This window comes from Acanthochromis polyacanthus, chromosome 17, assembly GCF_021347895.1.
Source record: "Acanthochromis polyacanthus isolate Apoly-LR-REF ecotype Palm Island chromosome 17, KAUST_Apoly_ChrSc, whole genome shotgun sequence".
Lineage (NCBI taxonomy): Eukaryota > Metazoa > Chordata > Actinopteri > Pomacentridae > Acanthochromis > Acanthochromis polyacanthus.
The window spans coordinates 6,794,937-6,937,774 of record NC_067129.1 but is presented as its reverse complement, the minus strand read 5'-3'; the positions used below and the strand labels follow the sequence as shown (position 1 = coordinate 6,937,774).

The 142,838-nt window shown below is 40.3% G+C and overlaps 4 protein-coding genes and 1 long non-coding RNA gene across 7 annotated transcripts; 1 reads left to right on the top strand and 4 right to left on the bottom strand.

Annotated features, from left to right (window-relative positions):
* The first annotated feature begins 57,251 nt into the window (after positions 1–57,251).
* spry4 (sprouty homolog 4 (Drosophila)) lies at positions 57,252–64,414 on the top strand. Its single transcript, XM_022197491.2, has 2 exons — positions 57,252–57,557; positions 59,807–64,414. Exon 2 carries the CDS (start codon positions 59,858–59,860, stop codon positions 61,004–61,006), a length of 1,149 nt encoding a protein of 382 aa, XP_022053183.1. The 5' UTR covers positions 57,252–57,557; positions 59,807–59,857; the 3' UTR covers positions 61,007–64,414.
* An 8,505-nt stretch (positions 64,415–72,919) lies between these two features.
* On the bottom strand, positions 72,920–111,035 carry LOC127530592 (uncharacterized). Its single transcript, XR_007937236.1, has 3 exons — positions 110,114–111,035; positions 109,713–109,785; positions 72,920–73,056 (listed from the first exon to the last, which is right to left on the bottom strand). It is a non-coding gene; the product is annotated as an uncharacterized LOC127530592 (long non-coding RNA).
* Positions 111,036–118,300: 7,265 nt separating this feature from the next.
* Positions 118,301–125,800, bottom strand: LOC110953473 (NEDD4 family-interacting protein 1-like). Of its 3 annotated transcripts, none has more exons than XM_022197493.2 (8): positions 125,609–125,800; positions 123,306–123,393; positions 122,762–122,892; positions 121,487–121,549; positions 120,810–120,897; positions 120,507–120,631; positions 120,164–120,230; positions 118,301–119,487 (listed from the first exon to the last, which is right to left on the bottom strand). In XM_022197493.2, the coding sequence occupies exons 1-8, from the start codon at positions 125,636–125,638 to the stop codon at positions 119,384–119,386; spliced, it is 696 nt and encodes a 231-aa protein (XP_022053185.1). In that variant the 5' UTR covers positions 125,639–125,800; the 3' UTR covers positions 118,301–119,383. The 3 variants fall into 3 exon arrangements, with proteins under 3 accessions (XP_022053185.1, XP_022053186.1, XP_022053187.1); XM_022197494.2 differs by having other exon boundaries at positions 121,487–121,546; XM_022197495.2 differs by lacking the exon at positions 121,487–121,549.
* Positions 125,801–127,403: 1,603 nt separating this feature from the next.
* endou2 (endonuclease, polyU-specific 2) lies at positions 127,404–135,243 on the bottom strand. Its single transcript, XM_022197492.2, has 7 exons — positions 135,074–135,243; positions 133,260–133,427; positions 132,030–132,135; positions 131,146–131,267; positions 129,889–130,001; positions 129,235–129,388; positions 127,404–127,762 (listed from the first exon to the last, which is right to left on the bottom strand). Exons 2-7 carry the CDS (start codon positions 133,359–133,361, stop codon positions 127,508–127,510), a joined length of 852 nt encoding a protein of 283 aa, XP_022053184.1. The 5' UTR covers positions 133,362–133,427; positions 135,074–135,243; the 3' UTR covers positions 127,404–127,507.
* Positions 135,244–136,594: 1,351 nt separating this feature from the next.
* On the bottom strand, positions 136,595–142,618 carry rnf14 (ring finger protein 14). Its single transcript, XM_022197497.2, has 9 exons — positions 142,512–142,618; positions 141,698–141,856; positions 141,440–141,570; positions 141,026–141,215; positions 140,364–140,749; positions 140,033–140,261; positions 138,942–139,114; positions 138,493–138,623; positions 136,595–138,394 (listed from the first exon to the last, which is right to left on the bottom strand). Exons 2-9 carry the CDS (start codon positions 141,846–141,848, stop codon positions 138,334–138,336), a joined length of 1,452 nt encoding a protein of 483 aa, XP_022053189.2. The 5' UTR covers positions 141,849–141,856; positions 142,512–142,618; the 3' UTR covers positions 136,595–138,333.
* Between the last annotated feature and the right edge of the window lie 220 nt (positions 142,619–142,838).

Genomic DNA, 142,838 nt, shown 5'->3' with positions numbered 1-142,838 from the left:
ATACTAAGATAATACAAAAACATAGTAATAACTTTCAGTTGCATAGGTGCTTCCTTAAAGAGTTTGACATTTAAAATGAATGTGTTTAAGAGCTCTCAGGTCCTAGTGGGCTGATTTTGCTTTCTTTTTATTGTTAGGTCAGAGACTTTTGCATGGCCTGCCTCAGCTCCACTCACACTCCACTTTGTTACTGATTTTGGGTTTAGCTGGGAGTTTTGCAGATTTGGTGAAAGCAAGAGTCTCAACCCTGGGCTTAAAAACCGTGGTTCAGGAAATTCAGCTCTGTCTCATTTTTCCATCCTTATGTACTGTGAGTGTTTGAAAACTGTAAGCATTGCTGGTTGATACTCATAAACTAAACCTACTGTAATTGTGGCATACTGTGTCTATTAAGCGTACTGATTTCTTACTGTGAGGAGAAATCATTATCCTTAACAGAAGCAATGTCAATAGATTTGGTGATTTTGTAGAACACTCCAGTTTTGCTTATTGTGTTTGATTCTGCACATTCAGTGAAAACCCAGGAAGTGATGTGGCTTACATGCAGAAAGGCAGAAAGCAAGAATGTTGATTCAGCTGGGTTAGACTGTCATACAAGAATTTATAACCCAGAACAAACCTGCAAGTAATGTTTGCTTTTTTGCTTATCATAACCACATTTTTGTAACTGTAACCATCATTACCAGACATCGTAGAGAGCTATGCTTTATTAAACACTTCCAGTCCTCTCTGCGCTTCCAACATTCCTGAAAATTTTCTTGAAAACTGTGAGAGACGGAGGACAAGAGACAGGGATTGCTTCCTCTGTCACACCTGCACTCGGTATGACTTGTACAAACACACACAGTCCCACACATTCTAAGTGTGACTCTCGAAATCACTGCTTCTACTTCCACAAATATGGCAGAAGTGTCATCCATTGTTTGAGCTGAGAAAACACACACACACACACACACACACACACACACACACACACACACACACACACACACACCTCATCGAGACCGGAAATCAGCCTGTCTTCTCAGCTGTGATGTCTCACATACACAAATACACTCTCACACACAGGCCAACTGCAGCGATGACGCCTGCGATGGTCAAAAATATCCTGAATGGAATCGTGGAGTCATCACACTTTCTGTTTTTCTTTTTATGCTTTGATAATCCTGGAAATTTGCACACTACTGACACTGCAGTCTGACACCAGAAATGATCGCACACACCATGCACACACACTATATGATTAAAGTCAGAATATTAGTTTCAATTTCTCTTGATTTCTTCTTATGTCTCAGACTATTGTTGGGTGGAAACTGAACTCTGCTTCTTTCCCTTGAGAACACCTTTAATCACTGCATGTTCCCAAGTATGTGTGACGTTTTCCACTTCCTGATGACGTTCAGTGGAAAGGAAAGGGCCTACTGTTCAATTGTTTCGGCATTATTCACTTATATCCCCATTATAACATCAAAATAGAAACCAAAACTGCAGGCGCGACATCAGGTGGGCCACTGGAAGGAAATTCTTGATTTTCCAAGCAATGAATCAAATAATTAAGATCAGAATGATTGTTAGTATTGCGACGTACAAGTAAACATGGGAAATCACGTTGCTAGTATGGAGGAGGATGTCAGGATTTTTATGTTTTGGTAGGTAGAATTCAAATATCTGTAAGCTGTCGGAATAAATTTAGGACAAATTTTAAGAAGCATTCGTTTTGCTTCTTCATATCTCTCCATAATTCAGCTCCTTGTAGGAGTTGGAACTGTATTTTTGTTGACAAAGACAATCACTTGTTACACTTTTTCTTCATTAATAAATTACAGTTAAAAGAACTAGGGTGGAACAGAAATCATCTGTATTTTTTATGTCCCAACAGGAGCAGAAAGCCTCCTCTTTTAACAGACAGCAAAGGCATGACTTCACTAGTGTCAAGAACATGATGAAAAGGACATTGCAGTATCCTCTTTTCGTTTCCCTGGAAGTTGTCATGGAATAATTCTTATTCTGGCAGTAAATGCGTAAGCAAAGCCATTACTCCCACTCTTCTCTGCGTCGCTGCCCAGTCTCCTTTCTGGGAAAGAAACGTCCAAGTTTAACCTCTTATCTCTTCCTCTTCCCTTTCCCTTTCCTGTCATTCAGAACATGAAAATAAAAGGCAGACGAAAAAAATCGTGTCCAACTGGGGGGAAAAATAGACCTCTGAACAAACAGCTGAAGCCTATTTATGGCAAATATCTAACATTCCACATGTCCCAGATATCTCATAGTGTTTGCTTGCGGCTGCGACCATGTCATTGCAGGATACTGTGGCTTCCTCTCTCTTTCTTTTCTGTCTTACTCACTCCCTATTTTATTCTATCGCCACTTCCTTTCCTTTCTGTTTTTAGGCAACATCCTTTTTTGTGTGTTCCCACACCAGAGGAGCAGCTATAATTGTTCTCCCGTTCTCCAGAAGGAATGTCTAAAGGAAAGCAGCCTTTTGAAGTGGCTCATTGTCTGCTGACCTCAGTAGGTGAAGAGGTGGAAAGTGCGGCCTGATGGAAAGGTGACCGAAAAGGACTGATGAGGAAGCAAAGGAAGATAGTAGGAGAGAAGAGACGAGAAAAACTACTGCTGCTGTTTTAAAATTAAATTAGTCTATGGAAGAACGTAATAGTTGCCCGGATTATGTTCACTTGCGACTGCACTAAGCATCATGAAGGGCCTCAAACCCTGCAGCAGGAACAAAGTCTGGTTCAGATCAGGGAGCGGAAACAAAATATAATATCAAGTGTTTTGAGTGGTCTAAACACGATTGGAAAATTTTAACCATCCTTTTATTGCAACACAAAGAACAACTTAATTACTCTCTGTTCTTAGTAATAGCAGTTTCACAGATACATGTTTTTTGGGCAGCAGTGTATTTCTTTTAAAGTATATTTGCTGTAGCCCTTTTTTTAACTCAGGTGTAGAGTGGTTTTGAAGTTTATTGTGGTGTCCTCCTGACTCCTGGCTAACCTCAAAAATGGGCTAAGTGGTGGAAGTAAACGTCTCTTTGCCGTGAACTGTCATAGCGACCATGCCTTTCATTATGTATAACTTTAAGCCCTAACAGTTTCTCAGGTGGTGAGTTAAATAAAAATTCCTCCCATGTACAATCATCACAAAGGTGGAAATTTGCTTTTAGGAGCAAACCCATTACATACTAAGCTGTAAACATGTTTATTTCTGCTGCAAGGTTGGGCATCTTAAATGCAAGTCTATGGATTGACTCGTTTTTGGAGCCATCTTCTTCAGCAAAGATCATTTTACGTTACAGCCATAGACTGTCTATGGTTACAGCACACTACAACATGGCATTTGACCAATCAGCAGAGGCCTGGAACGTATTAAACTTTCTCTTTTCTCCGAAGATGAAAAAGACAGACTGTGGCACGGTCCTCTTCCATTTTTGTGGCCGAAACGTCAAAGCTAACCATGGTTAGTTGACGAAACTCACACATTTTGCAGCTGAGTACCGTAGTATATCCTCCAATGACACTCTAGGGTTGAAATTTCACATTTCAAAGTAATTCAATGAGTGCCCTTTAAAGGGTTAAGTTGACATTTAATGAAATGCATTTTAACGTGGCATCTATGGAAATTCACTCCTTGGCTTAGATTTTCAGCCGCTGCTTGGTTTCTTCAAGTAATTCCAGACTGACTTCACAATGTTGAGTTCAGGGTTCTCTGTGAGCTATAGCATCTGCTGCAGTTCTCCATATTCTTTGGCAACAAAAACTATTCTTTTTGGCTGTAGGTTTGGGGTCGTTGTCATGCTGCAGAATGAACTAATTAGATGCCTCATTGATGGTACTGTGTGACCATTTAAAGTGCTTAAAACCTCTAAATGTGTCTCATCCGTCGTTTCAAAAGATACGCAAAAATCCTTCAATTTTCTGTTTTAGCTTTGCAGATTATGTAATCTCCAAACACCTTCCTCACTTTTGCTGACCACTGATGACAGAATCAGCAACAATGGTACAAGCTTAAAAAAGCACACAGTGCTATCCATTTAAGTGCACCAGTGAAGCAGCAAAAAAAAAAAAAAAGCCTCTGCTCTCAATAAAGGTGAAAGCTCCACGTGATCACTGTTCAAAGTGCTGCTGCGGGCCAAGATGGACTGCAGAGCCAGCACGGTTTTATGTTTGATTTATAAGGGAACTGCTTCAGGCACCATCTCAACATTGTTTTACAGCTTCATGCTGCCGTCCAGTGTACCTGCCCCGGGCTCAGGGCGCAGGCAGGACTTACGGGTACATCGGGAGGGGGGAATCTGGCTTTTTCCAGGACTTTATTTATTGTCAGATTCCCTCTGCTCCAGCCAGCTCTCTCCACTTCCCTCCCCAAGATTTTGACAGTGTAATTTTACTAAAAAATGAATGCCAAGAACTTCTTGCTCAAAATAACAAATATGTTAGTGTAACAGTGGGAGGTTTATTCAGCTGCCAAACAAGGAGTGAGCACAACTGGGCTGTATTTCATTACATCTTTAGATAAAAAAGGAAACAAGTAAAAGTCTTTTTTGTTTCATGTGTGCCATCTTTAATTATAACAGTAATAGCTTAATTATACAACTTTGTAAAACCATACTTGTAATGTATTCAACCATTTTCAAACATATCCTTTTAAAACAAAAGTTATTTATTAAAAAAATAGCTTCCACTTATGTTAATTTTGTATGGACATACATTTCCACAAACCTGGAAACTTGAAAAGGGTGCACAATGTATAACCCATCATTGTGAGCACCTTTTTTGCCTTTTCTTTCGAAGGAAATTCTTTTTGGGAACTCTGTCATCAAAAATCCAGGATTCTGCTTCCAAATGTGGACCTTCATTAATGCAGAAAACTAATATGTCGGTTGTACATTCAGAGAATTGCATTGCTTTAGCATGAAGGGAACTGCTCTACTTGTTGGAAAACTGTATAAAGGGATACTGTATACTTGTGCAGAAAACAGTGATGAGTAATGTACATGCAATCTAAAGTCACTGGGAACATCCATTTATTATAAAACACTGGGAATACTTTTTCAAACGCTTGCCATTTGAATTTTTCTAGTTTGAATTTATCACTGTCCCCTAAGTTTATTTGCTACTACCAGGATTGACAGTAAAAACCCAAATTTGGCTAAAAGAAATACGAACCTGTCAAGGACAACATTACTGTAAAAAGCTACAGAAAACAAGATAAAAAGAATCAGTTTTTGACTTGGTGGCATGCGTCCATAATCTAATAATATAAACCTTCGTCCCTATGTTATACAGATGGGTTGAGCAAACTCTGTTGAGTGGACAAACCTGTTAGAAAATTCTTGTATTGTTTGTATCATTTTAACAGTAATCTAGTGGCCACAACAGCTACAGTAGCAGAAAAGAAGGAATTGAGTGGCATAGCTGAGAGCATCACATTTGGATTTTAAGATGAGAGTCGTGTTTGTGACCATTTCTGACCATTCTATCACCACAATCTTGTGTTTATTATCGGAATAATGACAGCAAAGGTTCTCTGTTTTCACCCAAACCTAGCCTAGCCGCGCTAGACCCAGGTCTGAAGACGCAAGGGTCTTGGAACTCTCGACAGGAAGGGAGGCGGGCTAAAAGGTTGTCTTTCAAATCACTCTGCAGCAATTGGGTAGGTATACAACCAATCAGCGCAACGAATAGGCTGACGTAGTTCCTAGAGCGCCGGAAATCAGAGGATGCGCAAGTTCGGTGAAGCCTTATTGTCTTATTTATACAGTCAATGGGTGAAGCTCAAGTATATTACAGACATGTTAACAGAAAGATTATTCAGATTTGGTGCTAATGGAACTCAACGACTGTTGTCGACCCTGGCAGAGAATTAAATTTGTTGCCGTGGGTTGTCTAGCGCGGCTAGGCTAGTTGTTTCTGTCAGAATCGTCGCACCTCTGCCGTCACTTAGTTACGCCCGCCTTCTGACTCTACACTTCATGGTGATTCGTCGGCCAGTTTTAGGAGCATCCAACCTCGAGGTACCGAGGGTAACTAGACCGACGCTGGCAGAGAATTAAATTCGTTGCCGTGGGTTGTCTAGCGTGGCTAGGCTAACCCAAACCCTGATCTTCCCTTAAATCTGACCAAGATGATTTTGTGTCTTAAATTAACTAAACAGAGGAGAAAAGTGAGATCTTTCAGCCACATTTTTCCATCATCTCTCTTAAGCCCGTCTGATGCAACATCCACTCCTGTTTTAATCTATCCACCCATCTACCCTGGCAGCCTAATAAACTGTGTTTTAATCATGTTATACACCCAGAAATTTCACCGCTGAAGTCAATTTCCTGTGATTTGCAGGCGTAACTACAGTGATTGTGTATTGGGCCCTGAGCAGATGCCAAAGCAGGTGACCTACAGCTCAATACTGTGCCTGAATGCATCCTGTGTCGACACAGAGGGAGGAGCAGTGATATTGCTGCTGCTGTGCTTAAGTGCAACTCAAGGAATGGGGGTTGGATTAAGAGGAACAGATGATCCATAAGGTCATTCAGGTTGAACATAGCAGTTCTGAATGTGCATGTTGTCAGAAACACATCATGACTGCATCAAAATCTTGTGAATTTCCTCTGTGTGTGTGTGTTGCAAACCCTGTAAAGTGGATCGTCTGTGTTTATTCAGGAACATTTTTGGCCGAGCAGCTTTTGCAATCATTCCACCGCTGACTCTCTCCTGCTCTTCTTCTTCTCTCCATTTGTCTCTCTCATTCAAAAACACAACCCTCTTGCTGCTCGCACACACACATTCCCTCACACGTACACACTGCCTGCCATGGCCCAAGGCACACAGTGTACAGTTACTCACATCGCCAGGAAGCGGAGGTATGACATCACCTTATCATCTCCTGTGGGCCCATGGGAAGACCGGAGGGGGAAACGAATGAGAGAGAGAGAGCAGAGCAGAGTCAAACGGAGACGGAGCAACACAGATAAGAGGCAGAAAAGGGGGGAAAAAAGAGTAAAAAGAGGTCAACAGAGGTGAAATGTTTGTGGATTTGTCAAAGGTGCTTTAAATATCACTGCAAAATATGATAATAGACTGTTTTCCTTGCTGCATTAAAGCCACTACTGTCAACCACACACACAAAAGGCCAGTGCACAAGATTTATTTTACATTATATGTGTTCAAACGGAGACCTCTGAGAACAGTCACTGCAAATAGTGTAATAATCTGAGTTTTGCATGCTCTGAAAAGAGGTCAAGCCGAGGAAATAAACAGTGTGCTGGGCTTTATTACTCACACATGACCAAGAATCACTCATTACCAGGACTGACATTACACAGGCACCCTGTGTTTTCTTCTTGGATAGGAAATGTTACTCATATGGGGCTACGTAATCTTGAGTATTTTGTTGTTTTGCTGCAGAGAATGCTGTTTATCCATCAGTGCATTTGTGTTTTACTGAACCCCAAAATGGACCACATTTCTACACAAAGAAAAACAATAAAGACATGTCATGAAATCAATATATTAATATCACATGATGAAGAATTTATTTTCATGTTATTTGGCAAAATAAACTACTTTTCTCTCCATTGCTTGGAAAGATCAGTTCCCTGTATTCCTTGTCGTATGCCATCTCTATTGCTAGAAAGTTAGCTCCTCTGGCTGTTTTTTATCCTAAGTTAACCAGATGTGCATTTCAGTTCCTGACCTGTAAAACAGAAAAATACAGTTTGAAAGTACAATCTAAGCCATCAAGTGCACTATCCTCTTCCTCCTGTGCCATAAATGTCATATCACGCCTCTCAGAGGTTGGAGGGAAACACAGGAAACACCACATGTGACTGACAGTTGGTGAAAAAGTGTTGTTGTAATGGTTGTTCATTTCCCATATGGCCACAAGGGGCAACAACGACAACATTCAACAACTGGAAACGTCCAACAGTTGTGACTCATTTCATGTTGCAGCTCAGTTTTGGTTCCAGGAAACGATCTTCTGGATGTTCTGATCTCATTCATGGCTCACATACATCCACGATCTAGTGTTAGTGAAACACTTTACGTTTCTGAAGCAATAAATTCATTTGGAAATGGTTGTCGCTGTTTTTATTTCGCGAGCCCTGCAGTCTGCAACTTTTGCAATTGGGCTAATTACACAAGTGCAAGTTGTTGATGGCCTTAATTTTTTTTCATCAAATAAAGTTGCCGTGCTCTCCCATACTCTGAACTGCTGTAGCCTATTTTGTTTCCAATGCTACAGTTACTTTCGTCTTCAACTCTGGCAAATCAGTGATGGCCTAGAGGGAAATGTGGCCAGGCTTAATTAACATTGTAACAAATGTTAATTTATATAATAACATGCCCCACACATAAGCTTTAACAAATAAATACATATTCATATTTCATGATGGATTTTATTCCCTACTAGTGCTGTCTACTTGGATTTATACATCAGTAAACATATCTCTTTTTCTTTTTTCTTTTTTTTTACATTTTATTCATCATACCGTAGACTGGATGCTACAACAATCATTGTGACAGTATAAATAATAAATAATAAAGAATGGTACAGGTAATCAGGAAACATTGAACCAAACTGATTTTTTTGCTTTGACACCATAAGACTCTTCGTCTCTGCTTCAGCGTCTCTTACTGGAGCTATTTCAACATTTTCCCCTCAGTGTGACAAAATATCAAGTTACGATTCAATGTGCAACTGAAATGAAAATGATGAAACATTCCTGAGGGTTTTGAGTGCGGTTGAGCACAATATATCACAGGACTGTTCAATTAGATGTGTCTCAGGCCTCAACATAGTTCAATATGTCAGTGTATTTCCTGACATCAACAAACACTGCATTATATTTTCCACTTCGCTGGACTTCAAGAAAAACTGCCTTGGCTGTCAGTCTTGTCACACTTATTTATTTCTGAGCCCTGATGATCGGAATAGGAATGAGACAAAAATGAATTAAGAAAAGGCGGGGAGTTTTAATTTTTTTTTCTATTTGGTGTCTTGATACAGCCTTACAATGACTGCAGTGTTTGCTAACAGATTTCCTCATATGAGTTTAAATGGCTTGATAACTATTGCATGACAAATATCTACACTTGACCTTCAGAACACATCAGCAAAATAAAAATATCTTTGATTTACGTCATTTAGATGGAAATAGACATAAAAAAAAACACAAGCTCATTGGAAAATTCATCACCTAGAATCAATTGTGTGTGAGTGTGCGTGTTTGAATCGGGCACAATGAGAGGAAATAACAGTTTGAACACTGAGTCAGTGCACTTTTCGTGTCAAGCTGGGTGGGAAAAAGCTGAAGAGCTCAGTCTGCACCATCATACCACTGAGGTCCAAAAAAAACCCAGATAACAAATGGTGTCTGTCAAACGTACAAAGAAATATGCCTGTTTAATGTACTGCAATGTTATTCAGGTCTAGTTTCACAAGATTATTTTTCCCCTCAACCATCGTGATTTATCTTTATCTTAATCTTTCTCTGTTTTACATGTGGGTATAGAAGAAATGTAGAAGAAGAAGAAGAAGAAGAAGAAGAAGGGAAAGTCAGACACGTAACACACTCTGTAGTTTTATAAACCACACAGATGTTGAATTTTGATTACAGTAGTTTTGTAACTGTGGAATAAATGAGTGTCATCGACTGCAAGAACCTCATCAACCTCTGATGTTTCCATTCAGATAAAAGTTGTGTTGCTCAAGTCTCTTCGTGTGAATTGAACACGTGGTTAAATTAATGTATTTCGATAGAGGAGGTGGAACACCTACAGCTTATTAATTACATAAACACAACTTATTTTACTTCTGCCGATTATGAAAGTATTGACACATAATGAGACATGAAGCAAACTATATTTTAGACTTATAAGGTAGGCAGTTTTTCCTCACACAATAGCTGATTGGGGGAATAAACTGGCGAATCTTTTAAAGTGTGTCATACTTCCCCAATACAAACAGATTGGCTTTTTCCTGCTTCAAAGGGCTATTTTGTGCCGACAGTGAATAGGTTAGATATTTGTGTAATTAGCCGGTAAAATGCAACACTCAGAAGCTGACGCGCATCAAGTGACGCATCCTCATATGTCATGAAGCGGAAAGGGGAAGTTTGGGGGGCAAATGTGACAAACGTGCTGCTCTTTTGGAAAGTTGACGTGTGTTGACTCCGGGAAACAGAATAGTGGCATATCCCAGCACGGCTTATGAAGAAAACAATGGGTGCAGGTGTTTCGACTTGTGTCATTAGCATTTTTTATCTTTTTTTTCTTTTGCATGTGTAGTCTTTGTTTGACGCTGACAACACAGGCAGCCTTTTCTCCATCGGTGGCACAAGTTCGAACATGAAATGAAAAAATTGCTGCTCTTTGAAAACGCATCTTGGGCTCGTGTATGGCATACAGAGTGAGCGGTATTATAAGCGCACCTGTGGCCACACCACTCCCATTTCCTACAATTTACCTTTGTATATAAGGAAATGATTTTCCCATTACAATGAGGTGATAGAGGTATTTGTTGCTTATTAATGCAACAAGAAAAAAGGTCAGGCATCTGCACTGTCTTCCCAGCAGCTAACGGAGATAAACTGAGCATTTTATACTCCTGAAATGATACTGAAATATCAAACAATGAAAAATTCTGTACTGTGAAATACTGAATATGGTCCCATAATAAAGAGCCTATTAATTTAAAATGAAATTAATTCAATAAGTGAATTAATTTGACTACTGAAAATGACTCCACTCTGGTCTATAAAAGCCTTAACACAATTACATTGCAACATTGCTTTGTGGGTTTGTTTTCTTCACCTTATTGCCGGCGATGGTAGATGAGACCGACAAGAAATATCACACAGATTCATTTAATGCTATCTTCATTGAAAAAAATGCTTTTCTTTCAAGTATAAGAACATTTCCAAGTGACCCCCAAATTTGTGAACAGTAGTATATGTATATTTTATTCAGACTTATCTTTCAGTCATTTGTTTTTTGTGTGTTATGGTTTGCTGTTTTAATTCCACAGGATTTTGACTCAACTATTGTTGTTTTTAAATGTGCTTTATGAATAAATTTGACTTGCGTTCCCATTTTAGTACAGTTCCCAAAGAGGCTGAAAAAAATGGTGTCAATCTTAAGGCGGGGTGTGAGTCAGCTCCACAGTGAGCTTCTCTGGTGTCTCTTCGAATAAGACAGCCGAGTTCTTTAAAGCTCAGCCAGCTTAAACATTGGCATGTTCATACTCAGCGGTTTTGTAGCCTGGAAAAGGACATTCTATGGTATGACCTTATAAATGTGTAATTTGCAAATTAATGGTCTGTCTTTACTGCAATTTCCAGCATTTTACTGACTTGCTTGTTGTTCAAGTATACTGCGGACTAAATAAGCCCACAGTCATTCTGTGCAACTGTCTGACTCTGGAGCATCTGCTTTTGCCCAAAACTCCATAAATATACAAAAATGCCTCTGCTGTATATTTCTAGGTTGTAATAGCCTACATAGTAAGTATTTTGTTCTATTTTTGAATCCCTGTCACAGGTTTATGCAAATACATAAAAAGAATAGAACTGAGACCTAATCCTGTCCTGCAGCACTCAGGCTTCACAGTGTGCCATTGGTCTATAAATGGCTCCAGTTCTATTTATAGACTAATGGATGGATGGATATGGATGGATAGCTGTAAGTCCCCTCAATGTCACCGAAGCCCAGTGACATAACAGCAGCCAATGTGTCACTGTCATTGTGCTGTCAGTGATCAAGGCTAACAGATAATAGACCGGCTGTTTATAAAACAGCAAATAGCAACATTATATTCAGAAATCTGCACAATTTTTTAAAACCCAGATTTTTTCTGAATGGCAACAGGATGTTTTTTTCAGCCATCACCAATGAGTCTATTCTTCTTCTCCTGAATATTCACTCACTGTTGATAATATTCAACATCACAATTTAACTTAAGCGAGCAGAGCAGTGCAGCATCTTTCTCAATAAGATGTGGTCCTTTTCATGTTTGTGTGGGAGTTTGTGTCCACACTTATGTATGCGTGCATTTGTGTGTGTGTGTATGTGTGTGTGTGTTTTACTAAATATAGCTTTGTTTCCCTGGTAACACCTGAGGATCATACTAATACCTTTTTGCACATCAACTCCCATGAACATTTGTGGTCAATGAAAGTGTAATATTTTCGAACCCATTCAGGAAACGCTCGCCTGCATTTGCAGCTATTAATAAAAAATTGCATTCCCCCTTTTTCGCGGTCTCTCCTCTTTCTCTGCCACGCATTTAAAAAGGCGCACATGCATAGCCACATGCGCTTATAAACGCATGCACACGCACGCACACACTCCCCTCCGCCTCCCAACATGCATCTGTGATCACATAAAGTCAGATACGCTCCGGAGGGGGCGTGTGGAAAAGAGATCCATTATTTTAGCTTCTGCCTGCCGCTTTTGTTTGCAGCTCAGCAGCTGAAAGGGAGCGATCAGCCAACCATAACAATCCATAATGGCTTTTCTGCCTCATCCACAAGTCTAGAAGCGTGCCTCCGGTCGGGGCTATCCCCATTTGCTCCCCTCCCTCCACCCTCCCCGCACCCCCCTTTGGCTCCAGCCTCTGCCACCCCTGGTGTCTACGAGTGTGTGCGCACATGCTGCTGGATGTTTAGGGACCGGGTATGTGTGATGTGTGTACGGGAATTCAGGGCCATAGCTGTGACTATGACAGCGGAAGACCCCATTGAAAAGGAGTGGAGTCAGCCAGTGCGACCGGGGGCCCCTGAGACTGTCTGATCACGCAACAACAGGGGGGCACCAGGCTCCAGATTGGTGCAGAGCTGGATCAGTGTGCAGTTTGTGGCGGAAAGTCTCCTTGTAGCTCCACCAACAGAAGCCTGAATATGTGATGCAGCCACGCAATATGTTGTGATTTGAACAACAAGCTACCGACTGTCTCAAACAGAGAGCTATCAGCTGTGATTTTATGAACATGTATTCTCCTGATTTGCATCATCTCTTGTTTTTGAATGTAGCCAGATTCATAGTTTACATAAATGGTGTGTTTAAACTGAAAGTAATGATTTGATCACAGCATTTTAAAATTTTATGTTAATGATGGAGAAGAAATCAGAGGTCAAAAGGTCAAATTATGCAACAAAAAAAAGCATTCATTTCTATAATATTATTCAGCTGAAGCTCAAATTGTACTTTTTGAAAAACTTCAAGGTACTGTATGACATTTCATCATCTGTCTATGTTTGCATGGGTCAACATGCAGCCTGAAATTAGTTTTTTGACATGTTTGAGTATGCAGACAGCCATTGTAGTATAAAAATTTAGATATTCTCCTGGATATATTCAGCATCTCATATATTTGCCATCCACTACAGAAGATAGAATTTGGTTTTAAACAGGGGCCTTCAAGTTGAAATCCAGCTCGAGTGTATTCTGCAAGTGTAGATAGGTTCCATGGTGAGTTGGTACACATAAATGCCAATTTATTTACACCATTAAAGAACTTCATTTTAAATTTTATAATGCCAACAGACCGATGATGCACACTGGTTTACAATTAACATGAAGCTAATTTTGATCTTCACAAGCTGAGCACTGGAAACAATCTGTAGTTTAGAACATAAATTGTGAAAGGTGCACTTCCTTCCATAAACCTCTGCCTAAATGCAGGCCAAAACCACAAACTGGTTCACATAAAACCTTTACCAGATCAGATCAAATGACAAAACTCCTGCTTTCTACAAATGGGCCAGTCACAAACAGAGTCCTGTGGGGTTTTAAAGGTATCATTTTTGTTCGGTATTTAGATATGCAGGGATATGTTCTTGTCCTCGGTCTCAGTGACACTTGGATCTTGGAGATGAGATATTTTTCTACCAATGAATACAAAATGTATACTATAAACAATATACATGTTTCCATATTTTGTCAAAACTGAGCTTAACCGATAAGAACACTGAGAGAAGTAGCTTTGCATAACAATGGGAATTAAATCAAGTTAAATCCAACAAATTGTGTTAATCAGTTTTAACTAAGAGACAAGAAATCATTTCAAAGACATTCTAGCGTCTGTCTCATAATCTTTAACTGCCAACACCTAATACCTTTGTGAATGAACAGCCTTCTTTTGAGGAGCATCAGTGCTTAGCTCTACAGTAAGTGCCACCTCCTTCCTCTGTTCTCTACTGACCACTCCCCAGGGACCAGCATCCATTTTAGGGAGGAAAAGAGCAGCGGAAGAAAGACGAAAATGATGGAGGAGGGGGAAAGGAGAGGGAGGATTGAGAAAAATAAGGTGATGAGGGGTGAGAGGAGAGGAGAGGAGAGGAGAGGAGAGGAGAGGAGAGGAGAGGAGAGGAGAGGAGAGGAGAGGAGAGGAGAGGAGAGGAGAGGAGAGGAGAGGAGAGGAGAGGAGAGGAGAGGAGAGGAGAGGAGACAGAGAAATGGAGAGGGAAATCAAGTAGCCATCCGGTGATCATTTTACAGGCTGAGAGGAAGTGTTCCTGGGGAGGGGAAGGAGCCAGACAAATGACTGAATGAGAGCTAAGTGGGTGGCAACGATGGCCTGTTACAGAACATCAGTCCAACAGGTAGACAACTGGAATCACAGACAGAAACTGTGAATTGCATGCGAGAAATTAGAAAATTTGAAAGTGTCAGGCACTTTTATATCTACATCTGTGCTTCAAGTAGAACAGAGGAGGAATGAAGGAGAGGGAAATCAAATAGTAAGGTGCATTTAGATATCATGTACAACAAGTACAACTTTACAAACATTTTACTTTAACAGTTTTGACCACGAAAATATTTAGAGATCTCAAGTAATTGAGCACGAGATGCAGAAGGTGGATTCTATCTGCATATCTGGAACTTAATTAGGATGCAGATAGAAATAGAAATAGAAATAAGTAACTATTCCTTTCTTTAAATGGCTATGGGCAAAATAATGTAAAAAAAAAAAAAAAAAACTAGCCTTCCATATTCAACCCAGTCTCACATCAAATTGTGACATAGTCACGTTTGTCCACAATGCAAAACGTTACAATCTCACAATTTGGCCCTGAAAATTGTGAGATGCTCACGTTTTTTCCCGCAATTCTTTTCTATGGGTCTGACGAAGGGTCACGTGACTGCTTGCTGCAGGCTTCTCAAAATGAAAACATGGCGGCTGTTCCTTTTATTTTCCGTGGAAAATGCATTATTTTAAGATAGTTTGGACAGATAAAAACATTTTGATGACATTTTTAGCGAGAAATATATATAACACTTTCACATTAACCATTCAGTTATTGGAAATTATCTTTGGTTTGGTTTGTTTTTACGCTGAATTTCACTTCACGGCATTAAATTGTGACAGTGTCACATTTTGTACGTTATGTTGGTTGATTAGGACGCTGCCAAAACGAAAACAAGCGGTGTGTTTATTTTTGTATTGTTGCATTGTGTAATTTTTTGAGTTGTTAAATCATTTATGTAACTCTTGGTGATTACTGCTAGTTACTGAGATGTCTTCCCCGGCCTTTCATTAGTTGACGCGCTTCGCTCCCTTGTTAACAAGTTGCATTTCAATGATCCACAAGTCGCTCGTTGTCAATGCAAACAACCGTATTTATTTCCATGAACGTGCTTTTACCGCAATCATTTGTTGAGCTCATCCATACACCAGTCAGCGCACAGCGATCTAAAAACTTCATTCCTGCCCACAACAAGATCCCCCTGTCTTTCTTTAGCCCGTGGAAGCGTCCATAGCAACCACCATAGCAACGGTGGGAAACGTAACAATTCCACTCCGAGACGTGAAAGATTCATCGTAATAACAAACCAAAGATCACACACAAGAACTGAACGAATACTGTGAAATTAAAATGTATATTTTTTTGGTGTCGCTGTAATGCCTGAGGCTTTGCTGCTGTCCGCTTTCTGACCGTGGTCGGCAAAACACAGGGGAGAACTACGTGCAGAACCTGCTGCACCTTTCTTCTTCGGTGGTGTCTGTGTAAAACAATGTCCAACATGCAAACAGCACACCTAGCGCCATGAAGCACAAAATGCAGGTGTAAATCAATGACATCTTACAATTACAATGTCCTGTCTTTTAACTAATAAAGACACATATATAAAGAACTTTACATCAGTTTGTTTGTTTGTTTGTTTGTTTGTTTGTTTTATTAAAATCCCCTATCAGCTTTTGCAAAGCAGCAGCTATTCTTCCTGGAGTCTTCATAATTTCATTTGTGACAACACCAAAAAGCAACATGTACACAAAATGCATACAAATCAAATTACAAAATACATAAACAATGCATACAAAAATACACGTATACAATACAAATAACATACATATACAAAACCTGTCCTAACCAAAAGCATACAACACATAATACTCCCACCTTGAATTATAAAAATAAACTTTTCTTCTTCAAAGATACCATGACCTAACAGTAATAATTAAAGAATAATCTACCTCAGAAACCAACCATAACATAAATCACATAAACAGTGACATTACAGTCACTACATTTAAGTTTAAGATTTAATTTAATGAATTATTGTATTTTACAAATTTCTATTCCCAAGCAACCCAGTAAATTAATAACTAAAATTTTGTGCTACATAATGCTCTTTTAGTTTTATTTTAAAGTTTTCAATATTCCCCGTTTTTGAGAAAATCCGGATGTTATCACTCGCTCCCGACAAAAGCATCATGTTTTTTAATATTTTGGATTTCGATTAATTAGACAATGAACAAATTGACGTAATTTCCTGGTGGGTGTGTTTATGCAGCCTATTAAATACTTTTTTCCCCATGAAATAAAGTACAATCCATACATCATGGTCCAGTGTACATTGTTTGTTTTGTTCACTGACATAGTGCAATAAAGTTTTGTTTTTTAAACCATCCAGTACCGTAATGAATATTGAATGAATATGGCATCTCGTTTACATCTCTAATTAAGGAGCAAGAAATTTACTGACGTTGATTTATGATTCAAGACAAGCAGAGGACACACTGTGTGCCCCTTTAATGTCCAAAAGGCCAATTAAGGTCAAAATCTCACAGATTCTTTGACCAATTTGGACCAATCTGTACATGTTTCATATTGGGTCCTAAAGCAATGCTGGTGTACGTTTTCAGACCACCAGGACCTACAACGGCAAAATAGGAGCAAAAAAGACACTGGAACAGGGGCCTTTGTTAAAATGAATGAGAAACAGTGTGAGAACATCAATCAAAGTGCACCAAAGAGCATAAAGTCATAGAACAGGGTGTGCTGAATGCTCTGGGAGCAAGTCTGCAGTGAAAACACCTTTGAAGGGGTCAAGGGTCACTAAATCTGAAGACTTCAAATGAAGGAGACATTTTGTGCAACATATCAAGTATCATAAAAGTCATTCCCAGTGGAATTCAAGTCTGATATTGTGTGGGACTATTCAGAGCAGTCACATGAAGCACTGTATCTGTTTTCAAGGGTCTAGGCCCACGGGAACCTGCTTTTTTCAGCAGTGAGGCCTACTAGTAGTGATGAAGCCTGAGGCCTTCAAACATGTAAAAATCATTCCTGCTCGGTCATTTTTGGGTCTAGTGACACCAAATCGGACACACTCCTACTAGACCACCCCCTGACCTTGCATATTTTTTTTCAGAGAGTTAGCTCAAAAGGGGCCCGAGCACGGCCCTGTTTCTGACTCTACGGTTAACCCTTTCATGTCCAAATGCTTCAAAACGAGCTAAAAAGGTCAAAATCTCACACATTCCTTAATCAATTTGGACCAAACTGCACAGGTTCTAGATATAGAGGCTAATGTGAACGCTCATGCACGTTTCAGACCTCCAGGGGCCCTGAAGAAGGAATGAGGGCCAAAAAAAAAAAACAAAGTGCATTTTTTCAGTTCTCTATACTTTTATCCATGGTTGTGCTGTTTTCATGGAGGCACACAACTTTATATTGCAGTAAAAACAATGAGCCCAGGGGGATTTAAAATACGACTGGAGCAACTGGAAACTACTTCAGGGAGTTAATGACACACCAGCATAGCAACACAACTACAGCAACAACAAATAACACAACATCTACAGAGAAAAATATCATTACTGCTCTCCTCATTATTACGAAATATACATACTCTTTATATATGAGGAACCATAAACACGCTAAAGACACAATAAAATAGCCAAAAAAAGGTAATGAATAAAGTTTCACACAAACAGACATAAGTTTTGTGTGTGTGGGCAAAGTGTTCTTTTCAGAGTCAGTCAGTGCAGCACAGTGAGGTGCACCAAAGAAAATTAATGATAAAATGATGACTAAATGCTGAGATCTTATGATGAATAAAACAAAGATTTTTCAGTGATGGAATATTCTTTTCCACTTGTACAATGACTGCAAGGAAATTGTGCTGCAACCAAACAGCAAACTCTTTGAATGAACAATAAAGGCAACATGGAAATGCAGAAAATTACAGTTTGTCAAACGTCTGCTTGAAGCTGCTTCAAAAACGAGTTAATCTCTATGGATCCCTGTGTTAAAATGTCCAAGTTTACAGCAGTCTTTTTTGCTCCTATTTTGCCGTTGTAGGTCCTGGTGGTCTGAAACCATACACCAGTATTTGTTTAGGACCCAATATCAAGTATGTGCAGGTTGGTCCAAATCGGTCAAAGAATCTGTGAGATTTTGACCTTAATTGGCCTTTTGGACATTAAAGGGACACACTTCCAAACTTCAACATGGTACCATCTGGCCCCCTGTTGACCTAGGAAGCTGATATTGTGTATACAGACTCACAGGAGGCCCTAGTACTTGTGGTTAAAATTTCGTCCCGTTCGGGTAAAAAATGAGGGTGAGGGTCTAATTCCACTGGCAGAAGGCTCTCAGGGTCAATGAGTCTAACAAGACCTGATTTTCCAACATGAACACTTGGTCAGATTTTTCTACTGGGACCCTGGGGCTGATCTTTTACTATGTTATACTAGGCTATATTTGGAGCTGAACTGTGGTGGTTTGGTGTCTCTGTGACCTTCCTGTGACCCCTGGCGCAGGGTCAAAATGTCACATTTTTGGACATTGAAGCCCCATAAATTAGTAATTTTTGCATCAAATGAGCTGAAACTTTTGGGGGTGATTTAGGTGACCTTGGTGAACAATTGATTTGAAGCACAAGTCTCTAGGTTGTTCCTGGAGCTACTTCCGGTTTGGGAGGGGCTAGCAAAACAGTTCCAGTGGATTTAGTTTTTAGATGTTTCAGAGGTACCAGATCCCAGGTTTCAGGTCTCTGAGTGTAACAGAAGAGAAATGAGAGCAAAAGAGGGACAACTATTGAAAAACATGTTTTTTGCCCCTCATTCCTTCTTCAGGGCCCCTGGAGGTCTGAAACGTGCATGAGCATTCACATTAGCCTCTATATCTAGAACCTGTGCAGTTTGGTCCAAATTGGTTAAGGAATGTGTGAGATTTTGACCTTTTTAGCTCGTTTTGAAGCATTTGGACATGAAAGGGTTAACCGTAGAGTCAGAAACAGGGCCGTGCTCGGGCCCCTTTTGAGCTAGCTCTCTGAAAAAAAATATGCAAGGTCAGGGGGTGGTCTAGTAGAAGCGTGTCCGATTTGGTGTCACTAGACCCAAAAATGACCGAGCAGGAATGATTTTTACATGTTTGAAGGCCTCAGGCTTCACACTACTAGCAGGCCTCACTGCTGAAAAAAGCAGGTTCCCGTGGGCCTAGACCCTTGAAAACAGATACAGTGCTTCATGTGACTGCTCTGAATAGTCCCACACAATATCAGACTTGAATTCCACTGGGAATGACTTTTATGATACTTGATATGTTGCACAAAATGTCTCCTTTATTTGAAGTCTTCAGATTTAGTGACCCTTGACCCCTTCAAAGGTGTTTTCACTGCAGACTTGCTCCCAGAGCATTCAGCACACCCTGTCCTATGACTTTATGCACTTTGGTGCACTTTGATTGATGTTCTCACACTGTTTCTCATTCATTTTAACAAAGGCCCCTGTTCCAGTGTCTTCTTTGCTCCTATTTTGCCGTTGTAGGTCCTGGTGGTCTGAAAACGTACACCAGCATTGCTTTAGGACCCAATATGAAACATGTGCAGATTGGTCCAAATTGGTCAAAGAATCTGTGAGATTTTGACCTTAATTGGCCTTTTGGACATTAAAGGGGCACACAGTGTGTCCTCTGCTTGTCTTGAATCATAAATCAACGTCAGTAAATTTCTTGCTCCTTAATAAGAGATGTAAACGAGATGCCATATTCATTCAATATTCATTACGGTACTGGATGGTTTAAAAAACAAAACTTTATTGCACTATGTCAGTGAACAAAACAAACAATGTACACTGGACCATGATGTATGGATTGTACTTTATTTCATGGGGAAAAAAGTGTTTAATAGGCTGCATAAACACACCCACCAGGAAATTACGTCAATTTGTTCATTGTCTAATTAATCGAAATCCAAAATATTAAAAAAAAAATGATGCTTTAGTCGGGAGCGAGTGATAACATCCGGATTTTCTCAAAAATGGGGAATATTGAAAACTTTAGGTTTTGTATATGTATGTTATTTGTATTGTATACGTGTATTTTTGTATGTATTGTTTATGTATTTTGTAATTTGATTTGTATGTATTTTGTGTACATGTTGCTTTTTGGTGTTGTCACAAATGAAATTATGAAGACCCCAGGAAGAATAGCTGCTGCTTTGCAAAAGCTGATAGGGGATCTTAATAAAACAAACAAACAAACTGATGTAAAGTTCTTTATATATGTGTCTTTATTAGTTAAAAGACAGGACATTGTAATTGTAAGATGTCATTGATTTACACCTGCATTTTGTGCTTCATGGCGCTAGGTGTGCTGTTTGCATGTTGGACATTGTTTTACACAGACACCACCGAAGAAGAAAGGTGCGGCAGGTTCTGCACGTAGTTCTCCCGTGTTTTGCCGACCACGGTCGGAAAGCGGACAGCAGCAAAGCCTCAGGCATTACAGCGACACCAAAAAAATATACATTTAATTTCACAGTATTCGTTCAGTTCTTGTGTGTGATCTCTGGTTTGTTATGACGATGAATCTTTCACGTCTCGGAGTGGAATTGTTACGTTTCCCACCGTTGCTATGGTGGTTGCTATGGACGCTTCCACGGGCTAAAGAAAGACACCGGGATCTTGTTGTGGGCAGGAATAAAGTTTTTAGATCGCTGTGCGCTGACTGGTGTATGGATGAGCTCAACAAATGATTGCGGTAAAAGCACGTTCATGGAAATAAATACGGTTGTTTGCATTGACAACGAGCGACTTGTGGATCATTGAAATGCAACTTGTTAACAAGGGAGCGAAGCGCGTCAACTAATGAAAGGCCGGGGAAGACATCTCAGTAACTAGCAGTAATCACCAAGAGTTACATAAATGATTTAACAACTCAAAAAATTACACAATGCAACAATACAAAAATAAACACACCGCTTGTTTTCGTTTTTGGCAGCGTCCTAATCAACCAACATAACGTACAAAATGTGACACTGTCACAATTTAATGCCGTGAAGTGAAATTCAGCGTAAAAACAAACCAAACCAAAGATAATTTCCAATAACTGAATGGTTAATGTGAAAGTGTTATATATATTTCTCGCTAAAAATGTCATCAAAATGTTTTTATCTGTCCAAACTATCTTAAAATAATGCATTTTCCACGGAAAATAAAAGGAACAGCCGCCATGTTTTCATTTTGAGAAGCCTGCAGCAAGCAGTCACGTGACCCTTCGTCAGACCCATAGAAAAGAATTGCGGGAAAAAACGTGAGCATCTCACAATTTTCAGGGCCAAATTGTGAGATTGTAACGTTTTGCATTGTGGACAAACGTGACTATGTCACAATTTGATGTGAGACTGGGTTGCCATATTACATGACAAACTTTGTCACTGGTCCATGGCCATATTAGCTCAAATCCAGCAGGTTGAATGAAATAATTTAACCAAGGTGCCGTTCTGCCAAGTCTGTGCTGAAGCCATGTTTGTATCTTGACCAACTTGAGGTCACTTTGCATGGTCAAGCCTGAATCCAGCTAAATGCATCAGTTCTCTCTGGCCAAACCAGCCCAAATCCACACATCTAAAATATAGCCAAAACTGGTAAAGCACAACTGGGTCAGAGCTGGCTCACCGAAAGTGAGATGCTGCTGAAACACAACCGAGTGTGCTGGCACTTAGACATAATCAAAACGATTCACAAGGCTCCCTGGGTCCAGAATGACATGAGAATTCAGTTTTAACAAACTGTTTTCTTTCCTTACACCAGTATATTAAAGGTTTGGTTCTCTATAATGAAGCAGAACCAGACTCTGGTGAAACAAACTTTTCTATCAGGGTTTAATGGAGCTCACTTGCATTATATGTGCTGATCCCACACTTTCATTAATCCTCTATCTGCTTTTTAATTTTCACATTTTTGTTTTCATAGTGATTTGCGCGTCTCCCTCTTTCCCTCGAGTCTCTGTTTCTCCATTATTACAGATACATCCCTCCCTTCGGTCTCTGCAATAACCAGTCCACTCTGCATTACTGTTCACATTATAAATTAATAGCCCCATTTGTTGACATGAAACATGGAGCGTGTGGTGCACTTTGAGCACAGGGGAAATCTCGGGGTTGGTGGAGAATTGAATCTTGTAAAGCAAAACAGTCCATGCAGATGTTACTGTAAGCAAAAAGGCAGATGGTGAGGCACGGAAGGTGAGTTTACATATGCAGAGCGAGAACAATACCAGACAGCTGGTCATTTGTTGACTAATCTCTCACAGAGCACCTTTTGCACATTTACACTCTGGCTAGACATGGCTGACTTAAAGATCAAGCTAACTTTTTTTTCTCCTTTCACGTCTATGTGGTTCCCCACATCCTTTCTAATATGCTTTTACCCCTCCATATGACATATATCAGTACTTCTTTTCCCCATCAACAAGTTTCCTTCCCCCAAAGGTATTATAAATGTCAAATTCCTCTGAATGTAGTCAATACTGCAGGATGGAACCAAATGAGGTGTGACGATGATGAGAAAACTGAGAATCAGGTGTCCCTGTCTCTCCTCTGTCCGCCCCCACTTAAAAACTGACACACTCACCTCTCTTTCTCTTTCTTCTCCCCCCAGCCAGCCTCATTGTCCTTGGAAGTGAGTGAACGATGGTGCAGAGCATTTGGTTTCAGCGCTAACAGACACCATAAACTTCTGGTTAGAATCCAATAAAGGAAGTGCTCTCGTCCTCTTGCTCAGGAAGACAGAATAATACAGGAAATGATTATTGCCTGTCTACCTGCCAGTGTTTGTGGAAGCTTTGGGTTAAAAGTAAAATTTTGAGAGTTGGTAGGGCACAATGAAACTCTTCAATTTTGGAAGGAAAATAATAAAAAAATTTTGTGTGTGTCTGTGAGCGGGAGAACGTTTGTTTGTAGCTATGATTTTGGTTGTGCATGCACGAGTGTGTGCATGTGCGTGCGTGCGTGTGTGCATGTGTGTGTGTGTGTGTGTGTGTGTGTGTGTGTGTGTGTGTGTGTGTGTGTGTGTGTTCTGGAGTCCTGTAAGGCCCCTGGTATCCAGCAGAGGAATGCAGCAGTCTCTTGAAAAGTAGTTATCAGCTAATGAGAATTCCACTCGGAGCAGGAAGGAAGGGCTTAGAATGCGTGTCCCTCAGCGAATTGGGGCGAATGTTAATCACGATGCCTTTAAGTGCACGCGCTTACACACACACACACACACACATACACACACACACATATGCCTGCACACATGCACACACATACTAGTCTAGACCCAGCAGAGAGCTGCAGAGCCTGACACATGAATGGACAGGAGAGGGGGGAAGATGAGGAGGTAGAGAGGATGTTTTTAAAAAACTCGGCTTGGTGTTGTCTTCGTGGTTTGGAACTAATTGGTTTCAGATGAAAATCAGCGCGCACAAACTTGAGAAGGCCTTAATGTTCTTTGCCTTGCACTTCATCTCCCTTTCACAAAACGCCCTCCTTTTCTCTGTCTTTCCCTCACTTTCTCTTTCTTCCTGGCTCCTCGTCTTCCTGCCGCACTGATTAGTCAATTAATCAAACTTCATCTTGTTTAAGTGGAACGATTAATACCGTGACAGAAGTTGCATTGAAGTAAAAAAAAAAAAAAAAAAAAGAAAGAAAAACTTGCACATATATAACACGAAAACTTCAGATCTCTGCTTTTCTGCCGCTGTCTCTCATTTCTGTCAATATGCACAATTTCTTCAGACAGCACACAGGCCACTTTCCTTAAATAAAGTTTCTCCCTCAGCTTCTTCTTCAATCCATCTTCCTCTCTCCTTCTGTCTCACTTTCTCCCCATTTTGCCATGAAGGACACCAGGCCTCTAGAGATCCCGTCCCTCAGGAAGAAAGCAAGCATCCCCCCTCCCTCCTTCTGTTTTTTCATAACCTATTATTTATGTCTGACAGACCTCCTCCAGACAAATGGCTGCCATATGGAGAAAGAAAGACAGAGAGGCAGAGGAGAAGGAAGGAAGGAAAAAACTCTCTGCATCCTCCTTCTCTCTGGCCTTGCGAGGTTTTCTTCTGGGGTTTTGAAATTTCGATCAGCGGCTGAGGACGCTACGTGGGCTGTGAGAAGACTTCCTGAGATGAGATGGCTTCATGTCTCGTGCCACATGTATGGTTTAATGGTATAATACGTCTGAGCTGGTTGTGTCATTGAGCTGATGGAGATATCAATACTTGTGGCTCATTGTAAAGAAGAGATGTACAGCTTCTGTGGGCTGTAAACCATGACCGCACTCATACTGTCTCTGTGGTCTACTTGGACATATTTCTTTGCCATATACATGTGAAGCATATATAATTAAACTAAACGGGATATTTCAGATTGTTCAAGATAATGTGAGCTGAAAATGAAGACTTTTTGTCAATGTTTTGGATAATTTGTGGGGAAAAAAAAGAGTCACAAGGCTGCAAAATACAAATGCGACCTGATCCACAGATGTCAAAGCATCAGTAAACACGAATTTAACAATCTATGTGGAAACACAAATGAACCAAACTTCACGAATAATTCACATTTGTTCAAGCTGAACTGTAGTTTTGTGTAGTATTCCATTCTGCACCATTTGTGGCACAAGTTCCATTGATAGTGACTGAGGCTAGGAGTTAAGTCCATATTAGACAATTCCACGCTTCACATTTTAGTCTCATGCTGAGTTTTATTTCAAAGCAGTTGCCTTTTATGCTGCCAGGTGGAAACTAATTGTGCATCTGACTTAATCATAACCATGACCCTTCTCTACCTTTAGTCAGGTGTTTTAAAGTTCAACCCAAACCACACCTAGCCATAACCAGGGCCGGAGTGGGACTCATTTTCAGCCCTGGACTTTTATGTCTCAGACCGGCCTACTTTAGATCACGACCTATTACTAGTAAAACCATGCAATTCTAGCCTTGCATGTTAAGTCTACAATAGCGCACTGGGAATTGTCCCGGTGCTCCCGATTAGCCACCCCAGGCCTGGCCATAACCTTGATATAGCCATAATACTTGAGTTACCTTACCCATGAGAGTATATTAGAAAACAAGAGTTTTAAAAATGTTGGAAATGGACATTAAAAGTTCTGCAAATCTGCACAGAACTCTACCACACAGAAACCAACAGGGATGAGCTCTGAGCAATATTTTAAGCCACAAATCCTCTCAGAAATATGGTAACTAGGTCACTGATCACTCAGTTCCAAGCAGTGACAGCAGTGAGGTTTCAGACAAAAAAGGAGCAGTCAATGAATAGTAAAGTCATCTCAGACAATGTCTGTGCTGAGCTGTTTTAAAATGCTGGTTTTATGTGAAATTATTTTTGTATCCACACGTTTCTAAGTTGTTATGTAGGGACTTTTTCCAAAACTAAATGACTTTTTTTCTTTGTGACTGGACAACTATTCACATTTTTAAAGTCTCAGTTTTTTCTGATATACACTGAAACATCAGGCTGTCATTTTAAAGTTTACATGCTCTGTTGTAAGCAGAGAAATTTAATTAAGGATTTACAAATTAAATATTTCCCAGTGTTGCTGTCGCCGTGTGTCCACTGACTGATGACGGACCAGAAACACAAATAAAGATATACTTTTTCTGTTGTGCATGACCCCAGTTCCTTTTACAATCTATTACTGGTGGCATTTCAAGATTTAAACTGAAACCAAGCTTGGCTCACTAAATACATAATCAACTCTTTATATCAGTTTTTCTTGCAAGAAGAAACAAACAGATTTGGTGGGAAACCACTTTAATTTTGAATAAAATAAGCATAGATGTAAATACCACATTGACACTTTATATGTATATCTGTGTCATTGACAAAGTGCTTAACTTGTTCTTTCCTGTCAAAAAGTAAGTACAAAAGAAAACTGGAGGTTAATAAACAGACGTGCAAATTTAATAATACAGTCAGTCAAATCTTTACTTGACTGTCGGTCAATTAAAGAGTTGTGCCAATGTTTTTGCATGTCTATGCATGTCTTGTCCTGTCTGTCAGCTCACTACATTCATGAGTCAAAGACATAAATTTATTCTAGAGATGGGATTTATGGCTCTTTGAGGGGAGCCGGATCTTGGTGAGCCGTTCCTTTCAAAGAGCCGTTCAAAAAACTGGCTCATTTGGCTCATTTTTATATTTATTAAGTTTCAAGAAGCCAGTCTGGCCTTAACTCATTTTGTCTTGGAAATAATCATTGGGAGGAATGAATTTAGATATCCCACCAATATGAGTTTGAATTATTCTGAAAGAAGCACTGGCATTTTCAGAGACTTCATCGTCACTATTATCTGAGTCATCTGGCTCTCTTCTCACCTCTGGCACTTTTACTATTGGATGTTGAGTTTTCAGGTTTCTGTGCAAATTATTTGTGGAGCCTGACTTAAAAGAAATATTTTTTGACAAATACTGCATTTAGCCTTACTGTCTGCCAGGAGAGAAAAGTGCATCCAAATGCTGCTTCGGTTCCTTAATTCGCTCATTTTGTCAATGACGATAGACTGACTCTCCTCCTTCCTCATTTAGACAGCTGGCCACTGCTGCTGTTGTTCTCCAAGGAAAGGGGCATTCATGTGTTTCTGTGTTTTTTTGTTTTTTTTACTGGCACACTCACATGAAGGCAGCATGTACAACGTGACATGATGCTATTTGCATATCTAATAAGCACCCCGCAGCTGGGCTGCGCTCCTCCCCGAACAGTTCCCAGCTGCGACTCAGTTCCCATCGTTCATGTTAGCGAGCCATTCAAAAGAACCAGTTCGTTCATGAACGTCACAACACTAATTTATTCCTTTACAAAGCATAACTGCACATGTGTTGTATTATGTGTAAAGGGCAAAAACACATGTCGAAAAGTGACTAAAAAATTGTGCAAGCTTTTACTACTTTATTCTAGCTATTCCATAGATTTGGTAGGTTGTTGTTCTAGTAGAATGGGCATCTCAGATGTCATTTTATCTCATCTGTTACTGTTGATCCTTTTTTCCTCTGTGTTTTCTTTAACATTTGTCCTTCTGCTATTCCGCTGCTTTTTTTTTTTTTTAAATGTTCTTTGATTATTCTTCTGCCTCTTCTTCTTCTGGAGTCGCTCTTCCTGTCAGAATAAAAGTGTCGCTCATGTCTGGTCCCTGAGGGAGCAGCTGGCCAGCTAATCCCCGATGGGGCCTTCTCCTCCTCCTCCTCCTCCTCCTTCTCCCTGATTCTCCCTTCCTTCCTTCCTCCCTGCATCTCTCATGTAATAGCTCCCTTGTTCCCGCCGGACAAAACGGCACCTTTGTGTCCTCTCTCTCTCTCTCTCTCTCTCTCTCTCTCTCTCTCTCTCTCTCTCGCTCTCTCTCTCTCCATCTCTCCATCTCTCCAACCCCCACCACACCCTTTTTTTCCTCTCAGAGTGAAGAAACATTTAAAGCAGGGGTAGGGAAATTGTAAACAGCAGGTTTTCGGGGCCTGGAGGCCGAGCCAGAGTCCACTAGGGCTCAGAGTCCAACAGAGCAGAGAAGCAGGCCTTTGTTATTGGGGGATTAGTCAGGGAAGTGAAGGAGAGTTGCCACCTTCAACACCATACCCCCTCCAACACCTCCACTTCTAATCACCACCACCAGAACAACACACACGCATTTTCACACACGCACACATATATAGTATGAACAAAATGTCCACTGCCTGCATAGATGTGTGCCGGGCTTTAATTTGAAGCTGCAAACAGGAATATGATCGATAGTTATGTTACAGTTATCTTGGTTCAATAAGGAACGCCACAAATTTTCTGTAATGTATAATTAATGAACCGTTTTCCACTGTCTGTCTTTTAGACGGTTTTATATAGAGGATACGAAACATTGTTGGCTTTAACTTTCTGCTGAAGTGACAGCATTCTGTCATTTCGCCATAGGTTACTTTGGTGTTAATGTTTCTGAGAAATACCCTCTGATTGGACAGTACATGTGAGTATATTGCATGAGTTCAGAGTTTTTAAGTTTTCTAGCCTCAACATGGTGGACAGATTGGAATGTGTTCCAATAGTATTTTTTTTCTTTGTGCAGAGCATTCTCCAAAACATTAGGTATGATGAGCTCGGGAGTTTCACAGTGTCAGATCTTCGACTGTCGTGTTCACTGTATACCCAACAATGTTCTATGTCGATGCTTTGCAATCTTGTCTATCTGTTAATGTAACTACATGTAGTTCAGTCATGTTTAAAGTGGCATATAAATGTCATTAGATCTGACTTCGTAAGATTGCCATCATGACTATTACAGAAAAGTTAGCAGGAGGCTCTTTCAGATATGATAGATACCATGAGATTAGCGATAAAAGAGAGCATGTCTGAAAGGAGTTGTACTTTCATTGTCTTAATTAGGTTCATTCCAGAGTTTCTTCTTGATAGATACTGTAATTCCAACTCGGTTTTTCTACATATTTTTCAAAATCACATTAGTGACTTCATATTAACCCTCTGAACACCAAAATCCACGGATGGGTTTAAAAGGCCTGCTAGCTTTAAAACAGAATCAAATTACACCATTTATCAGATACAAAACTTCTAATAAAATTCCATTTTTCAACTTCTCAAAGGTTCACCGAACTAATCCTGTGTAATAGGCAGTTTCATCTTACACGCTTACGAATTTACACAGCAGTCACATGACCAAAAAAGGTTGAACTGCAAGGAGTGTTTTCCCGAGCAGGTAGGAGAAAAATACAGAAACAAATTAGAGATGAAAATAGTAAAATATCTATGGCATGTAGAACCATCAATTTTTTTTGCCAGTATTAGTAAGACTTATAGGTACTTGCAAAAATGCTTATACTAGCCTTTATTTTGTATGATTTATGGCACTTTAAATGCATTGCACTGCATAAAACACGTTTGAGCTCTCTCTACTTACAGCTATGATTATAGCGGTGCCAAATTTTACATTGCAGTAAAAAATTAGTTCACAGTGAGTAAAAATGCAACAATCAGAAATTGCTTGGACTTCCATCCATCCATTCTCTATACACTGCTTTATCCTCACTCGGGTCGCGGGGGGTGCTGGAGCCTATCCCAGCTGACTCGGGCGAAGGCAGGTCGTCAGTCTGTCTCAGGGCTACATATACATACACGCAATCACACTCACATTCACACCTAGAGTAATCAATTAACCTCAGCATATTTTTGGACTGTGGGAGGAAACCGGAGTGCCCGGAGAAAACCCACGCATGCATAGGGAGACCATGCAAACTATATGCAGAAAGATCCCAGGCCCACCCCGGGATTTGAACCAGGGATCTTCTTGCTGCAAGGCGAAAGTGCTAACCACTACCCCACTGTGCAGCCCTGCTTGGACTTCACAACGTTTAAAAAAATTTGCTTGCTGAAAAAACTCTAATTCAGGGTACAACATGTTTCAAAACGAATAAAACAAAGGATAGAATGGCATCTTTATCCTGTCTTCTAGATGTTTATGCAACTAAATAGCACTTAAAATGACATGTAGGTGCAACATAATGACTGGCTGGATATCAAAGAGGTGTCAGAATGCTAATCTATGTGGATATTGTACCACAAGATTGGATATTTTGGCAGAAAAAACTACTGTCAGTGAAAATATTATTGATGTGTGCAGTATCGGTGTTACTGAGAGTTCATTCACCATGTATGAGTAATACAGGCTTCAAGTTTCCACATCTTGTCTGTTGTACTAGGAAAGTCTTCCAAGCTAGTATAGTTGGAAAGTCATAAATCGTGTTCACAGTTATTCACCTTCAACTCAGATTATATCTGCACATTCAACAGATAAATCTGAAAACAGCCTTTAAGAGTCAAATTCTGTACATTTATTGTTCTGTACCATAAAGAGCAAACATCCAGAAAGAAAGCTGGCCAAAACACATTTCCGAATTGCGGGAAAAGTGATATAGAAAAGTACAACATATATCAGAGCTTGAACAAAAAAAGGTGCAATTAACATGAATCAATATGTGCAGAAAAGTACAACTATAGGGCAGTTATGTTTAATCTGTGCTCCCTGCCTCTCTCTGCAAGGTGTAGTCCAATGGATTTAAACCAGTCTAAATGCTTTTCTTACAGCTGTTTGAAAATGTTCACAGTTTACATGTTTTGTTGTGTATCACCACTTGGATCGATTCCTGACCTGAACACATCCAATTTTTAATAACTGATTTGCATTTGATGCTTCTGCATAATACCGGCCGACATGAAAACATGATTCATCAACAAACATGATCTGCTTCTTCAATAGAATCATATTTACAGGAATTCATCATCTGTCATCCTTGACTATCCAGACATGGACTATGTCGGGTATTTTTTTATGGGGTTGGAAGCGTTTTGGAAAGAAAACGCAGCTTGACGGCTTTGATTTGCAGCCATTAATTAAAAACACAGTAGGTGTCTGTCTTTGTCTGCCTTTGTGCCAGATGATTCGGCCGAAGCTTTAAATCTTTGCATTATAGCGGAGAGGTGTACAAAAGGGCACTCCATCAGCACTGACCATTGTTCCTATTTTAACCAAACATCAATACCTCTCTGTAAATCAACAAAATGACATTTCCTGTCTTCTGAAGAAATCCCGTGCATATGGCTGGAAGGTGTGCGCCCTAAATGCACACGTGCAAACTGGTGAGATCGATCAAACACCCCGACTGGGCTTGATGTGCGCCGGCCGTGGAGAGAACGACAACCTCATGTTGGAGATTTAGCATCAAGCTGGAAATGCAAAGTGAGGCAGGTTAGCGTTGCTCTTTGATGAGAGATATCAAATGGCTTTTGAGGGTTTTCCTCTCTCTGCCCTTTATGTCTGTTTCTCACTTTTCCCCCTCTGTCTCTCTTCCATCCTCTCACCGTCTCACTGTTGGTTTTGTGCTGAACTTTCCATCCACAGTCTGCCTCTCCCTGTGTGTGCGCTTTGAACTCCTCAAACTGTTCTTTTGAAGGGCAGAGTCATAAAATGTCCTTTTATGCAGGCCCAATCTCTTTGATGGGGTTGTCACTTTGTACAATGCTTCGCTCTGAGCCTCAGAAACTTCAGACAGGCATGGCCACACCCACACAGACCCACAGACTGGCAGGTAGACTGATCTGGGGGGTTTACATAGTTTTCACCCTGTTCTGGGGGTAGGCTTGAAGCCAGGAGACGTAGATTCTGGGGTTGCTAACGACATTCAAGCAATTTGGGAACCTAATATTTTGCTAGTCAAAGGCCGAATTTGGCCCAGCATGAAAGATGTGACCCTCTTTATTCAAATGGAGCCAGTCCTGTGGGTTTTTGTCAATAACGTGACTGGTCTGGACACAGCATTTTCTATTACAACAGGGATTCTGACTGACAAAGTGAAAAGATGATGAAGATGCTATCAGACAAGAACAGACATCTCCTACCCACTCATCCCCATCTGACTTGCTGCTGTTGCTGATTATACACCTCTGGTTGGGCACAAAAAGAACATTTCAGAAAAAGAACACCCTCCCCTAAAAATAGTAATACTTGTAAAGTATGACATACTGGTTTTGTAACACTGCAGCAAATCATTTCCCTGCTCTTCCATCAATTTCTGCAATATATTTGTAGTTATAATACAGATATCTGACTCCTGTAACACAGGATAAGTTAGTCTGATTTCTGTTCCACGGTTACCTTTGTCTTGTGTCTTAAAGCAGCTGTGAACTAAAACAGGGTGTTCTTTCCCTTTAACACACAACTTATGGAGCTTTAAGATTGAAAAATGGTCATATTCCACAATGTCAGCCACAATATTAAACCGTTAAAACTATCGGCGCACACAAGACCTCTCATTGACTAGGGTCCTTTTGGGTTCTTGCAGGTTGCGGGATGTGGCCTCCATTGATCAGACTTGGGGTGTTTGGAGGTCTGGTCAACATCTTGAGCTTATTGTCGTGATTCTTCAGCTGTTTCTGTGCAGCTTTTGTTGACTGTCAGAGCGCATTGTCCTCTTGTGGGGTGTGTGTGCCTGGTTTGTAATCACGTTTAGCTGGGTGGTGCATGTCAAAGTAATCTCCACTTGAACACTACATCAACGGTTTTCCTTCATCGTAGCTGACTGGTGTACATGCATTATCGGCTTGTTTCAGATTTGTTCAATATCAGAGTCTTAAGTATCATTTGTTGTGTTTTTCAAAACTTGTTTACTCTTCTTTGAGTTGACCCACTAGTAGGTCCATATAAATTAATCTGATGGCTGATATGTGTTGTGTCTCAAGTGCTACCGTCACTTCCGCACTCAGTGTAGTTCATAAAAAGTGGCAAAAGGAAATGTTTGGGTTAATCATGGTGGACACAGATAAGCTTAGTCTATGTCAATAAGGAAGTAGTTCAGTGTCAAAGCACTGTAATCTGAAATTAGTTGAGAAAACACGAATGTACCTCTTCTGTTCAACCACAGTGTAGATTCCAAAGACATTAGCCAGCATTATCTAATGATATAAATGAACAAATTCCACTTTTTTGCTTTTATGTCATTATTAAAATAAAAAAAAATAGTAGAATTAAAATACAGTTGTTACCAAAAGAAACTCGGCATTTAATTTAAAAAAACTGAAACATATTGTACTGCAAAAGACAATTTTCTCTCGTAAACATAACAACTGAGAAGGAATTCTGTTTAGCCACAAAGTTTAGTCTCTGCTTGGTTCTTTATTCCCCAGAATATGATCAAAACACACACAAAACTGTACTGGCAGAGCAGCTGACAACAACACAGAACGGAATACATTCAAATGTTATAAAGTTTTGTTGAATTCAATTACATTTTTTGGACAGGATCTCCTAAGCAGCTTTCTTGACAAAGGTCTTTAAAAGGTGCATTTTATGTCCAGGGGTTTTGACTTTGCAACAACAGCCAAATGTGAACTATCAGGTGCCAGAAGTTTGTGTAATCGAACTCTAAGGATGAATGATGATTACAAGTCCTGCCTACAGCTGCCCTGTATGATCGTTATGTAACTGCAACAAAAAAATAAAGAAATAAAACCTGCTAAAGGTCCACTCTGACATTATTCATAATGTACTGTCCTCATTTGAAACTAGTCTGAAAAGATACAAGATCTAAAGCACTATGGTATATTCTGGTACCACTTTAGACTGCATTGTATATGCTTTGTAAGTATTTAAGTAAGTATTCTATACTCAGATGTACGTCTCTTTGGATCAAAGCGTCTGCTAAATGAAACTGTAGACTTGCATTTGACTTACACATTCCAATCTTTGAACATGTCAGTTACAGAGTGGAGATACTGGCCAAGCCTAGCTTCAAACCCCAAACTAGACAGCCTGTTTGGGATCTGGGGCAGCCACTAGACCCCAAACCACCACACATGTTTACCATTGGAGTCTCTGTTGTGGTGTCACACCCTGTGAATAATGCACAATCTGTCTTTCGTCACCTGTTTTTTTTTCACTCATGGCTCCTGTTCACTCTCACCATCTGTTTTCTCTTGATTTACTTGATATTGTAGGGTTTCTGTTTAAAGAATACAATGGTTTAACACCGTGGCTTTCTTGCAAGGCTGACTGACTCTCCTCTTGGCGTTGAACCGACTATCGTGTCGCGGAACTCTATGCCTCGTCTGAGGTGTTGGATTTTAGCAAACCAGTCTAAATGGAAATGTTCCTTCTTGCTTTTTCTCATTCTTTGTCTTTCATTCTTTATTCCTCTCTCTCTCTGGTATACTAAACCGACGTATGGTGTAGTATACTGCTTTTTTTTTTTTTTTTTACAAAGCTTTTGATATGCTATAGCATGAAGAGTTGGCATTCAAGAAGAGTTGGAACGGTAGCAATGGGTTTCAGCAGCAAAGCAAGATAAAGTAAAAGACTTTGTTGAAGTTTGTTGCCTTGATAAACAGTTGAAGATGTGCTATTTTGCACAAACTGCTTATAAGTTTGTGGGATCTGATTCTTTAACTGGCTTGATACTTCATCTTTAGTGACTGTCAGATAGTTTCGAGCACCCCTTTCTGGTTTGGGGCATCTGTGTCTGTACCTCTTCCTTCCTTGACACCTCAGAAAGAGCAAAGGATTGTTCTTCTCTCTCAAGCTTTTTCATTTCTCATTTGCTACACATCTATTTGTGGCATAATTTTTGTGATCGACAAAGTGCTACACTATCTATGAGACGGTCTGAAAATGTGTGGATTTATCCTCATGCTTAAATTCCATGACATTTTCCCCTTCTGGTTTGGGTTTTCACACACTAAGATTTGATTTCCAATGTGGTTGGTCAGCCAGTCTAACAAACTAGTTCTCCTAAACCATAGGCTGATTGAATTTGATTTGCTGACCGAGTAGCTCAAAATATGTCTGAGCATGTTGACCAGTTTTTATTGAAAAGTAGCACTGACAATGAAGTTCCCCTAACTGGGTGATAAACACATTTTATATACCACAGCTGCTTTACTATAAAAGTTGGTTCCCCTGTGGAAAAGTCGTGGAAAAAAATAAAATAAAGAAGCAGCAACGCAAAATGTTTCATTAGTAAGTTCATGACTGAAAGCAATCGGTAAAATAACATTCTTATGACAATAAAATAAGACTGAAAGAGTACAAATAGAGAAATGTAGGAGTGAACTTTAAATGCCAAACCACAGAGATTCAGTAACAAGCCAAAAGCACTGAAAGCTGAAGAGCTCTCTAGTCACCATCAACACCACATGTGTTGACGCCATCAGTTTAGCATGAGATACAGCTTGTTTGTGGGATGAGACCACCCCTGCAGCTGACTCTGCCACAATGGAGAAGCAGAGCAGAGGGGCTTAGAATTACGATATCTTGTCAGTACTGGGTTATTTTCAGCTTTTGTTTTTATTAAATGATGATCAGTGCAATGTTACGATGTATACTGGTATATTATTGCACCTGCAGTAAAGATTTACCCTTCTAAAGACATAGTGGACTCCAAAAAGGTCCGCAGTTGATCATGACCTTCAAATTCTTTGAGGAAGAAATCAAGAAAAATAACTTCTTATACAGAATGGTGGCAACATATCTCAATTCCACAAATAAGCTTAAATTCCTAGTCTGAGTTCTTCCGTCTTTGCCAAATCTTCGCCAATCATGTCCCCATCTTTGCTAGTGGTTCCTAATGATTGGCAAAGATGCTAATGTAGAGGTCGTTTGGAAATGCTTGGAATGCCATGACCACAATTTAGACAGATCTCTCCTTTGGCTTATCACAAACAGAAAAAGTAATTCATGCTTACAACCATGGCTTGTGCAATTTACCGTATCATATTTTCTACCCCTATTTTGTTCTTGCTGCAGAGTGGCCACCAAACTATTTTTGCACTTATAAAGTGTTTCAGCAAAACTCTCATCTTCCAGGCTTATACAGCAAATTCCATTTTCCTTTCTCCTACTTGTTCCCTGTTGTCAAACTGTGGCCATTACAGTTTGGGTTTGGGTTTCCCATAAGCATCCCAACACTGAGACAATCTTTGTTCCATTGTAAGACATGAGCACTGAGAGGCTTTTGGGAAGCTGGAACCTGACTGTTCCCAGGATCCTTTTCACCTGAGCCGGAGAACAACAGGGAAAGAAAGAGATTACACAGACAGAAGCTGTTGGAGAGCAGGAATATGTGTGAATGCAACATTCATTCAGATGCATTACCCTTCTTTTTTGTCCTACATAGTTACACTCAGATTGTTGCAAACATTAGACATTATTAACCAGTTTCCTGCAATAGCTGAAAAGTCTTTTCAAGGAAATGTATGAGAGTTTACTGAGACTTCTCCCTGACATGTTTCATGTAGGATACCAACTCCACTTTAGAGATGTGTTTGGTAGAGATGGTTATTTTACAGTTTTGTAATGCAGTCAAGTGTTCCTCCTTTATTCTAAGTGAGCATCACAGATCATTGGTACCACAGTGTCCTTTGCATTAGCCTGTGCACATCCATGATGATTCTCTGATCACCTCCAATGTGCTGCTGTCTTACCACACTGTTAAGTCCTGACTTGGTTTTCTGCTTTGAAAATGTAGGCCTGACAGTTGCAGATGATGCAGCAAGCAGAGGGTCAAGGAAAAAGCAAGGATTCGAGAGGTGACAGCTTTAATTTCTAAATAAGGCTGCGGTGCAGAGCTACATCTACGCCATCTTAAGGCATGAAGGGACCTCTAATTATAGCCAAATTTAAAGCAACTATGTTATACGTGCACTTGAGAAACTTGTAGAAGAAGCTGAAAACAAAACATATTAATTATTATGAACGATACCTCCTATTGAGAAGGCAAAAAGCCCACTGAGTGAGCATAAAAAAACAAATAAATATATTCAAAATTGGGCACATTTTTGAAAATTTTGCGGTTTCCATTAAGTTTTTCTTAACAAAAAGTTTTGAAATGTACACAAGAACATGCTATGAAAACATTGCTAAAGTTAATTATGATAGACAAAGATGAGTTTTTACTTAATTGATGCCTGGAGAGAGAGTTTAAAAAGTCTTCGATATATTTTGATTGCATAATAACAAATGAGAAAAGTTTGAGTGCAAATGCCTTTAGAGCTTCCCTCATGCTCTTGACTCAACTTCATATGACCTCTTCCCTTTAGCATGGAAACGTGGTGACAGAGAAGAGAAGGTTAATGTAGGTTCATGTTAAACTATTGTAGTTGTAATTTTCGAAACACCTACGAGTTAGTTCCAATCTGTATACGTTAAGCTCTCCGTTTCCTGTCAGAAATTATGAATTAGAAGGAGGAAATGATAACACATCAAACTTCCTCAGAGGGTTAACTCATTGGGCAATAACCTTCGCAGCTACGATGGTGATGTGCTTTTGGAAAAAGTAAAAACTCAGAGGTTTATTAGTTATAATCTGTCAAGGTGTGAGTTAAAAAATGTCTTGCTTTGCGATCAAAGTGAAATATGGCTTTAGGACCGGGCTTAATCCTGTGCCAAGAAACCGGTCTTTAAAGAAACAGAATGTTTGTGTGACAGGGCTCCACTGACTTCTGAAATATCCATCACAGTCACATTCAGAGTTCAGCGGAAGTGCTGTCAGGGTTGAGTATGTGAAACAGATTTCTAGGACAAGATCTCTATACAAACATCATAAGGCCTCTGTTAAACCAGTTTGATCATCAACCTGTTTTCTTGCTGAGCACGTCTTCCGCTCTTTTTTGGTTTGTGCAGTGTGGCTTTTGTCTGCGTGTGTGTGTGTGTTGTCTCCTCGATGAGAAGGTCTAAGAGGATGTAAATCACCCTGTCAAAAGTGAGTGCTGTGAAAACATCCTGAGTGCATACTGAGACACCCATACATGCACGTACACACACCCACACACAAATACTAGAACTGTCCATGGGAGATGAGTAATAATTCAGCTGGTGGAATGAAGGAAAGTATAATTTAAACAAGTATACATGCTTGTCTTTGTCTTTAGAGGCAAAATATTACTTTTTTTTTTACATGTATTACAGCAAGTAATGCTTACGTGCTTATGTGATATGGATAATTAGATGAGTCAATGTTGCATGTCTCATGTTTTGCCAGTATGACAAATCAGCAAACCACATCTAACATGATAATGTGCTGATAACCTTTAAGTTCCAACCACAAAATCTTTTACGTTGTAACATCTATACATGTCGTGACACCATTTTTTTTATCAGTAAATCTGGCCACAGGCACAGTGTATCAGTGGTTTGTTTCCATTTTCCTCACCTCGGAAACTTATTTTTCGGTTTCCTGTGTCAGCGGTACACATCTGCAAGTGCTGCTACCCCAGAGAGCTAAATATAACATGGAGACATCTGTGGTAAGAAGGTTTTGAAATCATGCAGATAAGCGTTTTGCAGAGACGTGGGCTGGGAAAATGTGAACTTTGCAGTTATTGTAAGACGGCGTCCAGGCAGGTTGGTGAGTAAGGTGAACGTATATTCAGGAGATGTGGCTTTATTTGGAGAAGCCGTGCGAATCACTGGACTGACGGTTTGGGAAATTTTGAACCTTAATATTAAGTTTCTCCTCCTGATCATTATAGACCTGTAATTTGAGTTATGATGGGTTGAGAAAGCTCCTCGGCCATATAAGATAACAAACACGGGGAAAAGAACATAATGTGAGGACAAAAATAAACTCACGGTTACATCTTCAGAGCAGCACGGCCTATAAGAGGTCAGAATATCGAGCTAGTCTTTGTTTAAAACTTGCTTAATTCCGAAACGGATTTTAAACATATAGAAGTTATTTATGTCGTCTTGTAGCTGTCATTGAGGAACAACAAAGTGCTTTGATGGCTGTCAGAGACCAATCAAGTCATGGGTCAATGGGTCACATAACAACAGTCTGGAAAGGCCAAAGAGGAAGAGACACACAAGAGAAGAAGCAGGAGGGGAAAGACAAATGCTTATCGCTTGAGCGCCCTCGTGTCGGCAGCGCCATCGCCGACTGTCATCGCCTTGAGTGACACACATCAGGGTTGAAGGGTCAGCAGGGTGAGGAGGTGTGATGTATGTGGGTGTGTTTGTAAGGAGCTGTAAACCTGCTTTGAAAGAATAATAGCAGTGATTGGAGGACAGGTTTTGAGCCTTTTTGACCAAACATAGTCTCAGGAGCTAAATGCACTAGTCTGGGATTGAAGAGTTATTGAAGTTAGATTAGTAGCAGAATATAATCAGTATCAAAAGCTTAAAAGTTGTAGTCTGAATGCTACACACTGGTTTGCTGGTGGCCGGCAGCTGTTCACGCTGTAAAATCTATCTCAATACTTCATGGGCTATTGGAAAGTATTACCGTTGCAGTCAGAAACTCTTCTGGGAAGCAGGAGCTACGGTCCAGGAACCACAGCTGGAACTATAGTATGTTCCTGTGGCTCAAATGGAGGTTAAATCCCTGAAAAGGTTTCCCGAAAAGATGTCGGAGTCGAAAAACCAGCAACAGACAGCTATGGTGAGGCTACGTGCACATTAAAATAGAAAATACAGCTTTTTTCCCCCTATGTTTTAGCCTCACGGCCACAATGTATTGTCATTTTGAACCCAAAACCCAAGCTTGACAAACATATTCTTCAAAAAAACACCCTAAAACATCCAGAATTCCTAACACATAAGTTCTCAAAACCTACACATATGTTCATGAACATATTTTTACATGCAAAGGTGAGACACAAACCCCTTCATTTTGTATATCTGATCATGACAAATGCAATACAAAAGTGCTGCATCTGTATATTTGTCTTGTCAAGTGATGTCTAAAAAGTATTGATTTGATCCAGGATCTAATAAATTACTTGAGTTTTTTTTTTTTTTACATTGCAGTTACATAACAAATGAACATGTGGACAAAAACAGATTTATGGTTGCAGAAGAGCACATGTGAATCTGCTAAATGAGTTAAAGGCTACTTAAAATGGGGTCAGCAGGTTCACTTCAGCACAGATACGCGTGAAGAAGAACTGCATGCTGCTTTCCTTTCACGTATTTCCTTTCCCTTTTGTTCTATCCTCATATTATTCACTTTTACTATCATGCCTTTGTCCTTCTAGGGCTGAATTTCAGTTGGAGCACATGTAATTTCTTAACGTTACAATGTCACTTAATCAGAAGGATCGAAATGAGAATGCAGCATGTTTTTCTATCAAAACTAGCAATGCATTTTATTGGCAACCGTGAAGAAATGGTGGTACTGTAAGGTCACCTCTCAAAGTGTAAAACACCTCACGCCTGTGGCTGAACTGACAGGGAATAAGAAAAGGGTGACATTTAAAGGAACATGACCATGTTTTACGTGGATGACATGGGTGGATGGCAGGAAGGAAGGAAGGAAGCAGACTAGTTTTAGAGGTTGTGTGTCACACATATAGCAAGTGGGTTTAAATAAGGATTTGCGTGGAGGAAGAGGCCTGTTTTTACAACAAATGTTTCATAGGTTCATTGGAAAAACAGGGCTGTCCAGTCCTACACTGGAAATTTGTATAAATAGACAAACCTCTCACCTCCTCTTTGTATTGACGATTACCGTAACTGCTCAATTTAAGTATGTGTGTGCCCATGCAGCATTTAAAATAACAAATAAAGAGAGAAAGAAAAAGAAAAACGTCCTTAACAGGCATTGGAAATTGAGAGTGTTTATAGATGTTCTGATCAAAAAATCTCAAAGGCAAAATAAAAAGCAATACGGCAAGAAATGCAATACTGCTTAATGAAAAGTACCACAAACAGTTGTGTATTAACTTTAAAAAAGAGTTCTAAACAGACAAGTTCAGTTTGCTTTCTCTCCACCAATCACAGCTTAGAGTCGGAGAGACTCTCAGATCATCAGTTCAGGAAAGTTACAGAAATAGTGTGATGCTTACCCTTCTAATCCAATGAAAGGTGTGTGAGTGTGGGATTTTCCCAAAATGATCAGACCATCAGACAAAATGGATGGAGTGTACCGGCCCCCTTAAGCCCCCTTAAGGAATAACAGTATGAAGGTGAACGGGGGATGGTGAGCGGAGGCGAAACAGTGTGTGTGTGTGTGTGATAGAATAGAGGATGGGTAGGGGGCAAGGCAGCGGGTGGGTGGTGTGACCACTGTGAAAGGTTAGGCTACTATTAGTCGGGTGGGAGCTGCAGAGGAGATTGGAGGTGAAGTGAGGGTGTGACTGACACATGGATAGAGACGACTAGCAGGGGGTGGTAGGAGGTGGCAGGAAGAGAATAATGGTGGCAGAATGTGGGTGTGCTGCATTGACAAGCGTGTGTGTGTGTGTGTGTGTGTGTGTGTGTGTGTGTGTGTGTGTGTGTGTGTGTGTGTGTGTGTGTGTGTGTGTGTGTGCCACTTGAGGCTATGCATGGTCTCCATGTTGTTTCAGGTGTCCATACACCCCCAGCCAACCAGCAGGCCCTGGAGGGAGGACTGGCAGCTCATTACCCTGATCAAAGACTCCACTTCCCCCTCGGGTTGAAGACACACACACACGCACACACACACTGCTGTGTTTACCTGGCTAATCCAAGGCTAATCTGCCTGATATGCAGGAAGTGGGGATCAATTAAGGAAATGAAGGTGTGGTGACGAAGGGAGGGAGGGGTGGAGAGGGAGGAAAAAGGAAAAGACCACTTATACCAGCCGTACAATTTAATCAGGGAGCCTATTTTTAAAGTCACAGACTAGCAAACATCGCATAAACATATAATATCTTCAACTCATGGGATGGAGTTATTGGCTGTTGCAGTGACATCGTCTGTGAAAAACTGTTTCCTTAGTTGCTACATGGTGCAGATGAATATAAAATATTTCCAGTGAATTTTAAGATGCATCTTTCAACTGGTTTAGAGTCACTTCCTTGAGGCTATGACTGCATCAGGAGATCAGAAAACATGGATGACAGTAAGTAAAGCTGACTGTCAGGATGTAATCAGCACCACTGACTCAGCTCTTCAGGCTGAAATGATTCATTTTAGTGAGAATTGTATCTTGTAAAAATAGACCTTACAGTAAAGAGCTGCTGTTTATTTTCTTTTCATATTGGATCGGATCCTGATTCATATCCTTTATTGACTGGGGCTGCGTTCGGAAATTGACCACCTCATCATCCATCACAACAAAAGAGCCGGTGAGTCAAAGCATCCCTCTTGAGCCACATCCTCTCAGCTCAGGGGGAGATCTTGTTATATTAATCAGAGGCTTGTGAAGCGCACTCACTGCACTCACATCTGGACGCAAACGCACACAAACACACACCAACTCCCAGGGCCTGAATCTGATTTACATACACCTTTACAGATGGCAAACTGATATTTCTATGCCGTAATCCAACAGAGAGCGTATAGAGTTGCAGAGTGGGAGGGAGCGCCGGTTCCAGAAGTGTTTTTTCCTCATTCTGTATTCCCAGTTCAAGTTCTTTCTTTAAACTATATGTTAGTGTTGTTAAATACAGAAGCTCGGGACCCTAAAGTAACAACTTGGTTGGGGCTACCAGTTTTAAGCACTTCAACTTCATCTCAAGGATATTATCTTTAATCTATCCTTTGGGGATGGCGGATGGGTCTGAATTCTGTAATACACGAGCCTCTGTTGACGCTGTTAGCAAGGAAAAAGAAGGTTAAAGTTTAACACGCAAAAATGCGGCACATTGCTGCTGAATCTGAACAAAATTGACAGTTTTGAAGAGAACTGATTTAAGCTACAGAGTCTGTTTTCGGTTTTTCAACACACGTAGTCTTTAAATCTTGCCTACCTTTGGTGACTCGTGGCAGAATTTTAAACGCATTGATTGAATGATTCTTTGTTGAAATGCACATTGGGGGTTGTAGTTAACAAACGGGAAGAATTTCATACTGATCTGAGTTGTAGAAGAGCTAAAAATGCTGGTCACCTAACATTAGCCCTTTTGAACTTGAGAAATGGAACATGCCAGCTTCATCAGTTGTTGAAGTGGCAGCATTTCGCCATTCGGACATAGGTTGTTATTCCTCAAAGCTTCATCATCACTGTAAAAAAACCTCTAGAGAAAATAGTTCTAAACAGCTGGAAGCAACAAACTTCAGTCCATGCTAACATTTTGTGGGGAGAAAACAATAAGGCTGCATTCATTTTTGGTGAGTTTTGTTAATCTTAAAGGCGTAGTGTTTGTTTTCATTGCAGTAAAGTTTAATTTTCATGGACATTTCATTTTAATTTTCCTTTAATTTTGTCGCCTAATAGATTTGACGTAATGGGTGCACTCTGTGATGTTTTTGGATGATTACTGGTGCTAAAATGGGGGAAAAGCCTCACCTGTGAGGTGCATTTCAAACAATCTTATTAAGTCTGATTTAGTTCGATTGCAGCATGACCATTCCGGAAACAAGGCCAGGGTACGCATTCAAGCATAAAGTCAACACGTTCACTTGTCGTCAGATTAACAGAACATGTCTGTAAGGACCTTCTGTTTAATGGGAAAATGGCTGCTACTTTTACTTCTGTAACCATGAGTGGGTAAAATAATTCATCCTACTTCATAGCTCTCAAGACAGGGTAGATTTAGTCTGAACAGCCGACCATCAGTCATGTAATATGTTCTAAAAGACAACCGTAAATGGAGAAAGGTAAAACTGATACAATAATTCAGGAAGACTTTATTTGCTTGGCTGGATTCCTCTAGAGCCTTGGAGCTCCAAAGTATGTCAGTCTCTGGACCACATATCTACCAGGAATCAAATGCTTTGGAAACAAAATGTAAAGGAAGAATTCAACATTTTCAACCACTGTCACTTCAAAATTACAATCTGATACAACTTTACTGCATTCTCAGTTTCACTATGAGGCAAAGGTATTTTCTAATAGATGGCACTTGTTTATGATGTATCACAAATACGTTTTAATTTTTTTGTGATTTTTATAATTCTTACTACTGTTGCTTCTTTCCAGCCAACCAATTCTATATTAGATGGGGTAGGAATTGTCAAAAGGAAGCAAAAGCAACCCAAACCATGCTATTTCCTAAACCTCAAACACCAAGTGAAATGGTTTCTTTCAAACCGTACATGAAAATAATGTGTGATTGGACAGGAATTTTATTTTTTGCTGACGGGGTTGACATTTTGGGAAATACGGTTTCTTGCTGGCAGCTGATTAAGATTCAAAGTCAGAGCCATTTAAAAATAACATAAAATTGGCAAAGAAAGTAAATTTCATTACAAGTTTACAGACTTACAGGTAACAGAGCAGTCTGTGTTACGTCCGCAGTCTCTACTATATCCGCATCCATCAGCTGAGCTGACAGCAGACATTTAACAAAAGCCCAGCAGGGGTCCAACATGTCAGTGTAACCCTGTTCCCAGAGCCTTCTCTTATAAGCTTTCTTTATATATGACCACTTTACACTGACCAGAATGGGAAATCTTTGCAGGTGTGCTCCTAAAACTGAAACTAATTTTCTATGTCCGCAACCCACTTCATTTTCTTTGTGTTCCTCTCCAGACTGATGGCTCACATCAGTCCTTCCCTCCTCCTGTCCTTCCTCTTTTCCTCTTCCCTTCTCCTCCCCGTCATCATTTTATACTCATGGTTCCTCCTCCTCGTCCTCTCACCTCCTTCCTCCTTCCCTTTGATCTCCTCCCTCTTCCATCCTCCTGCCCTCTCCTTCCGCGTACCTCCTTTCTTCCACTCATCCGATCCTCTTGCCTTTCCTCCTCTCCTCTACTCCTTTCCTCCCCTCTTGTTCTCCTGTCTCTCCTCTGAAAGCTTAATTTAAGTTTGTCATCAGGGTGTCTGTGAGCTGAAGTTGGATACTGCTGATGCTTGCTGCAGCCATCGTGACTTCAGGAGTGCTGATACCTCTGTTGCAATGCTGCCGGTGTCTATTTGTGCATGTTTCACATGACAAAGTGATTAATTCTCATCGTTTTTGGGGCTTGGGTAAAAACAAAAAACAATAAAGGGGATAACATTTGGTTCACAGACAATCTAAAAATACACAGATTTGTGGATTTACTGAGAATTTCATCCACGTGTTTCACTGTAGGAGTTATCTGGTTCTCAGAAAAGTTGGCTTTTAAGATCAACTTTAAAAACACGATTGGCTCAATGGGTTTCTTGCCCTAATATAAGCACTTTCCATTTGTTTCTTGCAGTATTTCAGCAGACAAATAAAACATTTTACTCACTTTAGCATCATAGCGCAGCATTTAGAAAACTCTGCATATTATGTACAGATATACGTGCATAGAATTCACATATTAAGTCACAGAGTCTGTAAATCTATGAGCAATGCTGCATTAACTTTGAGCAGTTTAAATTTCCAGTGTCTTTCTATATTTGGCTGTTATATGGAGAATTATGTAGTATAAGCTGTCATGTGTTGGTGTTCAGAGATTACGGTATTCTACGTCTTTAAGAAGCAAAAACAGGAGGAGAAGTCTGTTTTAGATTCATATCATAACAATCTCAAACCTCACACAAGCTTTTGACATAATTTTCAAAGTAATGTTTGGCCAGCTGTAAAATGGCAGCATGTAATGACGCGGTTTACGGTCAAAAGACATGCCGGCTATGAGGGAGACTGTTGGAAAATGAACTAAATTTAGTTGAGCAATATATAAGAGTGAATGAGTCACCGGTTTCTACAAGCTCGGCAGATGTTAGGTAACTGCCTCTTGTTATTCATGTGACATTAACAGTTTGAAACTGGCAAAATTAGGAGATCAGTTTATACAAAAGTGGTGCTGGGAGCTCCTAAATGTATCAGTGTGATCCTAAATGCGCTGGAAAGTGGTTAATCCATGAAAACAGAAATTAAAGACGAGCTACAGTACTATAAGTGAAACTGGAGGAGACGGAAAAGACAGAGTAAAATAACTTCTTAATCGTTAATATAAGAAAACAAATGGTGTTGCAGTTGTAAAAGTAGATTGTCTCATTTAAATTAATCCAACTTGTTGCAGGATCTAAGAACATGTTAACAGATTTCCCGTGGCGGTGGTGAAAGTCAGAAATGATTGCACATTAAAATCTTGAATAATTAATTTGAATCTGTCATCCATCAAAATGAAGATCTTTCTTTAATTTTTACCTAAGTGCTCTAGTTGCCTTGCTTGTCCAATCATCTCTGAATTTCTCCGTTTGTAAGTGTGACACTTCAATAATCCATGACATAATCCAGTCAGATTCACAGCACTGTACAATTTCTTGATAAATATGTGTGATTTCTCAGAAATACGGCTGGATCACATGCATCTGTTGCCCCCACAGTCTTCACTCGGTCTTATGCCTAAAACAGTTTGTCCTGCAGTATTTGTAATTAAGCTGCTTCAGAGTCTTTTTCCGTGAGTTGCGTATTTTGTAAATGTTCCCCCAACCATCGTGTAACAATGTTCTATCTTTCCTTATTAGCATATCACTCACTTTTGGAAAGTGACACAACACTGATGAATTGATACAGAATAATTTGATCATAAAAGAGTAGAAACAATGTGGGTTTGAATGATCTAAAAAGGTTTCATTTCAATGTTTTAAAGTCGAACCACAGCGAGTTATTCACACATGATGATTCTTACATTCTGTCTGTGTAGCCTACATGCAAGAGGGCGTAGAGGAAAGTGCCTAAAAAGAAAAAAAAAAAGTTTAGTTTTGACTCGAAGTTGGAAGAACCCTGCTGAGCGAGAGGAGGAAAGGAGAGCTCCGGTGGAAGTTGACCTCCGACCTTTCTTCAGTTTAGTGACAGGACCCCGACTGCACTCCGACCTCTGGGGACCAACCAATCGCTGAAGCGTGACATGCTGTGAAGGGCGGGGCTACAAAGGACATCATTTCTCCTCGCCAACCTCTCACATTCTGGGCATTCCAAGTGTCGCGGCAAACACATATCATCCAGGCACCCCAGGGATGAACACACACACACACACACACACACACACACACACACACACACACACACACACACACACACACACGAATATGCCACACGCAGATTCAGTGATGAAATGTTACTAAGTACATTTATTCAAGTATCGTCTTTAAGTGCAAATCTGAGGTACTTTACTCACTTTGTTACTGTGCTGCACCGTTATTCTATTACATCTTCAATGTAAATATTCTATATATGTACATTATGCTCCTCTATATTTAAATCTGACAACTGACAAATTACTTTAAGAATAAGTATTTAATATGCAAAGCATTTAATGACGGTTGTCTCGAGCAAATTCATGAAAGTAATTAAGTTCTTCTATGTACATTAAAGATGGCTGCAGAAATGAGAATGACTGGTTTATCTCCTAATTTAGGGTTCTTCGGGATAAGTTGATTAATTGTTTGGTCAAAACAAAAAGAAAGCTTTGATTTCACTGAAGTTCAAGGTGATATTTTATGTCAGACCAGCAGGTCAAAAACAAAAAAAATTTCAATTAATTCAGCCATTTTCCAAAGTTCACACATGATATTCCATGAAATATTTCAGAAGTTTTCCAACACTAACAGTTTCTCTTTTTCTTTAAATGGGTAAATATGATGTGTTATATGTGTTTTCTTATGAATGAAAAGTACTGTAGACTAAATCTTACAGTACATTAAATATCTAAAATAAGTTCAACCTTGGCAGCAATGAATTACTGGCTGTGCTATGATAATCTAATAGTTTATCAAACACTTTTACTTGTGATCCTTTAGGTACATTTAGCTCCTAATAGACCTTTTTCTTAACATGTTCATAACTGGAAAACTGTGGTTACTTGATCTACCAGTTCATAGGTTCATCCTAGAGTTGGATGAGTTTGTGTCTACAGGAATGTAGAATTGGAATAACATATTTTCACCTTTGAAATTAATTTAGACAAGGAAAAGGTTTCAGTCAAACGGAATCAAAAGGAATTGTTGTCTTGGATGAATGAGTGTTATAAGAACCCATATGTAAAGAAGACAGAAGTAGCTCAGAGAAACAAAGTATGAGAAACACACACTGATAGATCAGAAATACAGGAATTACAATATTCAAAGGGAATATGAAAAGCATATACACTATGTAGAGTATATAAAAGTGTAAAAATTTAGCTAAATGGCAACTTTTAAGGTCAAATTTTTTACTTCCATCTAAAAGCATGTTCTTCAACTCAGATGCTAAAACAACAAAATTGCCACACAAAAAAAGATATTTCTCACTGGGACTGTTTGAAAATAATTTTTGCCTCTGTAGTTGGTGGCGATATTTTTAAATCTGCACTTCAGTTTTCTCTGAAATGCGTCAGAATTACTTTGATACATGTAACATGTAACCCACACATGCTGTTTTTTCTGTGTCCTGTTTTCACTTTGACACTCACTTGCTACTCGCGGGGACAGGGATCATTAGCATTTCAGCTAAATTTGAAAGGCAAAACTTTGTCACCGTCTGTCTGCCTGCTTAGCTTGGCACATGTATGAGTTTTAATATGAGTGATGTGTATGTTTTGTGGCCGCCTGGTTAAAAGCATCGCCCCATTTTGGTTGTTCTTTGCTATTTATGTATTTGGGCATACGTCTACTTGCGTATCCTTGGCACAAGGGTACCAAGGATAGACCTACCGTGTGTGTGTGTGTGTGTGTGTGTGTGTGTGTTAGCTCAGTACTGTGTTTTTTATTTGCCCTCCATGTGTGGTTCAGCTTAGAGTGGTGCAGTCCGCATCCCATCCTGTGGTGCTGGCTAACATCAGACCCAACACGCACACAGAAATACCACTCATACACACACATACATACACACACACTACCATTACGCACGCACACACAGTCTCGACACTGACCCAGACAGAACCAGACCAGGCTACACACTAATTACATGCCTGAAATTAGACATAATATCAGCCAGTCGGTTGACTATGGAAACAATGATGGAAGGCCAAGTCGGGGATGTGTGTTCGTATGTGTGTGTGATTCCTGCTTGTACTATATGTTCATGAATGCAGTGGATATCTTCAGTGTATGTAGTGTATGTATGTATATTAAATGTGAAAACAACAGGAAATCATATTTTCCTCAACGGTCTTAAGACACAAGTTGATCTGTGGTGTTGCAATATAGACTATTCTGGTATGCATCATCTGTTGCATCCTTTCCTCAACAATATTTACAAGAGAGACTTTCCAATAGTGTTTTAATGACACCCTGGTTCTGAAGTGGCTTCTGGGTAGAGTAGAGAATCGTCCAGTGGTTTCCGTAGTTTTAGTGGAGACAGGAGTGTCAGTCTGGAACTATTGTGGCAGGAAAATGCAGAAAGGATTTCAACACTTTGACATTTGACTTGAGTTAAAATGCAGATTTGGGTGCCAAAGTGGTATTTTCAGTGGTATTCAGACGGTGCACTGTTGTAGAAAGTAGTTTACAATACATGGGCTCTGGTGTTTCCTCTGGAGTCATTCTAATTATTAGTGAATCCATTAAGCATTTTTATTGTCACAAAGTGTTTGGAATTATTAATAGTGTCAGTTGTTTATGTTGTATGAGCAGACTGTCAATGAAAAATGGCCCAAAAAAAGTTATGATACTGATAAGCTGACATGCATTAGAAAGGTAAACTCACTGCGTTTTTGCTGCTCCATATGTATGTCACGATGTTTGTATTGTGTTCTGTATCCTTGAGACTAATCTTGTTAAGCATTTGCGCACACTGTTTTCTCTTTCTGACTTTTTCCTGTTGTTCAGCCAAACTCAATAAACAAAGCAACTCTTCTTTTTGTTGTCAGGAGGTCGATGTCAGTTTCTTCCACAGTGTTTCACATATGTGGATGTGCACACCAACTCCTGTGATCCATTGCTTTGATTTCAAGTGTGAAACCAAATTAGCTTTTAGCTGCTATTAACGCCCGACTGACACCCCCGAATGTCTGACTGAACTGTCGCCAGGAGACATGTTTTAACAAAAGAGAGAATGAATGTCACAAAAAAGATATCTGGATTCCTGCTGCAGTGATTGTATTATGTTTAATAATTAAAGTGCCTTCCATTACTTACTTAAAATATCTGTATTTCTGTTTTCTCCTACTGGTTCTACATGCTGCCCTGATTCTTTAGAGTGCAATGTGAGGATATAAAGCTGTAGAGCAAATAGTCAATTAGTCCAGGCCTACCAAATCCTACGCATATGATTCCCGGTGGGAACCCATACCACAAATGTATCACAGTGTTTTAATGAGATGGTTTTATTGATCCCTACAGAGAAATTCTTTCATCGCTTTTCCCCCAACCCAGGAAGTTCACAGGTCAGGGTCAGTGACTGAGCAGCTCTCCTGCAGCTGGCATGGATTCAGGGTCTCGCTCCAGAGCATTTCAGTAGGGGAGACGCTTGTCAACGTGCACATCAAATGTACGTCATCCTGTTAAAATATAGTCTACCTGACCTTTTTTAATCTGGGATCCTTACGTTTTCCTGAGAGTGACCAGCAACTTAAAGTTGATGAAGTTTAACGTCACATTTTTTTCATATCCAAGCATCTGAAAGCATGAACGAACAGATCAGAACTTCTAAAAATCTTTGTGTGGTTCAGTTCTCAAGTTTTACCAAAATGTTTTCCCCCTTCTCAACAAAAATCCTCTCAGCTGCCAGTCTCCAAGACAAAATCTTCTCAGTGAAGAGTCAGTTATTTTGTGGTCACTATTCTAAAGGGTCAACATAATGCTCTTTTCCTTAAAGACAAATGCTTATTTTAAAAGCTTTATGGTGCCTGATGTTTTCTTAAGTACGACAAACCCAGAACAGGTGAGGCTATATTTCCTGGGATGGCTTGCCAGAAAAAAACAACATCCCATTAGTTCACTGCTGACCTGGACAGACCGCTGCTTAGAGACCAGGGCTTTTCAAAAAGTGGAGCCACAAAACCCATTTCCTCCTGCACAACCATGTCAAATTATTGGTCACGAGTTTTACTTTCAAAATGTCAAACGCTCATGCAAAGGTTTCGCACTGATGTGGAATAAAGTCACGTAAGAGCTGACCAGACCGACAGAGCAAAATGTCTTGGTTTGGCAGAGAAGTAGTAGAAGTTCAATTAGAACGATGACACGGATTAAACAAGATAAACAAATAGTAAAAATAAATTACATTTATGACAAAGGGACTCTTCAACTTAGAATCTACGAATTATTAAAAAGGAACAAAAAACCTGATCAAAGTCGAATTTGGCCAGACAAGAATCTTGAGCTTCTTTTTGCAGTTGTTAAAGTTCCTGCAAGTCTGATATATCTGCTTTTTATTTATTATCCCAATTTAAGGGAATTTGAAGTATTTTGTAATTGATTCGTTTCAGATAATGAAGAAAAGCTGGTCTGTTTGGTTACAAGAATTTGACAGGGAAATTAGATTTTCCAAACTGTACAAAAATACATTCGATTAAAAGTAATATAATAACTTGGATTCTGTTACAAAACAACCTGTTGTAAAATTCCTTTGGCAGCAGATTCGGCGCAGCTCATTTGGCCTCTGTGTTGTTTTGCCTTTACAGGAATTTTTGAGCTCTCTAATGGCTCTAAGTGAATTAGGTCTAATGTATCCTATTATGGTGCAATGAGGGCAGGCCAAAGTCATCAAACTCTTTATTTTGATGGATGTGGACACACAGACTCACACAACCACACATACATGCACCCCGGCTCCCCCCTTCCTACCTCTTTTACCACACACCTCTCCTGACTCCAAAGCACACAAACACACCTCCTGACCAGGCGGGCAGCGAGGAAGGAAGTCAATATTTGAGGAGTTTAGCTACCTGGCCTCGTGGACGCGATCCGCCTCTTACTGTAGGCAAACTATAGAGTTTTCTACAATGCTGCTCTCAGCTTGCTCAGTCTGAGTGCTCCTGTAGGTTAACACGTCATTACATTTGGTAATTCTGTTACCCTTGGCCCCGAGCCTTCCCTACTGTTTAAAAGAAAAATCCTGTCTAACAGTAACACTTTATAAAAACACATGTGCAGTCGTTTTCAGCCTTTATTGTTAAACATACCCCAACAGTCATATCAGATGAACATAAAAGTCCCACATAGTGCTCCTTTTCAGCATTTCAATGGCAATTTCACTGCTCCCTCAATATGATTTTCAAATCTTTTTGCTCAAAAAACAAAAAACTGGAAAGACTGGTGTTTTTAACATAAGCCTTTAGCCCTGCTTTAAACTGGCTGTTTCATTGTCCGTAGAATGGTCTGGCTGCACCTCATTATCATTCTGCTGTAGGAGGAAAACATGCTTTGATTTGTTTTGATTTCTTTAAGCTACCACAATCGTATTAGGTGGAGCTACACAATCCAAATCCTCAAGAAAACTGAACATTTTTGAGTTGAGATCCAGCTAGTCTTAAGTATGTTGTTGCTATTTCCAGCAAAGGAGATTCAGAAAATAGTATGAAGTGACTACTGGTAAGCATGTAGATTTAATGGTGCTGCATTTAAGCCATTATTCTAATGCTTGCAGAAAAATATGCAAACGAGAACAGATTTATTGGTAATCTGGTTGTATCAAAGCCATTTTCTAATGATTGCATAAAAATATGCAAATTAGAACAGATTTATTGTTAATCTGGTTGTATTAAAGTGCGGCATTTGCGAGCACAGAGATCAGGAGAGAAGTAATCAGATATAAACACCGGCTGAATTTAGGTTGCACTGCAGCACAACAGGAAACACCGTGAAAACTCAGTAGTCCGCAGCCAGTCATGTTTATTGGATTCAGTCTTCGAGTTTCCGCCATCTCTAATTGACCCTCTGACCTGTGGACATAGGATCAAAGCTCATAGATCAAAGCTCAGTTTCTACTTACCAACTGAACAAAATTCTGAGCAGCTTATGAAGCTGGGAGGTTATCTAGATGAGGGGAGGACAAGAGGAATGGCAGCAGGAAGCATCTTCATATTCCCACGACTTTTATTCTATACCTAAAGGGTTTTGAAGTCATCCAAAATACAATATAAATGGATTTCACCATATGGGACCTTTAAAAATGCTCATCTAAACTAGGCTGAGTTTAGATGAGCTTTCCATTGACTCCATGGCATGATTACCCCTGGTTGGAAATCACTGCTCTACTGTGTACATTAAACTGGTTAATCCTTTACAACAGGACATGAAACTAACATTTCAGAAAAGCTATACTAAGAAAACACAGGAAACAAAAGTTTTATATTGACATTTAAAAATCACAAACTGGCGATATTTAGCGTGAAAGGATCTAGGACAGCCATGCCTCTTAAATCCACCTTTGCACCAACATCCTTTTGTAAATTTGACTAACAAACACGGTGCTCCACAACCCGGGCACAATACCATCGTGAGCAAACAGAGTTGTTGTGATATGTTGGAGCAGTCGGCCTTCTGAATGTCGGCTACCAGAGATCCATCACTTGCGGCCAGAAGGTAGAATAGCAGCGCTCCTTAACAACATAAATATTTACAGGAAGCAAGCAGAGGAAACTTGCCAACTCTTAGACAGGACTGCAGAGAGAGATGGGGTTTTCTTTGGGATTGTCTTTTTAAACATGTGGAGATAATTGTAAATGCAGCTTCTTCTTCTTTTTTTTACTGCCACTATTGTTTTACTCCAAAGTTAATGTGGTAAATGTTTGTGCAAACTGTGCACAAGAGCTGTTCTTGATGTCAGTGTATATTACAAACTTCTTTTATCAATCCTTTTTAGCATTAATTTTTGTGTTTTCTTTTGTCACCTTCTATTTCATGTCTAGCTGTGAGTTCACAGACACGGTGCCATGGTATGAAACGCACTTTGAAGGTATTCAGTCTTGGGACTGTGTCACAGCAAGACCCCCACACAATTGTTAATTGGTGAGAGATGTGTATTGTAAAGTGTCAAGGGGGGGTTGGAAGCATAGTAAATGATGGCTTACCTGCAACAGGAAGCTTTTGATGTAAGCGGTGTGCATACTCTATAGAGCTATCACTGTCATTTGCATTTAAGCACTGTCATCTGGCGCTCTGCTCACACGCACAGACGCATGGATATACACACAGATTGAGCAATTAGCAGCTTTTCTCAGGTTGTTGTGTCTGGAGAACAGTGAGGAAACATACGACAGACAAACGCCAATAGATTAGTGAAATGCAACCAGGGACAAACAAAAAGGCTACGACTGAAACGCCGGTGCATCTGAAAGGTTAGAACCGAGGGAAAAAAACACAACAAGAATGTAGAAGAATGTCGAAAATACTTTAACATCGCAAACAACGAAGCAGATGGGGCTGTCCATTACAATCCCAAACTCACAGCAGTAGCCAGCAGATGTGGCAGGAAGAAAGACTGGGAGGGAAGACTCTGGAGAGAAATCTAGGCCTTCCCTTCCGTGCTTGTATGCCTGGATGATCACACCGACGAAAAATCTACAATTCAACAAGCACTTCATGTAGGCCATGCCTGCGAGCCACGCAGCTGTGGACAGAAATCTGCAAGTATCTACAGTATGTGTCTTTGTGCATCTCTGCACATCTGTGTGTGCAAGACAGAGACAAAGAGGGAGTGGAAGACAGAAATGTGAGGGAAGGGAAAGAGAGGCTGCTATTTGTTAAGAAGTCTGTATTATGAAAGCTTCCATTCTTTTATAATACATCTGTGAAACAGCTTCTTTCAGTTACTGAATACTGGAGAAATCCCTGCAAACAGAAAGCAAAACTCACATAAATACTTATTAGCAGGTCAGCACCACATTGGGTTGTTTATATAAAGCTGTTTTCTAATGCTATAGAGTAGATATTTAAGCAAAAAAAAAAAAAAAATGAGTCTGTGGGTTACAAATTTGATCACAAGGCATAGTACATTTGGATTCACATTAGATTAATGCAATATAATAACTGTAACCAGCCCCATGAGAGCCTATTTATATATAAGCCTGTAATTTAGGCGTTTTTTTTTTAATATGTACAAGGTAGCAGTCAAGTGAAGGCGTCGCAGCATACATTGATCCTAAGTTTTACTCATATTTACATAGCCATGCAATATTATTGCTATCACAAAAATAGGCTGGTAGAGTTTGGGCTAAAAGTGAAATGAAATGTGCAAGAGGTCACACATTTAGTCTTGCACACCGAGTAAGGCTTTAAATCCCAGTAGGCCTATAAATATAGGACACATTGCAAGGATATATTAAAACAACAGATATAGAAAGTACTATAAAGAATGACAAAGTTTCCTTTAACTCACTATGATGCAATTTAAGTCATTGTATGATTTTCAATGGATGAAATCTTTTTAAAAATTTGTGATCTGCAGCGGTCGATTTGTAGTAGGATCACAATTGTGTGATCATCAACAGACAGCTGACGTAATGTTCACTTGTTGTCATGGTTACAATGATGTCCTGTCACTATCCCGCAATTATACAGAAATCTTGAACAAGTGGGTGGATCCAGACTATAAGCAGCATCACTGCCAAAATCGAATCACTTCGTCCCCGTGTCATTTCTGACCTTCTCTAAAAATTTCACCCAAACCGATTAGTCTGTTTTTGAGTAATGTTGCTAACAGACAGACAAACCAACACCGATCAGTACATAACTCCGCCATGCTTCTTGCTGGAGTTATAACACTTTTGATTGCATTTTTCAATTTATGTTTTACATATATCAGAAATAGCTTAATTGGTTGGATATGTGTACATATATAAAGGATTAAAAAACATGCATTTAAGGAAGGGCGTTAGGTTGAAGAAAGGAAAATTAGTGTTTTACTAAGTACAGCTATGTGTTCTTAAAGATAATCATATTTAAAGTGAACCACAAGTTTAGTGCAAATTGTGCATGTTCTGACGATACAAAAAAATAAGTTTTTAGGGATAAATAGAGAGCTTTTGACACTTTATATGCATGAGGTGGGTGGAAATGTTAGGATGAAAATATAAACAGTGGGTTAGGGTTTCAAAAACGGTTGTTCCAGACATTCAGACATTACAGACTCAGATTTAATTGTTCATCAGAGTTCATCTACATACAAAATAAAAAAAGGAAATCCTTTCATTCTCTTCCTCTCTTATTCTCTTGCTTCCTTCAAAATGATAATCCCAATTTGGAGGTGTAGTGGTTGCCATGGTGATGTGTGCAAACGGATAATGGGGCAACTGTTAACCTTTGACTGGTTAAAAGCCCCAAGCTGAGGCAGGGAGGGAGGTGAAGGGGGGGCTGGGTGGTGGCACACACACACACACACACACACACACACACACACACACACACACACACACACACACACACACACACACTGGGATGTCAGAGAGAAAGGAAATTCACACTCATTTCCTCCGTGTGGTTTCGGTACAAATCAACAACATCCTGTCCTTTTGTGAATCCTGCCTGCCCTCATGCTGGTTTGCGTTTTCGAGTAGGCGTTATAACCCGCCCAGCACCACCACCCTCCAACTCCTCCTCCGCCTGCTCCTCATCTCCTCTGTTTTTTTTAACCATAGACTCAGTAGTCATACCTCACATTGTTGCAGAGGAAGGAAGGGCATGTCCTTGTTCGTGCAATAAATGGCTTTAGATGGAGCAGGAACACGATGGGGAGAGGCTGTTATTTAGGCTAACCCAGCTGAGGCATGTGACCTCTGACATCTTGATGTCTTCGTCGAGAACACATAGATTAGATTTCCACTATTTTTTTTTATTCATTTAATAAACTCGACCATTCTTGCAGATTTTTCTCTCTGTGTTGTTTTCTGAAACGCAGCATGCACGTGCTGGCTGCAACATTTGGCACCCATTCATCAGAACCGATATCAGATTTTTGCCAAACAGTGAAATAAATAAATAAACTCATTGCAGATTTAGCTAACTCACACGCATCTCTCTCTCCCTTTCTCTCCTCTGTTACACAATACCCCCACAATCACGTCCCCCTTCAGCACTGGAGCAGTGCAAACCTTCGCGTTATCAATAAATCAGCAGCGTTAGAATAAAAGCCGGAGTGGCATCAGAGCAGACTCTTTATGTAAATCAGGCCTGACATTGCCCTTGTGACCAAAAAAAAGCCCCCACCGCCTCATCCACCCTCCTCCTCCTTCTGCTGCTGCTCTCTCATACACACACACACGCCTCATTCGCCATTTCTTCCCATTCATAAAAATCGAGGCATCGCGCCTGCGCAATGCTATTCGGAGTCCTCCCATTCATAAAAATGTAACCTCCGCATTTCAGCCCTCCCGAGTCGCTCTGCCCTCCCATTCACAAAAAAAAAGGAGGAGGAGAGAAAAAAAGAGAAGCTGAGGCATCTGCGCAGTGCCGTCCCTTTCCTATCCTCTACCCTCCCATTCATAAAAACTCACTTCCCTCCCCCTCGGTGGTTGCAACATCATATCCAAAGCTCTGCGTCCACAACCGCAGTCGCCTTTTATGCACCAGCGAGTGGAGATTATAGTGCTGGAGAGCCGCTCGCCGTTTTATCGCTTCTACCTTGTTCAGATTTTCCCCCGCTCCTCTTTTGGACTTATCTGAGTATTGGACTGAGCATTTGTGGAGCTACTCACTCTCTCGGACTGGACTATAGGCTGCGCGCAAACGTCGTGCGCAACGAAGAGATGAGAATTGTATCCTGAAACCACAGTAAGTCCTCACCTCTGGTTGTTTTGTCCCGGTTTAAATGTTAACCAGTGAGTGTCTTGCCTTAAGAACCAACCATGCTGCCTACACATGCCTGTTCCCCTTCAATCCACCGGATTGCAGGCACGAAGAACGCGCTTGCAAACTCTTATTTTGCAACAAGCTGTTCCACCGAGCCGTGTTTGCGCTTTAAGTCAATATTTAACCACCGATTTCGGGAGCAAAAGCAAGGTTAAGGCACAGAGAGTGGAGATTATGTCATGCTGTGAGAAACGACGCGTTTCTGGATACGCATGTATGGCTTTTCACATTTAAGATTAATCTTTTTTGAAAGAGCCTGTCACATTTCAACCTTTCTGAAGCCCGTATCTCTCGGTTGTCCTTCTGCAGCGACCGCCTGGTTGGCACATCACGTCGTTTGTGTCAGGTGTTTTTTACCATTAAGCTGTCTTTTCCCCCCAAATGCCAATAATAATAATAATTTTAAAAATCTAAAATTTTCTTCTTTTGTCAGCTGTTTCTGGCTCGCCGTGAACGATTGCGTCCACCTTTATGCATCAAACTACGCACCAAACTGCCTCCGAATAAAACTAAACCCCAGCTGTCAGTCTGGTGGCACATAGTGTTCCGTTTTTCTTTATAAAAGCTTTCGCTTTTTTAAACATTTTTAAACAGATATCACGGCTGAGGTGTTGAATGCGTGGTTACAATGCCTATATAAACATGCTATTTGAGTATGCCGAGCGGCCGCCTCCGGTTTTTATGACTCAGTCCATTCACATATTGAAGGGAGGAACGCGCGCACACACACACGCACACATGCACACGGGCGCGCGCACTTGCACACGCATAGTTCCGGCTTGGAGCTCATAATGGTCTAGATTTGACGATCACAAGCGCTTGTGTCGGTGCCAGCAATGTCGCAACAGGTTTCTCAAACAGGCTTTTGGAAATCAGAGAAGGAAAAAAAAAAGAGGACACGAGTCGACAGTCAAGCAAAGCGACTACTGACACATTTCCGAATAAAATAGATCATCAGTCAGCAGATTAATGTGCGTAATAACGCGCAACACGACAATCTTAGGTTGTTGGATAATTCTGTCCGCCTGAGTTATGACATAGCAGGAATATAATTCATCACAGACTCTGAATAAACTGGGCTATAATTTGCTATGAGGAAACTGAATGTATAGATGTGGGTCAGGGGAAATGTCTTCGAGGCTGCGCTTTTGTCGGTTTTCGTGTAAAGTAAGTTAGATTTGTAGTCTGTCGTGCATTCATTGATGAAATGGATGGAACCGATTTCACTCAGTCTCGACATGACTGGAGCGCATTGATTCATGCAACATCAGCTGCAGCCAGCAGCTCTCATTCACAAAAACCTGTAGTTCATAAAACCAGTTCCATTGACAAATCCCAAGATTCATATCTGCACTTATACACACTGGCTAAAGAGAGAGAACATGTAAAACGGGTTCAATTATATTACTTGTTACTAAGTGATTCGATATCTTTCGTAGTCATTTTGTGACTGCTGAAGTCCCCTTTTCTGGCAACCTTCTCATCGCTTTGCTCTGCCTTGTTTTGCATCTTTGAGTCTTTTGCATGCAAGCCCTGCTCTCTGGTGCTCCCTGCTTTTTGGAGGGGAGGCAATGAGAGCCCAACTTCTATTGTTCTAATGTCAAAGTTAGAAAGGAGGAGGTTTAGACTGAATACCCAGCTAGTACTCAGTCCAAAAATCACCATCGTTTGGAAACTCTATGCTCAGATAACTGTAAATATCCTCCCTGGAAAAAAAGATTTCTTTTGAGAAAGTTTGGTGTTAAAGATTACATAATTGCTTTGGCTGTTGTAAATCATGTGTAATACTGTGTTTTGGATGCTGTCTGAGGTGTTGATTTAAAATGTTGCGATCTTTTGTTCGTGTGTGGGGAATGTAGTTTTAGTTTAGTTAAATTCATGTGGATATATCAAAAGTTCTGGCCTTGAACAAGTCTACTGTAGTTAAATTAAGGAGTGGGATGTTCATGGATTCACAATCTCTTATTTATAGCTGAGATGTCTGTCAAATTTGGAGAGTTTTGTGTTTTTTAATTTTCTGTAAAATACACAACTCCCTTTATTTTTTAATATACTTTGCTTTCTTTGTGGCTAAATACTGGACGTATAGAATGAAATAGAGGATAAAGAGCAAAAAGCTCAGCAGCTGATGCAGTCAACCATAACTGTCTCTTTTGTATCTGTCATTGCAGTTTTGCTAAATGCTGCTTTAGAGTGAAGACGTGCGAGGCACCAGCCTACACATGGAGTCCAGGGTTCCCCACCACATCCCCGGAGTGTCCTCCTCCCTCATATCCCAGCCCCTGCTGGAGAGTCGAGTGCCCTACGGCCGTCTTCAGCACCCTCTCACCATTTACCCCATTGACCAGATAAAGTCATCACACGTGGAGAACGACTACATCGACAGCCCGGCCGTTGTCTCCCAGCAGCCCCCGAGCCAGAAGTCTGTGAACCGAAGAATCACCTGGCTGGGTCAGAATCAGGAGGCCTTCCTTGGGGCAAACCACAACCACCATCACAATCACCAACACCAGCCCCACCAGCAGGGCCGGTGCGAGCCACACCCACACCAGGACTCCACCACCCACCCTTGGATTTCCTTCAGTGGAAGACCCAGCTCTATCAGCAGCAGCAGCAGCACTTCATCCGATCAGAGGCTGTTGGATCACGCTGCGCCCACCCCGACGGTGGACCACCACCCAAACTTGCACCCCCACCAGGCCCCTGTCAACACAATCACAACCCGAACTACAGGCTGCTTCACTTCCTCTGAATCTAAGGTCCTCACCACCTCTTCCTCTGCTTCCTCTTGCTCCTCCTCTTCTAAATCGCTGGACCTCAAGTCTGCAAAGATGCCAATGGGAGGCGTGTGCCCCACTGGGGCTCAGCAGGGGTTGGCGTTGATCCCTTCCTCCCCGGCTGAGAAGAAGCACCTCCTTATCTGCGAGCACTGTGGGAAGTGCCGGTGCACAGAGTGTACGCTCCCCCGAACCCTACCCTCTTGCTGGGTCTGCAACCAGGAGTGCCTGTGCTCTGCTCAGAGCCTGGTGGATACAGCCACCTGCATGTGCCTGGTCAAAGGGATCTTCTACCACTGCACGGAGGACGAGGACGACGAGGGCTCCTGTGCCGACAAGCCTTGCTCGTGCTCCCAGGCCAACTGCTGCGCACGCTGGTCCTTCATGGCTGCCGTTTCTTTTGTTCTGCCTTGCCTGGTCTGCTATCTGCCAGCCATGGGTCTGGCTAAACTGGGACAGAAGTGTTATGACAATGTTAGCAGGCCTGGCTGCCGCTGCAAGAACTCACAGGGCGGCGTGAGTGTCCCAGTGTGTAAAAATGGAGGCATGGAAGCAAAAGCTGGGACAGTAGAGAAGCAGCAGCAGGGGTCATGATACTGGACCAAACTGTCTGGCGGTGGCCTTGCTACATAAATGGACATGATCACACAGTACTTGCCTGCTCTCTATGGATAGGACAATCCAACACCAACCCATTAAACTATCCCATTAATCTGCTGGAAGATGACTTATGTAAAACAAAGGTACTTAAATGGCTTCTTGACCTATGTTTGATAGGGTGGATGATCAAAACGGGCCTTATCTGAGAGAGTTGGCTAGTATGATTAGCTAACAGGCCCTCTTAGATGTTTTTCTTTCATTTTTTTGTAAGAGTGACACAAGAAGAAGAGACTAGAATGTGGGACTGGTGTTTGTGTTTTGTGAAGATGGCTGAAGGCACAAAGTCATTGTACCTCTCTGCTGCTCAAGATTTCTCTGCTAGTTTTGTAACTAACTAATCAGAAGCTGGTGGCTGATCCTCAGATTATGTAGAAATTATTGATGGAGATAAGTATCTATGAGCCCCTTTCCCAGCCCCAAAGCACAGCCCGGTGTCAAACATGAAAACAACTGATTATCTATTCTGTGGCTTTATGATAGGCCATCGTGAGAGTAAAACCACCACTTAGTCCCTCCGCTTTCATGATGGTCACCATCTTTTAGCGTTGCCAGTTTCCACTCTTAAAGCTGAAAGATGCTAGCTTGGTCTCACTAACGTTTTATCTTGAAGTTTTTATCTCCATGGAGGAGCTGTAAAGACAAAACCTCTTTAGATTTAATTGTAATTTCCCATGATTCTCACTCTGTATCGTGCGTACGCAGTTGTGCTGCAAGTGGGAGATGATCACTTTACAGTGTGTTTTTCTATCTTGGGGTGGTGAAGCCTCGACATTCTGAAGTATTTTGAATGCTGTTCACCAATCACCTCGGACATAATGCATGTCATGACCTGCATGCTCTAGTCTAATGGGTACCCACCGTGCTAGAAGTCGATTTGTAGTAGAGAAATGTGTTTTAAAAAAAACAACAAAAAAAGCCAAAAAGTCAAAAAAGAAAAAAACGTACACCCAACCTTCTCAGGGACTCTTACAGTAATCCTCTCTAGAACTTGGCCTACTGCATGTTGGTTTCTAAACTGCCTAGGAGCCTGGTCTACTTCCTCTTTGCACAAAAAGGCAAAGAAACATTTAGGGGCAAAAAGGCAATTATGAATAATTTAAAACAAGTAAGCTAAGTGAGAGACAAAACTGGCCAGAAAATAATGTTTCCGGAGGGGAAGCGGATGAGAGTGATAAGAGAGCGAAGAGGCGGAGAGAAGGCATCACAAAGTTGCTGTTGTGTTTGTATTCAGTCAGCCTTTTTTGTCAAAATCAAAACCTGCCACTTGCACAACCTTTTTAGGAAGACGCGAACCCCTTAAAGGATGTACTAAAGCACAGTATTAACCACCTCAGCTATCTCGCATTACGTTGGCGTGCACTACATTTAGTCAGCACACCCTCCCCCCCCACACACACAGTGTCTTCATTAAATTCAAATCATTATGCTGCATAGCTGCGTAAGTCAGATAGTCTCTCTTTTATTCTTGAAGTCTATTTTTGTGGCTTGCATGATGTTCTTAGGACTTTGCCAAAGGAAGCTATTATACAGTAGCATGTTTTCGCAGTCTGAGTGATCACAGTTGTTATGCACTCTTGCCAAACGGAGTCGAAGGCAGTTGGTCGTTAAAGGCACGCTGCCCTTTAATACAGACAGCCATTTTCCGTTTGGCATTAAGGCATACTGTCTTTGTTGCTCCATAACACACACACCTCTCTTTCATGTCGGACCCTTAACTTCCATTAGGGTGCCTAAACTTTTCTCATATTCGTATTCGTCTTGTTGCACAAAGCTGATATCACACAAGAAAAGAAAAAGAAAAGAACAAAAAAAACCACACACACACAGTCCTTAGTCTTGAATGTATGAGGCAATATTTTCAAAACCTAGCAATTCAGTCTGAGAGAAAGGTGCCAAAACTGAGAATGATTGTGTGACTGGGCAAAGGCCTAGTAGGAATAGATGGGCAGCAAAAATCACAAATGTTTTGACAATATATTTAGTAATAGAGCTATGCAGGTGAAATGTTATTTGCTGTAAATAGTTTCACAACATTTGTGTTCTTTAGAAGAGACTTTTAAATGTCCTTGAAAGATTGCATGGTACATTATAACTACAATTCAGTACAAAATATATCGAGAATATATTAGATATATATTTTGAGGGTAAGAATAGGATGTTTTTGAGGCTGTGAGGGACAGAAAAAGGAGGGGTGGCGAGAGTGAAGGTTCTGGATGGGGGTAACAAAAACTGACAGGTCTTTCTATCACTAGCACTTGATTTAGAAAAGTGTGCCCGGCAATAAAAAAAAAATGTAAAATCGACGAAGAAGAAAAAAAAACTCCTGCTGTTTATGCTATCCATGGCTCATTAGCAGTCGAGAGGCTAAGCTAATTCCCTGGTTCCTCTCAGAGTCCTAAAGACTGTGGACTCATTGAATCCACACAGGGAACACAATCTACCCCTATCAACCCATTTCCTGCTGTTACTGCTCAGTGTCTCAGCTCTCTTTCTGCCCCTCTCTTTTTTCCCTCTCTTTCTCGCTTTTTCTTCCTTCCTCTCTTCCTCCCTCCTTCTTGTCCACCCTGAGAAATTGTCCAACAAACACCCCTGGCCTTCCTTGATTGACAAACACAGCTGCTGTGCATAAACTTGTCATACCACAGAGACAGGAGAGAAAGACACGTCTGTCTCCCCCTCTTTTTTTCCTCTCTCGCTGTTTTCCCTCCCATCTTTGTGTTTTTTCTCTCGAGTTGTGTGTTCTGTGCCATCTTTTTCACCAGTGGACCTCTCTTCTTTTTTATTTTCCAACAGTTGCTGCCTTTTCTTTAGATTTCTCAGCTCTGTCACCGCAACAGTAATGTTTCTTCACGACTTAGCTTTATTCTATCACATGTGCTCGAGGGGGTGGAATAATTACCAACGACGACAAATATTAAATCCTTTTTATTGTATCCTTTGTTTTCTTTTTGCTACAGTGCTGTGACTTTTACACACCCATGCCCCCCTTTTGTGTCACTCATTGGCAGGCACAGATTTTGTTTTTGTTTTTTTAATTATTATTTTCAACCCAAACAAGAGGCGGTCTCACAGAGTTGGGTGATGCTACTCCATTCCTTTATACCTTTGCAATGTCATTGTTGGGGATTAAGAAACGAGATCTGTGCTTTTGTTTCTTTTTTGGTTTTGTTTAGATATAACAAAAACGAAAAAAATCTCATATAAAAGGTTCCCTTTATAGATATTTATTTTGAAGTTCTATTTTATATAGTATTTATTTAGATGCCAACTTTTTGTTTGTGAAGAAAGCTTATGTCGAAATGGAATGTACATTGACAATGGAAATATATATTGTTAAATATACCTGGCTGTTGTGTCATTAATTTTGTGCTCTTTTATCAAACACTACACCTTGAGAACACACTTATTCTAAAGATAGTGTCAAGATATTAAAAACTATGACTGACATTTTCCACTATTTACACTTCATATAAATAAAAAGGAGCACCATGCTGAGTCTTGCAGCAACAGTGCACAGAAAATATGAATTTTTGTTTTTCTGTAGCCACCAAAAGGCTTATTATGAAGAGATTTTAACTATTAATCATTCTGCAAAAAACAACAGTTTGTAGCTTTAGTTGTTTTACATCAACACTTGGAATTCCTGAGGTCCCTCTTCCTGTGTATGAATAGGCCGCTCTCTATAAAACACTGGTGGGGCAGTGAAGGCCAAATAAAGCGGTGTGACCTTAAACAAGAAAGAAAACATTACATAAGAAACAGGACATAATCCAAACACTTCCTCCGGACGATGAAACATGAGGCGAGAGCCAGTCAGATGGTCACTTAATGTCAGAGGCTCTGCTTGATGGCTGCCGTGCGTGTGTGTGTGTGTGTTTGACTTGCAGGTTAAACTGACTTCCTTCTACTTTATAGGGGTGGTCTGTTATAATCTGGATGTGTGGCATTCCTTTCTCTCCAAAGCACCACCTTATGAAGCACACACACACAAACACACACACACACACACACACACAAAACCTTCCTGTCACACACACATACACTGTCGTCACTCCCTCACCACCCTCCACCCCCTCAGCCCACCTGTGCTGCTGTTACCCCCGAGGTGCTCTTCCTCCCTCCGTGTACCTACCCCCTCCCAGCTCTTTCCCCTTCTATTCGCTTGTTTCCTGGGTGTTTACCTGAGTGCACCTGGGAACGGAGATTGGAACAGAGAGTGTGTGAGGAAAAGAGAAGAATTACAAGAAGAAGAAGAAGAAGGAGAGCTCGCCTGGCCTTCCAGCATCACATAAAGAACACGTTTCCGCTGCAAAAACCCCGCAGGCGCTGCTGTGTCTGCTCCAACAGGTGAGATCAGAGACCAACCTGCCTGTTTACCTGCCGGTCTGTCAGCACCCACCTGGGACGGCACACACACACACACGCACAAACACCTGCATTCAACTTCCTCCACACCTACATTGTCATCTCCACCCCACCGGGGCCACATACATATCATCAACACAGGAAGCCTCGGCACAGGCAGGTGGAAAAAGAAACCATTTATTATCATCTACCGGAGCGGCAGGCTGGAATCACTGAGGAACCAGTCCTGGGTCAGAAACTGCGTATGCAAATAATTATTTGTGCAGCGGTTTGGCCTGCTGCGCTACAAAAGGGTTGGGTTTACCGCAGAGGACAATGCAAGAGCGTTTGCCAGGAAGCTAATATTTGAAATTTTTAGTATTTTTTTTTTCTTTCATTTTCCAAGCATTGTGTATTGGAAGCTGCTGTTACATGTTTACGCTCTGCTTCACTTGTAACATTGTTGTTCAATGTCAAGAATAAGGTCGTCAAACCCAGTATGCACACACTTCAGCTGCTGCCATGGCAAAGTGCTTCTGTTGTGCTGGAGATTTCATGTAGATTTTTAAAGATTCAAATATGACAGTGTACAAAAGAAGAAAATGGGTTGAATGATCTACCCTTCTACCTCTTCTGTCCCTCTCAACCCGCCGGCCAGCAGCAGATGGGTCCCCCCACATAACCAGTCGGGTTCTGCTCAAGGTTTTTCCCCTGTTAAAAGAGTGTTTTCCTTGCCTTTGTCGCCTTCGGGCTTGCTCTGGGGGTCAGGCATATGGGTTCTGTACAGTGTCTTATAAATAAAATTGAATTGAATTGAACTGATCTAAATTCGCAAGAGTTCAGTGTTTGGTGGGATAGAGAAAGAAAGAATAGGAAAGGGGACAGAAGGGTCATTTCATTCTGTAAAAGTGTGCCAGTGGCCCTCAGGCTGCAAGGGACTTTGTTCCAGTTGGGACACATGTTATCTGTGTGGAATCTGCTGTCCCTATGAAAACAGAAGTTGCATTGCAGACATAACACAGGACAAAAGGATCATCAGGTGCACCATCCAAGAGACATAATCTGACTCGACCCATCCCGTCTTCTTATCTGACAAATGCTAAGTCACCATATCAGCGTACATCGATGTGACCTGAGATACCATTTAAAGGGCCAAGCCGCCGCTTCTCCGGCATGAATGCGCGCTTCGGTAACATATGTTAGACTAATGCTCCGAGGCCGTGGGGAAAACCGCGTGCCAGTTTCCTGCAATGAATGATGTTTCCCCTCAGCTGGTCTCCGAATCTGCTGGAGATTTTCAAGAAGCTCGCTGTAATTTTTTGACTCTCTCATACTTATGTACTTCAAGTTAGCCGAAGTAAATCCCCTGCAGTTTGCTGTTTAGATGACATATTGCAAAAGTCATTTTCACATCTGGTGTAGCGCTCAGGCGAACCCCTTCGCACCCCCGACAACCCCCAGATACACACTGCAGTCTGCCTTTCACCCCATTCCTCCTTTTTCCTTTTCTGTTTTACTGAATATTATCTATAAATACAGTTTATTAACAAGAAAACTGCGACAATCTGTATTAGATCTGACTTTTGGAGTCACAAGGGAAAAATTGTTGGCAGGATTAGAGTCAGTCAAATAAGAATCTAAACCAATATTTAGAGCTTTAATTAGCACCAGATACAACAGTTGTCATTTTGTCTTTGTAGTGTTTTATTGAGGAAAACAATTTGCTCTGTACCCGCAAGACTTTTTGGGCTCTCAAAGCTCCAAAGAAGAGTTGTTTTTAGCTTTCTTTTGCTGTATTTGACAATCTCTGCAATGTCCTCCATGACACAGATTTGTGTTTCTGTTCCCTCCTGACCACTCAGCTCACTTTGCTATGATTGTTCTCTCGTCAGTCACTTTTACAGCATCATGTATAAGGTTTGGTTATTTGTAGTGGCTCAGTCTAAAGGTAGGAATTAGCATTTGGGGAAACAGATTCTAAATTAGCATTTGGGGAAGAAGATTTGCTTCATAAACCTGCAGACCTCCATCTAAGTGTAATGCAGATTTAACAAAAATTCAAAGTTCCAGAAAATGTATGATAATTAGCATTAGCACTCACTACTGTCAAACAGATATAGGAGTTGGCTGCGTGGAGTTAAACAGCTGAAACGGCTAATTTTCAGTTAGGTGACATTAACCATTGCAAAAAAGGGGAACAGCATCAAAATGTAAACAAAGAGCATGACACAAATCTAAAATGAAGCAAAACAATGTCAAAAAGTGATGGAAATGTGGCATTTATGAGTTAACATTACTTTAAGGAAGGTCTCAGTCTTCACCTAGATCTTGATATATTCACTAACTCCCTTCCCATTGCACATTGACACAGTTTGCTTTCTTATCCACAATGGCTGAGTTAGGAGGTATTCATATGATCACACATGAGACGCTGTGCAGGTCTGCAGGAATGCACGCCCTGAGTATATGAGGCAGAAATGGCAAGTGCCTTGCTGTTCGGAAATGGAACCCCTGACATTTAGACTGCAAAATTATGCTGCCTCCCATCACACACACACACACACACACTACAGACACACACGGTACAAACACACTGTATCTCCCTCCTTTGCCCCCTCCTTTCCCCTCCTTCTCTCTTTCCTCTGAGGAATTCAAAAGTAAAATGAACCTAAGTGTGACAGGACGGCTTCAGCTGCAGGAAAAACACACATTTCAACACTTGGGAAGAGGTGAGGAGAGGAGCTGGTGGGACACCCGGAGGAGGAGAACAGGGAGCAAAGGAGGAGTGGTTGTTCAGGGTTCTGGGAAGCTCGTCTGTCCATCTGCCTAAAACGGTCAGCGAGAGCCTCAGTTTGCTCAAGCTACAACTGGAAATATTAAATTAAAAACACCTTAAAGCTTTCTGTGAATCATTTCAGCCTTGACAGCTATTGTCAAACATCCAAATAGTTTTCACTTCCAGTATGTTAAAAAAAAAAACAAAGCAGTGGTGCTGCCGCATTTTTTTATGAGACTGAATATTTCCAAGTTCACGACTTAAATGTTCCTTTGAGCTCGAGGAGGCGAAAGAGAAAAAAAACACAGAAAGAAAAAGAGAAAAGAGAGATTAGCCACGATTTTTAGTGCCGCAGTTGCCTGCCTACCAGCAAGTCAACCAGGCAGTCAGCCTGTCCACCATGAAGCCAGTCACCCAGGCAGCAAACAAGCCAACCGGTCCATTTCATTCAGTGGGGCCACTGGCACAGGACCAAGTAATGCCACGAAACAAAGAGCTACTGTCTTGCATCACTTCCCCTCAGAGAGGCCAACCAGGCCGCAGCCTCTTATCACCAGGCACTGCCAGTCTGAAGCACACCAAGGCCTCGGCCACACCGGCCTCTTTACTGCTCTCTGTTACAGCCTTCCCCCTTTGTACCACCATTATACTGACCCTGTACCCAGGGGGAGGGTTTTATTTCAGCTTTCAAGAGTGTCAACAAAATGGGCAGCCCAAAAAAGACGAGCAAATTAAACCCACCAAACAGCATTTTTAGTTGAATTTCATGTGACCTTCAAAACAAAAAAGCAGAGCAAGTCATTTCCTCTCTTTCTTAGAAACTTATTTTTGTGTACTCGTAAGAAAATGAAAAGCGAAGTTACATAATGTTCGTACATGTGTATTAAAAGTTTAGACAAACAACTTAGGAATGCTCCAGCCACTTCTCCACTTCATGTCAGCGGACTCTGGCTTTCAGACGGCTGTTTAGGTTGTTGGATTTACTACTGAGGAAGAAAAGTTGGATAACTGTTTACGAACATTTGAGGCCTAAAATGTGGCCCTCTTCAAAGTATTCTATCCTATTCTAGTCTGTTCAACTGTGATTCTATTATTTTCTTATTGCAGAAGTTAAGGAGTGAAAGTCTGGAATCTTAATGGGCAGCTTTGCTCCTCTGTCTTGATAAGTATTCTGCCGGTGTAGTTTGATACTTCCTTCCATTCCACAACCTTCGTGTGTGTGTGTGTGTGGTGTGTGTGTGTGTGTGTGTGTGTGTGTGTGTGTGTGTGTGTGTGTGTGTGTGTGTGTGTGTGTGTGTGTGTGTGTCTCATAAGTGCGTGTCTGTTTTCAACAGGCCCTGTGGCTGCCTAAGGGGGGTGGACATGTGTAAAGGAACAGTTGCATTCCTTTCAGATCCTCCTCTCAAAGAGAAAACACACATACACACATGCACACATTCAAATCTATACAAACTAAGCTTACAAGAACACACAAACCCACTCCCTCTCTCCCCTCCTTCGCTCTCTCTTTCCCTCTCTTTCTGAACAACAGCGAAGCAAGACAGTCCCCCGAGGCGTCGGAGAGGCCAAAACTAAACCGACCAAACTTGGCTTCCGACCCCGGAGCAGTGACACGCCCACTTGGCGGCTGCCTACAGTGCATTCCTGGTGAGAGCATTGTCAAAGCCAAGCACTTCCTATGGAGCAGGGCCAGCCCCACCACAATAACATTTCATACATTTATCTATTGGCTTGTGTCTCTCGCACTCAATACTGACACAAACAGACAACAAGCATACATACTTACATGCACAAGAAGGAAAGTGTGAGGACATGCATGCACATATGTTTGCAGAACGACACTGTTGCGAACACTGTTTTGATTCTCATCGTTGCACTCCTATCTCTGCCTCTCTTCCTCTCCATCCAAGTCCTATCCGTGCTCTCTCTCTGATCTTGTTTTCGTAAAGCTGTTACACTGACTTTTCCCTCGTACGATGTTCACCAAATTGCAGATAACACTGTCTTAATACTGACCTCCATTTATTATGCTGATAGTCTTCCCTCCTCAGCCTCATGAGTCTCTTTATATGGGCTTTCAAAGATTTATCCATATCCAAAAAGTGTGCACCAATTATTGCTTTTATTTAGTTTTCAAGTAAAAATCTATCTTTTGTGAAACGTTTGATGATTGACTTACTACTTTTAGTAAAAATGTGACAGGAGAAGCCATTTAGGCTTTTAAGCTATTTTCATTACTGGGATCAATATATAATTGCAGGACTTTTTGTAACATAGTAGACAGGTATCATAGTTGACATTTTTGCTGTACAGAAAGATTCTTCTGTAAATCTATAGTTACTTATAAAGATATTGTAGTCAATTTACGGCATTGTAGACATGCGATAAATCCACTCTTGACTCGCACACAACTTTATATTAAATAACTCAAAAAGCCTTGGAGTCTTGCCAGTTTTTTCTTTAGGAGGAAATGACATCATGAGGAGCAGGTCATGTGATTTGGAATCAACACACTTCCTTGAGAGCTGTTTTTGTAATGGGTAACTTAGTTGAAAGTGATTTCACAGATAGAATTAGTTATTTTCCATATAACTCATTAGAATGTAGTTGTTATTAATTCTAGACAATTATTTAATTGACATTTTAGTGATTCCAGTCATTTTTTTATTAATAAGTGATTCTTTCCATAACAAATAACTATGGAATTTGTAAAAACATGATCAGAATAAACATAAAAACATTAGTTTTTACTTTTACTAAAAATGTGTGGAAGATATCCCCATTGACTTCAAAAGCCCTTCAATTATATATTGACCCACTGATTATTCTGAGGATAATTTCTTTGATTCAGTTTAAAACCAACAAATTCACATTGTTAACCGGGAATGGTTATAATTTTGCCTGAGTGAATTTTCTGATCCATTAATTAACTGACTGCACTGTTACACTGTTGACTGTTGCAAATTGGCTTAATTTAGATGGAATCAAATCAAATTGGGCCAACTCTTGAATTGGACTGAATGTGCATGAAGGGAAAAAAATTGCACTTGTTAACATAAGACTTCATTGTCCCAATTGAAAACTTCCTTTGGATAAACAATGCTGCTACTATAGAAAATCTCTCTCAGAAATACAGAGAGAAAAAGTAGCTATACATTAGATTATTGAGGACCAACACTAAAAACTAATGAATACACAAAATCCTGGAACATTTAACACACACAATAAAATAAGATGCTCGAACATGCATGTAAGTCAGCCGTCTGCGCTAGCAAAACCCTCACCAAGAGTTCCTACTGAGGTCCCTAAAGGTTAAATCTGCTTCAGTCACGTGTCTGCTTGTCTGTCTGTGTTCCAGTTTCTGTCCTGTCAAACATAAAAGGAGCCAAACACATGCAGAGAAGACACTTATGTAACAGGTATGACTTCACAGGAAGTCCGCACCATTGTGTTTGTTCACAGAGTTTGTGTACATCATGTATATGTGTGAGTGTGTGTACCCATTCGTGACATGAAATATTAAAGTATGTCCTTTCTCACTGTGTTCCAGTGCATGTGCAGTTTGTGTGTGAGTGTGTGTGTGGGCAGATTGCTCAATGCTGAACCATGTGTGTGTGTGTGTGTGTGCTTCGTGCTCCACAATGAGGCTTTGTCATTGGAAGAAGAGGACACACGAGGACAAATCCAGTGTGTAAAGTTTGACTCTTGGATTTCAGAACTGTGTGTGAACTAAAACAACGATTGGACAACAGAATGTCGTATTGCCATTAAAGCACTATGCCCATGATAGTGTTCACTTTTTTGTTTTGTGTTGTCTCTGCTTGACCGTAATTATTTTATTTTGGCGAATTCCGTGGGTCAAAATGTTGTTAATGAGCTGTGTCTGCATCTTCACTCTCCTTGAAGTTGTGCTCAGTTACAGCCGTGCATACAGTAATAAACACAGTTTGATATTTCATATGGGAGATTCTGGCAGACTTTCAAAATGCACAGGTTCAGCCTTTTAAACTCATGCTGACAGTTTCACATGATCAAGTTTCTCTTCCTGCAAAATGAGCTCTGAGCTTTATCCTGTGGATTTGCATGCACATATGTCTGGCTGGACTCATCACGCTGTAAACAAATGTGAATGCGCACAGCAATGCACACAACCAATTATTAAAGTAAGGATGTTCTCGCTCACGCATATGCTGGGAAACTTGCAGAGTTTAGTTGCGAAGGCTGGAAGTGCTATGATAAACTTACAGCAGCTTTGTGTTACAAATCCAACAGTGGTCTTGCCAGTGGCAGAAATAATGATGTTATACACATCTGTTACTGAAGCAAATCTGCCAACTCAGTGTCTGGCGGAGAGAAGAGGAGAGGAGAGGAGAGTCTTGTGAAACTTCCACCTTGTAACTTCACATGGTCAGATCCTCTTCTACAGTCAATCGCTAACATTGCTTTACCCTGACATGCCCTCCTTCCTTCCCGTTAACGTACATCTGCTTAGCTAATGTCACGAGCAACAAGGAAAATCACCATGGCAACGCATCAGAAAAAAACACCCACTACTCACCACCTCTCACACTAGCACACCTATACATAAAGCAAAAAGAGGTCAAGTCATGCTTTATCGTGCAAGTGAGAGTTGTACGTGGGCATATGCATGTCTTTGTGCGTGTGTGTTTGCATGAGCATGTTTAAGGACCTCGGGGTGGGGTATTTTGGCATGTCTCACCCCAGTTCAATGTTTCCTTTAGCTCAGTTGGCACTCGTGTTCGTGTTGGCTGACCTTTTCTCTTCCTGTGAAGTCTCTGTCATGCATTCTCTGTCGAAGGTCACAGGTCTTTAGTTAAGCTCAGTTCTTCTGTGCTCTGTAGTTCTGAAAAAAAGAAAGTTATATTAGAAATAGAGGTTCTTTTGTGATATTTAACGCACACAGTTGTTACATGACAGCAAATCTGAAGTGAAGCTGAAGCACAATCTACTGCAGCAGAAAATAAAAGCTACACCACGTTTTTTAAAATAATGTTACACATCAAATCGCTATCTTTGTTTCTGAAATTCTTACTGGGTTCTATGATTTTATCAACCAAAGTCTGCCAGGCTCAAGAGGGAGCTGTGCCAAATCTGGGAAAGTTACAGTACTTCTGTGAATTAATGCAAATTTTGTTTGGCACCTGATTATTTAACAAACCCTAAGAGAACACAAAGCATGTAAATGTTAAAAACAAGACTGTCAAATTTCAAAACAGAATGATTTTTTTTTTCTTTGCTATTTTTATCCAGCTCTTTCAGCCTCCAGAAGAAGTGGCTCTGAGCAAGGCCACGCCATTGGTGCTTGAGAGCCTGCACACCCACAGGAAAAGTTGAACACCCGCTGGGAAATTATGCTCTGTGCAGTGAATTTTTAACTTTGTGTCTATGCTGGAAACATCACTGTGTTCCTCTCCGGTTGCCAACACTGTGTTTTCTCTGAAACAAAATCTTTAATCAATAAGTGAGGCCTCAACCTTATGGTCACAAAGTCAAATAGTGACCAATCAACAGCACTGCTTTGGCTTTTACTTAATCACAGCTGGTGAGTAAAACTGTGTAAGAGCGTCTGAATGATGTTTAGCTTGGTTAGCTACTCTGCTTGCTAAGGTAGCAAACAGCATACCAGATATGCTGATTGAAGAGGCGTTTTCATGTTTGACATTTACTTGCTAGGTGACGGAATGCATTGTTAATCATTGCATATTTGTACTGATGTGGCTGTTGGTCAGAAGAGTAACATCTGACCAACATTAGGCCCAGTTCAAAGTTTATTTTCCAGGTTTGTGAGTAATGCTATGTGTCCACTAGATGCGTTTTTCCCGCATGTAAATGCACCGCATCAGAAAGTTGCCGTGTACTTGAGGCCAGTAGCCGGTGTTCAACTCCTGTGGACTTTCTTGTCAACTCCTGATTGGACAAATGCATCGACTGGATTTCAAGCCAACCATCATGGTGGCTTGGTTGCAAACTTTCTCTTTATTAAGAAACTAGTTCAACAAAAAGTATTTCTACAAGCATTTGAGGTGAGGAATAACCTGTGCAGCAGCTGAATCTGTCCTCGTTCTAGTTCACCGACGGCTAGTAAAGACATCTGATGAAAGTTTCGCGATGCGCCAGAAATCCAGTGTGTTTAGGATGCGGGAAATTGCCTGATTTAGTGGAGACGTACCTTAATATAGCGGTATTTTCCCTACATCACCACTACGAAGGAGACATGTATAACTGCTTTCAAGACACGTTTCAGGGCAAACAAGTTCAATTCTTAGTCTTTGCATTCTAAATTTTGAACACAGGAAATTCAAACCTTCTGCAGAGCCTTGAAAAACTGTGTGACATTCTATGGTATGAACACATCCAGGTCCATAAAGGACCAGAGTGACAGTAAGGCAAATGCACAGTGTGACTTGGGTGAGCAACCTTTGCTCGAATTAGGGCACCATCCTAGAGTCCAATATCCAATTCTTATAGAACATCCACAGTTTTCAGAGAACAAAGCATCTAACGACTGATGTCCTCAGAATATCTTTCTTTTCATGAACCATTTTTTTGCCTGTTTTTTGAGTTTCTATGCTGCGAATCCCTTGATTTTATGTGCAATATCACATTCCCTGACTAACCTTTCAATCTTACCCAACAAAACTCTGAATCCATTTGCCAATCACTAGGTCTCACAGGACAGAACCTCTAAAAGCGCGAAGAAGAGGGAAAGAATTCTAAACCCCTTTGGATCCTCTTCTGCCAGCCATTGTGAGAAGTGATTTGGTAAATGGTTTCCAAGAAAGCGAATCTCTAAGAACTACAGGAACTAGTTTAGCTGAACCACACACACACAGTCACACGCAGATATTCGGATGCAGCTGAACGTGTATTAGCAGCGAGTCTTGTAAGTTTGTGGCAGTAGTGTCTGTGAGAAGTGGTCTGGCCTGCGAAGTCCTCTGGCTCGCAGTTATATTCCTGTGGCCGTGTGTGTGTGTGTGTGTGTGTGTGTGTGTGTGTGTGTGTGTGTGTGTGTGTGTGTGTGTGTGTGTGTGTGTGGTGTGTGTGCAGCTCAGCCAAGGATGTGGTTGGTCTCACTGAAATGCTTAAATCATTCAGAACCCCCCATACAGTATGTCGTGTGTGTGTGTGTGTGTGTGTGTGTGTGTGTGTGTGTGTGTGTGTGTGTGTGTGTGTGTGTGTGTGTGTACTTGTTTCTGCTATTCCGGTGGGGACTTTGACCTGACTATTTGCTATAAAGGTGGGGACTTGTCTTACGGTGGGGACCTAAAATGAGGTCCCCACGGGTGGCAACACCGTTTCTTGGCCATATTGTTGTTAATAAAAAATGTAAAAGTGCAAAAACGTTTGTTTAGGGTTAGCATTGATTTGATGATGGTTAAGGTTAGGGTTAGGGTAAGGGTTAGGAGTTAGATATGAATGGGAGTCAATGGTAAGTCCCCACAGGTATAGAAAAACAACATGTGTGTGTGTGTGTGTGTGTGTGTGTGTGTGTGTAAGAAGAGAGAGAGGCATCATTCAACAGCCGCTCCTCCGTCCAGGAGCATCGGATATTGGATTAGTGTGTTAATCTCTCTCTCGTTCTTTTCTCACGTTCCTCTTCCTCTGTGTGTGTGTGTGTGTGTGTGTGTGTGTGTGTGTGTGTGTGTGTGTGTGTGTGTGTGTGTGTGTGTGTGTGTGTGTGTGTGTGTGTGTCTTCTTCAATATTTCTTCACAGTCCATCCTTTTCTTTCCTGCTGATGACCTATAAAGCTGAACAGGAGCTCCTATACCTCCGTGTACATCCTAAATGTTAGGATCCAACATATTTTTTTGCTACGTTCTGCCTAACCTAAGAAAGAATAAGACAAAATAATTATGCATTTTTAAATATTGCTTTTACAAGACTGTTCAGGGATTTTAACTATTGGATTAGTTGCTGGTTGTTTTTTTTTTATTTAATGCTTTGATTCAAGGCAAAGTTGTGAACTGCACAACATTTGTAGAATTACTGAAATGTAAATCTACCCTAGAAACCATTATTACTTGTGTATGTAAAATGATATGTCATTATAGTGCATTCCAATTAGCATACATGGCATTATTTAAGTGAATATATGTCCTTTGATTCTTCATATGTAAAGACTTTAGATCTGCTCTTCCAGCCCTGTTTATATTATTTAACTAATCATATATTTATAGATAGACATCTAAAAATGATCTAAAATTAGGGAAATTCAAATGTGCTGCAACCTACAATAACCCCTTGTTAAAGTCCATTCTATTTTATGAGGTTTAGCTTGGGTGATCACTCTTGGTTTTCTCCACCTTTTAGGTGAGCATAGAATATTACACTACATATGTTTTAAAAGATTTTTCAAAAGGGGCTTAAACTTCTAATTTGTCAGACTATTTTAGGGTTTAATGTTTATGGTCATGACCTCCATTTCTGCTGGTTATGTTAATGATTCACAATCAAACGATCTCCCTCTGGAAATCTGGTGATTTCACTGCAAGGACGTCTGCTTATGTTAGAAACATGAACCAGTTTATCTAGATAATCTAAACCACTTCACATGGACGAGAAATCCAGATTAGTACATCGGAAATCGTGGTAATTATTCCTCAATGTACAGAAGAACTCTCGGTTCCATTAAAGTTTGGGTGTCCCTTTAAACCCTGTATGGTCGTCTGTTCCATATTTTTTTTTGTCTTGTCAGATTTGATTTAAACAATGTTGCAGCGTTTCCAGAACTCAGCAATTATCTTCAAGAGTATAATTTTACCATCACCAATAGAGGAAGCCAAAACTACAAACAAGACCCATGTTATAACAGAGAGCTGAGCTGACACTGGAACTTTTAGGTTCTGCTACACAAGTGAAAAAATCATCTTTTAAAATCCTAGAATCGACTTTTGTAACTAAGCTTATAACTAAAAACCCAGCCTTGGAGCAGACCCTTTCTCAGCTGTGACGAATACCGGGTGAGTTTTATGGATACGTGTAAATAAAACGGCTTCACATTGTCGTAATTATAGTTTATTCGTGGCACTTGTAGGCTTTTCAGAACTCACTTTGTCTGAATCAGGAAGGTTTCAGAAGAACAATTTAAAGAGTTTTTATAAACCGGGGTTATCCTGTGAATTCATAAAGTCTTGAATTAATAAACTGCTTCACAATGGCTGGAAATGCTTCAATAGTCCTGAAAAATATTCTTATTATATCGTTTTTTGTTTCTTTTAGTATAGTTCAGTGTTATTTTTATCTAAGTTCAATACCACTCTTTATGTTGCCTGAGTGGTTAAATTTTCACTGCAAACCAAAAACACAGTATACAATAGAGATGTCGGATATTGGCTTTTTGCCAATAACCGATATGCTGATATTGTCAAACTCTCAATTTCCGAGTCCGATATCAACCGTTCACGTATCTCCTGTTGTGGAATTAACACACCATGCCTAATTTTACTGTGATGCCTCAATGGATGCATTCTCAAATGCAACAAGGCTTTCCAAATGTAAACACTGTACGTGCAAAATAAGAATTTTAGCGGTTTTCATGTTAGGCAAAAAAAATCAATAACGATATGGACCGATATTACATTTTCATGCCAATATCGGGCTGATAATGTCGGCGGGCTGATATTTTGGATGTCCCTAATTAGATATTTTACAAGGATTCAAAAATGAAATCAACATTTACAGCAATTTTTCAAGGGCTGACAGGTGTTGTGTCAATACTGGGGGGAAAAAATGGTTGCTCTAAGTATTTTGAAATATGTTGCTGCTTACATTTTTAAATGTATTTCCATACTTGGCTCCTATTTGCTGTGTGTAAACACGTCCTGTAATTCAGCTAAGAAGTCCTTGATTTTTTTTCATCTGACTGTTGGCCACAGCTAAATCACGAATGGCTTCATAGTTGTGACGAGGAGTACAGAATTTTTTTGTTTTTTTCCAGAATCTGGTTGGATCAAATCATATTTTTTGGAGCATTTTAAAATAATATGTAGAATAAATTTCACAATTTTAAGCTTAGATTTGGTTCATTTTCCTGATGAAACCGAACGTCTTACATGATTATTTAAAGAACTGTAAGAATCCTGACCATTTTTTCATATTGAAGATTTTTTTCTATAATAACAGGCCTTATAAACCTACTAGTGGGTTTTAGGATTTAGAGGGGTAATTATTGGAAGGGAAACAGAGCTACAGATTTGAAGAGTCAGTGAGAGGAAGACAGCAACACAGAGAGAGAAAAGAGAGAGAGTGACTGAGAGACACTGAGGGAACAGAGCCGGAGCACCTGCTCGGTGACCTCGGCCCAGACAAAGACACCTCTGTCCCGCAGTACAATGATGTCCGGGACACTGTAACTTCCTGTGTCTGGTGGGACGACCAAACAACACAGCAAGCGAGCTGTTTGTGCAGGCCGATTCTATTCACACATTCACACACAGTAATGGGCTGTAATCACACTCGGAAGCTATATTCAGTGGTCATTCTCTGCAGAGACAGAAAGGTGTCTGCACAGGTTTCAGTTGAGAGGGAAGTCAAACACTAATTAAGTAATAAAATCATTAAATCATTAAATGTCCAAAAAGTAAAAAGAAAAAGAAAAAGAAGAGCGAGATTACAATGATCTGCTTGTTGTTTGTAAATTTTACTTTTTCTTTTTTAATTCAAAGAACTTAATTTATCACAGATTTGTAGAATCCGTGTTTTGTTCAGAAGGAATCTGCAGCAAAATCAAATGAAAGAAATTAGATTCATCATGAGCCACAAAAGTTGGCCCACCCTCCCCCCTTCAGGGTGAAACTTTGGATGCTAAACTTGAGACTGCTATCCCCATGGAAACAGTTCAACAGCCACAGAAGAAATGTAGGTAGAATTTCTCAAATTCTGGAGTTACCAATGCGATGTCAAAAAGAGAGAGAAAAGAAGGGAAGAAAAGTTTTTTTCTTTTGAAAATGGGGATATTGCATTAAAGCTGACATCAAACAGGTTTTTTCTTTTCATTTCATTCTTTTCTTTGGCCTCAGAAAGCAGCTCAGCAGCAGGTCCATGATATGTAGTGTTACATAATTGTCCACTACCTCAGTCATGAGTCGTTTTAGAGGGAGACTCAACCTTCTAAAAATAAAAACTGTGAGCTTGGCTTTTTAGAATCATACAGTTAAAAAAAAACAAAGTTTTTGCTTATAGACTTACACTAAAACACACTTAGCTTTTCTGGTAACTGTTGCCACCACAACTTTACTCTCCAAATATAGAAACCTCTAAAGCTGCGTACAATTTAAATCATTAAAACTGCGAGTAAACTAGCAGATTTGTGCCTTATTTTAAACTGTACTTTTTGTTTAACCACAAGCAACTGCTATGTACAAAATAACGCCTGGGTTTATTTATGCTGTTACGGAAAGAAAAAAAGGTTTTCTAGCACATTTCCCCCTGCGACAAACCAAAAAGCACACCTATGATAATTTCTATTAATGTAGATGTGTATTAAAAAGAGGTGAATAATAAGGATGCAAGCAAACTATAAAACATCATATTATATACAGAGGTTATTTAAAATGCTCTACAGGCAAAGGGGAAATTAAAACATGTAAAGACTAAATATAAAGACATATATAGTATAGAAAGTGAAACAAATACATTCTTCTGTAACTCTAACTGTAATTATAAATATGCACTAAATGTTTACTGGTGATTTATGTGGCCAAAAATTACCATAAAAGTCCAGATTTTCGGTGGGCTTTGTTTCCACTATGACACTGAACACATGTCCGTGATGACAACCTTGCAGATTTTTTTCTTATTTTCTATGTAAATGCTGTAAACCAATTACATACATTCCAAGTCAACCAGAGACTGTAGTAGCACAGCTGTGTCACAGTCATTATGGCATAAGATATATGGGAAAAGAACAGGGTACGGAACCTCACCGATAGGACAACGTGATTGAAGTTTGATCCTGGCCACCAATTATGTGGTTGCTATGTTTCCTCTGTTGCTACGCTGGTATCTTCCTTTCACACGCTCAGGAGGAGGAGGACGAGGGGAGAGGAGAAGATATTATAAACACATGTTGCATGTACACACACAGTCGAAAATGTATTACTGATGGGGCTAAAAATAGGACAGCTGCGTGAGTTTACTAAATGCTAGCAAAGATTTCCTTTGGGAGAGTTTTTGTGCACATATTTCCAGTTGTTGACACATCTCTCTGCGGATTTCTTCGTTGATTAATGTTCCTAATGTGTTGTCTGCACTATAATTACAAGAATCTCCACTTTGCATTCAGCAAAACGACACAACAAGTTTGTTTTTTTCAGAATCTTTACTAGTATTTCTTAATCGCCTGATGCACAAGTAAGTATTCTACAGGTTTAAGTTTAATGCTTGCTGACTGAGTTTGCACCCGTGAGATGAAGGTCTGGTGCACTTTCTGTAAAAATAAATTGTGGATAAAGCGCTAACAAGAGGATGCTGTGGCAGAAAAAGCAGCATATCTTTCTGTCCTTGGGAGGATTTATGTCAGTGCTAAGAGCTGTAAATATGAAAAGTGTCAACAGACGAAGCTGATACATTCTTTTAACTATTTCTAAGTTATAATTAAGGCTTCATTAACAATTAATAACTATTTAGTAATACTTTACAGACCAGTTATAAATCAAAAGTAGTCGGCTATTTGATAATAATGCAGCTAGAAATGTAGCTAAACTGGTAAGAAATCTGAGATCATTGACATTAATATATTATATATGGAAGTTTGACTCTTGAGGACAAATGAACATAAAAAACAACTACATGAGCCCTTCTGTGTGTATGTTTTGTTGTTATATGTTCCCTGTTGGCACAGTCGCAGTCACACCACAGGATCTTCCTCCATCCTTAACGAACCACGATTTGTTTGACACGGAAAACCCACAGATTTGCACAACAAATATTTGACATTTTGGAGGCTTCGCACGCACACACTGGCTCGGTTGGAGGCCTGCACGAGCTATGGTTAGCCCTGAAAACCACTTCTCTCCATCCAAGCTCAGAAATGTTTGCATCTATCTGTGCTGTTGCAGCTTCAGTCTAAAGCCAGCACAGCCCCGTTAAGTCTTTTTCTTTTTCCTCATGGTGAATTCGACTGAAAAAAAATCTTTATGGCACAAATTGCAGCCAATGGACATATACTTTGTGTTTCTCTCTTTTCCGACAGAACTGAAAATTAAACTTTGGCGTTTATGTTCACAACAGAAGATTAAAGTGGCAATTTAAGCTGCTTCTACATGTTGTCCCTTAATTTTACTGTGGCTAAAAGGAATAGTTTGACATTTTTTAAATACACTTACTTATGATACTGAGAGTGTTTTATAGAGACACAATTACATTAATTACTACAGATCCCATCACGACAACTGCCGGCTTTCTGACAGTTCAGACAGGAATAAATGGGAGAGTGGCAAGGAAAATCCTGCTGGCACATCTTCTAAAAATATGCCAAAATTCATTCATTGTCCACAAAATACAATAGAATAGAATAGAAATACTTTACTAATCCCCGAGGGTAAATTTCTTTGCTGCAGCAAATGCAGATAAGTAAAAATGTGGAGTAAATAACAAGAGAAGCACTCAGAGAGCGCAGTACTCCACCAAGGCTGTTCCTTCCTCCCTATGGCAATTTTTTCTAGAAATGCAGCATTTGTTTATTAGTTCTTGATGATCAGAAATCACAGTAACATTGAATGTAGCCAATAGATGTACCCATAAACAGGATGATTTTGCACTGAGCACAGGCAAGTGTTACGCATGTGTATGTTAGGTACGGACACAGAATGCGTGACCTAACTTGCGATTTGGTATCTGCAAATTAAATCAGTATTGTATAAATGTAAGGTTTAGGGGCCAGGGCTGCAAATAGATGTGGTTTTGCTCATTTTCCTCACTACGTCATTTGTTTACTCTTGGAATTCGGAAACACCCTCAAAATTTAATGAATTGTTCCTTGTATCATTCCTGACAGATAAGTCCCGATAAGTCCGCAGTGGTCAATCTGTAGTAGGATCACAATCATCTGATCATCAGCAGGTGGCTGACGTAGTGTTGCCATTTGTTGTCATGGTTACAGTGATGCTGTGACGCTATCTCGCAATGATACAGAAATCCTTAACAAATTGGCGGAAGTAGACTATAAGCCGCATCACGGCCAAAATCTAATCACTTGGTTCTCGTGTCATTTCTGACCTTCCCTGAGAATATCATCGAAATCCGACAGACTTTATAATTTTATGGCATTATAGCTGCGTCATACAGCACAGAAGACATTTCTGAGTTCCCTTTACATCTAGCTCTTTGTATAGAGGTCCAGGACTTTATATTGAAGCGAAAATTAGCCCACAGTGAGTGAGTAAAAATATGGCAGGAGGAACAAATGCTTAGAAACAGCCTGGAATTCAGAGTTTTAACAACAAATGGTGCAACCCTGGCTTTAATATTCTGAAGCAACATTTCTGCAGCCCACAACTGTTTTTCATGAAAGCTGCCATGACATGGTTGGCGGTGTTTTTTTTTTACCTGGCAACCATGTCTGACCTTATCTAATATGATAATGAATTGAATATTTCCGCACATTTTAAGCTAACTAAGGTTGGGGTTGAGGTCATAGGGAGGATCTCATTCACGAGCCTTGCATTAAATAACACTCGAAAAGCTAAAAACCTGCAGCGGTAAGTGAAGTGACCCGCCATGTTTTTCACTGCAGAACTCTGTGAACCCCAGTGTTTTCTTGTATTCTTGCAACATCTTACAGCTTTCACATGTTTGAGCAACTGATCACAAAGCAGTTTCCCTGAGGGGATTATTAAACTAAAACTGAGTCTGATTATTCACTTTTCTAAGATCACAGTGGTATTATAGTGGGGGCCGGCAATTAGATTAGCTTAGCATGAGGACAGAAAGTACAGAATAAAAGTTAGCCAGGCTCCAACTGAGGGTAAACCACAAAAACGCATATTTAACATGCATCTTGTTTCAAAAAAAGGAAACAAGATTGAAAACTATATTAAGCAAAATGTCAAACTATTTATTTAATAATCCAATAACTATGATAAGTCAATCGCTGTGACTCGGCCAGCCAAGAGTATTCCACTGTGTGGTAAAAAAACGCCTTCGTTGCCTTGTCTGTATGTTTAAGATCAGTGTCCAACCCCGTTGTCATAAAATTGGCACCTATGAGTCACACACTGATGTACTGTTAGCTTTATAAATCAGGAAAAACACCACAATCATGCGCCGTTATCAAGTCATGATGAATTCATTCTGACAGCAAACGCTCCTAATCTCAGTGAAACATCGGAAAACTCGCGAAAAATGGAAAAGAAGTTATGCAATTTAAATACTTAATTGTACGAAACAAAGAGTCTGAGAATACCAAGAGGGAACCCATCCACTTCTCTGTGACCCTAATTGTCTTGTGGACACACATTTTCCTTGATTTAACCTCGAAAATATGGGCATTAAATCTTTGCGGAATTGCTGGTTATCGCCTCCGATTCCTCTCTTCCCTCTTCCTGTAACAGAAGGAGACGTTCACCCCTCAACAGTGGAAAACCTCAGGACACCGAGTCCAAGCCCACAGGCCTCTCGGAGTGTCAGCTCGTAATATTGCTGCTTAATGAGGGAAGAAATAGCAGTGGTTACCCATTTGGTCTAAAGTCCTCTTTCAGCTTTTCAGTTTGTGTGTCTGCACATGCCTGAATGCTTGTGCGGGTCCGTGGGTATGTTTTCAGGATGGTTGTGCACGAATGAATGCTTTTGTGTGGTTGTGTGTTTGTGTGCATGTGTGTATGTGTGTGTAGGGGTAAATGAATGTGATTGTGTTTATTTGCTGGCTGTGTGTAGGATACAGGAAGCCTTGGGGGCCTAGGCTCTTGCTGTTTGTTATGGAGTGAGGAGGAGGTAGAGCGTGTGTGTGTGTGTGTGTGTGTGTGTGTGTGTGTGTGTGTGTGTGTGTGTGTCTGTGTGTGTGTGTGTGTGTGTGTGTGTGTGTGTGTGTGTGTGTGTGTGTGTGTGTCTGTGTGATTGAGGCAGTGGAAGTTACAGCCGTCTCTGCTGTCTATAACTGCTGGGCATGGAGTCTCAGTGGAGCCAGAACACGGTGCAAGGGTGCAAACACACCGACACACACACACACACATTCACAAACGGTAACACTTTATTTGAAACATATAGCGGTGATTTATAGCAGCCTAATGACTCACTCAGGGATTCAGCTGATTCATCCCTTATGTCAAGCCTTACAACGTTTTCGTGTTACATCTTCCTCATAAATGACATGAAACTGGAATCCTGCATCACTTTAACAGGCAGTAATGTCGAAATAAAAGCATGCTTTTTTACCCAAAGAGGATGCTGCAAAGCTTCAACTTCAGCAGGACATAAACCAGTGTACAACCTCGGGTCATACCAGCAGGGTCCAACTTTTTTAATTTTTGTTTCGAAAATTTCTCAGAAATTAGAATGAACAAAAGACGCCAAACAAGCCGTACCTCCAGCAGAGTCTGTTGTTAAGCTACATGACAGAAGTATGATAGCTGAGAAAGCTGATGCCACTGAGAACTTCTTCTACTGTCAATGGAAACCACAGTGCTGTTTCACACAACCACCTTAGTTTGACAACCCTGTCTGCAAGAAATTACACAAATTGCAAAAGCAAATACGTAAAAGTAACGCCAACTCCTCTTCTTTCCAATGTATGTGGAAAGTTGCAAAATGCCACACTGCAAGGAATATATCTGCAAACCACTCACAGACAGTGTAGTTCTTTTGTTTTCTATTTATTGTCTGTAATATGATTATTTGTAGGCATTCAGAGCATTTGTTTAAGCCCAGAACAACATGACACAACTTGTTTATTTTAACGGTAAGCAGTTAGAACCCTGATCTTTCATTGACTTTAACCAAAGTGTATTTGTTGCGTAAAAAAGTCCTAAAAAACACCAGGCAACTCCCCATGACTTGCATGTGGTGCAGAAACATAACACAGTACGTTCAAAGAAATGCCACCACTAAACAGAATCTAGGCATTAATTATGTTTCTTCCAAAACATAACTCGCAAATTAAATCAGTATTATATAAATGTAAGGTTTTAGGGGCCAGGGCTCCAAATGGATGTGGTTTCGCTCGCTTCCTTCACTACGTCATTTGTTTACTCTTCTAATTAAACAGGTTTGCAGCATCTGTAGTCGTGCAATAAAATGTAGTTGGTCTTTTCATTTGTGCTTCAGAACAGGATTGTTTGTTAGTTCTGTGACCGTGGCGAGACCGATGTCGGATAATGTATCGCATATGCCTTGAAGTTATATTTTCATTTATTTATGTCACTCTTTAATAGTTTAGCACACACACTGGAAAAAAGAAATAAATTATGGGGGAGAAAATATTTCAATTCCAGTCACTGGATTTTGATCTTTGAGATAATTTGTAAGAAAATTTCTAATTCTAAAAGCTGTGCTTTCATGACACATACATCAATCAATTTTAGAAAGCATTTTGTTTATTTAAATTTAATTCTGTTTTCTGTAGTCAAAAATGCTGGTTTGTTGTGGATCGTATGACAAGAATTGATGCATATAATGAGTAATATAGCTTCAGACTTTACATTTATTAAAATAAATACTTTTGTATAATAAGTATTTTGAGGACATTTTATTCTTAATAGTAAAACTTTGATAAAAATGAAGCTACAGAGATACAAATAATGCATTCAGTATAGATCCTCTCTTGGCTTTGAATGGCACATTGCAGTTGTGATAACCCTTAAAACGGCTACAGGGGAGCATGTACAATACCGTTTTAACTAAATAACGTTAAAAATGCAAAGTATTTGCATTTCCTGAACCAATTAATAGGTAAAAGGATATTAAAGAACAAAATTATGGGGAAAAAACCATCAACAGGATCTTGTGCATCCTGCATCTGTTTATTCTGACCATCTGGTGACAAATTTCTGGAAGGAGTTAGACCTCCTCAGACCATAATGACAATGTTTTCATCACATATTTATCATAAATTCTTTAACAAATATCATTTTGCTTTGCTTGTTTTGCAACACGCTGAAAAAAAACCCTCCTCTCCCTCTCTGTTTTTCGCCTCCTGAGGTTTTGCTGCAGTTTCCTTAAGTAATTTGACAGTTTCACCACATCCAGTTTGGTTTCTGGCCGGTGTTTTGGCCAGGAGCGCCAGCATAGCTTTTTCTGGAGCCTTCTTCTTCTTCTACCCCCTGCTACACCTCCAATGTGTGGTTTCAATTCTCCCAGGGCCTCCAAAGAGAGAACAGAGAGAAACAGAGGGAATGGAGAAAAAAGGCAAAAAGAGACAACAAAAGTATAAGAATAGAGAAAAAGGACAGAATGAGGAAAAGATCAAAATGACCAAAGTGGCACTGAACATTTGTTTTTTCAAGCAAATAGGCTGGAGAAAACGGAGGCAGCCTTTCTTCCTGTCTTCCCTCTCTTCTTGAGCCCAGTACATAAACATCAGACAGGCAAAGAGTCTGACCCAAAGAAGAAGAAACATTTCATTTAGCAATTTGTCCTTGTGTTCCCTGACCTCCACTAACCTAACCTAACCCTATGCTTTACCATTCAATGCTGGAGCAGAGACAGAAAACACTCCCTGCAGCTCCCAGCTGAAGGGCTTCATTTCAAACTTTTCACTAAACGCAAAAACAAAGAGGACTTCTGATGAATGTGACTCAATCCAGATATCAGATTTATCACCAGAACTTTTACGACGTGGAGCATCCTCAAAAAGAAAAAAAAATGACAACAACTTAAAAGCTTTAATGTTCAATAAAGAATGCAGATCAGCACCTCCAAGTCCAAGGCCATGGTTCTCTGCCGGAAACTAGTGGATTGCTCCCTCCAGGTTGAGGGGAAGTTGCTTTCCAAGCAAAAGAGTTTAAGTATCTTGGGATCGTTCACAAGTGATATGAAAATGGAGCGAGAGATGGACAGGCGGCTTGATACAACATCAGCAGTAATGCAGGCATTTTACTGAACCGTATTGGTGAACAGGCTCTCAGTTTACCAGTCCATCTACGTTCCAACCCTCACCTATGCTCATGAGCTCTGGGTAGTGACCGAAAGAACAAGATTGTGGGTACAAGCGACCGTAATGAGCTTCCTCTGCAGGGTGGCTGGGCCCTTAGAGATAGGGTGAGAAGCTAGGACATCTGGAGGGAACTTGGAGTAGAGCCGCTGTTCCTTCGCGTCGAAAGGAGTCAGTTGAGGTGGTTTGGACACCTGATTCGGATGCCTCCAGGGAGACTTCCTTTAGAGGTTTTCCGAACACGTAAGCATGAAAGGAGACCCCGGGGTAGAGCCAGAACCTGCTGGAGGGTCTTGTCTGGTCTGGGAACACCTTTGGATTCCCCAGGAAGAGCTGGAAAGTGTCGCCAGGGGTAATGACGTCTGGAATGACCTGCTTCGTCTGATGCCTCCACGACCCGACCCCGGACAAGTGGAAGAAAATAAATGGCTGATAATAGTGAGACAAACAAAAAAACTCTCTGGAAGTTCTGCTCTTGTTACAACTTTGATCTCTTTAAAGCTTAGAATTCATCTAAGGTGTGGTCAGATGGCAGTTGAAATGTAAACCCTGGTGCGAGAGCTAACTTCACTACTTCCATTGAATGCTGATGCAGTCAATAATGTGGCATTTCTTTCTTTTGAATGTTGCCATTATGTCAGCACCACAATTGAACTGAGAAAATAATTTAGTTGTAAGAGCATAATGTCTCAGACAAACAATGAATAGTTTATGTTATTGTCATATTGTCTTGAGAGAGTGTCACCTTTAGAATACTGAACTGGTCATCTGTATAAATTTTATAGACATAGTTTGAATACTCCCTCCTATTTCTAAGTAAAGCCACAATATAGCATGAATTTACTGCAACACAGCAAGTCTGTTACTGAGGAGGTCTGGGTGTCTAAGGCTCTTTAGCGAACCTTAACCAAGAAGTTTTAGCTCCGTTAAATGCTATTTATAATTAAGTAAGCAAACTGAGCCGTGTGTTTCAAGATACTCAACTTTTTTTATTCCTAGTCAAGACCGCAGTGGCCTCTAATCTTAACCAATACATACATAGTTGCTATGAGCAGATATTGAATCGGGAAAGCAAACATTGTCGGACGAGAAAGTGAAATCCACAGTCCAGTCACATCCAGCATAAGCATTTTACCTTGTCTTTTTTTGTGTGTGCTTTGAAAATGCAGCTAAATACTAGTCACCAACACCATCTATATGATATTTATACAGAAAACTGACATATATTAGAAGTAAGTTTGTTCCTTTTTGTTGTTCTACTAGTGTCCGCTCTCCTGATGTTGATGCATCCAACATTCTTCAGACTTTTAAGACTTTTATCTTGCACCTTCTGCTATGTTTGCACTGAAAAGGAGAAGCTCTCCAATCTTGTTCTGCACTGTATCATGGCAACAAAGTACATTCTATTTTATTCTATTCTACATGTGGGACAAAAACACAAACTTCTAGAAGTGTTACACATTGTAAGTATGCTTTTAATATAGCTGGTTTTGCTATTTTTACAAAGTGAACACACCACACTAATTCCAACAAAATAACGTGATACTCCACGCAAAAAAATATTAAGAATGATTTTGTCTATGTGTGATAAAAGCTACTGAAAAAATGCGTCCTGGTGCTGTTATGTTTAACCCAGACGAGAGAAAGAACGAGGGGGAGAGCGAGGCAGAGACAAAGTGGCAGAGGGAGGGGGTGAGCAATTTACACCAGGAAGTAATTATGTAAATTCTAAGCCGGGCCTTCAAGTTTACAGTCCAGCCATAAACCCACTGTGATGTCTGGCTCGCAATAAACATTATTTATTTCTTTGTTTATTAATGCTTCCACTGCTAGTCCTCCCCCATGTTCCTGTGTTATTTTGCAAAAGGAAAGAAACTAATGCAAAAACCCCACTGGCTGGGAGGCCCGGCGAAGTTTAATGTTGAAATATTGGGTTCAAGTTTAAAAGCAACGAAATAGAAAAGGGGGTATGTTAATGTAATTATTTTTTATGAAACAAACATGAGTCATTGATGTGGGTTTGTTACATGTGGTTTGAGATGTTTTGTGTTTGTGGAATGAGGAGCTGAAGTTTCAATGTGGGCATTTAATGGATTTAAAGGCCTCAGGACAAAGAGAGAAAAAGCAAAAAAGCTTGAAGCAGATGAGGTCAAGCTTTGCCGACCAGTGCTTTGTAATCATGTAGGATGTTCAGGAATCTTTATTGGGGGGGAGGCAATGAGACATACATACTCCAGCTAGCTAATTTGCTTTGGCCACACATGTTTTTCCTGTATTTTGGTTTATATCCAGACTATGTCAGCTGAATCTGAACATGCATCTTTTTCTTATAACTTCTGTGCCGGAAAAATATGAGAAACCCAACCTGGCATCATGCGGATGGGAAAACAGGCCTTTGAAAAACAATGACGTTAGCCTGCTGTGTGGCAGTAAAGTTCAGAAGACCACTTTCTGTCGTTGTTTCCTCATTAAGTATTTATAGCCGAGCTTGCTCAACGGATAACAAATAATAAAAACTGCTCATTAAAAACCTTTTTTTAACCATTTCAGTAAGTTCAGATCAATTAACAAGTGTTATCCAGAAAGCTGCGCCACCATCGTTTCCTTCAAAACTTGGCCTAATGCTTCACGTCTTCCTTTCATAATATCTGCTTTGCCCTGTGTTACGATATCTGCAAACCTCCAGCGGGCGCCAATAAGGCCCCTGCTGCAAAACACCAAGCAGGGGTTAAAGTCTGCACAGACCCAGCAGCTTGTTTTCAACCGTCAGGGAGGCAGGATTCCTCAATGACATGTTGTATCCCATCCTAAATGTAACATCCTCCTCGCAGGGTAAATAAAAGCTCGGAGTTGGTGTGTGTGTGATCAGAAAGAGATATATGATCTGTCCTCCTCAAAGGAAAGAGCCTCCGGTGACGTACATGCGCAGCTCGTGTGTTCAGAAGAGGGGAAGCCAGGGAGAAAATGTCCACGTGCATGAATGGGAGAGTGGATATTTATGTGTGTGTGTGTGTGTGTGTGTGTGTGTGTGTGTGTGTGTGTGTAGGCTGTGTGTGTTAGTGCACGTGTGCATGCACAGCAGATAGCCTGTGTGTTTATTTAGTTTGAGGTGACAGCAGGAAGGAAGGCAGGTTAACGAGCTGCCGGCTCCAGGCACATGGTGATTACGCAACCCCAGTCAACTCCTCTTTCTCTAACACACACACACACACACACACACACACACACACACACACACACACACACACACACACACACACACACACACACACACACACACACACACACACACACACACACACACACACACACACACACACACACACACACACACACACACACACACACACAGAGATAATGCACTCACCTGGGCGAGGAAACAGACACGCTCGACAGTGTGCAGGCTCATTCAAGGGCTCTTGCGCCAGCTGAATGGTATTTCGACTTTGCACATTGTTTACGTAACAAAACAAAACAGGTGATTGTTTATTCTGACCGACGTGGACGGTCAATCTAAAAGCCTCTTTCACTAAACGAGAATAGCGTTGATAAAGCCGATTTGTGATGCCTATCGATGTGCTCTGGAGGCAGTTCTGTAAATGTGGAAATACATTTTTGTCAAAGGCATGTTGTTGTACCATTTCAATACAATCATCACATAGCCAAAAAAAAGTGTTGAAATTTTTCTATTATTTTTCCTAAAGCCAAGTTCTGTCTTTAGGAATCTAAACTGCTTAACGATCCTTCCTGTATCTTATGTGTTCACGTTCACATTATAAAACCAAGACCAGAATTCATACTAATAGTTTACTTTCTCCAAAACTTCTAAAACCGATATTCAGGCAGCCACACAAGTAGAGCGAAAGTCTGGAAAACTGGTAAAACGGTGATGTTTTCATCCCTCTGACTTCCAGGCTCAACTTCTCTCTCACTTTCATTGGCTGTCCCTCCCTTGGCTGTCAGTCTCAAATTTTGTCCATGGAGAGGAGTGTAGGTAGGATTCATCACTTCAGCGTTTCCCATTCGTTGTCTATGTGAAGCCACCCTGCATTGCACTGCATGAAATTAATGTCTCGGCTACTCTACGTAAATGAATTGAGAAACTTTCAAAGTACCAGTCTGAACATGTTTGTTCAGAACAAACCAAACAATGCTGCTTTAGTGCGTGCTTTCGGGTCGAATGTTCCAAACTCAGAGGCATGATGTCGGTATCTTGTGTGGCATATTTAATCAATCGCCTCCCCCTCTCTTACTTGCATCAATTTAACTCTATGGCTACCTCCACCAAAGACTCAAAGGTGGAACAACACTGCCTTCCCATTCTGTGTCCTTACCTTACTCACAGAGCAGTGAGGTGGAATATATCCAGAATATCCGGTCATAACAGATTATGCAAAAGGGACTTTAAAGAGCTCCTCTGATTTTGTGGAGATAATTTTAAGCATGCCAAAAAAAATTTAACAGAGATTTGGAGTCAGTCTGGGAATCTTGCATTAGCATCCAACTTTCAACTTAAAGTAGCCATTGCCATTTACAGTACCATCCATAATAGCTTGACAAAAGTGAAAAAAGAGGATTATTGTCATGTTGTCTTTACTATAAACTATTATCGATCAGCATTAGTGACATGAGGACAAAACTACAAAAACCAAAGCTGACAGATCACAGAAGTGTTTTCACTGCAGCCTCTTTACTATAATCATAACGCAATCCTAATTTCTCCTCATATACAAGCAGCCATGTGACGAAAAAAGTCAATGCTGTAATTCCTTACATATCGGGAAATTGTGAAAGCAGTCTTAATGCAAAGTTCAAATATATTCCAGTCAGTGCAATCAGTTTTGTAAGGTAGGAAATGACTCACAATGTTGCTTTTGTCTGGTTTCAGTTTCTTACAAAACACTATAAATAGGTAAGAACAGAAACAGCTAATTCTGGCTCAGTTTCCATTCATCTTATCAAGACGGGGTCAGGTTACCAAATCAGAGTAACAAGAGTTTTTCTATTCCACTGACATGCCACGAACGCAGTGTTCGTCAGTAGGATACATTGGTCTGGTGGGCGTGCACTCACACAATCTCACATGTACACACACAGAGCTGCACATGTGCACATGCTCACTAACATGTCTACCAGGTGCAGCGTCTGCGATTGTATTTTGTGCGGCGTTGAAACATCCAACCTGTGATTTACGGACCCAGAGGCACAACACAGAGAAAGAGAGATGGACAGGAAGATACAGAAAGAGGTGATGGTTGGGAAAAATGAAACATTAAGTCAAATTTATAAACATATATGTTTGTTTTTGGGTGTACATGCATGTGTGTGTATGTGTGTGTGCACATTGCAGTGATGGTCATTCAAGCAAAAAAGACCCCCCATGTCACCCATTAACACGCTGTCGCCTTTGACCCCAGACTCCACTGAATGGCTCTCTAATGGAGGCCAGACTTTGGGAGTGTGTGTGCATGAGTTTTTACGTGTGCTCAGACACGGTTGCGGTCGTTTGTACGAGCACAAGAGCGGCAGATGGAGGGAGGTAGACGGAAAGGACAGAGAGAGAAAGCGAGAGAGAGGGAGAGTTTGTGAGTACAAAGAAAAACCAAGTCCAGAAAGTGGAGGAAGTTTACACAGCCGACTATGCAGAGCTCCAGGAGCTGCTCTATTTATAAAGACAGCAAACCCTACACTACATATGTGTGTACGTGTCTGTGTACTCACGGGCTGTTTGTGCGAGTACATTTCGGCAACTGTGCGCACGCGTGTGTATGTCGGCGCATGCGTGTGCGTTAAAATTAATAAATACGCACAATTGAAGGCTTCCTGTTATTTAGCGGTGAAGCCAGAGGAAGTTATTTTGTGGTACACTGATAATTTTGGTCAGAACACTGGGCTATAAATACTGTCAGTGCTACACACTCTAGCCTGCCTTCCTCTGCTCACTCCACTCCTCCATCCCTCCCCAAAATGAAAAGCTGGTGTGCTGCAGGAAAACAAGAGCAAAATAAGCAAGCAGGGAGTTGTTTTTAGATATTTTACAACATCCCTCTCTCCGGTCCGCTCTGGTGTCAGGTTCATTGTAAGGAACACGCTTTGTGTGGCAACATGCGTCCAAACTGTCCCAGAAGACTGCATGCAAAGACAGCTTCACATGAAGTTATTTGAATGTGGGCTTTGCTCAGATTTTGCACAACTGTTGAGTACAGGTACTGGTTAAAAAAAAGTTATTCATCCTTTTGTCATGAAATCAATACCAGTAATTAATTAATCCTTGTATCCAGTATTGTTTGTGTAGCCAAAGCTTGACATAGCCTCTGCACCACAGACCTCCACTGTTTATCCGCAAACTATTAAAAACACGTCAGAGCGCCACACAACTGCACTGGGTCACATGTTCCTTCAAATAATCAACATGGGCTCTGTAATTATTGTTGTTATTATTATTATTGAGTCAATCTCACATTCACCATTCCAGATACTCACAATTCCAGCTAATGTGTATTGATGAGCAGATTAAAATAGTTCTCTGCAAATAGGCTATTTACTCCTGTATGAGCGACGTGTGCTGGAAATTATTAGGCCCAGCTGTCAACTGAGAGTTTTTAGCAATGTCTTGTCTTGTTTTTGTTTTGAGTAGGAACAAATAGGTCACCGATATGGCAAAGAAGTGCTGGTTTTGGCAGAAAAACACATAAATAGAATATCCCCAGCCTTATTCATGCAAGATTCAAGGACTCCAAACTTTTAATGAGCAGTGACTGACTGTCAGATATCCTCGTATTTGAGGGTTTAACAGTGATAAGGATTTTTGCAGTGCACAAGTAGTCAAATACTGGAACATGTATAGATACACGGACATTTCATGAAACAGCAACATACTCACACCGCTACATGGCCTGCTACACATGCGTACACTTGCACTAATATGGCACTCAGAGATGCATGTGGTCAGTGCATGAGGCATGCCAGGAAATTCTTTCAAGGGCATGTTAATATTCCAGATGCTTGAGGATATAAACAAGCCTCCAAATCGGAGAGCGGAAATTTGATTTGAACGCGGCTCTGCGTGGCGATACAGAGATGTTTATCTGTCCCTGCCTATCTCTGTAGCCGGATGGCTGAGTGGCCACTTAGTGTTTACCTATGATAAGGGTTTCTCTGTTTGACTACCAGTTAAGCTGCAGTCAACAGAAGGGGCCTCGATGGGGAATGTAGTTTGGTTTTTTTTTTGTTTTTTTAGGGACCTAATTGTTACTCTTGCTGGTTCAGCTGAGTCGGGCTGGTAGTTCTACAATCCAGACCTGGAACAAACAGGATGGGATAATCATTTCTGTGGTTTTTGTCATCGCAATTTAGTTGCAAGATAGGTGCAGTGTTTGTGCAGGACTGAAGCAGAAGCTCCAGGAAGTTCCACATGAACTTTTAACTCCACAGGTTTTCAGCTTGTTCGTTTGATGTGTTCATTCACGTACTGAAACGTCTATTTGATGCAGATTAACAAACTGCATCAATTAAAACTCAGCTGGTAAGAATAAACGCATTCGAAGAACGGAAATGCATAAAAGAATGACAGTTGAATGTCCTTTCATGTTTCTCATGCTTACTTAAACAAGAACAAATACACAATGATGAACAAGAAACGCACAAAAGGCCTCCCTGCTGTTTGGCCGGGGTGCTGACAGACTCTGACGGAGAGACTTTCCGAGACCTACAGAAAGCTGAAAAAAAAGCTGCTATAAACAGCATGAGGAGGAGTGGGAAAAAGACTAAATACAGGAGCAGAAAACACTTTGGTGAAGAGTTATTTTAAAAGAAAGTTGATATTTACGCTTTCGGTCTTTTAATATGATGTGATGAGATGATTTGCTTTTGTCATAGTTTCTTGCATTTAGATCAAACATTGTAACTAGTGAAATCCCTAAAAGACATGACATTTCATTGCAATCTGTCTATTTAAAACAAAAAATTTAAATCTTCTGTGAGGAATCTGATCCTTAGTTGCTACTTAGCGGCGTCAACATGCAGCTTTTTACGGCCAAACTTTACGCCCAGGTTGTAAGTCTGAAATGCCTCTCATCATTAAGGACAAAACAAGCACTGCTTAGAGTTTACAGCGGGGCCACTCAAATCAGCAATCCACAGGAAACTCTGGCCCTCCACAAAACCCCTCCTGGGTCCCCTAAGAGAGTTCAGGAGAGTGACAATATACACATGGACTAGTGTTTAAAGGTGTATAATGCAATGATTTAATTATGTCATGGAGATAATTTCTATAAAACATACATCTGCGCAATAGTTTTTGTGCCAATTGCAATATCCACTCATTTATTATTGCATATGAATACATTACTATCTTAATCCTGAAAAAATACTGTTCTCCTCCTCAGATATCAACAAATAGTGGTTGTAACTGACAAGCGTTCACAGTGTGACGTCAGTATCGTTGCTCTCAATCAACCCTGCTTTGCCTGGGACTTTATCCCCCGGCAACATCGGAACTCTCTGTTTACCCATCCCATAATAAGACTCATTCAGCTGAGGACATCTTGATTAGGTCTGCTGAACGTCTGGTTCTCATTTAGCATGGAGGATGGGACAGAAAGAGGGAAGGGGGGTTAGAAACTAGGAGGAGGACAGAATAAGAAAGGTGACTGATGGTACAACAAAGTAATATAAAGAAAGAGGTCAGGTTGACTTCTAGTGAGATTTTTCACTTCTGATGAAGCTGGATGTCTGTGAATGGGTTTATACATATCATATCCAGCAAGAAATTCACAGGAAACTCTCCTCTTTTAAACTGCTGAACTGATTTTAGACTCAACGAAATGCAAATTGACTGCATTAAGTCTACCCCAGTTACCCTCGGCTGTAATGAAGCAGACTCATGCTGATAACCTACTGTCCTGAGAAAAGTTGACATAGTACTTTCAGCAAACATCCGATAAATTCTGGTGTATTTTGGTTCTCTGTGGGAAAGAACTGCATGTCATCCCTGCACTGCATATCACTGTACAAACAAGCAAATGAGCAACCAGTGCAAAGTTTCCGGACATCAAGCTAAAAATGTCACATTTTGTTTGCTTTTGGATCTATTTTGCATGGGTGCATGGATACTTCTCAGGTATCGCACGTCAGCTTCTTCTGCAGAAAATAGATTTTTCTTGAAACCCGTTTGCAGCAGAAACAGGAGAAACACGTTTTCTATTCTTAGAACAGAAGGTTTCTCTTGCTGTCGGCAGGTTTAAAAGAACAGTTTAAGATTGACATAACTGTCCTTCATACACAAAGCTGTTGAGACTTTTAGCTTAGCTTAGCATATACTGATAACAGGCAGGAAGAGCTTGTCTGCTGACATTTAAAGCTCAAAAATTTACATGCTGTATTTTGTTCTCACTTTAGACATGACTAAGCTATGATTGTTACTTTTTTCACTGAAAATTATGATCTGTTTTTTCAACAAAAAAGACTAAAATCTAATTTAAAAAAGTGTCCGAAAAACACTAACAATACTAAACTGTCTAATATTTTTCATGGACAAACACGAATCTAAACTGTGTTCAATGATCTAATAATCACTAATGACTGTATTGGTGGATTTTCTGGCATTTATTTGACAGCCATAGTGAGCAGACAAAGAGAAAATAGCATTCAGTGATTTATTACATTACAGTTGCTGCCCAAAATATCTCTAGTTCCGAAGTAGATTTTGCTTCTTGTCCTTGTCGTCCATCTTGTATTCAGTACGTTTAAGTGGTTTAATGTTGCCACTTCTTGAAAGAAAAAGTTAAAGTGTAGTTATCCACAAATTACAAGGAGAATTACACTGTAAGTGGCAAAAAGTCAGTCTAATGTAACCTGTAGTAACTCAGGTTGTGATGTAAGAGCCATCAGGTGTAAGTGGAAAAATTGTGGGGGAACCGCTGCAGGTGTTGTGCAAGTTCACACTTCACAGGAGCTCGCTCGAAGTTCAGTTCACAGAAATCCACAATAAACAAACGTTCAAATAAAAACGTGAGTACTTTCAGTGTACACGCTCAAAGAGCATGATCGTGCACAAGGCTGGCCACTGCACTGGTGGGCTGGTGGATCACCAAGACATCCATAAAGTCTTAACAGGCCCTGTCTGTCTTTTTACCTGCCCCTCTTTCTTGGCTGGCATATGAGCGTGCTCACCAAGCATCCTAGTGGCTCAAGTAGGTAAGTTGTTCTCCAGTACACCCCTGAACTCAGCGGGTAAGAATCACAGCACTCCTTCTGAATCTACCTCTTGAAGATCTGCAAAGAAATATCACTGAATTGCTGTTCAAAGTGAAAAACAGACTGACATTAGGTGCCAAAATTAACACCAGTGCACCACATGTATTCAATACTTTGCATATTGTAAGTGCATCTCCCCTTCACAGGAACACAAACACACTGAATCCAGCACTGTTGTTGCATCAGAAAATTCTGGCGTCACATCCACATGTCCTGCAGTTTCATCTCAACCTCAGCATCACAAACGCTCACTCGCTAATAGAAAGTCACACAAATATATGCTGTTGCACATACGTATCCACTGTGATTACACACACAAAAACGTACACACTCTTATAGTGTATGAGTGTGTAGCCAAACGGGCAATCTGCTCAGACGCACAAAGAGCATGTTTATGTGAAAGTGTAGAGTTCATGTCACAGATAAGGGACGGTAGAGTCAACAGTACTGTAGATAGCTGCTGATAGAGTGTTCCCTCGCTTCCGCTGCCCTTTGTTTACCTAATGATCAAGTGGATCTGTATGTGTGTGTGCATGAACACTTGTGGTTATGTGGGTGGTTTCCAGCTTCCATTGTGCCACAAAACCAGACCACATTTTTTAATGGTGTTGTTTGTACATTAATGTATAATTGGTGTGGCATTGTCTCCTGGAAAATGATGTTTACATAGTTGGGGCAACGCATTTTGAGATTAGCATAATGGATGGCTGGATTATACTCGCTTTCAATGTTTTTAGAAGCATGAGAGGTGTACACAGCTGGTTAGGCCTGTATTCATATTCATATTTTCTGGACATGCAGCCACATAAACAAGTCAGCGGACTATAGACAGACAAATACAGTAGCTGAGATTCATCAGCAAAGATCTCCAGCAAAGCATGGACAGACAGGCAGTTGTCATTCTTTCCCCTCCACAGTCTCCAGTTGAACACAGAGCGGAGGAGTCATGCACCAGCGGAGGAAATTGGGAATGTGAAACATGCCAGATTAGAGAAGAAATCTGAGGGCCTGCAGACAAGCTCAGTGGCTTCAACCATGGGAAAGACCACGCACTCAGACATGCACCCGTACACACAAGCCTAGCCATGCATGTACGCACACACAACTGCAAGAACCCATTCAGATTCTGAACCACCTGCTGCATTCCTCAGCCAATAAGTCAGCTACTTAAGGAGCCAGCTTTTTAATCATCCAGTCAGTCAAAGAGTTGGACAGTAAAGCAGCCATCCATCCAAGCCGGACAACAATTAAACAATCTGCAAGCAAACATTTTATAGGAGCTGGAGGCCCCCCCCCCCCCCCCAAAAAACATAACTGTAACTAAAGGACACAAGAAGGCAAAGGTTGGACACTGATGGAAATGATTTGGATTTCTCCTATCACAGGCCATTCTTCTGGACTGGTGGAGTTTTGTAGTGATACTGCAGATGTGAGCTGAGCACTGGTCAGCCAGCCACCCACACATCCAGCCAGCCAGCCAGGACAAGAGCAGAGGAAGCAGTCATTATGGAGGAAGCTGGGGCGTCTTAAAGCCATTATATGCCCCTAAGAGAGAGGCAGTCGGAGGCAACACGGCTGACTGGAGCGCTTCAAAGCAGGAAGAAGCCCAGCCACTACCAACTCCACCTCCACCGGCCTGCATGTTCAAGGGGAAGTGAGGAGGTTACAGGGTGAGATGGGGGTTACAGGGCAGGAAGGATGAGAAGAGATACAAAAGGATTTGGAAGACGTTAGGGGGTTTTTGTACGTTGAAATGTGGTTTTAAGGCCCTGCTAAGGTTTGGGTGATATCTGTCTGGAGATCTAGGTAACATGAGGTGAATACCCATCTGTACGAGATGAAAAAAGTTTCTTTGACACTTTGAGAACATAAAGAGGGGGAAAGGGAAGGCAGTGCAATGCTGTGGTGAACATGCATCAACTGCTAAATAGAAGGAAATAGTTTTGTTTCAATTTGATTATGTTAGTGATGCTTGAGCTTCAGCAGGTTTTGGTAGGTCTTTGGGTGTTTAGCTGTGGTTGCTTGTGCTATAAAGACTTTCCAGCAAGAGAGAGTTTTTAGAACAGAAAAAGAAAAAGTAAGTCTGTACTGGCAACTGAAACAGGGACTATAGGAGGGTGCTTTAGGGTAGGTTTGCATAGCTTCTCAGTAACTCGTGTCATGGTAATATTAAACGTTTCAGTGCATGGCTCATATTCCTAAGAGCTTCAGTAGAAGGCAACTGGATTTCTCTTTTTGGTTCCTGAAGATGTTTCACCAAAGGGCTTTTTCAGCATTTTCAGTCAGAAGTGAAGAAACCTCTTGGTTGAAGAAGAAACGTCTCCAATAACCAAAAAGAGAAGTCCACCTGCCTTCTACTGAAGCCCTTGGGTATACGGTATACTTTTCCTACACTGAAATCCAACTTTTCTTTTTAGTACTTTCCCCCATTTTTCATTATAGGAATTAAACTGGATCAGAAAGGATATTAATTGCCTGCAGGGAGGATGGTTGTTGTGGGATATGAAGAGGAAAGGGAAGAAGTGATGATGATGAGTTATAGTAGTGCCGAAGCTGAGAAAGCAGGAGCTAAAGGATGAGGTTTGATGGAAGAGAAAATGGCTGCTGTGGAATGCTAAAATTCCCATCTTCCACGCCTTCCCCACTATACCTTCTCTTGGAGTTTTCTTTTTAAGATTTTCAGTTATATTAGAGAACACATGAAAATTTAATAATGCCTTTGGGGGAATTGGGATTATGCAACAGAGGCTGGTAATGAAAGCTTGGACCACTAAAGCACCAAAGGGTGCCCTTCCCTTTCCTACTGTACCTTGTTCTCTATATAATCCCAGCATAATTTTGCTTGCTTTTGTCGGTTATCTTCATGCTTTCTTAACATCACATCCTTATTTCCTTTTCTTACTTGAGCCATTTATTTAACTGATTCATTTCTCCCTCTCTCTTTCTTGCCCTCCTCATCGGTCTCCTCTCTCTGTCTGTTTTTTAAATTCTCTTACGTTTCCTCCTTCCCCCCACCCTTTCCTCTTTACCAGCCGCCCTCGCCTCCTCCTCCTCTTCTCTCCAGCACCTGTGCCCCTGCGGAGGGGAAGTTCCGGAGAAGAGGAAACCCCCGGGGCACCCAGGCACCTCACAGATGGTTAGCAAATTACACCTTCATTACCTCTCCTCTCCTCTTCCTCTGGTCATTGCTTCACAATGACTTGCTGTTCCTGTGACACCTCACACATGTCGGCAGCTGACCTGTCTGCTCGTAAAAGTAGCACCTATTTAGAAAATGTAGGAGAAATTACACCTCGGTGCTTTTACGCTATGTTTGCACGTTACTGCTTTTTAAATAAACTAAAGCAAAAATGTGGGGTGGGTCAAATGTTTCATGTACATCTTCTACTACTGTGTAAATAAATGAGAACATATATTTGTGTCAAACAAAGGACAGCTTGTTTTCTGGCTGTTAGTAGCTAACCTGTTGTACAAATTACAGTTACAAAGACTGGAACATAGAATTACTCCAGGGTAAGACAAAATTTGAAACCAGTCACTTCAGGGCTTGTCAATTTTAGTTATTAAACCCTGTAATGTATCTTTCAAACCATATCATAAACATGAAATTCAATTTTAAGAACTGCCTCTAAAAATTTTTTGTGTGTTTGATGTCATTTCCCTGAAAAAATATTTCATTTATTGAAACCAGAAAACCCCTTGCAAACCATCTAACACAAATGACTAAACCTGAGATAAGTTTTGTGTTGAGATTTTTGCACGGCACAGCTTTAACCACAGACGTATACTGTTCTTGGGTTATGCTCTGCCAAGGAACAGTGAAAACAGAAATCAAATTTTGTCAAGAGTAATCTACAGGAAAGGAAATTCTTACAGAACTTGTCATTAATAAATCACAGTCATTAATAAGTCATGTTAGTTAATGATTTGTACAACATCACTCTAGAAACAGTAGAATGATGAATGAGAGCAAAGATCAGCTGTGAACTTTTTCTTTATCGATGCCGTTTTGGTTCACTCAGGCTTCATTTCCAGTGAAATCTTTACACATTGTCTTTTTTGGACTGGAAAGCCGATGTGTCAAAATAAGTGGGGAGGTAAAATAATAAAAGGGTCTGACTGAAAGCTGCTTCAGGGAGCTATAAAGTGGAGCACTAATCGTGAATCACTGGGGTCTGATATATGACACAAAATCAGCCTGAGAAATCTGTTTTTTATTTAGTAGAGTTACACGATGCCTCTCAAATGAAACTACCAAAGCTCTGCACAATTTATGAAGCATTTCCAGAGAAAACCCTGTGTGACGTAATCCTCTACATGGCTGTGTTGGAGCCCAGGCACTGCAAACACAAAAGCTATAAGGAGAAAGTTATCATCGATAGAAACACTCCTCCAGTTTAATATATCCGATTTATCAATTTGTATTTATTTATTTATTGCTGTAGTATGTTACAAAATTACCCCTAAAACAGTATAAAAACTCAAATCAAAGTTGTTGGGTTCTAAGCATGCAGAGCAATGTCCTGAAATGGGAAGTATGAATGTTACTAATATGGACTTCCAGAAAATCACATCATTGGGTCTCTCTCTGAAATATTCCTACACTGTAGAGGATCGTGGGCGAGGATTTTTAGCCACAGCTTATTCTTAAGGGGAATCAGAGATTTGACCGGGCGTAGCCCTGTTTGCAGTCCACTTTTGTCGTAATCAACCACTTCAATAACGCCAGTGAGTCGCCCCTGCCGTAGCGTGGATACCAGTTGTTGTTCAATATTTTTCTTTTCTGTTTTTCCAGAACATGCACCAAAACAGACTTGACACTGCACTTCCTTAGTTTCCCATCAATACACCCCCCAAGAATGACACAGATTGGATGAACAGTTGTCGAGAAGAGTGAGGACCAGACACACACACATACAGAAAATATTAGCATGACAGCATGGTGTTCAAAGTAGGAAAAGATACGATAGGATCAACTGAATGTCGCTGACACCTGTGAGACAGTTTTGTTTTGTGTTACATCTGCCATGCAGTTTCACATTCTACCTCTTTCTGTAACTAAAGATAAAAATATACGAGTGGGTTGTTAACACTTTTCAAAAGGGGTTTGGTGTTGACAAGTCTTAGAACTTTAAAAATGATCGATAACACAGAGCTGGAACTTCACCTGCTTTATCTGCTATATCTTCTTGCCATTTTTACTCCGCCAAGGAACGCAGCGGAGTTATGTGATGATCGCCGTACGTTTGTCTGTGAATCTGTCTGTTTGTTTGAAACATTACTCAAAAACGGACCAAAGGATTTGGATTAAATTTTCAGGGAATGTCAGAAATGACACAAGGACCACCTCATCAGATTTTGGCAGTGATGCTGCTTATAATGTGGATCCACATATTTGTGAAGGATTTCCCCATTGCGAGGTATAGTGGCCGACACGGCGTCACCGTAACTATGACAACAACCGAAAGCTTTGTCAGTTCCCTGCTGACGATCACATGATTGCGATCCTACTACAAATCAACTGCTGTTGACCTATTGGAAATGATACAAGGAACAAATGATTGAACTGTGGGGGTGTTTCCGAGTCCCATCAATTAACGGCAGCCGCTACGTATTTAGGTCACGCGATTCGGTATCCGTACATAACGCACACATGGATAACACACACCTGTGCTCAGCGCAAGGTCAGGGACTGAACAGTCTTGGCGGAGTAGCTACTGCGCTCTCTGAATGCTTTTGTTGTTTATCCTGTTTTTATCTTGAAAATGGATGAACATAAACAAACATCTCAGGTAGAATAAAAGAACAAATGTGATGCAGGCGTTCATGTTCCCCTGAGGAAGAACCATGGCAACCATCATTCAGTTGTCTCATTCTAATGTACTACATATCACTTAAGCAAAATGAATGCCATTCCAATCAGTTTCAGTTATATTTGTGTTTGCCACTGATTACATAATGTTAATTTGCTGACGCACAAAACCACAAAAGTGAGCAGGGTAAACATTTTACCTGCTAAATATCCACTTGTTATTATTCTGATGTTAGCATTTAGCTCAAAGAAGCCATTGTTCCTAAGCAGAGGCACACAGAGTTTGTACCAAGGCTGTGTACACATTTTTTGAGAAGATTCCTGTTAGTGATTACATATCAGCCATGGTCGGAATGTTTGGCTTGACAGAATATATTAGCATTACTCTTTAGAGCAATCATTGAGGAACATTGTGGCTTGCTGCTGGGCGATTTCAAAATGTTTATCATATGAACATAGCATGTTCAAAGTTAAACAACATCCTGAAAATTTGCATCTCAAATGCTGCTTTTCTGGGAAATAAACAGCTTCAATCAAAGACATCACTATAAAAAAGTTACATAAAAGCATCCAAATGCAGCGAAACACATTTTGTGCTCTCTGTGTACTATCCTGACACTGTGTCATACATTAAAGTAAATCCCTCATATCCTTGCATTTATTTTTTCCAGCTGAGAGCACAATAAACAAATGGTCATCATCAGCCAGAACATGAGAACACAGAACTTTCCAATTTATCCCAAAGGATCTGCAGTTTTGGTTGCGCACAGTCTGTAGGTTACCAGTTATATTCTGACTTTTATATTTAAAGGCCCATCTAGGGACAAGAGTTGGAAATTAACATTTGCTATAAACTCTCTGTGGAGCACATCAGATTTATGCTTAGTGATGGAACTATGTTAAACTGCATCGTCCCTATCAAATAAATAAATTCAATTCAATTCAATTCAATATTTGTTCATTTGTAGTGACCACTGACTTGCTCACACACTCTGTATCTTATTTCTGTGCCTCCTCCAAGCCCAGCATGAAAGCACAGGGCCCAGTGCACCCATTAGTCAAGCCGAGGAAGGCATGGAATAATAATGAACGCACCTCACATGCATGAGCAAGTAAAGTCCCGACATCACCGCCAACACCAGTGAGTTTCCAGGAGGTATTTCCATCATGTAAAATGTATGTCCCTCTCACTTCAACAGATTTCTCCATCCACTGTGCAGAAAGAAAACATTTGGCTTTCAATGCTATGATTCAGACCAACAGAATGGCAGAAAAAAAAGAGTCTTCAATGACTTTTACTTTTTGCTGTTTGCATTATCTTCCTGTACTGTTTAGCAGGTTTTTGAGGTGAAAGGTTTTTATAAGGTCCTTGCTATTGGTATGTCACCTGGATTGAAGAATATCATTATTGTTTTCCATTACTCAATGAATGCAAACTAATCAGACCAATGTTGTAGTGACAAAAAGAAAACAGTCCTGCCCCGAGCCATAAACTCTTTCTCCAAGTCATGCTGTGCTCCATGCTGCGTCTGGTTTTTCCTCGTATTCAGTCTGCTTTTTTTGGTTAAAAGTTAACAGAACAGTTCTGACTTCATGCTATTATTACGATCATTTAAAAACAAAATAACAGCATTGGACGTCAGCTGCTGGGTTAAACACGTTTTAGAGAGCAGAAAATCAGCAGGAAATTATTTCATCACAGCTATGCTTGGCAGCTTCACACACTGGTGGCTACAAACGGCAGTAAGTTTTAATGAAATTTTTTTTCTTAATCACTCAGCAATCATGTCATGTGAAGCCAGGAGACTGAATGAAGCACGCGAATGTTGACCAATCCAGGAAGCCTGTGAAAACCAGAAGCTTTAAGCTAACACAAACTGTAGTAATATTGGATTTCACTTATAGCTCATTTGCTATACTTTAGTAGTGCAACAATCTAACCCCAGATCACCTTTAAAGTTTTCACTAGAAGTGATCATGAAATTGTGACGCAAATACTAGACAGCAAATCTAATGATAAAAGATTACAAACCACAAACCTGTGAGACTCCATAAACTACCAAAGGACATCAAAGGTGTTTTGAGACTCAATAACTGGGGTAAAAAAACTAGCCTGAATCAGTTGCAAATCATTACAGTCACTGAAAGACTGTTATGTCCCCAAAAGATGTACTAGTCCAAAACTTTAAAGAGAGAAATGCTGTATGCACCAAGCCCTCATTAGCTCATCACTAACTAAACAGTTGGCTGACATCCTGCAGGTTCAGGCAGAATTGGTAATTGCTGAGAAGTGCAGTTGAACTGGGTTTCTTGTTCCTGCCAGCAACCAGTGATGTAAGAAAGCCATAGCTGATTGGTTCACCAGAACGAGACTCAGAAGATGCTGCACTAACAACAGACTTGGACGAGCCACTTAAACATGAGATTTATCTATTAGTGGAGACTTTTACAAACTACATTTTGTACTTCTAGAACAGAAAAAGATGATTAAAAAAGCAGTGGACATTCACTCCCCTGCACTTTTCCTGTGGAGGTTCTGACTCACATGAAGTGGATGGATGAGACTTAATGTTACAGTAACTGTCTCTGAAGTCTGCTATATACCTTCTGTTTGCCAACAGTCCCACAATGCACCACATTTTATAATGCAAGAAAAGACAGTTGCGCGACCCAACAGCTAATGGTGATGATGCGAAATGGCAACGAGTGATAAGTGTCAAAAAAATGTAGTGTACTGCTCACGACTAAGTAAAACAATCCATCATATAGGGACTAGTGAATGAGCAAATAAAATTCTGATTTAGTAAGTTAAGCAGTTAAACAGCAACTTGTACAGAGCTGTACCTGTACTGGTTGCTATGAGAAACAAAGTCTTACCAATCGACAGTCACTTTGGTCGTCTAGGTAGTTATTTTGGGCAAAATGGAACCAGCGCCTATGCATAATTTTAATAATCACAGAGATATTAAAAAAAGCGTGTTTGCAACAGTTTGGTGACCTTGCCCCCAAAATAAATAACCAGACTGACTTGATGTTTCTTGGTTTGGCTGTTAGGAAGCAGGTGATTGGCTTTTTGTGGGGAGGGGTTGAGACACCCACCGTCTTAGGCGTTACAGAATTCTCCGATAGATTTCTATGAGGAACTCCTTAAGTCTCTCTCTTATGATGTCTTTGGATTTGAAGTCAATCTGATGAGCCTTGTATCGCTCTCTTTGGTCTCCTCCACCCTCAACATTGTGGTTGTATGTTGTTTACTGCTGGTTTCAAGACCCATCTGCTGTGGCCAAAAAATAACAAACCAAAAAAGTCAGATTCTCTACAAAAAGATCCCATAAAGCTGAGAGAAAATTGTTTGATAATTCTACGCAAGGTCACCACTACAAGCAACTCTTTACTTTACAGCATTATAGTTTGACATCTTCCGTCCATTTTCTTCCAGTTATCCTGGGTCAGGCTGCTATGGTGGCAGCAGGATAAGTGGGGCTTTCTATCCGTCCCTCTCCATGTTCTCTACATGTTCCCCCTGAGGGATACAAAGGCGTTCCCAGGGCAGATGAGATATGTAATCCCTCCAGAGAGTTCTGGGTGTAACCCGGGGTCTCCACCCAGGTGGGCATGCCCCGAAAACCTCCAAAGGAAAGCATTCAGGAGACCCAATCAGATGTTCGAACCACCTTAGCTTGCTACTTTCAATGCAAAGAAGCCACAACTCAGATTACCTTGACATTAACATGTGATATATTGTTACTATGAAATTATTATAACGTATTCAAGTGTGGAGAAATCCCCATATATGCTCAGTTTAGCCATATATTTTCTGTGAGCTTCTTCCACTTCTTCATTGAAGCTACACTGAGTGAAAATCAAGCCCAGACTCACATCTCGCACCTCAGTTACACTAGTCCGTCAAATGGAGCTACTCTTGATGTCTTATGCAGCATTTTTTTTAGGAACTTGACCAGAAATGAACACCAAAATTTGTATTTTTTTACTTTGGAATTTCTGCTGGAATTGAAAGCTATTTTCTGTGGGTTTCGACAATGTTTGGCTGCACATCGTGAGTTTGCACTAACTGACCCACCAGTAGGGTCAGTGGGTTTAAGAGGTTTAAAGTCCCCTCATTACTTGTATCAAAGCAGAAACAGAAATGAGGTTTTAAAAATGGGGGAATAATACAGTGCCAGGGAAGCTGTGGAGCGAACGGAGAGGCAGACAGGGAGATGGAGATAAAGGAGGGAGAGCCCACAGCAGGCCAGAAGTCCTCCAATGCTACTGCAGTGGAGTGACAATGAGAGAGGAGAGAGTATGAGTCATACACAAACCCCTCCCTCTCTTTTTCACCCCCTCCCAGCCCAGCACACCCTCCATCTCTCCGCCCCCCCGCCCATGTAGCCAGGTTACGTCGATCCTGACTCATTCATTCACAGCCGAGTCTCAAGCCCGCTTTTGTTATACAGATGAAATCGTGCTACTTAAGAGACCATCGCAGCTCTCATTATAGTGCTGTGACATACTTTATCGCGCTGGCTGCCGGAGCCCCATTCATAAAAACGCTCCAGTCTCTGAGTATGTGCAGAGGAAGACACATGCGCATGCACACACACACACACATACATCTCCAATCCCATATTTGGATGTCTTGTACAGCTGAATGGGTCGAGGACGAGTGTATGTCAGTGTCAGGGTTTGGTGTGTAATCCCTGCTGGGGCCACCCACATTCAGAGTGTGTGCACCCATAATACTGTAACACATTTTGGGATGAATTGCTGTGCTGCACCTCCTCTTTATCATATGTGGCTCTCCTTTCGCGAAGTTTCATCTCGGTAAATTCTCCCTCCTTACATTCCCTCCCTCCCAACATTTTTTTCTCTTCTTCCTCCATCCTCCTCTTCCTCCTCGCTCAGTGGAGCAGCATCTACCTACATGTGGTTAGCTCATCTCCTTTTCTTCCTCTCCTTCTCTCTCTGGTTAGCTCATCTCATCTCTAGGCAGTCAGCTTTGCAGGCAGCTAATTATAGGCCACGCTGTGGAGCGCAGGGCCGGATGTGACAGCATGCTGTTTGTGTGTGTGTGTGTGTGTGTGTGTGTGTGTGTGTGTGTGTGTGTGTGTGTGTGTGTGTGTGTGTGTGTGTGTGTGTGCACTGTATGTATGTCTGCTTATCTGTGTTAAGTGCAGACATATATGTCGCTGGTTTTGTTTGCCTCTCCATATTTCTTCCTGCATATGTACGCGTTCAAGTGTGTGCGTTTTCGTGCATTTATGTTTGTAAGAACCTGTTTGAGATTTTTGACCCTCACAGTGGATATCTTGCTGGTACCTCACTCCCCAAAGGTTTGGGATTGTATTTCATCACCGCGGGTCCTCGCAAGTGTAATAATACATAAGTGTGTGTGTGTACGCGTGTGTGCATGAGCCACCAGCAGGATATCCAATCCTAGCCCCTCCCACACTGTACTGCAGCTCTGACTCATACAAGGTGGAGGCAGAGACAACCAGGGTCTGATGACTGGCAATGAACGTGCACACACACATGCACTAACATGCGGGCACACATACATGCACACAAACCCATACATAAGCTCTATTTGGTACAGTGATCCCATGTGGACATAATATAGACCCGTGCATACTACATATAGCGCCGGACATACTTTACACAGCCATGAGCAGAAGCTAAGCTACACGGTAACTCACAGGTATCATATGCATTTATTTAAAATTATTCACTGCAACTATTTGTTGCATCCATGGTGGAAAAAAACTGGATCAATCTTTGATTTTAATGTTTCGGATGGGCTGAGGAAATTCTCCTTTTCTGGGTCAAGTGTGCTGCCCTCAAAAGCTCACTGGATAAACATACTGTAAATGAATTTATTCCAGAGCAACAGAAAGTACTCATTTCTTCTTGTAAAATAATATCACCTCAAGCAGAGTTAACAAGTAAGTGCGCAAATTGCAGGTAACCATGGTAACAGCACTTCGGTGATGTGCGACCTGGGCATTAACTCTTACTCGGAAAGCAGGCCGAACCACTGAGTTAACCTGATATCAGCAACTTCTACTGTCACACATACAGCAAGATCTAGACCTGTTTGAGCTTCAAATCCATTAAATTTTGCACATTGTGAGCTAAAGCATGACATATTAGTAAGAGTTGTGCAACCTCCTTCATCCCACAAAGACGTCTTGGCCATTTTGTGGCAGCAATGGAAGCAAGACGTAAATGTATCATGAGCATATTACCTTATAAAAGTGATCTGGCTAATGTGTTGGCAAATACCTTTTTTTTTTTTGCACAGTCCAGCTGACACTATCATTCTTTTGATTTTGTGTGTTTGCTCACCTCATAAATGTAAGTCCAAAATCGATTCTCTTTTTTGTTTTGCTTCGGTTCCCACCGACTATTCAGGACGTGCCTGCAACAATGAAAGAACCAAAACAGTAAAGTTGTTCTGCATTACAGTCAAAGCAATGAGCTTAAAGAATTCTCTGTGCAAGTTATACCTTTCATGTTATATGCAGCTATTTAAACCATCGCTAACATACACATAATAATAGTATTAAAACCGCAATAATACATTTCTATTTTGGCATCTGGTTGCAGAGGAACAAGTTGATTACATGTTGTCTCCTTATAAAGTTAGCTAAGAGTTGCCTACACAGCCATCAACCAGGGAGCAACAGTTTTATTAATTGATTGTATATTTCGAGCATCGGACAAATATAAATCCAATACTCATTCACCTTATAGCACTGCTTTGGTGGCCACAATGTCCTGAAGGAAATTTGTGGCTGCATGTTCCACAGTGTTGAGCAGCTGGAGGCATGTAGTTTCCTGCTTCTCCTGTAAATGAGACCAAGATCAATGAGACCAAACCAGAACAATCAAGCTGTGGGGCAAGAATCCAAGTGTCAGTAAACGACTAGATTACTACTATTTTTGTAGATTTTGCTTGTCTTATTCACTTAGATCTTGGATTTGTACATTTCTACTTGATTAGGTTCTGTGAAAACAAAATGATAATCGTCAAACTATGAAGTCACAAATGTGCACATACAGATACAAGATTGGCATCTGATTCTGTCTATTTTTACCTCTTTTCTCTCTTGACAAGGCACATCTGCTAAAGATCCTTCAACATTGGTCTGAGGATTTAAGTTGCACGTTTTACTATGAATGTGAATTGTTCAGGGAAAGAAAGCAATTTTATTTCACATGTGAAGTGTTGCATATTTTAAATAGATTGCTGCATTTGTATTTCACCCACATTTTTTTGTTTTCATAGTTTCTGCTAATTTCTGTAAGGCGACACACGAGGAAAGTGTCAGAGAACAGCAACTGGATTTCTCAATGAATGAAATACAGTTGCATCCATTCATACGTTACGCACATAGGTACGTACGCCTGCGCACACTCGCACACAGACAGACAATAGCTACAACAACTTCACACGTAAAGGATGAGATCAGCAGTCAATGTGTATCCGTTCAGATGCCATGGGAACTCTCTCCTCCTCCTGTCTCTCTTTCTTCTTTATCGCTCATTCTTTCCTCTTCTCCTGCTCTGCGTCTGCCTCACAGCTTCCTGTGTCACCCCCTCCCCCACTGCAATAAAAAAGGAGAGAGGGAGAGAGAGAGAGAGAGAGAGAGAGAGAGGCCTGTTCATTCATGCATTCAGCCAGTCAGCTGAGCAAGGAGAGAGGGGAGGGGAGGGGAGGGGAGGGGAGGGGAGAGGAGAGGAGAGGAGAGGAGAGGAGAGGAGAGGAGAGGAGAGGAGAGGAGAGGAGAGGAGAGGAGAGGAGAGGAGAGGAGAGGAGAGGAGAGGAGAGGCTCCCTCCCAGTGATGAATAAGTCACCTGTATTACATCACTGATGGGGGGAATGGAGCAGTGGAAAAGCAAAAGGTAGGACAAAAAAAGACCAAACCCCTCCTTTCCTTCTCTCTCTCTCTCTTCCTCATCCTCTTCATCTCTGTCTCCTCCTCCCTCTGCCCTTCTCTCTCTCTCTCCCCCCTCTCTCCATTACTCCCTCCCCTCCCCATCCTGACGGTATGAGTCACAGACAGACTAGTTCCCTTGATGCACTGCGGAAACGTAATGTGACGTAGCCTCCACCTCTCCCCTCCCTCACCACATGCATCCCTCCATCTCTCCCATTCATTTGTCCGTCGCTCCCTCCCATTCATCCATCCTCCCGCCATAGCACAGCAAGCCTCCATTCACAAAAAAAGCCCTGCGAGCCGAGGAAGAGGCGGCAGGTGGACTCACAACACCAGAACAGACGCACACTGCCACACCAGTCAGAAATTATACATACATACATACAACATGGAATTGTAATAAATAATAGCACAGTGATTACACACAGCGCAGATGCATATCATGTGATTCAAAGCAAGTGGAAATCCAGTCCTCCTACTATGATTTCTTACCAAGAGAGAGCAGATAAGGAAACACTGAAACTCCTGTTGGCTCAAAAAGTGAGTTCGTTTCACAATTACTTTTGAGTTTATCTGTTAATGTTGTGCAAGATTTACTGTTGCCATGGTTACACCATGTGCTGTCAAGTATGAGCGAGATTGCCAATAGCACTGATTTGTTACAGTAATTAAACTGTGGACAGGAAGTATGTTTGAGGTGTCCCATTGTACAAAAAAATGGACAACTCGCAATCTAAAACTGAGAATTGGATAGAAATGAACTGCAATACAATATTTAGTAACACAATAAAATATACATTAGGCAGATCAGCGTGGTAGCAGTGGTAAATATCATATAAAAGGAGTCTATATATTTTGTACACCATAATATCCACCACAACAACAGACTTCCAACAGATTGTAGGACGATGCAGGAAGATTATCATCACAGCTAGTACAACCATGCATCCATGTGTTGTTTCAAACAACAGGCAGAACTGATAAAAGGCTTCACTTCACACTCTCTTGCCTCTGACATCACTGCATCACTACGTCTCTTTCAACCCGTCTTATTAACCCACAGCATTCACAGACACGACGCAGCACAGAAAACACAACGGATATGTGTTTTTTTTGACACTCTGAAACGTCTGCAGAACCAAATTCGTCAGCAGTCTGTGGAAGTGAGCCGCAAAACGAGAAACAAGGTTCATTTTTCATATCAGAGACTAAATAGTGCCAATCGGCAAGAAAACTAGAGGCACAGATGTGATGACATTACATTAGAGTCAACGGATCATTACAAGAGGAGACAGAAAACCATTTATGTGAAAGCTGCAAAATCTGGATACATTTATGGTCAATGGTGACCAGGAAAGCCATAGACGACACATCACATTCATTATTGAATGCAAGGGAAGAATAATGTTACACATCCTGTAAACTATACTTTAGCTGATCATCAAGGGTCACAAGTCACAGCAGCCATGAAGAATGTCTGCATAGTGTTAATTTATAACATAAGAAAAAGTAATGAAACACAGTGAAACTAATACAGAATACTTGTAGCATGACATTATGGAAGACCTTTGAATAACTCAACCAAGATGCTAGTCTCATCATTAAGTGCACCTTTAACACAGTGAGACATACAAATTGCATCTATATTGTAAGCTTGTGTGACTCTGAGCAGGAAAACACAAAGCCTACAAATAATTTAAGGAATAGTTGCAGTAATACAGGCATAAAGTGCTGATTAAACAGCATTTCAAATGTAGTAAAGAGGGAACGCTGTTTGCATGGTCGGCTGAAACTGAGCATCTTTTCCTGAATGCAATCAGCACATCTCTTGATCACATCTCTGCATACATGCTGTAATGGATGACATCAGTGAATTAACCAACCTACGGTCACGGTCATCAGAGGCAAATGCTTTCGCTGGACTGAGTCTGATTTTATGAATGAACAAGTGACATTTAGGTTTACCCTTCTGGTTGGCTGAAGAGAGGAGCAGAGCGAATCTCAACGTACAGTATGATTCACTACAACAAAGTGTTAGGGAGGGGGTGGTGATGTCATTGGTGGTGGTGGGGAGTCATCTGTGAGTCAGAGAGGAAAAAGAAGAGGAGGAGATGGAGGAAGAAGAGGATAAGGAAGAGAGGTAGGTTAAAAAAAAAAACCCACACACACACACACGGGGAGGTGGGGTACCTGCTGTGTGTGACCCATGGTAACAGGCAACGCCGGCCTGTGGATGACTCACCACAGCTTTACCAACCGCACACGCATACACATACAGCACATAGGGATGCTCCCGCTATCCGCCATGACACGCAAACACGTAATAACACATCATGCATGTACACGCGGCCTCTTTCATGGTATTAGCCGAATGTACACCTCCATTAAACGTAAACGCACGTCATTGACACGTGCACGTCGATTACACACTTATGCACGCACGCATATGGCACATGAAGCGCAGGGAGAGGAGGGGAGGGTCAGGATGACTCACACTTCAATGATAACACTCCTCCCCCCCTGCCCCAATCACAGACACAAGAAGAAGGACCTATCATTTGGATGCAACCCACATCCTCCCCACATCCTGGGAAGCTCCCATCTGAAACTCAGACTGACAGCGGGAGGCTCTGGCTGACTGCAGTTTGTCTAAGGTGATGGGAATTCTCTGGTGGACTTCTAAATAAATCAGGTTTTAGTTAAAATGTCAGAAGCTTGCAGTAGCATGCCCATTCTGGCCTCAAGGGTCTTTGGTATAAAAGGTGCTTGTCCATTAATGTCAACTTATTGTGGCTAAAATTAGTTTTAGAAGCTGGGTGGACATGATCAGTGGCCTTCTGTTTACAATTTCTTGTGTATTTCTCAGACTAAAGATCACAATGCAAAGATCCCCTCTTCCTGCTAACAGAGTGGATCTTCATCTTCGGCCACGGAGGATAAACATGTTACAAGAGATTTTTCCTTTGGCCTTTCAGTCCTCAGCTCCATTTTTACTGAACAGTGCCCTCTAGAACTTTCATCAGCATTACAAGTTAGTGCTGCATGTTACATACGTACTGTAATTTCTGCATTGCGTCCTTTGCCGTCTTACTAATGAGAACTATGTCTGTGATTTGTTACTGTGTGTCTTTGGTTTCTGTGCTCACACTGTATATGAACCAAAAGTATGAACCAAATTGTTGATGAATTTATCTGAAAAAAAAAAAGGTAAAGCAATTGCATCTGACACAGAGGTACAATATTCACATTACATGTGATAGTACCACACATTTACTTATTTGTATTTCTTATTTTTTTTAATTTTTAAATCAGAATTGGTGCTTTTAATTTGTGTATCCATTTATGGAAGGGACTATTTTTACCTACATACTAGCAGTGCTGTGGCTGACTTATTTTCACTGTTGATTTTTGTCAGTTGTTTTCTCAATCAACTGAATAGTTGTTTGGACTAAAAAATGTTGATCAGCATTGCCAAAAGCTGAAACATGACACTACCACGTGTTGTGTTTTGTCCAAAGAATTAGTTTATCATCGCAAAAATGTAAAGAAATCAGAAAATATACACATTTCAAAATAGCTAGTGATTAACTTTATATTCAGCATCTAACCAATCCATCATAGCAGCTCTAACTATATGGTAGTATTAGAGTCACACTTGGGAACTGCTATTGCAACACAATATGGCATCATGCAATCATTCTGACATTGATAACCTTAACCCAAACCCTTTTAACCAAAAGAGTAGTTTAACTTTGTTTACTTGCAAACGTTGTCACAAGTGAGATAAAGTTAGCTTTAGCTTAGCATAAAGGTGGGAAACAGAAGCTAACAGCTAGTTTTGCTATGTTATCCTTTTTCTGCACCCTCACATATTAACACAATATATCTCAATTATTTAAAGTGTAAACACACATAAAAAAACAACTGTTTTTTATGGGGTTAAATACTGATTTGTTTCCAGGCTGCTACCAATAGATTTCTGGAGTCTGGGCTGGTTGCCTGGCAACTGGTCGCATCCAATAATTAGTCCCAAACATAAATCTCCATTAAAACAACAAAATTGTTTTCTCACACTGCTTGTTTTTATGTGCAAATTAAACAGAACCAGATACTCCATGTACATTGAGTGAGATGAATATAGTTGGTTTAGCTGTTTCCAGTCTTTATGCTAAGCTCAGCTAACCACCTGTCTAGTTTTTACTTACCTGTTCACATATTCAACATACTGGATGGTTCAATAGACCCCATCAGAGCCTACGTCATCAACAAGCTGCGTGCGCATCAAGGCAACGGAAGTACCGCTTCATATCATTTACCTGGCATTGTTCGCACCACACGGAGTAGCAAAACTTAAAGCTGACGCTGAACTGTTGGCATCATAATGTCAGGCTGTTGTGTTTTTGGTTGTACGAACTGAAATACTCAAGAGGGACATAAGTTCTACCGCATGCTAATAGGCTCTCAGGCGGCTGTGGCTCCAGGCTATCAAGCCAGCGGATTGGACGGAGGATACCATCAACAATGCACGCGTGTGCTCTGTTGTGGCAAATAAAGTGAAATCAGTGCAAAATATACTGACGAGCTGTCGGTTCCCACACGATTAGAGCCACTAATAAAAGCCCTGTTGACTGTTGTGACAGGGGGACATAAATAATAAAGCGGCTGGAGTCGCCGCCATATAGGTGCAGTTTGCTGTGTGCATGTAGTTCTCCACTTTGTTGATGATCACCCATGCCTCATACATCGTAGTCTTCTGCCCTTGCCTTTGGCTGGGTAGGATTTCAGACATCAAAACACAAAACTCTTTGTCAGTGTCCTTGTATCTCACCTGTACCTGTCCACAAATTGTGTAATCATAGGCCTCCATAGATTTGTATGCTCGCAGCTTCTCTCTAGTGTACACTCTAGGTTTTTCAACTAAATACAAATAAATATCAGGCCACTGAATATTGGGCCACTTACTAATGTCATAGTTCCGTTCGGTAAGTGTACAGGGATCTGGGAGCCTCTTGTCATTTGTTAAAATGATCTTTTTTAAGTATTTTTCGCGATCTTTTACTGATAATGCATCGGCATGGCTTGACAAGCCACTGCTAGCCGCCATTCTTCCGTTGCCAGGGTGCGCGCGCAGCCCTCTTTATTTACCTACAGTAAATGGGTCTATAGCCGTTTTGTTTTCCCCATTGTTTCAGTCGAGTGGCTTTTTCTATTGTAGATTAAACCTGTATTTGCACAAAAAGAAAAAAAAAGTCTGCCCAACAGAAGCCAGAAAAGTAAAGCATGTCTCTTTGGAAAAATGGCTCACTCCCACGCTCTCTGTAAATCATAAAGGCTCCTCTTATCTTTTGATAGCTAAAACATGCAAGCAGCGCAGGCACTTGGCTAGCACACATAATTCCCATCAATTACTCCAAGAAATACTTCCGTCTCTGTAAATCGAGGGCAGCTGACAAGACACAGACAGGTCTTGGCACAATGGAGTTATTTTATGAATGACATCTGGATAACAAGAACACCTGCACTGGGTGACCCTGCTGGAGCAGAGGAGGAATGACGCTACAGAGGGGATTCAAACGGACCAAGGCACAATCTGCACGGGAGGCGGATGATGGGGAATTCTTGTTGTTTGTGTGCTTTGCGAGGATTTACAGCTGAACCACTGACAACAGTTCACCCATCTGCACCTGGCAAAGTGAAGTTTGTTCATCCAAGGTCATCTGGTGACATGGTGATTCACTGGACCAGTGTTGAAGGTCTAGCGTATGACCTTTGGCCTTTTGGTCCCCCCTTCTCCTAGGGGCTATTTGTACTGAGTTAAAACTAAGAAACGGACGTCTGAAAATACCCAAGGACTGAGTTTTCTAAAGCCGAGGCAGTTTCAGCTCAGAGCTACAGAACATCTGTAATTTCTGAACGACAGCTGTTTCTATTTTAACAAAGTACACACTGCAAAAGAAGAAATTACTTCAGGAAATCCGATTTTCAGAAAGCACGAGTGCCGCAGCAACTCAGAAATGCGCAATCCAGTTACAAGAAGTGGGTCAGATTAAAAACTTCTGCCATCAGAATTCTAATCATTTCATAACAATAATTCCTCGAAAAAGCATCAACCACATGGCACGGGTTTACAGGTTAGACAATCCAGAAGACTAAGTGCAACTTTAGACTTGTAAACTACATGAAAAAGTGATTTACTTTACCTCTGTGTTCTGCTCTGGGTGAAACAGATTAATTACATCCTGAAAAATAAAGATTTTTAGTGGATTGAAAGTGACATTTTCATACTGTGACCAGTGGAAGAGAGATTTAAACGGAGCCAAACTGAGCCCCGCTGGAGGCCAATATCCAGTCATGGTGGGGGGAGGCCTCGGACATGATGTGACACTGTGTGCCACGTAAAGTTTCCAGTGAAACCAAAGACTGTTTCAGTTGGTGTGACATGTCTTCCAGGTGGGGTGACCTTCACTTCCAGTTCAACTGCAAGGAAAAACACCACTGACATGTATAATTAGCCACCACCAGTAAATCATCTCAATTCCTGCACACACACACACACACACACACACACACACAAACGTCTCGTCTGTTAAATTTAGCACGGCTAAAAGTACGCCTCATGTCAGTAACTGAACATCATGGTAAGCACAGCTTCCTCTCTCTGTGGCTGGAGACCGTTAGATCTTAACCTCTCTGGAGCCACTTATGTGAATTTTTTGCAATACGCTACAATAAGGGCAGATTATCAAAGTGAAAATGAGTTCAAATTGAACTTGATCAAAATCTGTAATAAACTTTCTGTCCAATATGGCCAAATATGGCCACTGTTCCACCTCCTGAACATAATCCTTCCTATATCAAATTCTGTCATGACATGAAGCCCTCTGATTTCAAGATACAGTTGAGAGAAAGCAGAACGCTACATTTTGTTAAGCAAAATTAAACTATCATATTACACATCTTACCACCCTTTGATGAACAGCCCAACACCACGATGTGCTTCTCAAGTTTAATTCCAAATATCTTCCAAGCCAGATACTTAAAATTCCACAATAATAAAAAAAATCATTCCATTTCCACTAGAATGAGAGTAAACTTAAAAAAAAGATTTAACTTTAATATTTCATTGTTACATCAAAGAAAAAGGAAGTCTTGTCAGAATTAATACATCCCTTGCTCTTCACAGCGCAGGGTCTGTGGACACCAAGCGACTGAAATAGGGCGCTTGGAATCTTATATTTGACCAGAAGTGTCCTATTGCACATTTAAATCCAGTAACAGACTATCTACCTGCCCTTGAGCTAGGCAGCGGCCCTCAGCCTGCCCCAGAAGCTCTGCTCCTGGCTCCCCTGAACATCCCTGCAGCTCTACCTTCCTGCTGATATATAACTATAGCACGTAAGGAAACAACATCCCTAATTACAGAGAGCATATGGGCGATTCATAAATACATAAGGAAAATGCTTCCAAGGGGAAACCTGGCCCCTGGTCTTCTATACATGTGAGCCCATGAAAACGATCATTTTCCCTTTACAGCCTTCTATTACCTGAATTATGTACTGTTTCACAAGGAACAAAAAGCATTGGTCAGAAGGGTTAAAAGCACATTAAATTGGAAATATATTATCTCATGTTGTGTAAATCAACCCATAACCCCAAAATTACCCACTGACCCCTGGGCTGAGAACCACCATTTTTTTCTATACAAATGACTTCATCGGATAGAAGACTTGTGAAAAATAACACAAACAAGACTGCCCCCTGGTGGCTAAATAGGAGAACAGTGCATTCTGCTGCTACCGACAGAGAATAAAATAAGGCATTCATTTATACATTACACACTTCATAATTGCAAATAGCACTTGACAGTTCACCACTAACAACTGAAGGGTTTTACAGAAATTTCAGCATTCACTGTTTTACACCAAGAGGGGGACGGCAGATGTCGTATTGTCCAAATCATGTCAAGCGGGGGGGGGTATTTCCCCCCCCCTTTCTGATTGGATAACGGCAGACAGTATGTCTCACTTAAAAAAAAAAAAGGAAAAAATAATGAAAGAAACTGATGGTTTGTGGGCTCAGTAGATGAAGAGAACTCGGGTGCGGGGCAGGGTGGAGAAGGTGTCGGCCATTTTGCGGATTCTGGCATAGTTGATGAATCCTCGGAGGAAGAGCAAGAAGCCTAAAGAGGAAAAAGAGAAGAAACCATAAGACCCAGGAGACCTCAAAGCCAGCCAAATAATACAGTAAACAACGGGGCTAAAACTCCTTATTAGGAGCTGGCAGTGCTGATAAATGTGACAACATCTCTGACTGAATCCAGTAAAAACTGAGGTTGAATGTAAAAGAACACTGACAGAAAGAGCTGCACTTACAGGGCCCACAGAGTCACATTTGACTGATCTGAATGTGAAATTTAAGATGAGTTAATGCAGAGACACATGAATGTGTGAGCTTAGAAATGGCAGTTTCATATTATGCTTTTAATAAGGCTGACAAAACTCTCCATTCTGCGTTGAAAATGTTAGCTGACATGCTTGTGATCATTTCCCTATTCTCAATATAAATGTCAATTATTTTGGCTGTATAGTATTCTAGAGAGCCCTGTGTTTCCATGTTGAAAATCCCTTAGTATAACATCAAGGAGGAAGTTAAGAAAACATTATTATATCACAGTAATATTTAAAAATCTTAACCAGCTTATGAAAACATGACAAATAACATCAACTATCCTGGTGTTCTGTAAAGCAGATGCAGAATCTGACACCACTGATTTGACTAAACTTAAAAGAGCCAAAATGAAGCACAATTAGGAGAAAGCCACGTGATTCATTTAGATTCAGAGGTTTGCTACTTACCCAACACCAGGAACACCCACCACAGCCAGTACTGTCCATCAAAGTAACCAGGGAAGTATGTGGAGAACTAGAAACCCAACAAAGCGACAGAAATGAATGGTTAGAATAAATATGGCCCGCGCTGGTTTCACTCAAATGAGTCCTGCATTTTAAAAGTGAATGAAGAAAGCAGCGCAGTTCTCGAGAAATCTTTGAGGAAATAGTTCAGTGCCAACACGCCAACCACTACAGAGGCGACGTTAAAATACCACAGTGGTGTTTGGGGCTTTTGATTTGTTTGTGCGTACATGAAACCACATTTTATGAGTTTGGATGTGTGCTGTGTAATGTCTGTGTCTTTTACCCTGACTATGAGGATCCATTTAATGAGGGAGAGACCGAAGCCTGAGATGGCCCCATATCGTCCGGCTGCCGAGGTGGTCAGACAGAACGACAGGAAGAAACCGATCCAGTTGAACAGGAATGCCACTGCACAGAGACGTGTCAGCATTAGGAAGGCCATCCGAAATAAAAACAACCGTAACATGTTGAGGAAAAGTAATTTAAGCAATTTGGAACTCGGGAAGATGTCATCTCTGCACAAAGGTAGAATTCTGGGGCAGATGTGAAACCAAAGAAACAGGGGTGTGTGAACTGGGTCACTAACTGAAGAAAGTGAGCATGAAGATGCCGTCATTTCCTATCCTCAGCTGATCAGCATCTTCAAAGTCATCTCTGGTCACAAAGTCTTCATCCTGTGACAGAATAAGTGACAAAAGCGCAAAAAAAGAGAGAGTTTACACATGGAAATAATCTCATTGCAGCAACGCTAGACAGTAGCAGGGCTTCCCAGAGCTTTACTTTACTAATTTAAAACTATTTTCAGCAGATCAATTACTTTAATCAACCATTTTAATAAAGGTCGGTCAATTTCAACCAGGTGACACTGGTGCATTTAGACGTATTAACTGAGATCAAAGTGAATTGTAATTAAGGTGGGGCTAGCGCCTGCTAATGGAAACTCAGCTTTACTAGCAACAGAGACGTGAATACAACATTAAACAGACAAATGGAAACATCACAACACAGCAAGCCCATTTAATCAGTACAATTGTGACTTTACCCAAAAGTCTGTCAGATTCAACGTGGAACATCGGCAGAACCAAAAGATCTTGAAAAACATTCAACTAAGGACTTACTAGCACTCTAGATGCACAAACATACAAGAAGGGTGGGGCACTGACTACACACACACAGACTGCAGGTACATTTGGTTTTCACACCAGACTATGACCAAGTTCACTTCCTCTCATCAGACACTCTCCTCCCACTCCTCCAAGTTACCTCCAGTGAACTGCGAATTACATCGTCAAAAGTCTCCAGCCGTTCCCTGTGCTGAGGCTGCTGCTGAGCGCAAGGCAATGTGTGGCAGAGAAACACAACAGCAGCAATCAAACAGGGCGGCCCACATGCAGCAAGGAGCAATGTATCACAGTGACCACTAGAGGTCTGGCATGAGCTGTCATTTCTCAGTTGGCTAGATGCTTTTTTGTGTCCCTGTCAACTTCTAGAATAAGTCTGTTGCGAAATATGTGTGATTTTCTATTGACAGACATAACGGTGGCTTTGGTGTGTCGTGGAAAGTCTTCAGGGTAGAAAATGTGGTGTGTTTTGCCTTTTATAAATGAGAACTACAGCTGACTGAAAAGGATACAAAATATCACACAATGGTGACAAAAAAATGTTTCTCCAACAACCATGTTATTAAATCTTCGTCAACTTCGAATATGTTCATGAACAATACATTGATCAAAACAATGACAGCACAAGAACATGAAGTCACTTTAAAAAGGTTCCACAAGTAGAGAACTAACATTTGTAAAACATAGTCCTAGCTATGCAAAACTACAACAACAACCACAGCTTGTTGGAAGTATTTTTAAACTGCAGATTTTGCTGTAAGTCTGAATTGGTATTTCAGTGTATCATGTATTTCAGCCTGTCTGCTCAATGCTTCCAGAATGACAAACCCGGCCTCCACAAACTGATATGGGCTGGTGGAGCTTATTGGGGAGCAATAAAAACAGCAAACCAAACAAAATACAATCAAGTACATCTGGAAACATTATGTTGCTAAGTTTCAGTACATGACAAATTAAATTAACGCCCAAAAATGTCATTCGAACTCTGATCAGTACAGGTTTTTTTTACATCTAAATCTGCCTCTACATTACAAATGTTGCAGCTATATTTAATCAGAATTTTGTGGAAACAAATTCATCGAGACTAGATCTGAAAAAAGCTGGCCAATGTGAGCAGAACGACAATAACTGTGGTCATATAAAAATATCACCGAATGATAATAAATGTTCCTATTTTTGATTCATCTGCTATTTCTTCAAACCAACAATAAAGGCAGGCAGTAGTTCATGTAGGAGATGAAAAGAGACACAATCAGATAAACAAAGGCCACGAAGAACATTTCCATTGCAAGGCCATAAAAACTTCCTGCCTTGCAAAGCAAAGAGTGTCTGGGCACAAGCTACAATGTCTGTATGTGTGCAAGAGATGGTGTATACATAGTGAATGTGACCACAAGAAAAAAAGTGAGACACTCACTCTGCCAGTTGCCAGGGGAACAGTAGTCTCTGCCTTGGTTCTTTCAGCTTCATCATAGGAAGGTAGCGTAGTTGCTACGTTGTATGATGGAGGCTTAGGGAAAACCCCGTCTTCTTTGTAGTCAAAGTAGGCTAAAAATAAATACGCAAAGTTTCAAACACAACGCCAGAAATCTAATATGAAGTCTTATTTCATTTGGCACACAGATGGAACGAAACTGTACATGATGTTTTCAGTTTACAGACAAAACTAAAGCCACTTTTAAACACGTGTTCTTAAATATTCAAATAAACCTCTGAAGAGCTTAGTCACTGCAGGCTGTGACCAAATGGAAAGAGTGAAGGAGTGAATGCCATTTGTTTTCTCCAGTTATATAACAACCAACCAGCATAACTATGTGGTTCAAGGTATCCACATATTTGACCTACAGCCAAAGCAAAAGAGTTGAATGTCATTTATTATTCACAACTACCATATATTTGATTCCTCAAAATGTCCCTAATGCAGATGCCCTCAGAAACATCTGAATGATTCATGCTTTTACCAGAATTTTCCGGTGCGATGCTGCTGTACGGCGGTGGAGCATCAGCTGCTACTTGTGGATTCTCTTCTGGGTCCTCCTCATTGGGCAGCTAAAGGAGGGAGATAAACAACTTCATGGTTAAGGCCACCATGCATACATACTGACTGCTCTCCATCTGTAATAAAGGTAAATAGATAAAGAAGCTCTTAAGTGTAAAATTATTATCGTAACATCCTGGCCTGCTTAAAGGAAATTACAAACTGACTAATAATATTCAGAGAAAAGGAATAGAAACTGGTCCCACACTCAAAAGTTTTATCTAGGACACACGGTGTAATGTGTTACAAAGGAAATGCGCACCAGCCACACATGTTTCTCATTTCTTTTTTATTTCTGTTTCTCATCACAGACAGGAAAGCTATGAGAATGCGAGTTAATGAAAACACCTCAGTTACAGTTTTGTCTGTCATTTACGACACAGAACAAGCCTGACTTTTCCTTTCAATTAAACGAAACAAAACTTTGAAGCCAAGCACATTTGATTAAGTAACACTACTGTCAGTTTCCATGAAAGGCAACTGAGGTGGTGCTGAGTAGCGTGTAGAAAGTCTGCATCACTGGGCTAGCAGAGATGTAAATTAGAAGCTAACAGCACCTTCCTTTCTCTTTGATATCAGAAAAAATTAAGCATTTCTATACGTATATATGTACAGAGTGATTTAGTTAGCATTGTCCTCATTTCCACAGCTGTGATTGGATAAATTTAGCAAACTCTGGGACTTTAAAAGGTGCAATATGTAAGTATTCTGTTTTGAAAGTCCAGCCACTGCTAACTAACTAGAGATGGTCCATCCAATGTCACGTTTCCCTATTTGCAGGCAGGCCAGGTCATTATTGTGGCAGTCCTTAATGTCATTTAGTAAGTTTCTTGTCCCACTCAACAGTCTTGGACTATAGCTGGCAACAGTAGATGGCTTTCTCATCATGGACGGTGATTATGGCTGGCTTGGGGTAGTGTCCCTGTTGCAGGTTCTGGTTGAAGTGCCCCCGTTAGCACATTTACTAAAAAACAGAAGAAGGACTACTTTGGCCAGCAGCAGTCCAAGATGGTGGAGTTGGGATCTGTCCAGGCAAGAGACTTACTGGAAAGGCAGCTGAAGGATATTAAGGACTGCCACAACAGCAACCTTGCTAGCCTGAAGGTAGGGAAACATGGGATGGGATGGGCCAGGGTTAGATGGTTAGCAGTGACTAAACTTTCTGAATAAAATACTCAAATAGAGCACCTTAAAAGGTTGCCTGGTTCAATATTTTTTCCCAGAAAGGAAATTGTATCTCATCACAAAAACATACAATAACATAAAAGGGGAAATGGGGACAATTCTAACTTGAGCCCTTGCATGGGCAAAACCTTTAAACTTTGTTTATCGACATGCTGTGCAAAGACAGTGAAGTTACAAACAGTAAACTTAAGAGGTCAAATCTCAACACTCGTTTTTCTATTTATTATTTATAGAAAACATGTCTCCCTCCTAAACACATCTGTGACTGTCTGTGTTTGTTTTGCAAAGCAGTGTTTTAGGAAGCACAAGTAATACAGTCATTAACCAGGTGCAAAAAAAGGTCAATCATCTGAGGTTAACCTAAATACAAGCAACAGTAACCACTTCCTCCACAAATAAGCATGCTTCTATTCAGCTACAGAACATAAACGGGTTTCTACCCTAACACATTAATTATTGCTGCAGTTCACCACATGAGCAGACTTATAAGCACTGTCTGGCCTAATAACATCGAGCTAAGCAGGTTAGCAGGGGGATTTACATAGAGGACCAGTGAACACACCCACTGCTGCAGCTCATGTGATGCTCAAACTTTAACATTAGCATTCACTGATGGTCGTCGAAAGGCGTATGACGTTTCTTCGGTCATAATGTCAACTAGCTAGTATACTATTATCTGCCGACCTTTCATGCCAAAATATGATAAACAGAAAACAATAAGATAAATCACGTCTGTACTGACGTACTGACAGCATTCATCACTAGCGCTATCGCTAAGAAGCTAACCAGTAAACGTTAGCGAGACATTAGCTTCCTCTTTAACAGCCAGCTCCGCGGTCAAACTTGTCACAATTGAATCGATTTTGATCGATACACGACAGGGAGATCCATATTTCTTTAACAAGGAACCACCGTGACAAGAAAAAGGGTGACAGGAAACGACACACCTGAGCGACTTCAGTCTACAAGTCATTGTTGCCGTGGGACCAACACACCGCAACGTAAAATCTTTAACACGCTAGCTTAACAGTTGTCTCGTACCTGCTGATATCTGGCGCTCGGTTCGGCCATTCCGGGATGAACGGCGAGTAATCAGCAACCGAGAGAAGAATACGCCGCCAAAGACACCCAACGAAGACGAAATTATATAACAGTACAAACTGTAAACTCAATCCTCGCCACAATGGAAATCCACTTCTCTGCTCTGCGCTAACACGACTGCAAAATTACAGCGATGAGCGGAAAAATACAGTACATTTCCTGTTAGTATTTCAAAATAAAATCCACAATGAAGCTGGCATGCAGTACTATTGCTAGTAATTTGATTATTTACATTAGAACTATAGTTATTCACCATTATATCCATATTTTATTCAGGTGTGGTTTTCACGAAGGCACGGCCTCCGCGTTGCAACGAATCGAATTTCAGATGCCTTTATTTTAAATATATAAAGAACCGGATTCGTGCCACAGATGATAATTGTTGCTAACTCGACGTAGCTTCAGCTTGTCAAGCGATTGACGTCATTGGTCACAACAAACCCCCTACCGCCCCCTTTTGAAACACGGTGAAACGGCTATTAATAGCTGCTAGAATGTTTGACAGCATTAACCAAGAAAATTAAAATAACACTGATGAAAAAGTGTTTGTTATTAATCACGCAAAGATAATGTGAAGTACTTCGTGTCCTTTATGTAATTGTATATCGAAAAAACACTTCTGAGCCAGAGCAATGAAAGTCACATGCAGTGGAAATCCATTTTATTGTGTTTTGAGGTTGTTAGAAGCTTAGAAAGTGTTAGGATATGAAGAATATTATTTCTGCCACTTCACTCCTCTCTTGGCTGTTGGCTTTAAGAGTGAACATAAAAGTCTTCATGTACTCCCAGCATATGAAGAGCAGAAGATCCCTTGGATTACTATTATTTTCACAATCAATGTCATTACAGCACTTAGAAAGTGTATTGCTGCGAGACATTTAGAGATAGTTGATAGCTTACGACCAATTCTAAGTCAATAAACACGGACTGAGAGGGTTATGTGTTTTCATGGGGCCTGCTGGGCTTCAGTGTAACCAAAACGCAGCCAGTGTTTCCATCTGTTTGCTTCTCTGTCCTCATCTATCCTACACTTAATACAGCCAAATTCCCAATAAAGCTGTTCATCATTCATTTATGTTTATTTCCCAACCTACAGCTAAAGCTCTGTAACATTGAACTACAAATTTCTGAAAAATTGCAAAACCTTCAGGAAGAAAATTCCAATAATTGCTTAAAAGTTTCCCTTAAAAGTATTATTTTTTCAAAAAAAATCCCCCAAATTTGGCGAGAAAATTCTTGTAAATATTTTCAGAATTTTTTTTAAAAATCTTCCAAAAAATCTTAAAAAATATCTAAAGTGATTATACATATATATCAGTAAAACTTGTAATGTTTTCTTTAAAAACATTCACAAAAAAATCAACCAAAATCCAGCAATATACACTGGATTTTGGTTGATTTTTTTTGTAAATGTTCTTAAGAAACATTTTAACATTTCATTTTTTCCACCAAAAAATGTTCAAAGATTTCCCACAAATGTTATAAATATGGACATCAGAAGTTTCACTGTGAAATATATATATATACATATATATATATATATATATATATATATATTTTTTTTTTTTTTTCTCCACATTTTCAAACTTTAAAACGGCTCAATTTTGACCCACAAGACGACACGAGGGTTAAGTGTGATACATGAGCATCAGTAATCATCTTTCATATATTCTTAAGCACACTCTTACTCTCATACTCGGCAATGGAAATTAAGACAAACACAGCTGGGTCTGGGTAAGGTTTTATTGTATCTTTATCTAAAATAAAAAGACAACAACAATTCCTGTTAAATGCAACCTCCGTTGTTGGAGAAGCTACATCTCAGCTCGATCAGTCGAGCTACTTTGGGTTCTGGTACCTGAGGAGCACAGGGTAGGTGGTGCCTATGTGCTTTTGGTTGTAGTGGTGGCAAACTATCTCCACGTCATAAAAACTGAACTGGACTTTAACCCGCTCGTTGGGCGAGGTGAGGAAACAGAGAGTGTAGAGGGCGAACTCGAACTCTGGACTGACGCCGATGAAGATGCTGCCCTTAGGCTTTATACCGTTCTTCCAGCTGAACTGTAGCGCCAGGATGTGTTTGTTCTCGTCTGGCTGCAGTGGCAGGGGAAGAAAAGAAAAGGCAAAGGATGAAAGAGACAAGAAGAGAGTTGTGAGGGATGGAGAAACACTTTTTACAGAAACAGCTGGAGGCACTTTCAAATCAATATGAGAAGAAGAGACAGGAAAGAAACTCATGAGAAATATGCAAGCTTGAAACTAGCAAATCGGTGTTTACAAAATGGGGAAAAAAAACATCAAATCAGGATCAACAATATATAATGATATACCTCCTGTTTTAGCTCACCAAAAAGCAGCCTAAAAGTAAAAAAATTAAAATTAAAAAGCAATACTAGGTAACTGTAATATAACATGTCAGCATGTGTGCAGTCCGCTGCATTTTGTTCCAACATGTACAGAATGCTGCTGGGCAAGCGATGCAACTGCAAACTCATCGCTCAGAGGTCATAGCAGGATGTGAGGTTTTTCACGAATGTGCAAGAAATATGAAGAGTGCAAGAGACGAGATCAAGAGTGCAAATAATGTGGGGAAGAGACAATCTCAGAGAAAGACACATCAGAGACTGTTCAAATGTAGAGAAATGTGTTGAACCCTGTAAAACCCACTACTGCAGAGATACAGCATCAGTTTATTTTTTTAGATTATTTTGATTCTACATATATTTAATTTTTGTTTGTTTATTTTTGTTTTTTATTTTGTGTTTTCTTTTTGCTCATTTTCTTATATATTTGGGTTTGAATATATATAATTTTATTTTTTTAAGTTAATTTTTTTGCTCATTTTTTTTCTATACTCGGGTCTTACACGCTTAAAAGTTTTCTGTTGAAAAGGACAAAGGAGGATCTACAAGTTTCTGAGAAAATTGAAAACAAATACACATAGATTTTTCTCAAGAAACTTTAGATTTAATTAAAAAAGACACTACCAGAAAACCTGGTAGTGGCGTTTTTAATTAAATCTAAAATCGGAACAAAAACCTATGGCGAGACAGTCGGCTTTTATGGATTCTGGTAATTTATTACCTTTCTTTAAATTAACTTTATTTATCACTTACTTAAATATCTAAGTCTTTAGTCATTTTTTCCTTGTTTTTATAAATTTAGTTTTTTAAATCTATATTTTATGATAGATATTTAATTTAATTTAATCTTATTTTATCTGATGTTTATTCATTGCATGTGTTAGTTAGGATAGAGTTTCCTCATTTCCTGCATCCCTGTTTTGAGTCCTTTATTTATAATGTGATGTTAGGGGTGAGAGGTGCGGTGGAAGTGGGGATTAGGGGTTGTTTGTTGTGTTTTATTGCATTTTTTTTTGTTCTTTTCATGTGTAAAGCACATAATCAGGTATACATAAATGAAGTCCATTGATTAATAGATTATTGAATATCAGAGGAACACAATAACATTTAGTTTGTATTCTACGTATAATACAGATTGAGTGGAAGTGTGTTTACACCCAGTTTTGGTCCACCTTCGCTGATACCACAAACACAATGATATACCTGAGGTGAGTTGGCGTTAACACTGTAGCCTTTGTAGTCAATGTGTCCCAGTTTTTCTTGTAGGTAGAGCTGGATCCAGTTGTGAAAACCAATGACAGTCCGGCCTCCTCTGGTCTCCCCGACAAACACGTGTTCAAACCCTGAAGAGTCCGGTCTGGAGGGAAACATTAAGAGGAACATCACAACAAAAGCACAAAGAGTATCATGCTGATTCCACGGTTTTTCAGAGAAATTTTCCTCTCTTAGTATGATTGCAAGCCAGAAAGCAAGCAGCTCATAGTAACACCCAACGCTTAATACAGGCTTGATATTAACCCATAAGAACCCACGGTGACACCAGTGTCACAAACACTTTGAGTGCCACAATGTCTTCCTGTAAAGTTTCATGTCTGACCTTAACTCATTAAGTCCTTTAAGGAAAAATGGGTCTGGGTTCTTATGGGTTAAGATTCATTATATATCGTGCCGTTGGGACATCATGTGGCGTTTATTGGCTGCTTCCATCCCGAGTACGACCTAAACAAACATTTTCACTAAAGACAAGTTCTCCTCACAGTGGTACTGACTGGACGTGTTTCTCAGAGTAAGACGGTTAACATCTTATTGCTAGATTCCACCAGTGAAGTGTATTTTTAGGTGCCACATCCCACCCACCTGCTGGATCCTCTCCTCGCGTAAAGTTCAAACCAGATCCTGTACAGCTGCTCCTTGAATTGCGTCTCGTCCTTGGGAGAAAGGTGCTTCTCTACCAGGTATTTATGAGCAATCTGAAAGCAAACAAGAATTTCTTGTAAATAATTTGATATTTATAGTCATGTCAGCTGAAGCCTGTGAGTTTGGTCCAGATTGAAAGAAAGCTACAGAATGCTTGATAGATGGGAAATTCTGATACAACAGTTTAGCATCACAGAATACAGTAAAACTAGGCCACTAAAAGCACTGAGAACAACATCGACAAAATCCCAATAATAAATAAACAGTTATTGGATGAATTCAAATGGTCATGGTCCCCAGAAGGTGAATCCTGATTATTATTAATTTTTTTATTAATCTATGAATCCTGAATATTAATTAATTTTTTATTAATCTATATTTGAAATAAAATGAAATTTTGTTCTATTTTGTCTGATGTTTATTCATTGCATGTGTTATTTGGGATAGAGTTTCCTCATTTCCTTATTCCCTGTAATAGTAATTTTAGTAATCACGACTATTACTATTAATTTAGTAATAGTAGTGATTTTACCTCTAAAACGGTAGCAGATCCAAGTTTTGTAAACATCTGCTCAATGAGGTGAAATGAATTTCGTACAGACATTCATCATTTTCTATAAATGAATGCTATTAACAATTCTTTAACTTTTCATCCAGCACTACCATCATGGTCAGATTTTATTTTATTTTATTTTATTTATCCAGTTGGTTAGTCAGTGTGCAAATATCTAAAAATATATATTTTATACTTTATTAAGACATTTTTTTAAATCTAAAAAAATAAAATTAATGCTTATTTACATTATAAACTGGGGGACCAAACTGCTTTGATATCTCTCAAAAACTTAAAAAATATCTATTTTTATATATTATATTATATTATACTATATATAATAATAATAATAATAATTATTATTATTATTATTATTACATTTTTATTATTATATTAAATTAAATTCATACTAGCACCAAAAACCATTATGTAGGACATAAAGGACCTTTCAGAAGTTAGACCAAACCCCCTCTAGTATATGATAAGACTGACTAAAGTGTTAACTTCATCTCTGTGAGAGTCAGTGTGTTATATGAATATGTTACAGGTACTAGATAGTTGTCATTAATTATTTTTGCAGAATAAAGGGAGTCTGAAACACAGCAAGATGGGAAATATTTCTTTCCAAACGTCCCCTCGGGTACCTTCATAGTGGGAGTCTGCATGATGCAGTCCAGGAACTTGTGGTTCTCTGCCACCTCCTCAGGGGTTACAATTTCTGGCTCGCCAGCGTCACTCTCATAGTTATCCAGCAGGGAGATAAAGGCTGCAGAAACAAATGTGGACACTCTTCAAAAGGTGATTTTTTTCAGTGTGTGGGACAACATATTACACAATGTGCGAGGCTGTCCAATCCAAGGAACACGGAGATGATGAGAGTTACAGTATAAACACAGTAAACAGAATCCTCCAGCTCAGCAGAGTGTTAATTTTGAGACAGAAATAGTATCAGAAACAGCGAGGAGGGAGGAATCCTGCTTTTTTTTCAATGGGACAGCAGCCTAAGAGTGAACTCTGAGTGAATAACAGCTATTACATAACTGAGCTCTGTTCAAAGGCACCGCTGTCTCTGTAACACAATGTAAATCTGTGAAGATATCACTGGACAAAAACTGCTGAAAGGGAGTGTGCTACAGCAGTTATCATGCGGAGGAGGATTGGAAGGAGAAGCCAGTGGTTAGAGAGGAGCATCTTTCTGCATCCAGAACTCGGCGTTCTCTGTGATTATGCAACACGCCACTGTTTGTCATAAGGAGATTAGATGGAAAAGCTGTACTCTGTAGGGAGGTGACAAGGAGGATAGCATCAAACTACCAAAGGGGAATGTGTGAAGTGATCACGTCAATTCAAACATTATTGACAGTTGTGTAAGAGGCAGTGACAGTCTGGGGTCAAATCCAGAAGAATCGAGGTCGGAGCTGCATCATTTCATAGAGACAAGTTAAAGCTTGACTAAATCAAATTGTGGTGACTGCAGCTGCAGCTTAGAAGCAACCCAGCATGCATTTCTGGCCCTTTGTGCACTTACTTAAAAAAGTCTCCTTTTTGAAAATGTTCTCGTCGACAAATGTAAACAGAGGATATCCTGCTCCGTCGTTGTTGTCGTTGATGGCCATGCTGTCTCCAGCTTTGCCCTGCAGCAGGAAGAGAAACACCCAAATGTTCAAATATGACTCGTATGAATGCTTTTGCTGTGAAATCCTAATTCAGTGTTCCTCAAAGGAATCCGTTTTGCTCACAGTCAGAGTCACATCTGCATATGAGATTTCAGAAATTGTGAAATCTACATATTTTATAAGTAGCAGTAACAGCATTCTGCAATCTAATTTGCGTCCAATCACTTAAGACAGGGGTGTCAAACATGTGGCCCGCGGGTCAAGACCGGCCCTCCAGAGGGTCCAATCTGGCCCGCTGGACGACTTTGTGAAGTGTAAAAATTGCAGAGAAGACACTGACTCCAGATTGTAAAATTGTAAAACTATAAATTTAAAATAATTCCTAAACCATGACAAGTTGCTTTGATCATAAAGTAAAATACTAGATTTCTCATTGTTCTTTTGTCATTTTGTGTCTCATTTTTGTAATATTTTATCCTGTTTTTGTTGCTTTTCTTGTCCGACTTTTATCGTTTTTCTCATGTTTCTGTCATTTTGTTTCTCGTTTTTGTCTCGCTTGTGTTTTTTTGTCATTTTTGTCATTTTGTGTTTTGTTTTCCTCATTGTTTTCTGCATAGTTTTTTTGTCTTGTTTCATGCTTTGGCCATTTTTTGTTGCTTTGTAATTTTTTGTCACTTTTTTATTTTGTTTTGTGTCGCTTGTCTCATTTTTTGTTGTTTTGTGTCTCATTTTCGTAATATTTTGTCTTGTTTTTGTTTTTTTGTCTTTTTTGTCAGATTTTATCACATTTTTGTTGTTTTGTTTCTTGTTTTTGTCAATTTGTATTTCTTTTTTGTCTCGCTTGTGTTTTTTGTCTCATTTTTGTCATTTTGCGTTTTGCTTCGTTCTTTGTTTTCTGCATTTTTGTTGGCTTGTTTCACACTTGTCATTTTTTGTCACTTTTTAATTTTGTTGTCAATTTTTTGTCACTTTTTTGCTTTGTTTTGTGTCATTTGTCTCATTTTTGTAATATTTTACATCGTTTTTGTTATTTTTTGTCCTTTCTTAAAGTAAAATGCAACAGGTAAATTTAAAACAGTTTGAAGTTTCAGGCGTTGATAAATAATGGCAGCAGCTTCCTATCTATGGGTGTGTGTGGTCACCTGCAGAGAGATCCTGTAGTCTTTCCCCGGTTTGAGTCTGTTGACGTCGTTGTCCCACAGCTCCTGCACCATGGTCGACAGCTCTCTGTCACTCTCAATCATGGTGCCACCGCTTAGTCGTGTTCTTGGTCCCGCAATGAATGTGTTGTGGATGGTTTGGTTGTGTGTCTGAAAGGAGAGGAAACGTTACTAGGACTTCTGATAAACAACAAAAAACACATTCACTGTTTAAAACTGTTTCAAATGTCACATGTCTACTTCACTAATGCTTAGATGTATTTCAGTCATATTCATACGGCTCAAATCACATATTATCTCAAGACACTTCAAAGTTATAGCCTTACATTACAGAGAGAAACCCAGCAACTTCAGAATGCTGAGTTTCAAGTTTAGTGGTCATTTTTACATGTAAACATTGATGATAGTGCTTTTACAAATGAAAATCATTTACTTGTGTTCAGAATTGAATTCAGAAACTTTAGAATATTTCAGGTTGGGATAAAATGGATGCAAATAAGGTTGTAAGTGAAAGTGTTCCAATAGTTTAAAAGCATTTCAACACTAATCAGCAGCTGATTAAGAGACTCAATGTGGCAGTTTTAGACCTCAGATGTATTTAGAATTATTTAACCCTCCTGTTGTCCTCATTTTCAAGCACCAAAAAATATTGTTTTCTTGTTTGAAAAAAATCCCAAAATTCAGCAAAAAAATTCCTCAAATATCTGGAAATTTGGAAAACCTTCAGGAAGAAAATTCCAATAATTCTTTAAATGTTTTGATTTAAAAAAAAATCTGGCAAGAAAATTCTTGTAAATATTTTTCAAAAAATGAGTAAACATCTTCCAAAAAATCCTAAAAATATCTAAAGTGATTACAAACATATCAGTAAAACTTCTAATATTTTCTTTGACAACATTCACAAAAATTCACCGGATTTTGGTTGAGTTTTTTTTTAATAAATGTTCTTAAGAAACTTTTTTAATATTTCTTTTTTTCCTACAAAAGATGCTAAAAAAATCTCCCAAAAATGTTGAAAATGTGAACATTAGGAGTTTCACTGTCGTTGAAAATATATTTTTTCCCACATTTTCAAACTTTAAAGCGGGTCAATCTGCCCCGCAGAACAACACGAGGGTTCATTCAAATTCTTTGCTCTTTTTTTTTTTTAATGTAGCTGACAAGCAACAAATAAATGTCTTTACTGTAAAAGTGAAATTTTTTTTCAAAAAACATCAAACCCTGATCATAAATTAACACAATAAATTCGATTTTTTTTAATGTTTTTAAGCTAATTCCGTCCTAGAAAAGAACCAGGAAAATAAAGCAATTTTAGACAGTGATTTAATTACTATTGTTTTGATTTTTTTGTATTATTTTTTAAAATTTTGTCACAGACATGAGGCTTTTATTGAATTTATTTATTAGTTTTTTTCCTGTGTTCTGGATCTGGCTTATATTATGAGGTAATAATAAAGCTCATTTGTATTTAATTAAATCTAAAATTGGCTTTGACCTAAAGGAGCCACCTATCAGCACTTGATATTTCAGTTCAAAACCTTAATTTAACCAAGCCTTACTGCATATAAAATCATTCTATGTCAATATGAAAGTAAATATTTTCCACAAAATCATAGGGCAGTGATTCAGAAGGCTACTGTGAAGTGACAGACAGCAAAGCTCATCCATCCGACTCAGTACTATCACACTCACAAACCAACACTACATTCAGCAAAAACATGGCGGACCACAGAACATACGTTCAGAAGTTCCCTAAAGGCCGCATCCCGTCAGCCACCACACCAAAACCCACAAACCTTTCTCCTTTGCTTTTATGCTTCGGTGAGGAGAAACTGCCGAACGGTTTGAGGGTCAGTGAAGCTTCTCGGGGTTGGTCAGGTGCTGCCGGTGCTGGTTTCCTGTGTTTGTGAGAGCAGGTGTCTTCACGGGCATAGCAACAGTCCGGTCAGTGTGTGTGGAGAAAGCCAGGCAGGGGGCTGGGGAGGCCAACAGAGAACACGAGGCAGGGGACAGGACGGGACGGGACGGGAGAGAGGGGCCATTTTAAAGGGTTATCCCCTGTCAGCAACTCTGGCCAAAGGGATTACACCATGTTGTCGTCTCTTTTCAGTCTCAGGCTAAAACGTGGGCTCTTTGTTTCTTTAGTATTTCATTGTCTCTGTGTCTCTGTCACAGCATAACCTCTGGATTACAGGGTAAATATGGGCCATATTTCAGGTAACAGGATGCTGTAAAGCACTTGGAGTTAACTCATCCCAGTTTGGTAATATTTCAGATTTTGACGTTTTATTTGAACACTAAAAGGTGTGGTCAAAAATGTGGAGAAATCTGGATGCATTTCAGAACAAAATCTATTTGAAAAACATCCTCAAATCGCTTTCTGTATCATTTTAAACTCTTGAAATACCGTTTAAGAACACTGACACGTTAACAGTACAATTGTAGTGTATATGGAATAGTTCCTGCTTTTTGTACGAGCTTAAGTACATTATATTATCCAACTTTAATCGTGAAAACAGAGAGGTTACAAAAATATGATGCATTGTATTACCTTCTTAGCCGTAAACTTAGCTCCTGGTTTTATGCGTTAATATGCAGATTTCAGACACATTATGACAAAACGCGGCACCTTTGAAGGGATGCTACAAACAAAAAGAAGAAATATAACATTTCAGTCAAGCTTTTAATTCTAAAAGGTGACAGATCGTCTCAAAACATTCTGTGGCCCACATTGAACGTGTATATTGATGAGTGCAACAGATTTAAATAACTACAAATGTAAGAAGGTCCCCAATGTTACCAGGGACCAGTGTTCTCCAGCTCTATAAGGGATAGAAAGGGAACTTGGAAAACATGCTGTGTTTGTTAAATAAGACTTGGTAATCTTGGGACTTGTCAAGGGGGTTTCTATTCACAAGCGCTTGATACAGTTTGTTCCAATAATACAATATTAATAAAATATTTCACTTTTAAAGAGCAGGCTCATCTTTCACAGGTAAAATTTGTCAGTAATTTGACAGATAACTAGTCTACATTTATGTAAATCCAGTTTTCTTGTCACTCTGCTCACTCATTTTTAAAATACCTGTGTTCCAACTGCTCTCTAGGGAATTATAATCATATTCTCACTCAGATTAAAGTTGTTGTACAATACTGTTTTCACCATTACCAATCACATTTGCTGCCTGTCGTCAACATTTATCTGTTTAACTTGCTGCTCAGTTGTGTATATTCACATACAGTGAGGACCAAAAAATTATGCAGGAACCAAAGTGGAGTTTTCAGTCTCAGATTCAATAAAAGAAAAAGACAAAATATGAAGTATAATATTTATTCAAGGAACAGTATGCTGAAAGTATGGACAGGATTCTGCAGGAACTGTCATCAAACATGACACATGAAGTGACGATGGGCCTGCATTGATGTGAAAAAGCGAATTTGCGTGGATTTTGAGATGTAACAAGAGATTGTCTTTTTCTAATCCAGACCAGCGTTATTTGTCAAAGTAGTCTGTACTTTTGTAGCAAATCATTCAGTGATGAAAACAAACAGATTCTGTGCTTGCATGAGATAGTCTTCATCCAATCAAACTTAAAATAAATATTAAATTAACATTATACAAAATAATTTCTGTATCTCAAGACATTAGCAAGATTCTACGGCCCCAATTTGACACGAGTATTTGGCAACGTTAAAATAGCAGCTATATAAAGGAATAAATCTGGTCAAATATCATTCCAAAATGCCACCACAGTCTCTGATTGACTTGTGTTTCCAATAGGTATGCAAAACATAACCATAATTTCAGTAACACCATCAAAGGATCAACCATCAAGAAAATATAATTCAGCATCCTCCAAAACTACATTCTGTGTGACAAACACACTCAAACAAACAAGAAAACCGAATTCCAATAAACAAATTATTCTTCGAAACCTGACTGAGTTTTATCAAATTATGTGCAGAAACTTAATTTCTGTAAATTAAGTCATCTGAACGAGATAATCATTCATTTTCACCCCATAAATGTAACGTACAGAGATCACTCAATGACTGTCTGAGGGAGCCGTTAGGATTTCCCAAACTGGTAGCCAAAGTCTGAACAGCTGTTTTGGGATTTTAGGTAAATCTGGGGGTTTGCCTTCACTGCTTTCAAGATTCACATCTTGGTTTGATTTGCAATGTCTTGTTTTGATCATCACTTCATTATCCAACTTAGTTTGTCCAAAGAAAAATGTGCTTCTGAGATGTGACAGAAAGTCAAGTCAGAGAGTACATAATTGCTGTAATGGTAAAGGTGCACATGCACAGTCCTTGTTTTTCCATAACGACAGTTGCTAACTAATCGGAAGCAAACAGCACATTATATTTACCAAACTGAGCTAGGTTAGTGCTTCCACTATGAAGCTGTTATCTTTACACGCCTCCAGGATGTGCAAAACTCATCATGAAGTGCATGTCCTTAATTGCCCCTCGGGGATAAATAAAGTTTATCTGAAATGTCTACTTGGGAGGAGAGACAGTTTATTTGTAGACATAATCTACTGCATTACAAAAAAGGAAATGACAAATGATTTTCAAATGTTCACTTGCCTTGAGTTCTGAATTCAGTTCAGTGACATTGCCATATTTAAAAAGTCTGAATGCAATTTGGTGAACAATCACTAACCACACATCCATGTATGCTGATGTCCTGATGCTCTGAACTAAGAATGAGTTTGGCTTTTTTTTTTTACAGGAAATCAACCTTTACCAAAATGTCACAGTGCTTTCTCTCTGAGATAAAAGCTAGGACCATTCTGGCCATTCCTGAATATCGCAATACTCTATATGACAGCTGTCATATTTGAAGTAATTTGCACAATTTACACTCAGGCATCGAATGTTTTGTAACCTAAGATGCCCGACTGTATTCAAAACATAAACAATGATCTAGCAGTGTAGTGGCACTGCTGGGCCAATGCATTCGTAGTGAAAGCCACAAATGAAGTGATGGTTATGTGAGAGATAAAGTGCATTCAAATGTAGCATTCGCCGGTGAGGTACTGTCCTGGTGTCAGTCGTCCTCATCGCTCCAGAAGGCATTTTCTTCATCAAGATCTACACCCTGGAAGAGTCTGAAACAAGCAAGAAAAGTGATATTTAGCGAATGTGTCTACAGGTGACAGTAAGCAGCTTAAAGTGGTGGATAGGAAAAGAGGCATGAATCACTCACTGGTTATAACAGGGTGAATTTGGGTTGTTAAAGTGACCGTATGGGTTGACTTTGCTGAGGACGCCCAGGCAGAGCCAGCAGAAGTACTGTTTACAAGATGTACAGGTCATCTTGTTACAGCCATCCACTTTCTATAGAGAGAACAAGGAGTAGACGTTAGCAGGAGAGGACTCAGCAAACATCCACAGCAACAGACATAGCCTGGAGCTGGACACAGGAGGATTTAAGAAAGACTTTTAAGAAAGTTGCTGTGTTTTAACAAAAACATTTTATAATCAATATAGTTGAGCCAGAACAGTTAAACAGAAATGCACATGAAAAGCGTTATACATATCTGACAACACTCAAAGTTACAGCTCCATTTGTTTCACGTTTAGAAGTGAACACTGACTCTGGTGCTCAAATCAAAGCCTGTTCTACTGCGTTATTACCAGCAGGGGGAGCCCAACCTGTATATTGGTTCCACAGCGAGGGCAGCATTTGCAGTTCTCATTGAGCCAGTCTCTGCTGAAGGACTCCTCCACCGCTTTCTGGATCACCCTCTTTCCAAAGCGCTGCTCCATAAACTTCTGCCCTTCAGTTGTGGCTGACAGGTACTCATCTCTTAGGTTACGCAGCTCCTCTGTGGCACAACACAGAAAACAGGGACAGCATTAGATGAAGACTTCAGGTTGGGACTGATAAAATGTAATGTCATTACTGCCCGGCAAAACTGCGTTTTCCAGAAGGTATTGTTTTCAGCTGCATGGTCTGGCTTGCTTGCATGCTTGCTTGCTTGTTTGTCTGTAACAATTTGGTTTCCGCACGATAACTCGATAAAATATTGATGTAGCCTCACCATATTTGGTACACAGGTGTACCATAATAAGACACAGGTCAAGTTCGCATTTGGTGACCGTGACCTCATTTTCAAGGTCACAGGGGTCATCTTTGTCGCCGGGCAGTCCAAGTTTGGTAAAACTTCTCGTTTAACTCTTCTGTTTATATTTTACTGTTGCTTTGGATATGATCCTATATTTAAAAATGTGTAATTTCTGTTACAAGAAAGTAACTGGTTGTGTTTTCTAGTACGACCTGGGCCATTTTGTTTGCTGCTGTCATGTCACATGAAGTGATAATTAAGAAAACTTAACTGTATTTTGAATTTCTAACATTTTTTTTTTAATATGAAAAAAATATGAATGGTAATTTGCTTTTCTCCAAACCTAGTAGCCTTGGGAATCAAAACCAATTGAGTGTTGTTAGAACTGTTGACAAGTGGAGAGAGGCTAGAGGTTAAAAATGTAGCTAACCAAGTTTTGAAAGATAAGATAATCCTTTGTTGCTCCCCACATCTCCATTGCTACAGCAGCACGGAACATACTAATAACAATAATATGTACAATATATACAAGAATGAGGAATGAAAATGAATAAATACAGCATTGCTACACGATAAACGACAGCAACATAAAGTGGCTTATAGAATAAATGAAGTACTATGTCCCATTTACACATGTTGCCCTACTGAACAGAATGACTGTATTTTCAGTGACATTACCTGCAGGGAGTTTGCAGTGGGAAAGACCATGATAGCCCAGCTTACAGAGCGTGCAGAAAGCGTACTGGCAAGCCGAGCAAATGCCCATGGTTGTGTCTGGCTCCACCATTACAGCGGTGCCACAGGACTGACGGGGACAGTAGACCACATCGGCCATGAGGTCCAAACTGGACTGAAGCAGCAAACGGTCGTATCGGGCAAACAGCTCCTCATCCACCAGCTGTTTCACCTGGAAGATGAATACAGACAAGAAAATAAAGCAGAGAATGAATTGGTAAATTTAGTTCAAACATCAGCACACACAAGCACATCTACTGTACCCGTCTCTTACCTGCAACGGTGTGGCTAAAGAGGTGCATTTGGGCTCAGGGCAGTTAAGGCACTGAACGTTGCCGTCCCGTATTTGGATCTGGAAGTATTCGCTCATGCAGGCATTGCAGTAAACATGTTGGCACTCCTTAAAGCACAGACAGCTGGCGCCCAGCTTCTCCACGAAGCAGATTCCACAGCAGAACACCTTGCTGTCGAACACCCTCTGCCGCTGTGCCTCGTCAAAGTCCAGCAGCTGAGGTAGCAGGTCGGCACGCGGGTCCATCAAAGTGACGGCCCGAGGGTCCAGTTGAGAAGATGATGATAACTGCTGTTCTGACTTTTCCTTCTTCACTTCTCCATTCTTCTCTTCTGCTTTGTCAGAATGACTCCCGCACTGTGACAGAGCTGAATGAAAGGGCAAAAACATGTTCAAATTGTAGCTGTAAATTAACTACACAATGTGTACTTTAATTAAATGAAGTAACTGTTGGAGACGTCAGCAATTACTTTACAAACAAATTAGGCACATGGGTAAACAGAAATTGCTGGCACCGTACCGAGTTCACCTACAGTATCAGGTAATCTACGTTAAGTCTAAATGAAAGTTGCAGGTATGAAAGTTAGAGAAATAGATCATAGTGATCCAAAATCAACATTAATTTAACAAAACCCATGCCGTACCTGCAGCTGCAGGGTCAGCTCTCCTTCGCTCACCACCTGCCTTACTGCCACTCCTGATGACTTCAAGAGGAGAATGGATGCCCAGGAAGTCCAGAGGTTCCTCTTTGAGGAACTGGATCCATGTGAAAAGAATCACACAGCCTTGGCTTTCCTCCCATAGCTCATCCAGGCGTCGGCACAGAGAGCTCATCTAAGGAGGATAAATGGTAAAGGAGAAGGAATAGGTATTGCAAGAAATGAATGGTATGACTGGCAGGAAGCTTTTCTTTAGCAGATAACAACAACAGCTTATTCCCAAGTTAAAGCCACTCACTTTTCCTCAGTTCACTCTAAACTGTAATATTTTGCCACAGCTTTCTGTGCTTCTGTGCTTGTAATGTAATGAACGATTATTTGAGCTACTGTGAGTCTTACTTGTGCTCTGGTCATCCATTTAGAGCTAAGAGTGAAGATCGGTGGGGACGTGGAGGGATAGTCTGCAGGAAGCTCAAAGTTGAGCACCAAAGGGGGCAAGAAGCAGACATTATATTCAGTTTTCTTCTCTCCTGTAACAAACACAAAAGATGCAAATACATTCCTTATTACAGTGTATTAGAACACAAGCTGTACATGAGTGGTACACGACTACTACACTACTTTTACGTCTTGACACAACTTCACTGAAAGCCGTACCATTGGTGACTACTTTGAAATCAGGAGGGAGCTCCAAGCAGAATTGCATCTCTCCCCCCTGAGCCGACTCCGCGCGGTGAAACTCCTCTTCATCATAGATACTTGCTAAAGCAAGCAGCTCATCCTCCTGGGCTTCCCTGTCCTCAGACATTTACATTCCTGCAATAACAACAAAATGAGTGACAGGAATTCACCATTATGGGAATGAACACATAGATAATAGCCAAGCTAACCGACAGTAGTTTAGTTTAGACAGCTCACTCTGTAGCTTCAGCTAGTCGTGTGTCCCTATCAATACGATAATAAAAAAAAGTAGCATTTGGCATTAAGGATTTCTGTTTGGTAAAACGTTAGTTAATAAGTGACAGCAGTAAGTTAATAAATTAAGTATGTAGTTACACGCAGATAACGCAACTTTGAGGTGACATAACACCAGCTTGCCTGAGCCAACGTCAGGCGACGCTGTCACAAAAGTTAGCATGTTAGCCAGTAAAGGTTTAGCCATACTAGATGTTGTCCCCATTTTGAGGTAATCCAGCAGTCGCCCGAAATACACAGAGTGTTGCTAGGAATAGGGAACCAGCTGACAGACTTCAGGCCAGAAGAGTGTTAGCCTACTAGCTAGGTAACCAGGGGAAACGCATTCAAGCTAGCTAGCAATGCTAGCTGATGTAAACAGTGGCAGCAGCCGGAGCTCGGCCTCCTGGACTTCACTTCCGCGGCAACAACGAACTATTTCAATTCTTCAAAAGTTAAAACAAGCTATTAAATATGTAAGCATACAGTCGCTGTGTGAAAATAACACGTTTCTTACCTTATCCGACCCAAGTAAGAGTGACTCTTGCCCTCTCACTGGTTCATGACATGACGGTTCACGGTGACAGCTCCGCCTGCAGGCTGCGTGGTGTACTACAGTCCAACACAGTAATTAAACTGTTCTAGTAGTTTAACCATAGACTGATATATACAGTCTATGAGTTAAACACACATTACAATTATTTGTGTGTATTTTACTCACTTTTACTTTATTTATGCAGCATGTGTTGTAGCTTTATATATTTTTTTATTCTTTATATTTAATTTAGTCACTAACTTCGATTTTTGTAAGGTTTTAACCCTAATATTTGAATTGTCTGTTACG

What these genes read in the sequence shown, in the direction of transcription:
- spry4 (XM_022197491.2), top strand. Translation starts at nt 59,858, where the DNA reads ATGGAGTCCAGGGTTCCCCACCACATCCCCGGAGTGTCCTCCTCCCTC.
- rnf14 (XM_022197497.2), bottom strand. Translation starts at nt 141,848, where the DNA reads ATGTCTGAGGACAGGGAAGCCCAGGAGGATGAGCTGCTTGCTTTAGCA. An exon ending in TTTCAAAGTAGTCACCAATG is followed by an intron (nt 141,571 to 141,697) that starts GTACGGCTTTCA and finishes TGTTTGTTACAG; the next exon opens with GAGAGAAGAAAACTGAATAT. An exon ending in AATTCACCCTGTTATAACCA is followed by an intron (nt 138,395 to 138,492) that starts GTGAGTGATTCA and finishes TGCTTGTTTCAG; the next exon opens with ACTCTTCCAGGGTGTAGATC.
- endou2 (XM_022197492.2), bottom strand. Translation starts at nt 133,361, where the DNA reads ATGATTGAGAGTGACAGAGAGCTGTCGACCATGGTGCAGGAGCTGTGG. An exon ending in ACTACAGGATCTCTCTGCAG is followed by an intron (nt 132,136 to 133,259) that starts GTGACCACACAC and finishes TTCCTGCTGCAG; the next exon opens with GGCAAAGCTGGAGACAGCAT. An exon ending in TGCAGACTCCCACTATGAAG is followed by an intron (nt 130,002 to 131,145) that starts GTACCCGAGGGG and finishes GTTTGCTTTCAG; the next exon opens with ATTGCTCATAAATACCTGGT.
- LOC110953473 (XM_022197493.2), bottom strand. Translation starts at nt 125,638, where the DNA reads ATGGCCGAACCGAGCGCCAGATATCAGCAG. An exon ending in TTCCCCTGGCAACTGGCAGA is followed by an intron (nt 121,550 to 122,761) that starts GTGAGTGTCTCA and finishes CCTTGCGCTCAG; the next exon opens with CAGCAGCCTCAGCACAGGGA. An exon ending in AATGGATCCTCATAGTCAGG is followed by an intron (nt 120,231 to 120,506) that starts GTAAAAGACACA and finishes TTGGGTTTCTAG; the next exon opens with TTCTCCACATACTTCCCTGG.